We start from the raw sequence: 122,798 nt of genomic DNA, 5'->3' as shown, positions 1-122,798 counted from the left end.
TCATCGTGGTTGTTATTATTATTTGGTTACCTACGTTTCTATTGCACTAATATTGTTCTATATTTATATAATAATATATAATATTTGATGTAGTCGTGAAGCTGCGGTAATATTGCTTTTAGCTGAAAGTTCTATAAATAAAAATATACACATAGGTTACCAATATCACCCATAATTTATATTTTAATTCAAAATGTATCGTTTGGCATTTCGGCTAAAAAAAAGTTTCTACAATTTAGGGATGGATAATACTTCATTCTATGGCGGCGTATACTTACGCGTATATAATGTATAGGAGGTATACGTATCGTCCTGCAGAGTGAAAAATATAAAAACAAACAACGACGTGGACAGGTAGAGACTGACGATACCTATACAATCCATACACACACACACACACACACACACACACACACACACACAAATATATATATATATATTATAAGCCTATATTTTATAGAAGGCAACCCGCGATTTAAACTTTTCCCGCGTCCGTTCAGTGCAATCCTGTTCCCCGGGGATCATCGATACACGAATAAGGTCTACGCGGGATATTATATCACCGCATTGCGTATACCTGCACAGTTCGAAACACTATGTTAATAAGTTATATAGTTACAATGTGTGTGAGCGCGTGTTACTTTTCGTCCACCGTGTCTGTACATAATAGAACAAAATAAATACACATTTAATTCGAATTGTTAACTAAATTATAATAGATTATCTATAGGTACCTATTAAGTTCTTTCGGAAAGTGTTATTGGACTAAAACGTTAAAGACTACCTACGCGTAGTTTTTTAGCGTTCTCCGTCTTAACATGCATTTAAAAGGCCTGGTAGTATTTAAATATACCGGTGTAGCACGGTAATAATCAATCTCGAGAGGTAACTACCTAACCGAGTCGACAAGTACACTTCCGATCACAGATTAAAAGGTAAGTACCTACTTATTTGTGCTCATTATTCGATAATCGACAATAATAGTATGTTTTCAACGGAGTCCACAGATTTAAGTCATAATACGATTAAAAAGAAACCCTTATGCCTTTTTCAACAATAAAGACATCATTGAAATCAAATTGTAATGTTATAACTTATAATACCAATATAAATATGTTGTACATACGAGAGGAAAAAAATGGTTTTTTTTTTTTATTGAACAAAACATTAGTTTTTAACATATATTCTGAAATTAGGTTAGGTTATGTAAATTGATTTCCTTTAGGAAGCTTAAAATTTTGATGTTTAATTGAAGATCGGGTTGTAAGGCTTCACTTAACTGTATTGGTAAAAATTATTTTGTTATTTTAATAAACCCAAAAATGAAACGATTGTGTCCATTCTATTATATACTAAATACATATTATACAATAAGCATATTTTATAGTACACCATTTAGGTATTTCAATAAGAAACAATTTTTTTAGATATTAACTATATCTAAAAATAATCAAGTGCTAAAAAATACACAAAAATGACCTAAAAACTGTAAAAACTGAACTTAAAAAACCAAAAAATGTACTTAGATGAGCGAAAAAATGGATTTTAAAAATAAATATTATTATTAGTTGTGAACATAATAGACTCGTGAATGTAACCAGTTTCTGATAAAATTATTCTGAAAAATCAATAAAAGCATAAATTAATATAATTTAATAAAAAATATATCATATTTTTATTCACCTGTACACATATTATTACATTGCACGCAATTAGATGATTAAGATTTTCAAACAGGAAGCTGCGAAGGTGATCAGATAAAATTTTTTTATGTGAAGAAAAACTTCTTTCAACGTCCACAGAAATAACAGGGGCATATTTGAAATGAACCATATCATTTAAAGTTAGACTCCGGAATACCATCTCTACTTGTTGTATTTTCACCGTCCAGAATAGCAGATATATTTTTTAAAACTTTGAACCCATTATTTTTCATCAAAACATTTTTCAGTTTGTTTGATATTGTTTCACCGATTACATTAGGAGCAAGAGACAATTTAGTCTCAATTTGTTTTATTTTATTATTAGATTTTGATAATAAGATTCCAGAAGCCTACACATTTGTTATTAACAGATATTTTAAAGGCTTCCTACTGTTGACTTAATTGTTGGCATTTTGTACAGTTAAGATCGGTAGAACCACATAGGTGCGTGTCGAATTCACTACTAAAGCTATACTATTGTATACCTAAATAGTTATGGGTTCGTTCGATATTTAATCTTATCGGATAAATTGGCAACTAATTATATTACTTTTTCAATATCAATGGGACTGGAGTAGGTAATTGCTTATTTGGGATTACCTTTACAACACATATTAAAAAAGCTTAAAATAAACCAAAATTAGTTTAAATACACAAAATGAACGTAATATTTGTAATATTAAATATTTTAAATGATCTTTAAATGCAATAAAATGCATTTAACACAAAAAATGCAAAATAAAAAAATTACATATTTTGAATTGTTATATTACGAAACAAATTTAGTTTTTGGTTAGAATTGTATAACACTTAGAGAAAATAAATTCAAAAGTCACCAAAATCCTAGCTCTAGTTATGATATTATATAATAGTTGAATTCAATTCAATCACGTCCCAACCATACTGACAAGAATCAAAAGAAACCGAGACGGTACGTTCAAAATAGCCCGAGAGGGTGGTATATTGGAGGGATTTAGCAACCTCAATATTTTCATCGAAAATGCGCCCCCGCGGCTATGTGGCTCAAACCGTTATAATATTGAATATATAGGTGTAACCAGCTAATAATAACATGAAAACGATGTCAAACCCATTTAATACGAACAGGTATAATAATATATATATTTATAATCATATGTTATACGCCAGCAGAAATTTGTCAGCGGCAGTCGCTAAAAGAAATTTCAAAAAAATTCTTATTCCATTATAGAAAAACGAGAGAGTGTCTCATAGTATTTGACTCGTTTTACCTGGAAACCGCTAGAAATTGTTCCCGAGATAACGTCGGTCATTTGTTTTTGCTGTTTTTATATATTATGTTGAGTTTTCTTATTTAAATTAGTTTGCAATTTTGTATTTTTAAATTTAATACATGTGAAAACAAAAAAATTTGATTATGCGCTTATTAGTATACTAACCTAACATAACCATATCTAACCTGTGATTTATGTGTTGAGTTTTGAATGAAATGATTTGCAACCAATAATCCGATGACCATTTCCACATTTTCAAACTAAATTTTGATGTTTATCTTTTTTACAACAATTGTTTAGCTTCTAATCAATTTTTTTGTATGTATATGATCAACATAGGTATAAAAAAAAATTCGGAGGAATCGATTTACGCATTTCCCCATTGGTACAATTGGAGGCCTCTATGTAGATCTCAGCCCCCTATTGTGATTTTAGCCCCCCAGATTTTATAGTGACTTATAAAAAATGTTCAAGCATTATTTTGAATTTATGACAACACTGATTGTTTTACTGTTTTACACAATTTTATTTTTATTTATTTATTATTTTATAAATAACGTTGGGATTTTACTTTTTGAACACAATTTAGGAAATATATTCATAAATAGTATTTAATTCGTGCCACCTTATATTAACCTGTAATATGCTATTAGTAAATAATCGGGACATTTTACAAAACAGACTTACGAGTTGACGATTGACATCTATAACATTGCATATTGGCATTTTAATCTGTCGATAAGTCGTTCACAATAATTGTGTACGCTAAATGTAAAAGAACCAAATTCGGAAACTAATCATACTAGAGATATTGGTTTTTAAAAAAAAAATGAAGACGACGATGAAGGGTGGAAACTCGAAGTTATATAACGTCCACGCTCGAACGCGCAGGCCGAACGTTCTGCATTCACGCGAACATAATAATATAATATTATATTATACATGCACAGCCAGTAGGTGTACATAATAATATGCGCACACTACACACTCGAGTGTAATAGAAAAACTACACGTGTTTCGAGAATTTTACACTTTTATATTAAAAAATGCGTTGCGAAAATAATGCGGCAGGAGGCCTATGTGTTGCGTACGGAATTAAAATCGCGGTCGGCAGTTTTCAATAGAGTATAATTTGAATGTAAAGACTTCAGTCCAATTTATTTTATCGAAAAAATCTGATTTAAATACCGCCCGTACATGCCGACGACAAACTATTTAGTTTACAACACATGATTTATAATAATATAATATATAACATAATATACGTTTCGACCAAATGAATGGTGGTACCTTGGTGTATAGTATTTTATATTTGTACTCAAACAAATACGTGTATCGTATCGCAACACTTGACATTGTAAACTATATATTTCGCACACATTTTTTATAAATGAAAAGCAAATTATGTACAATAAAAACGTGTACATATTATTATATTAAATTATGAATGTAAACACATCGAAATACAAAATTATATCTTCAATGTATGATTTGTTTATCAGTTTTATTTTTAAATTTTCAACCAACTAGCTGGTGTAAAAATCTTCTTCGGATTCTAGAATAGGTGAAACACCTGGAAAAAATACAAAAGAAAAACTTAAATATAAAAACGACTAAACATATTATTAGTTATTAATATGTTATGCTATTTTATACAGTTATAGTTATTATAGTTTGTACAAACATATTTAATCGTGTAGTGAAAACGTACGACCTATATGCACAAATTATTATACACCTAGACTAATCGATTAGATTATTATTGTAAATGTTTTCGAACCACAATATAAAACATAATTATGTTAGTACATAATGTACTACAACGTACCTCTCGTGTTGTCTTTCTTCGATTTGGCCTGCAATTCATCCTTGACAGATGTTATATGTTGTATGACATAGTCGATTAGAGTCCTTAGGCTCATTACCACGTGGGCTGGATCATCGCTTTGAACATTTAACGTGATTTTGTTACCGACCAAATAGGTCAGCGAGTGAAAGACAATGTCTTCCCAGTTCTGTTTGCATAAAAAGTTATGAAAAATCAAGTAGTATTTAGAATTAAGTATCATTTCGTAAGATTGACGAACTTGATGGAAAACAGTTATAGACTCGTTTAACCATAAAATTCAGTTTCCAAGCAAGGCGATGAAAGTATAATAATATCATATACCTATTTATTTTGGTTACACAATAATATTATGTTTTTTAATATTCTATGTTTTTTGGGAAGAAAACCATATTCAAAATATTAAATTATCATATTATAATTGTAAATAATTTGGAAAATCAGTTAAGTCACTGTACTTTGAATACCTAGGTATTTTTTAAATAATTTTCATCCTAAAAGTAAATAAAAATGGCACGAGTAAGAGGAATTAAAAATAATATATTAAATTGAACACAGTCACAGACATTTTGCTCAAAATAGTTTTTTAGATGCATTAATTTATTCATTAAACTCTTGCAACAGCTCATTTATTGATATTATTCTAATATTTTTAATAGCCAAAAACCACTGGATATCTAAATATTATATTAGTCCACAATACTCATAATTACTAAGTTAATGAACAGTAAATAATTGAGTAGATAAAATTCAAATTTGTCATGACAACTTTAAGTATACTAACATGAAAATATGATCAAAAACCATGCAGACATTTTGATGAAAATAATTAATCAATATACATACGTATATAATAAGTATGTCATTAATTCCCGTTTCTATATCTATATGACACAATGTAATTTTTAAGCTTAAAGAAAAATTTTAAATCGACAATGTTATTAAATATTAATAAACCACATTGAAAAATATACCGTTATTGGGACTAGATGGTATTAAAAGGGTATTACACGTTAAGCATAGATTTGGCAGTTTCCTAAGAACTAACTAAAATACTTAATAATATGTTCTATACTTATATCGTAATTTTTCACTGCGTTAATTCATATAAATATTTTGACAGAATTACCTGGTTATCGGTAAAATGGACGACAGTTTCTTTGAGCTCTAGGAGAATTTTATCGTTTTTAGAACACAGACCCAACATCGTGACCAAAAGCCTCGATAAAGACATCAGCTGACAAAATTTCACTTTTAACCCCTATAAAATAATATAACTGAACCTAATGAAAATTGCATTTTATAACACAATTAATGCAACAACAATTTATCTACCCACCTGTTTGACAAGTGCAATTTCTAACATTTTCTCTGTTAATGTTTCGTGTGTGTCGTCTATCAATACGTTCAAACTGGACACAGAAAGCACAGTATTTTCTTTGAGTTTATTGAACAAACACTTTTGTATGATTCGATACTGCGAACATAATGAAGCGATTTCTTCCTAAAGAGAAAAAATACTTAAGTTTATAATCTTTAACATTGGGTTATTATTCATAATTATATATACTCGTATGTAGTGTAAACATATATATACTTTCGAGTACTTCAAACTTATACTATTCAAGAGAATAGGTATTATTCCATCATAGTTTCTTAAATTTTCATATTTTTCTAATTGTAATTATTTATTTCAGACCCCCATGGAATGGCTATGTCTATATTATTTAATATTGATAATTCTACTTTATTTGTGTTATAATTACAGAAACATTAAGAAAAACAAATGCGGAAATAAGAAATGTGCATGTTTCAATAAAATATAACCGAGTATAAATAATCCAAAAAATATTAACCAAATATCACAAAAACTGGTGGTCTGGTGTGGCTCGGTGGTTCAAGCATAGTTCGGAGTCAATAGCTCCCGAATAGGTGACCACCGCCCGAATTTTTAGGGAAAAATGTTCAGCCCATGCACATGTTCATGAACCATCATTAACTCTACCCACCACATAAAATTCTAATGGTACCTGACCAAGTTCTGATTTAAGAATATGCACAAAAAAATAAATCAACCGACAAGACTTATTAACCGAAATCCAACATCTACAAAAATATGTTGATTGTAGTGCGTAGATATACTTCTTTAATTAATATTTTCATAATATTATATGGTGTTAAAAAAAAAGCGATGAAAAATCTCTTTATGGTTTAAATTTTGTGAATATTAGATATTATAGTATTATATTTAATTTACCTGTATAATATTGAGTCTTCTTTTGAGCGCTACATACTCCTCAATCGTCCGATATAAATCCGCAACTGGGATTTCATTTTTATCACAGCGCATGACGCATTTTTTAGTTTTGTAATACTCTCTATGCCTAACCAAAATAATTTTGTTTAATGTTTTAGTGACATGTGTTCAAATTAAACCTCAATCATTAATAATGTTATTACTATGGTAAACTTTTACGTACCTGAACAAAATCTCTTCGAGAATTACATTAGTGTATTCGGGGCCAGATGATCGTATTTCGTAAGAACGATTGGCGGGTAATGAAGTAACACCGACATACTTTGAGTTACCAGTGATTGTTCGAAAACACAATTCCGCTAACGATGAATCGGCAAACTCTATGCGAGACACAATTTAACATTACAAATTATTTACAATCAATTTTCGTCGGTTTATTCTGTGTTAATGTAAATGTATAAAGGTGTAATTATTTGTTGACGTTTTTCTTAATATGACAAGAGTAGAGACTCGAATTTATTGGAACAATTAATAGTTTTAACTACCATATTTCATAAATCAATGTGTAAGTAGTAAGTACCTAATTTAATTGCACAAACAATAAAAACGAGGGTGATAATAAATGACCTGTGTTCATCATTTGTATTTATTTAAAAAAAAAAATTATTTGTTTAAAATTTAAATGAATAACTTCATGTTGTGATGTTCACAGGCTATCCATAGGTATACGAAAATGTTAACAAATTGTTAACAAAAGACGTTAATGTTATACCTAGGAAATATTAAGTAGAAAATTATTACGAACGTGTATCTTTCGAAAATTTAACGTATTGGAAATGTAATTTTATGAGCAAATTTATCATGAATCGTAAGTAGTTTACATTTTAATGATTGCTAATAAAAACACATTGTTGATTGTTGCTAATAAGTTATTACAGACATGTTTTACACAATAATTAACATTAATATTGATGAACAGTACAGTTGGAAACATTTTATATCAACCAAAATATTACTAAATTATATTGTACTGTTTGTACAAACTTAAATATGTATATAAATGTACAATACACGAGCATAAGGCAAATGTACGATCTAGCCAACTGTTTTCTTTGTAAACTGTAAACATAATTATTAATTTATAACAAAATGTACATATAATGTGAAAAATAATAAATAACATTTCTATGAAATATATCCTAAATTCTGAGCTTTTTATTTATTACTCTGATATTTTCAATTTGTAGAGTCCAATAATAAAAGAATAGCTATTGACAGATTGAGTGACTCAGCCAAGTATATCTAAGTGCAACGAAAAAATTTTAGGCTTTAACTCTGTATACTTTCTGACACCCACAGATCTTATACTACCTTAATATAAGGTCTATGCTAATACCAGATTTGGTATTTTCTAAATATCGTGTGCTCAGTATTATAGTTTCACTATGTGTATGTATAGTGTTTATATATTAGCCTCACCTATTATTATGTATTGAGAGAAAGAGCAAAATATATGGTTTGTTAGTATATAGTACTCCATTATTTCTTTCAATATTAATTTGATATTCCAAAAATTTAAAAAATGAAAATATACCAACTTTCCATTTGTGTAATTACTAATTCGTAATACTACGTTCAATAATAAATTATAATACTGAGAAATTACGACTTAATTCTGAGAGAATTTTGAACGCTATAATGATTAATAAACGCTTTCATTAAAAATAATGTGATGTAATACAAAGTTTAAAAACCTTATAATATAAAAAGGTCCTACGAACAGATTATAAATTTAAAGGAGGTATTAATCAGCTATAATGCGTCTTTAGAATATGCTTCTGTCTAGGTGAGTATATTATTATTTGACCAGTTTGCCTACAAAATAATAAATGCAGAGTGTGGTATCGCTTCAAAGCGTTTTCTTTTTTTCTAGTCGGTCTTCGGATTTCCCATATTCCATTCCCTTCCCAATAACCAACGATTTTTATCACCTTATTCATTTCAGTGAAGAAATGTGGAGATAAGCGAGCATAGAGACATCAATATATCTTAAAGTAATATGATACAGATGTCTTCACAAGTAAAGCAACGATAATGAGAACCATGAATATTATATACGTCTAATCGGTCTACTTTGTATATCTCGATAGTAGGTATATACGTCTTATATGATAACAATAATAATTATTATTATTATATTATCGTGTTATAACTACAGTTCACCTCACCTTTGAACAGTGTTTTCAGTGCTACCGGACTCTCGTCGACGGATATTTTTGCCGACCAACTAAAATCTAAGTACGGCGTCGAATGGACTTCGTAAGCCAACGTCAACGGTAAACGGACAGTCTGCTGCACTGAGCCCGGTACGTCTGATGTCCCAGAATAGTATGCGCAAATAGTGCATTCCGTCGACGACACTGCAGACTCTGTGTCATCGTTTTGTCTGTGCGCCATCACTCGGACCGTTATACTTTCGGCTAGAACACGCAAACGCACATAACTGTATAATAAACGCATAACAATCATAATATATCCTACTGTCCTATAAGTTTGAAATCATAAAAAAAAAAAAATGTTTAACATATTATACCATCGATACAGGAAGGGTTGTCCACCCTGATCGATTGCGTCGCGTATCCACCTGCGGTCCACCTTAAAAAAAAATGCATGGTTTCATCACGTCGACACTGAAATTTAAGACGACTGTTGCCCGTTACAATAGGAAAAAAAATATTCAAGTTCAAGCCGTGGCAATTAGTTCACGATACGTAGCAAATTCGCTCAACGTTAAAATGTATAATAATATGACAGTATAGAATATTATGGTTTTTTGGTTGAGATTAAGCCAATGCACTTTATATAATATATTATTCATTACATATCGAAATACCGCGATTTTATCTAGTATTCGACTTTTATTTTTTAAGGAAAGATACCTAAAGATACTCACATTTAAAACTAGGATTATTGAAATTTCCTAAAACTAAGTAAGCTCAAACCAAGTTGTACAGCATAAATAACGATAAAGAATAAAATACATAGGAATTACCTACATTGGTAGGTAGGTAAGTTTTTTTTCGCGTTTGAACATTTTACCAGTCTTTTACCATCTGTTGATACACGGCTAACCCCCCAAGAGAGTTAAATAAAGTTTTATGTGGCTTAACTTGTCGAGACTGGCCTAAAAAGGTTGACATTACGATAAAGACTTTAAAAAATATATTTGTCATTAAGTTTAACCATCTTATACCGCTTTGTGAAATAAAAAAAACATCGTATTGATTATTATCAAATACGAAATGGTTTGTTAATAATACCTAACGGTATAGTAAGTCGTTATAAATCGTGTGTTTAATCTGATGGTTATTTTGGAAGCGTTCAAATTGACAAGTCTGATAAACACAGAACAACACATTTTTGAAAATTTTTTTCAATATTAGGTTCGGTTAGATCTTAGATATAACGATGTGTACGACATACTTATTTATCATATAATATAATATTCATATTTATAGGATGAGGGCAATAATTATTGTTACTTTAAATAAACTCCATTTTTTTTAATATAAGAAATATGCTTGAATTTATCATGATGACATAGGTAATATTATATAGTATACAATATTTTGTTGTGAATGTTAAAAATGTATGTTATCGATTTTTTTTTTTTAATTTTAATTTGCATTTTATTTTAAAATAATTATAGCAAAACGATTACAAAGTTATCGATTATATCATATGACTTTTTTCGTTCTTAAAATACATACTATACATACTCAAATCTTTTAAATGTATAACTGCAGGTGAAACGACAAGTGGAGCGACCATCTGGAAAGTAATTTGCACTGATGCTGTGGCTAGAGATGGTGACACTTCTATTTCAATGTCACACTGTTTCCCCAAACCCTCTGAACGTAAGTTTAAAATACGAGTATTTAATTTCAGTAGTGGTAAAGTGTCAGTCTCTTAAAATAAAAAAAACAAAATCATCATTAAAAATAACAAATTTTAAATTTTTTTAATTTCAAAATATTTGAATGAACTACACATAATAATATAATACGAATATTTTTGATATATAACTTCAAGAAACATAATAATATGACGAAAACATTTTGACACTTCTAATATTAATGTTATATGCATATTAATTGATGCATTATTACATAGTTAAAGTAATATTTCTATTAAAAATATATATTATATGAAAAAAAAATTGTAATGTTATACATATAATATAAAGTTTATAGAATAATGTATTAATGTATTATATTTAAGAAAAAAAATTAAAATCCAATATTTAAGTTATCATACGAAGTCAAAAATAATAAAGATTCTATTAAATTTGTATCTCTAGACCGTCCAATTAACTGAAATACATGTTCTATAATCTATGGAGTTATCGTTAGTAATAGAAGAAGACTATTTATTTATAACATAATTTGTTTCACGGCGTAAAGTATATGAAATAGTGATACATTTATGCTAAAATGTATTCTAAATATATGAGTATTGCTGAAAAATAATAAATATTTTGTGCCAATTTCGTACATTAATTTTTATATTAAATAATATTTGTTACACATTTTATGAAAACTAAAAATTACATTGAATACAAAGCACAGTGTATAGCATAATCTTTTATTATTGTATTTATCATAATATATTTTATTAAAGTACTACCTATGTACAATGTACATATAATACATAATATACGTATGCATGTTTTAATTAATAATTTAATTAAAATTTCAAAATGTTTACACATATAATTGAAATGTATTTGAATAGTATACAAAGTGTACTTTGGGATCATAGTTTCATTGACTTTAATTAATAGTTTTGCTGAATTAACTTTTTAAAAATCAAAATATCTCTTAAGCTTACATAAATTTAACTATTTTTCGATTTAAAATTTAAGAAAAACTTTTTCGCTTGTTATAAACTTCGAAACCTATATAGTATATATATTTATTTATATCTGTATAATATTTTTTTATTATAGTGAGTACTAGATATTTATTCATTTGTTTAAAAAAATGAAATTAAAATATTTTATAGTTATAATTTGTAATAATAGGTTATCCCTTGTGGCATTTTAAATGAATTAGTATACGTAACAAAAATTTAAATATGTTGAAAGCCCCATAAATAATAAATGAGTCGTCCAAATATTACACAGTTAATAATGTTTATGAGCTTTATGCGATTTCGAACATTTTACTAACATGCAACATAATAATATTATTTTAATAAATTGGCACTTTATAACAAAGAAAAAAAATAATCATCAATGCAACATACTTAAAATAAAAACATACCAGCTTGCAAGGACATATTTTGAAGGTCCTTTTTCAACTGAGCTAGTTGGTTCTTGGTGTCTTTATGATCTTTGATCGGTCTTTCGGGAGTCATAAATATCATGGGTTCGGTTCCCAGGTAACAAAACCTCAAATCGCCGGTTTCCGACAACATAACCAAACATCCTTGTAACGCCTATTATAAATAATTCACATAAACTCTTAGGAAAAACAATAAATTTCTTATAAAATATCAAGTATAGGTATAACAACAAACAGTACTTTAAAAGAAGCTCTCGCAATAATACACGGATGAAAGGACAACTTGGCCGACCATCGAAGTTTTGTCTGATCATACACCAAGACACTGTCGGTATCGGATACGATCATGCACATAGTCTTATTTTCAGGGTGTTCGCCTGAAATAAAAAAATAACGAAATACCGAAATAAACAAAAGCAGAAAAAAGTTTTCACAGTAGGTTTATAGTGTTGGCGAGTGATATATTTCGTATAAAAATAGTCTGCATTCTGCGCGATAATATTATATACCTAATGAATGATTGTAGTGTGTATACAATATCGTTTATTATAATAATAATAAAGCATTATCGTACAAGTAAGTTAGCGTGGTTTAACATGGTTTAACGTTGAAGAAAACGCGTATAAAATTCATTTTAATCTTTTAAATATCAATAACCCAGTGGATGCGGACTAAAAATATGAATTGGAAATAAATTAATCTCTTGCGACGTGTAATAATAATAATAAAATGATATGTTGAGCGAGATGATTTTAATCTACGAACAGCATATTATCATATATTATACAAGTGCGAGTAATATTATTATAGTCTTGTAAAAGCTGCAGTATGCTTTTATGGTTAGGTATACCTAGAATATAAGGGTGAAAACAGCAAGGAGTATACTGAAGCCGTTTCATAAACCACAGCACGCCGTTGCCTTGAAAACAATAGTAGTTTCGTTCGCCCAGTACGTGTATTGTAGTCACAGATGGTGTTATTTCTACAGTCTGAATGTCGTATAAGGTTTCGCCCAAGGTGCACGACCAAATAGGCCACTTTTGTTTTAGACTCGGGTCCGCCAGCTCTTGGTACCTAAAGAATTTGAATCGTAGCATTACGCTTGGCCTTTTAAATATTTTACGAATTGTACACAAAGTTTTGATTATTTGCGTCGCTTGTGTTTCGTGTATATTATTATTTCCAACATATCAACACATATTAATAAAATATTATATTGGACTGGAGGCAAATCTAATAACACAATTGGTGAAGAGAACGTCCAAGAATTATATACAAAATAGTAAAATACAATAGAATATTGGAAGATTAGGAGGGAAATAATAATATATATTTTATTAAAATAAATACTATGATATAGGAATATATGAAAAGCTTCTTATAAAAATGTGTACAATTCGTGACACTAAAAATATAAATTAATAAGTGCAGATGGAATACAGAGGCTGATTGTTAACTTTAGAACACTCATCTCGTTTTGGTCATCATCGAATAATCCTCTAGAACAGTGCTTTGCAATTAGTACGAAATTGTATTAATAGTTAAATTTTGCAAAAAACTTATGATTTGATAAAATTACAACAACAAAAGACAAGTTATAATGTTTTTAGTCTATTATTTTATGATAATAAACAAACATTTTTTTAAGCTAAACAAGAGAATATACTTATATCATTTTATTTATATTTTTATTGCATATTGTTGGTATAATAAAATTCTTAAAATACCTTTTCGAAGACAAAACTTAGTTTTCTCGAACAAGAAAAACAGCATACAAATGGTAACCTCGGTGTTTTAGTGATCACCTACATTAGATCATTATAATAAATAATTAAGTAATATGATTTGCATATTTATCTGAATACATTATTAAAATCTAGTTATTTACCTGATTCTAAAATGCATATTTATTTTTACTAAAATTTACAGTAATATAGTTATGTATAATATATTTAATATTCGTGTTTAGAAATTTAACATCTTAATATTCAAAAAAATTTCATACCATCACTGCCATCACTGAATATTATATGAAGCAGCGGGGTTTGAAAATAGATATAGTATTAACTAAGCATAATATTTTCTCAGTACATTTTAAATTCTGAAATGAATTACTAGTACCTTTATTTAACCATAACATACATATTGACTATTAGACTAATAATCTCATAAATGCATAAAGTTTGGACGAGTATTTCATGAAGCAGGATCAACTTTCCTAAATAAATAGAAAAAAGACTTTTTATGAATTGAAAACAGACGTACCTATATTTAAATAAATACAGCAAATAAGCTTTAATATTTATATTAAATATTTCTCAAAAGGACCAAATGTATACGTCTACACAATTTTCAATTAAATATGTGTACATGTTTAATTAAAAAAGTTGATTCTACATCATTATTTCAACTGAACTATGAGTATATCAAAGCATTCGTTAAACCTTAAACTGTAGGTCAGATTATCCTTTTAACCAAAAATATAAGTACAGCGTAGTTTTTCAATTAACTATACTAAGAACCTACTAGATAAAAGAGATTAAAAATACATTTGTTCAAATGTGTTCCATATATCTATACAAGCATAAAATCTATATTAAATAGTTAATTATTGTTGTAGATTTTAGATACAACTAGTCCTTTCATTGATGAATTCATTTTTCAAGTACATTTCACTGTGGGGAGATAAAATTTCTTTTTTTAAGATTTTTTTTTTTTTTTTGTATTTCTTATTATCATAGCTCAAGTATCTCTATTGCTAATTTATATTTTTTTACTAATTTTTTTAGTAAATATATAAATTTTGTTTAGTGTATATTTGTATTCTCTTAATCATTTACTATACTATGTTCATGCTGTCACATTCATCAAAACATTAAATTGTATTGTTTTTTTTTTTAATGATAGGACTTATATATGTGCCCATATCAGTGAAAGGGCTAGCTATATATATATTTATTTTTAAAAAAAAACAATAGTATGTAAAATGCAAATATAGCGGAGAAAAAAGCACTTGAGAAAAAATATTTTTAAGACAATAAATTCTTGACAGTAACACTAACAGTTGCTCGCATAAATTATTTAACATTGACTTTGTTTTAAGATATACTCTTTTAAATCGGTTATATATCTACATAGAATATTAAAAAAATAATTATAATAATAATTTGAAATTTTCATAATAACTACTATAAAGTCCATTAAAATAATTGTAAATCTTAAAAAGATTTTTAAAAATGTGGAGATGCTCCCAAGAGTTTGGTGTGTGCAGAAGGGTGGTTGGAACGTGGTGGCCTTTATATTATTTGACAGCAATAAAAAAAATAAAAACATTGCATTCGAGAAACAATGTGGAGTAGAACGCAGTTTTACCCTAAACAAAAAAAATGGTTAAGATTTTTATCACTACGCAACTGGCCATGTATGCTTACACATTTCTACTCAGATTTTCGTCATCGATTCGAAAATCGTTGGAAGGAAATTCGAAAACTGATATTTTTTTACTGCTCTGTTCGAAATCTAATATCACAGCAGTCTATTCAACAGAGTAAACAACGACACAATAACAATATAAACGTGTGGCACAGCGTATGTATTATTATTATTATTATTACTTATTATTATTATGTTCACCGTTCGGCGGATATTGCCAGGTACCTGAAGCAGTCCTAGGCTACAATAAATAATGTACAATAATGTTGTAACTCAGTATTATGGGGCTGAGCCCCAACACTCCATCGACATTTTAAGAAACTAAAAATTATTTCTATGGTCTATGAAAGTTATTGCAAATACAAATTGAATAGTCGTACAGGAACTGAAACATAAATACTGATAAAACCTTGACATCTGTATGCTAAGCTTATGGGAGATACTAGTTAAATCAAATCTGTGTAAACACATCATAAGCTCCCTACCTCCCCCCCCCCAAAAAAAAATTCTGGTAACACTACTGTGTTGTGTGCTACAAAAGTTCGGCACAAAAGTCGATGCGCGGCGCTGGAGCGAATAAATGATCGACCTACTACCTAGTACATAGTTGTACATCCCACTACCGGATGTGCATTTTTCTCGTCATATTTTATACTGCAGTAAGCCGCAAAGATAAACCTTTACTCACTTGTAACAGACCAAACACAGGTCGGCGTTGAGCGTGATAAACGCGTCCACGGATCGGACGTACTTGATGGGAAACGGGTGCAGGTAATTGGGCAAAGCCGTGCGAAAACCGAACGCCTGTTGCTCGTACACCGTGACGGCGCCGTCCAGTGACATGACGCACGCAAAATCCCTGCTGCCCGATCCACCGCCGAAAGGGCCCACGACCATTTGGTATGCACTCCGGTCGAATTTGTGTTCGTACATAGTTTCCAGTACGTACTGATCGCCTGCCGATGGACGAAAATTCAAGTGTTAATATTATTATAACATCGCAATTTATTAATAGTTTATGATATTGAACTATATTTTAAGATCTTCTTCTTCATCTGGCCCTTAATACTCTTTAAGAGTTTTCAGGGCCATCACTAAATCCCTTAATTTTTCTCTATCCGAGTCTAGTTCTTTCGATTCTTGAACTCCCATTCTGTTCAGGTCCTCTTCTTCTTCTTCTTCATGGTTAATATAATGGAACACGGATAGGGACAATATTCAGCGTGACCACAATGTCGTAATGTCAATTATATTCACAGGGTAAATTAATACTAGCTGTAGGAGAGACATTATAATATGATCAATATTCTAAAAGATTATAATTTCTTTTTTTTTTTTAATATTAAGTACATCGGCTTCAATTGTATAGATACTCTAAAAGCAGAACATTAAACCAAAAACTAGGGTAGATAAGAACCATCGCACTAAAGTAAAATTACTTCTCGATTTCTCATAGGAAAATAGTTGTGTTATAATGACTGAACACAATTATAATATCCATTTCGTACATTAAACTATAAAAAGACAATACAATAAAAATCGATGTAGAAAACATTCCAGGAAACATGAATTATGTCAAAAAATAAAAATAAATTCACTTGTACCTAAAAGACAATATATGTTGGGGTATGTAATAATAAGTGCTCTTTTTCTATCGATCCGCTAAAGGAAATTTAAAAAAATATTTTTTTTAATATTTCAAAGAAAATCCTTATTTTTCTGTTCGTTAAGAGTAACAAATTAAAAACAAACGCAAGAAATATGTATTCACTAAATTAAATAAAGGCACATTTTAATGGATAACTTTTAATAAAAAAAAAACTAAATGTACCCATTTTAATTAAACAAAGTATGATTCAAAAAATATACATTTTTTTGATTTTGATACGCATAAGAAAATTACTATTTTTAAAAACAAAAATATTACGTTTTAATATCCTATATATTTATTTAAAAGAAATGATTTGCTGAGTTAACATTTTTCGAAGTAGATACACTTTTATAGTTTTTAGATTTTTACTGTATATTAAAATATATTATTATAGGTAATTATTTTTTTTTCAATTAATTATTTATATTTTAACTATATTGGTAATTATATAATTCAAAATTACAGTTTATTGGTTTTTCAATTTCATAATAATTTACGCGGAAAAAGCAATATTTATCTTCTATATGTAACATAAAATTACATAAATTATATCTCATAGAAAATGTTTAATTTCTATAAAAAAAACATCGGCTATGCAAGTTAAACTAAAATAGGTGCTTAATTTTTTTTAAATGAAATTGAAAATTAAAAAAGAAACATGACTGATCAGTGATCACACAATTTATATTTTCGCTTGATGTTCAATCCTATTTTCTGATGCAAATATACAATATGCATATTTAAGAATATATTAGTGCTTGTATTTACATTTTAAATATAATATAAATAGCAATATAGTGAAAATCTAATAAAAATGGTTATTGAAAAATTATAATAATTTATTGTTATTGATAAAAATAAACTAGTAGATATATATAAGACATAGATTTTATGGAAAATTCAATATTTAAATCTTTGAACATTAAGACTTTAAGTTTTGTGTAATTATATCATACCGGTGACAAACTACTCTTACCATGATCTGTAGAACCAGCTATGCAATTCACTCCATGTACGACTAATGAAAACGGATGAAGAACTGCAATGTTCTTGTTGGGCGAACAGCTAACAATAAAATATATCATAATTACCCATAGTCATTAATAGTTATTACTTATTATCAAGCAAATGTTTCAAAATATTTCTCTTTACAACTAAAACTGTAGTCTACGTATATCTGCATGATATTCAATACATCGATCAGGGATTACTTTTAATATTAATTCAACATAAATTCCATATTCAACTCATTAACGAGAGATAAAATATACCCGTCTCTAATTCCGAATATATCCACCACCTTTTATCATTACTACTGACCACCACATCTAAGACCGGTGCAAAAAAAGTATTTTACCTATACTCTATAGAAATATTAAAGGCCAGAGGTATTCCAATTGTCAGTATTTTAAGTTAAAAATACAATTACACAGGTAAAAAGCTACACACGAAATTAAAACATATAAGATAAAAAATACGATAGTTATAGTTTCCTTTAGGTGACTGCCATAATATTAGATCCTACTTACACTATTAATACATGTATATATACATTTTTTTTACATAATATTATTTATTTTATTTTTAATATTATATGCGAAGTAATAATTTCCGAAAAATACGATATAATATTATTGTACATGTTTTTTTTTATTATTCTATCTCACTAAACCCTGCTGGATATTACGCTTTAAACGAAATGTTCAAGCGTCAGCGATATAACAAATATTTAACTTTTGCTCCATCAGTCGTAAAGTTTTTATTTGACTCTCGCTGAGTGTTAACTAAACCCTCACCAGAGTTTCACAAATAATTTCATACAATAGGTAGTTAATATTAGTTTATTACCTACGTATATATCTCTTTATGACGGCAATAACGTGTTATTTAAAATAAAATAATACAAATATTAAAATATCGATTCTCACTCGTAGTTACCTAGTATTATATTGTATTAGTCAATGCATGTAACAAAAATCCAGATTCCTAAATAAATAACTCCTCTGTGACACAATCCAACATATTTTAATACATTATAATATTAAAAGCAGTATTTATACAACATTACTTTATTACATTTATACAACTTATTATTAATGTTGAACAAATAGAGAAAATACTATGAACAAGACCTTTAAAATCCAGTAGGTAATTGGAAATCTTGAAGCAACAACAAGAAAAGTCCATATTATTTTGAAATTGTTCAGGGCGGCCATTTTCGTAATCCTGTTTAACATCAGTACATCGCGGAAAATAATTAACCAATGTAAGATTTCTCAGAAGAAAATAATCGGATTTGTATGGTTGTTGTACCAATGTATTTCTTTCATGAAAACGATTTCATGGAAAAGTAAATTTCGGAAATCTTGAGACATGTCTTGTTGTTGCATCAAGGTCAAACATGCCTTATTAGTTATTTATAGTAATGTATTATATTTTAGCCGGTTTATGGCCGCTCATTTTCAATGTTTATATTTACCTATTTACCAATTCGGTGGTTAATTTCATCTCTAATCTTATCGCTTTCTTACCCGTTACTATTAAGTTATTAACGCTAAGAGAATAACACGTCTTGACATCTTTTCAGCACAATATTTTATAAAACTTATTGAAACATTTGAAACATTTGAAACCGGTCGGCAACAAGCGTACTTTTATAAACAATATTATGGGTACCTAGGAACTTATTGATAAATTAATGTTCGGTTCAATGGAAGTGATGATAAGTTGAATAGAAGACGTTTGGCAATGTTTCGAACATTAAAAAAATAATCGTCTGTGCTCAATATTTGTAGATATTTTTTTATAGGTATCGGCTAATACTAAGCATACGTCTCAAAAAGTGCCTTGAAAATCGAAAACGTGCTCAATGGTTTTGAGAAACCAGCTACATGATGTACGTCCAAACATGATATTATTATTGCACATGGGTACACTGGTACACACTGACCTGATTAATTTACCGGTGCACACCTGCAACACTGGACTGTCAGTCTGCGCTTCGATCAACAGGTCGGACGGCGAGTACCGCAAATCGGGCGGCGGGGCGGCGTGCACACCATACACTCTGAGGACGCCGTCCAAGCTCCCCAGGATAACGTTGTCCTCGCCGGCGCCGAACAGGTCGTCCACCGCCAGAGCGTCGCACCCGAAAGTCTCTCCCCGGCCGCATACGGTCGACCAGCAGTCTCGGACTTTGAACAACGACATCCGTCCGACGACGATTACAATAATGACAATATAATGGTATGATTGTATTCACAAGTCATAACTCGTGCGTGTTTTTTTTTTTTTGTAGTCGACCTATTGTTTCCTCTTCTTCGTCTTGACGCTCAAACGTTGTTTCAATACGATCCCTGCAGCTATAATAGTGTCGTATGATAGTAGCTACCCGTATTTGTAAGTTTGTTTACTCTCTCAGAATATGATCTACTACTGCAACTTCCGAAGCCGGTCATACTCAACTCATTATCGCTGGATAAAAATAAATAAAAAGCCGTTTCGTGAATAAACAAATAAACAAATGTTAACATTCGTATATTATTATGTAGTATAGGTACTATAGCTAATCTTGGACGGCGTTGCCTGTGACAAATCGCAAATGCAATTTACAAATGCCCGGGATTCACTCCGTCTTAAACTCTATGAAAATAAATGTAAGCCATCCCAAATTTTAACACAGTGATTTGGGTGATTTTGACCAAGTATAAAATACAGGTCTAAAATTACATCGAATCACAGCAATTCTTTTATTTTCCGTAACCAATGACGGCCATTTAAAACCAAAATAAAAAATCCCTGTGTGAGCACCTCTTTAAAGAAATCCTTTCTTATAACTCTACATGCTGGTGGGAAAGTGCTATGAAAATGTCAAGTCTCTAGTATCATAATGTTAACTGTTCGTTTACTATGAATCAGTAAGTAAGGACTTCTTAGTTCTTATTTTATATTATTTATAGAAAATGTAGGCATAAACACATAATATTTTATATTAGATCTTAAATTTCTACTTAGACATTCAATAGTTAAGGAATTACTAATTAGTTGTACATTTAGTTTTACTATATACATGTCTTCATAGTTTGTTTAAGAAATAGTTTTTAGTTATGCATTAATAATACTTATTTAAATTCGTGTAACTTAGTTGTATAACATTATGCTGTAATAGAAAATAGGTGAGCATATAATATGCTCTAACACATACCTAACGTAAATAACAATTTTTAACTTTTGAGATTTTTAAAAACATTCTTCTAGACGTACCGTATTGTACACTATTTAAATTAATTTATTATACAATACCATTGCTATGTGTCTATGCATTTCATGTAATTAATTTATAGAACTTAAAATAAACAATAATACTTTAAATTTAAATCGTTCGTTTAACGTTCACTGGTACGAATTCATCTTTAAGGGTCAATAAAGTGCGTTGAGAGGTGATGAATATTACTGTAAATCAGTGGAGTTGAAATAGTAATAGATAAACTCGTTATTTGACGTAGGACGTAGCCGGTGCTCACTCAGAGGATTAAATAACCTTCACGGACGAAAATAGAACAACTATAGTATACAGTTCACTGAAGAGTTGAACAAACACTTCTCTCTAAACCATTAAGTTTAATAGGTACCTATACGACAAAAGTGTCCCAATCTCAATGACTGCCCAGCGCCCACTTTATTCCTTATATATATAGACCTAGGTACGCATCCTCTATAGTCTGTACCGGAATGAGACAAATCAAATAATTCAGTCATACAATGCGACCAAAATAAATATAGATTATACGATTAAAACTTGAAACTTGGTTATTTAAAAAAAGACTTGATTTTTTTAAAAATAATTATAACTTAAAATATAAAACATGTATGAACTTTGGAATTTTCTCAATATTACTTGAATAATCAAGTCATTCTCTCTTAACAGCCACAGGCATAAGACATTTTTCTTTATAATTTGTATTACAATTGAAAATATCATTTTAAAAAAACAATAATAATTAGTTTGCTTTAATTAATTAATAATTTATGAGTTAGTTTTAAAAAATAATCATAACTGTCAATGAAATATACCATTAACACTTCTATTAAATACTTCTTACGACTTTCCTTGTGTTAACCATCAAGTCGTAAGATTACAAATACATGTTCTATGATTCCACTCAATAGCGATTTAAATAAAATATTGAGAAAACAAACAACAATTTTTCGTCTTAATTTTTTGACAAGTAAAATAAAAATACATTTATCACTTTAGAATGATTAGCCAATAAAATAATAATTAAAATATCCACTATTAATCCTAAATACTTGAGAGTGATGTACTTGTTGGACGTGGAATAATAATTTAAGTTGTACTTCATTAATGTATTAAAACATTATTGATACCTACCTACCTATTAAACCTATTGATCATTTCTCAAACCGGATCAGCTAGAAACAGTTACACTACTAGGGTGTAACTATTAAAAATTTATGAAATATTTGTTAACTTATTTAATAGTTTATAAGCGCAGTTCAAAAATTGGGACACCTTTATGGCTTTATAGTTTAATTATTATAATCTTATGTACAATATGATAATAATAGATCAAAACTTCTCTTGGCTTTCAGTAATAGGTAAGCTGTTTAAAATAAATCTCTGTGATTAAACTAAATAGTTCATAATAAATACTAATCAAATGATCATAAACCCTAATAATAATTAGTTCAGTTCACAATAGACTGAAATAACAATTTTCAAGATCTCATAATATGATTTGGTATGTAGGTAGGTACCTAAAAGTTATAATATTATAATTCACACGAGTATGATATAATAAGTTAATGAAGATATATGAATAGACGTGTACATAATACATCGTGTACATGTATAGACATATTATGTCTATGTATGTATACTGTGCGGTGCCATACATTAAGTCATTTAGGTGAAAATAAAAGTTGAATGTATAATGCAAGAAATTAATAATAATTATTGTCCTATTGTCATACCCTCGCGTAGTCACGTGTTATATAGCAACAGCTGTAAAAGCACTGCTGCTTAATGTCTCGTTTTTCTACGTAATGACCACCTTTTTTTTCTTCTTAAAAGAACACACATACACACTCAAGCCTAACAACTATTTAATCACACGCAAACTATATAGTAATTACCATAAAAAAATGACGTAAAAATAATATGTTTTTAATATTTGATTAAAATTAAAATATTATAATTTATGATATGTACCTACGTATATAAAACGAGTAAGACACCGAGAAAACCCCGCGAAAACGTCGTTATCACAATTATTATCAATGTATGGTCCCAGGTCACAGTGTGAACTTCACACAATATGAGTAGGTCTGAAGTGTTATAAATTTATTTTATTTTGTTCTTTCTTATACTTTTAATAAATCCAAAACATCACTTGTGCTCATTGTAAACCATATTAATTCTTTGTAGATGTTAGATTGTATTACAATAACTATTAACTAGATAAAAAAGAACAAATATAAATACAAACTGCCAACAGGTACAAATTACGGTATAATATTATAAATACTCATCGTGAATGTTCCGGCATCCGTGATATTATTATAAATTCCTCGATCACCCAATGATCATTAGAAAATAGGTATTAGGTAGGTATAAAATGTATTTATAAATAACCCCGATGAGTAAGTATGATATATTATTATGGTAATCGGTAAGGTATACTTGCACGATTGATTAGCAAAACTATTATAAATTATAATAATGTATAGACTTTATAGTCTATATGTCTGTATTCTGTAATTATAAAAGGGCACACAGTGGCAATAAACTAATAATATCATCACCGAGCGATTAAAATATCATTACGATATCATATTATTATAATTATAATCGTGCATAGTGTATGAAATAAAGTCGTTAGCTACGTTGTAATAATATCATGTATCACAATATATAGGTAGACGTTGCATGTTAAAATACAAACCCATAACCAACCACCGACTCTGACTCATTAAGATAAGTCGTATTATTCACAAATTCACAATCACCGTTCGGATGATGATCCACCGAGCTGTGAGCTATAGAATATATATATATATATATAAACGTATTACCCATATGGTATATATACCATTATAAGGTATAATGGCTATGGTACAACTATATGTACCACCGTCAGCTGTACTCTAATTTAGACTTATAATGTCTATATGTACACACAGACCTACGCCGCCACCACCACCGATCGCCACATTGTTATAATATTAATTATTACATAATAGTATATTATGACAAACAATCGCTGATGGCCCGATCGATTAATTAATACGTATTTATTGGCACATAATAATATATAGGTAGGTAGGTACTACTGCAGACGCCCACAAAATTCGAATAATAATAACTGCAACACCAAACCTATATAATATCATCATATTAATAGTATACCTATTGTATATTGGTGGAAACAAGCAGTCATTGTATTATTATGCATTGTGGCTCGTCGAGATAACAAACGTACGTAAATCAATCAAACTGAATAATAACATTATGATCCTGAGTTAGACACCGGCCAAAAATATTTGATACTTGAGAGGACGCCATGCAAGCCCATAAATATTGTTCGTGGAAAACCGTTTGGCGCGAAGAACGACCCCACTCGTCTGACGTCTGAGTGATTCTACAGTCACTGAATAGCAAAGTTGTTCACGGTCGTGAAATCAAAATATGTATACGCAATTCTTAGGACTTTCGATATTCTGAATCTTTTAGCGTTTTTATTTTATTTTGTAAGCATAATTATAAGAAAAGCAATTGAAGCTTGATAAACATCAAAATCACGGATCTTTTTTAAAAAAGATAATGGATTGTATTTCTTATTAATGATATCAAAAAAATAAATAAAAATGTTATGACAACATTACAGCAAAATATATTGTTTTCCTTAGGTACTACCTACTGATTATGAGATCGAATCCTTAATTATGATTAACTGTGGCTCAAAAGGTTCATTTTTACTTGCAACTTACGTTTTTCTATAAATCTTTAATATAATATAGTCATTACGAAACAACCAATAATAGTACTGACCACTGTGAAGATGCTTTGAATTTTTAACTTTTTTTTTAACTTTTCTGATAATTCCATTAAAATTGCCTACATCAAACGCCTTAAAAATCAATCGTGTGCTGTTGTTTCAACAGTTGATAGTATAAGTTCGCTACACACCGTATTAATCGTTTTGATTATTATTTACATCATTGTAATATTCATATTTATAATATTCAATTTTCATAATTATTTTAATTGTATTATATTGCAATTTTTTATATTTTTTTAATCCCATTTTTAGGCGTTAAAATACTGCAATATATTTATCCAGCCATAATAAACAGATATGAATATGATAATTGTTTCCTTTTCTATTTATAGTTTCTATGTCTATGCTTCAAAATTGCATATTCTTAAGATTCGCATGTAAAAAATTTTAATTTAAATGAGAAAATATTATGTAACATAAAAAAATACCGTTATCTTTTATAATATAGTCCGATGAAAAAAAATTCAAAATGTAATTCAAGTTCCTAGTCACATCTTTTTTTTTTTTTCCCCCGTTTGAACCGACAGCAGAGGAGGATCTGTGTCAACACTACTACTCCTACCTAGTCACATCTTATATCCACGACATAATTTTTATTTTTTTACTTTTCTACGCACCCTCAAAAGTCCTACTTTCAAATCATTGTGTACATGTCATGGGTCATTCACTGTGCCGGAAACCAATTTGACTTTTAAATAGGTGTTTAAATATAGGCAGGTAGGTATTTATCTATACGTTTAGCTTTCAAACTTGTTCATGGTAGTAAAATACTAACACTTCATTTGAAAAACCTACACAATAATGTTCTAACAATAATCAACACATAATCATCATAAATTCATATTATTAAACTTACATTCTTGTACTCGTATTAAAAACATAAACAATAGTAGGTAGGTACCTACACAACTATTTTATGCTTAATACTATAGATACTTACTTAATTCTACTAGCGTGTACCTATACATAAAACATTAACCTCACCATCCTTCTCTTAAAGAAATCACAATTAAAATTATCAAAATATTAGGAAAAACGTAGACATAATAATAACAGAAACACCGGCTTTTTATGTATAAAAAACTTTCAGGTTTTTAACATAATTTATTCATGTATAGCAATTAGCAGTATAGGTAATAGGTATAGGTAAGTACTAGGTATCTACATACCTATGTTTTTAACTAGAAGTTTACCTGATTATATTTTTACTGCCTGCCATAAAAATAATGTGGGTATGTAAATTCGGTATTTATTTTTTCTAAATACTTATTTAAGGCTGCAACTAATATCTGTAATTTTTCGGTGTAAAAAAAAATGTCAAGAGAATTTTCGATCTTCTTGCTTGAAAGTTAAAAATGGCTCGTTATTTGTACATGGTGTACATTTATTTAATAACGGTCTACATTACAATACGAATTATTTCGATGGATTTATAATTTGTATAGATTAATAAAGTTTATATTTTATATTTTAACTTATACTTTTAAATGTTAGTATAAATTCTAATTCGATTAATACAAAAATCATAAAGTAGGTAAATAGGTACAATAATAATTGTGGTTACTTTTCATTTACAAAACTGCATACCTTGTCAAATAAGTAAATAATTTTACACTGAGAAGAATAAGTCAATTAATTAAAAAGGCTTTTTCGGTTTTGATTACGGTTGTGGTGTACCTAACGAAATAAAAAAAATGTAGGTTTTAATGAAAATTTATAGCGTCAATTAAAACGTAAGTCAAACATTGGGTAAAATATACAATATTGTCTACCTATAGGTGGGTTAATTAAGTTTTTGTCGATTTTTTGGTTTGTTAAAGCGATTTATGTTACATTGGATCAGAAAATTAAAGTTATATCAATATACGTAGTATAATAATAGGAGTTATATTTTTAAAACTCCTAGGTAGTTACCTCCAAATTCCAATGTAAGAACACCTTACTTAGGTATACCTACCTACTCCGATAAACTAGTTTATACCTAGATCTACAGTAGCTATAAATATATATATACTTCTGTTTGTCACGCTAAAGATAAAAACATCTTCACATTTACGTGCTTGGATAAAGTTCCATCTTGTACGGTCAATACGTACTTTAGTACTTACAAATTGTAGGCCAGAATAAGCGTACCTAACTAGGTATGCCTTTAAAAATAAAGTTAGTGGTTGGAGGACTTAAATCCTGACATTTTTTTTATAGCACTATAAGTTATTGAGATAGAGTCACCCCCACGCGGTTAAATATTAATACTATTAAATATTTGTTGTACTAGTTAATAGTTTATAGAACAATAATAGGTAGCTGATGTCCCCGTTAAAAAATTCCTATGTAAAGACCACTTAACAAAACTAAAAAATCAGTCTATCAAAGTAGTGATACCTATCTATATTATGGCCTTTATCTTTCATGATCAACAGCCAATAATGCTCTTTTATTTTCATTTTATTACACTTGATCAGTTTCCTAGCAACCCAACGAGCAGGTGCTTGGTCAACACCATGCACAGAATAATAAACCAGTCACCAGTGGCAGGATTTGGGTTGAGAGAGGAAGGCATTCCACCCCCTTGTCATCAGCCGGAGGCCAGTCATCACAGATTCTTAAAATTGTATATTAAAAATAAAATGACAATATAATGTAAACAAATATACAACACCTATCACCTTATAGGGTTATAGGTAGTTATACTTCAAACAATCCCCTCCACCCCAAAAAAAGTTGTCTGGGTATTTTTGAAACATTGTAGTTTAAAATAAGCACTAGTATTAGTAGTATTGTAGGTAATAACATTGATTATAGAATAAATTCTATAATCAATGATAATAACTTATAAGGTTATAAACAAAGGTAACAAACTCCGTTTTATGTTAACTATTTCTTGTACAAATAAAATTATCATTTACACCATTACCTATCACCTAGCCCATTGGCGTATCTAGGGGGAGCGGGCTAAGCCCCTCTACATGTGTATTTAGCCTCCTATAATATATATTGTACTTACTTTATTATTTACATTTTGTTTTTAATGATGAGTTTATGCTTTCATTTTATTGTTTAATTTGAATTTTGATTTTTAGAGGACAGTTACACTTACTGTGGTCTGTGGTGGGGGTGTGGGGCCTTCAGTTATTTTGAATATTAGTTTTATAGGACTATTAAATCCTAGTTACACCTATGCCTAAGCCCAGTAGTTAAGTGAAAACTTAATAAAATATTATGCCTTACAGTTAACATATAATATACTTGAAATATTTTGAATATTGTCTGGAAGCACTATACCATACAACATTATTGGTACCTCAATGACAATGTATAACATCTCAAATACCTATAACATAAATTATTATTTGGTAACACTTACCCAAATTGAGAGATAAAATGATTTGACTGCTTACACTTGCACAGTAGCACACACTGAATAACAGACATAGTGCATATTAAACTGTGTATAAAACGTTACTAGGCAACAAATAATATCAACAAAAGAGAAAAACGTTTAGTTTTTAATATGTTCCAATAAAACATTATTTTATATTCCATCGTTTGTATTAATTTGGTATAATATAATATAACACCATAGTGTATGCATACAACCGTGTATCATGATATGGTTCTATCCATATTTTGAATGTGATATTAGGGTTTTAAATTTAAATAATATTACACTCAGAAAACTGAATAAATAAAAAAGAAAAAACATATAAATAATAAACAAACAAACAAATCCTAAGAACTAATCAATATGCTATATACAATACAATATTATAACAAGTAATGGAAACCTTAATGGTTAGTACAAATAATTTAAATATTTCATTTTATATTTTAAGCAAGTGCATCATGTTCATGAGTAAATTCAAAAAGAAAACCATGAGCCACTATAAATTTCTCTATTTCACATTAAAAAAAAAAAAAAACAATAATAATTGTACTTGTATCAATTTAACAACAAGCATACCGCGGGTGTTTTAATTAACAGTCATTGACCCACGGTATTTTATGTATTCAAAATAAGACTCTACGATTCTAATACACGCACACACAGTTAAGCTAATGGTGGAATTAGGAAATTATTAAGACGTATATAATATAATTTATAAAAAAAAAAATAATAATAATAATATATACACATAAATATATATCATATACTTATAAATAGGTATATTATAACAATTTGTCAGTTCCTAATAAAGATTAATTTTATGTGTATAAATGTTAAATATTCATACATATATTATACATTCATACACGCAAATAGTAAATTGACTTAGATTCACACCAAGGGTCTGTACTCAAGACCAAAGTCAACTACTAAAACGATTTAGGTAGCCAGCTACCAACTTTAAATTGTTTAGTTTAATCTTTAAGAGATCTTTTTTGGCACAAATGTCACATTTAAATAATTAGTTTAACCGCTACAGACTTCTGAATGATCATCCCAAGCATCAATCTGTAAACAAAATAAATATAATTTTACATTTTAGTATGTAGTTTAATTTTTATTTATTACAACTAAAAATTCAAAATACCACTAAATAATCTTTTATATATTTATTACAACTTATCAGTTTCTTAAATATAAAGATTTAATATAAAAATCATTTCATTTTATTGCGTTCATTTAGTAAATAAGAATATATATTTGTTTAATGCTTTAAAATCAGTAATATGTCAGTAATTAATATTTAAGCTATTATTATATATAATAAATATAATTATAATATAATTTATATGCATTCTACTAAAACTCAATTAGTTAACTATAATTCCGTTAATCGGATATATCTTTAACATAATGCATCAACTAACATTTATAACATTACAAATTCCAACGTAACATATAAATGTAGGTATTTAATTTACATAAACATAGCTATCACATTTTCTTTTATGGAGGGGATGTTCTATGGTATTGTAGTCATATTATTCATCGATTGTTAGGGGAACCTACAAGATATTTGGTCACCATGGTAACTAATGCAAAAATCAGTCAAAAAAAATGTTATATACAGCCATTAAATTTAGATTTCACTTGAAATGGTAGACCATAGTAGTGACACCAATGAAAGTATTTTATTAAAATTTACTAACTCTATCAAGGAAGGTAAACAAAGTCACTAAAAAACATCTTTTCCGATAAAGCTGGCACTGTGATAATAAACTGGCCTGGGGTAATCATTTGCCTGTATGTATGTTGTATGTACTCAAAGAAGGTTAAGTAACAAAAAAGTTATCTAGTTACTTTTTTAATTTGTAACTTGTAACAATACATTAAAATCAAAATAAAACAATTTAAAATTTCTGACAAACAATAGGTTATCAAAAAGGGAAATATTTTTTACTAAAAAACTATAACTAAAGTGTAATATCACATACTTGACAGTCTTTACTGCAGTACCATTGATTGCCACATCCAGCACAAACAAATTGTGCAGGTTTTTGCATACAACCTTGACACTGTGGAGCACTAGATGGAGAGTTTGCATTCATAACATCTTGTCCTTCATCAATAACTAGTCTATCAGAAGCATCTTCATCATCTACCTGAGCAGGCTAAAAAAAAAAAAATTAACAATACTTATGTAAATATTTTAGGGTAGGTTAATCATACTGGTATATTTGATGAACAACTTGGTTTTTGTTGAAAAGTTGAAGACATCGACGTACTCTGAACCGGAGTAATAGTTATTTCATTACGGGATTGCTAAAATATAAAACATTTAATTAGCATAATATTTACTATTGATAACAACATAAATGTGTACAAAAATCTTTTGTGAATGTTAAGTGATATTTGATTTTCTTAACCTCCTTTGTTTGTATCCAACACTTTTTTAATTGTTAAGGTGTGTATTGGCAGAGTACCATTTGGTTCAATAGCTTAGTTAATTTGCCCATTTGGCAGAAAATATAATTAGGCTCACACATGGTTCTGCAATATATAGTTATGAGGGGGAGAGCGGCTCCTTTTCCTAGACAGTTGCCTGCCTAGAGAAACCGTACTATAAAATAGTATAATATAATAGTTATCATGATAAACTCATTAAGTTAAATTTCCAACATAAAGGATAAATACAAGATAAAATGGTATTAGGTATAATGAAAGATTTAGCTAAGATGAAGTTATAAGAAACAAATTAACAAACATACGCACGAATACGTCACAATTTAAATGTTTTTTTTTTTTTTATTAAAATATAACTTTTTTTAAATATATCATTTAATAAGTAATTGTAGTTATGTAGTAATTATTTTTAATAAAATATTGATGTAATTGAATTGGTTCAGTGTTCTTAATTTGTTGTATTGTATTAGTACAAATATTAAAATGTAGCATATTTTGTTTTTTCTAATTATTACTCAACATCTTTAGAGTAAAATTGCTTTTGTTTCTAATTTAGGAGTGTCAAAGTTTCAAATTAGATAATAGTAATTAATTAAACAATTACTAGGTGTCATACTAAAAATTTTTTAAAAATGATTAGCAAACTAATAAGTAATTTTTTAATTTGTGAAATACCTGTAAGTTATTAAAATTAAACTTATTTGATCTATGTTATTATTATTATTTTAATATTTTTACTAACATAACCATCTTATTGTTAATACTTCCTTATTTGATTATGTGCAAAATACGGTAAGCAAGATATTGGTTGTACAATTTTCAATGTTGTACGAATATTTTATTTAACTTTTAACAGTTTTTTATTAACTTGTATGGACAGCTGAGCACCTCCGAAATGTGTATTGTAGTATCTTTGTAAATAGTTTTATCTAGGCAATAGTTAAGAGGTAATGTTTTTTATTTTCTGTTAACATTAGAAAACCCTATTCACAAAACATGGAAAAATATTGAAGAAATGTCAGCATGTTAGTTATAAGAATGTTATGAATTAATGATAAATCATTGTTTTTCAATTGAATATTACAAGAAACCACTATAATTTACCGATGTGCATCTTCTAAAATCCAATTCCTGTAACCTGTCTGACATTATAAAATTACATTATGAATTACAATTTTTATTTTCATAAAAAATACTTTTTTAATCCTATTAAATCAATATTTAATAAAGACCTCATCTAAATGTTAATGTAAGTATATAATGGAACTTATAAATAGTGATAAAAAAAAAAGGTTTATGGTATTGTAAGGTATCTGTAAGTAGCAATTTCACTTTAATAATTGAATTAGTATTTACCGCATTGGAAGACACAACAGTAGCTGCAGGTGCTTGACGTTTTCCTCTACTTTGCTTGCAACGTTCTGGTGCAGTTAACAGTCTTGCTAATGTAGGCGAATAATTGGTTGGAGGGTGTGACATACTAAGTGGTAAATGGTGTGTGCCAGCGCCTTTAGTTAGAATTCCTATAACAATAAATTTATAATTATCACCAAAAATACATCAAATTAATTAATAGGAATATAAAACATAAAACCTAAAAAAAAATGATGGATGGAGTTTTTTTCACTTTGTAAATAAGCATTTGTCTACTAATTTATAGCCTTTCAATTTTTTTAAGAAAGTCACCTTTATTGGTTTTTCAAGGTTTATATTCTTAATCCAACTATGTAGGAATTATGCATACATTAATGTTATAAAACAAAGATATTTCTAGTTTATGATTGGCAATCATTTAAATATATCGATCTTAATGTATCAATATTCATTATGAGCTATCAATATTATGATAGGCCAAAAATATCATTCATGAATACAAATTTGAAGTATTTCTTACTTAGTATTAAATCTTAATGATAAAAATTACCATGCAATAGAGATGTTGGCTGTGGTTGTTGTTGTATTTGTTGTTGCTGTAGTTGCTGCTGCTGCTGCATTGGCTGCGAAACTGGATGCAATGTAACTTCTGGAAAAGCAGGAACATCTTTAAAACGATTATGTTCAGACCCATGTTCCATAACATTATTTGGAACTCCATGGGTGTTTGTGATAGCTGAACAAAACACAATATTATTTAAAAATATTTAAATTCCAATAAAATTATTTAGTTAATAAATACATAATTACCCCTTTATTAAACTTACTAGTTTTAAAATTCCCATCACTGGCATGATGAAGTGGATTACCGAAACCCATAGGATTTGGATAACGTAATGGAGCTGAAGATGTAGGTACTGAAAAATCATTGGCAGTCACCTTCCTACGGCCTCTTTTAGTCACAGCTGTTTCAGGATTTTTTGATCGATGATCAGCAATAATTAGTTTGACATCTAATATAGGACCTTGACGGCCTTCTTTATGATTGTTGGTTGCAGAAGGCTTAGGCAGTATTGGTCTTTGAACACGGTTGGTGCGGTTTACTCTATCTGACACTATCCATTCATTGGACTGAGCATTAGATGACGAAGCAACTGGCGTGATACTAGTGTTAGATGATGAAGAGGCATAAATATTCTGATCAAAGTTATTAATTGCAGACTTTTCAAGTTGATTATCACCACGGTTCTCAATAATATCTAAAATATTCTGATAAAAAAATGAATTATAAATTAATAATTTATCAATAAAATATAAATATATTCAACTATGTTATAATACCTTTTCGCTTAGTATATGTTCGGGCTGACTTAAATTAATTTGAAACATTTCTGGTAAATTCCAGTCTTTGCTGTTGTCTGTCTTAATAGCATCAAGTTCTTTCAGTTTAATCATTAATCGTTCAATAATTTCTTCCTTAAGTTTTTGTAACCTGATCAAAGTCACTAACTCATCACGTTTTGTCTGCGCTATTTCTGTGATTACTTTTATTTCATTTTGTATTTTCTCTACATTTCTATTTAATTCGACTTCATTTTTACCACTAGACTGTACAATATTTTTGATCAATCGTTCTCGAGTATCGTCTTTCAATAAAGGTTGGTCTTCATCAGATCGTAACTTTTTAGTTTTGGGTAAATCATTATCACTGCTAGCTCCACTTACAACACTAAGTTCATCGTGACTAGCAGCAGACCTCTTGCGTGCAATTGGTTCATCTATCTGAAAATTACATAATAATGAAAAATATATAGGCACCTAATGAAATTTACATTCAATAAATACCTGCTTAGGTGAGAGTGTATCTGTACTGATTTCACTAGACATATCCTCTTCTTCGATAGCTTTACGGTTGACTTTTTCAGATTTGAAGTGTTTATCATCTTCTGTAAGTTTTACCTCCCCATTCACTGGATTTGTTTCTTCTTCACTGTTCTTTAATGCTTCATTACTAGTTGTGATAACTTCATCCTTGTGATTTGCATTACCGTTAATAAGTTTTTCAATTTCAGGAGTTTCTACATCTTCTGTGACTTCTGGTGGTTCGTCAACTTCTAAAGTTTCTTTCTTAATAACCACATCTTCATTAGTTTGATCTTCAGTTTCATCAATCTCCATAGGCTTAACTTCTTCATCTTTGTCTTCATTTACTATAGGATCATCATCATTAGTTTTAGAAGTTTCATCATTAATAGTTTCTACTGATTTTTGTTCCTCAGACACCCCATTTTTCACAATTTTATCAGTACTTTTGGATAAAGAATCAGTCTTGTTTTCTGGCTCTTTTTCAATTTTATCCTTTTCTTTTTCTGATTTTTCTTCTTCATCATCATCATCTTCATCTTCATTATCCTCTTCATCATTTTCTTCTTCTTCTTTTTTAATTACAACTCCAGGGGCTTCATCAGTTTCAATAGTATTGTCTATAGTAGTTCCATTTAACTTTTTGTGACTATCGCCATTTACTTTTGTAGTAGTTTCCAAATCATCGGTCTTTGTATTTGAGGGACTAGTGTCGACAGACATTTCGCTGTTTGCACAATCATCTGCCGGGATCGGCATGCGACTAATTTGCATCTCGTCTTCTATAGTGAAATATCTGAAAAAACAAAAGTTATTAACCATCAAACCGCTTTGGCACAACATTACATTACAAGAAAATGTTATTGGCCATCACTACAACAACCTTATCTCCAAATAACCAATTTTAAGATAAAAAGATCATTAATGACATCTATCGACTAATTCGACTATCAGACAATGACAATGAACAGTATGCAGTACATTAATCAATTATCATTTACCTACACGTTTTACTATATACGTTACGTACCTACCTATTCGTTATTAAATATTTTCTTATCTAAGAAATTATAACAAACTCACACCTCAACAATCATAGTGGTAACTAGTGAGCATACACAAATCGAACACGAGTAGTCTATTGAATTCAGAAAGTGGCAAGAGAGTATGTAAGCGGGTAGGGCAGACGATCGAGGAGTATAATACCTATAATCACCAGTACCCGCTGCAAGCCGACTGGAGCAAAACGTAGCACAGACCGACGAAAGGCCGGTGTAGACGACAGTTTGGCGTCAATCTGTGAAACCAGCTACCGACGGGTCGAAATCCTGCTGGAAATCCTTCTACAGTCGGTTTCGACGAGAGGCCCTTCCACTGAACCGGACGACAATCCGATGCACATTCGAGCAGGTCTCGACGACGGAAAATATCACAATATATATATAGGTACGTTAAATTGCAGAAGACGACGTGGGCAGGAACGGGAAATGCGACAAAGAAATTGAACCAAAAGTCCGATCGACCTGTGGTCACACTTTCGAGTAAGAGGTACCTACTCCACGCACACGGCGAGAGCGTAATGAATTCATCACTGCGGTCCAGTTTCCCATTCGACTCGCACAGTTCGTTTACCTCGGCGGCGGCGGCGGCGGCGTGCGCGCGCGGTTTGTCCTACTTAGACGCCGTCGCTGCAACGACAGCCGCGATTGCAGTCGTCACGGCCGCACGCGCGAAAATAAAAGCGACAAGCAGCGAACAGCGTACGACGACATGGGTAATAACAACAACAACAACAACAACAATAATAAAAAAAAACAATAACAATAACAACAAAATAATACCAAAAATATGGTCACATACGTACCACACGCGCACGAAACACGGTTATCAAAATTCACGACACATGGGAACGACGGGCGACGTGGATCGCGGGTGGACTGCAGCAACTGACTGGCACTAAGACGGAGATCTGAGATACGATAGATTTCCGACACAATAAACTAAGACGGCGAAAACGTCAATCGAAAAAAAAAAAAAAAAAAAAACAATCGCGTAAACAATAACGGCGACGGAAACGGCACCCTACGCGGGAGCGGACACGACGACACGAACGATCCGATTGGTCCGAAGGAATCGCGCACACAGCGAACGAAACGTAGGGACGGCGCGTAGCGGCGGCGGCGGTTCAAGGCTAACGTCGAGTGAGCGCCGAGCGGAGGTGACGGACGGCCGCGACCACCGAGAGAGAGACGAGCGCTATAGGCGGCGGCGGAGCGAGCGAGACGGCGGCCGTGCCGGTGCGACTGAGAGAGCGGAGCGATCGTCGGCACTCGGCGGACGGACGGACGGACGACCGAGCGAAACGGATACCGCGCGCGCGGCAACAGGCTTGCAAACGTCGCGGCCGCACATTACCGTGCCGGTGGAGTCACGACAGTTTTCACGGCGGACTTTGTCATTTTAATAATAATATTACACCTACCTACCTAGTACCTACCTATATGGGTCGAGGCCTTTGCCGGTTCTTATTCCGCAGCGCAAAGTCCACCACCACCGCTAGGCGATGTTCGTACTCCTTGTTATTAACTTATCATTACGACATTACGATGTGTAAATAACGGCATGCTACGACGGGAAAAAACGGTTTTTGGGAGGGGCTCGCCGGTCGAGCCCCCCTATTAGGACGGACCGACTCTGCGGTGTGCGGGCTGCGAGTTCCGCGAGGGGAACGACGGGGAAAATTCAAACGTGGAGAATACCGAGGTAGATTCGTTACAAGTCTCGAGTCGAGTTCATTTGAAGTAGAATGAAAATAATATTATACACTATGCTTTTCACCAACGCTATAAAACCCAGTGAACAGTTCTGTATATTGGGCACCCATATAGAGATTCGAGTCACCATTGCCGTGATGCATAATAGCAACAGAGCTGACTCTGATTGCACACAACGCAAACATAACAATAATCATAGTATAAGGAATAATTATTCCTTATACTATGACAATAATATATTTCTTATTATATTGTTATTATTATATTATTTTGTGCGCATCGTTCGGCTGCCACGGGCGCGATTTTCAACGAAATGCAGTTCGGTAGGACGACGCGCGGCGTGTGTGCGCGCGTGCGGTTGCGACGAAGGGCAAAGCAAGGACGTTGCCGGGACCGCCGTCGTCCGAGGCAGACGCGCAAAAACATTTTTACCCGACGATGACGACGACGACGACGACGCCGCCGCCGCAACCACCACACCGGCGGAGCGGTCCGCTTGACCTTGAGCGAGACCTGCTGCACTGCGCATATTATTAAAATATATATTGCATACGCGTAAATACCGCATAGGCACATACCACATGCCACGGATACGTAGTCGTCGGCCACGTTGGTGGTATATTATAATATTTAGCGGGTATCGGTGGACGTTGGCGGCGGTGGCGGTGGTGGTGATGGTAGGTGGAAGTCAAACCAAAAAAATTGTAGTTGGGAATATTTTTTTTAGTCGTGTATTTCAGTAAATTACATAATAATAATATGCTGATTATACTTGACGTTACTTTATTAATTTCGTTCCTTTCGGACGACACTAGACAATAATGGAACGACATCGACAACCGGCGAACGAAATCTCCCTATACAACAATGCGAACGTCTATATTATAATATAATACAGCTCGAAGTCACACCTGCAGCACACCACACTGTACCGCAGTGGCATATCCAGGGCAGGTTTTTCCGGCGATTTCACCGCCTTCCCATACCGTTTCGGAATATGCTTCTCAAAGTGCGAAGTGAAATTGATGACAATGTTTATACTTTTTTTATGAATGCACCGTAACAAACTCATTAGGTACCTATTCTACAAAAAAAAAGATATAATTGTTCCGATCAAAAAGAATCTTTGTATATGAACACAGTTATTCAATCGCTCCCTGCCGATATTCGGATAATCGGGTGCTACAATATTATTGCCACTGCTACCTTCTGAGTTTTGAATTATTGTTCGCTTTTTTTTATGTGATATTAAACCGAATGTTTAAGCCTAAATGTTGGGTTTTATATCTACGTGTTTAGGACAAAGATTAAAAATGCATCAATAATTTGGGCATGAATCATTTATTATATAGTTACAACTCTACATGACCCTGCGTTGTTGTACATATACTACATAGCCTCATAGGTATAAAGGGACCACTTTTCACTATACAATGGTTGATAATTATATTATATGTACTTATCGTTACCTATACCACACAATTTCACTTCGATAAAAATATATTGACGAGGGTCAACTTGTGCATGTGCAAACTACGAACGCGCAGTTTAAAATTGTTGACAGCGTATATTCTTGCACGTGTCGCAGTCCGTAAACTTCTATAGTGTATACTCATTCTTAGTATACCTATATTAGACCATAGGAATTTTATCTGGCCTGTAGACGAGAAATATATTTTTTAAATCATTAGGTCTTTATTTTTATAGAGAGTTAAATTAGGTTTTCGTTTTATATTTTTTTATTTTACCTATACTTTCTTTGATTAAACAAGTAGATATAAGCAGTAGGTATTAGTATTACCTACATTTTGATGGCCCCCGAAAACTTATTGAATTTATAATGTTAACTTAAAAAGTACTAATTGGTAACCCGCTCTGTCATACTATATAATATTATAAATTATAATCTAACACAGACGTTTTAAGAATATTTTATATTAATTTTATATATTTTTATCATAATTAATTAGTTATAATAAATTATTATCCTACATTATTTCTTTTACTGTACATTATATAGTCATACTCATACAGAAATAGTTGGTAGATTATAGAATAGTTGGTACATATATTTAATATTGTTATATTAAATTGAGTATGTATATCTTTTAATATACATAATAATAATATATTATATTAATTTGTTATAAATATTATAATAATTAATATATTATATTATTGTACCTACATGTCTACTTAATAGTTTTCATTGGTATAATCAGATAAGTATACTTTTTGGGTGAAGTAAATTTTTTTTATTTATAAAATAATCTATTAGACATAAAATGCATTATTATGCTTGTATAAGGACTATTCCAACTTCCACAAATATATTAAATAGTGAATACTATTTTTATTCTAAACAAGTAATGATTTGACCTTTCTTAATCATTGTATTGTGATATTTTTTTACAATGGTATTTTGAGTAAACATTGGTAAAATAACATTACATATATACCAATATATTAGATGTATAAATATCAATTTATATTTATGAACTTAAGCTACCCTAAAGGCGGTGACGGTGGCAAAACTTTTAAGCTTTCTCTCGATTGTTTGCGTGCAAAGTACCTACTTCTCCCTCTAATACCAAACTGCTACATTAAATGATTTAAATGGAATTTATTTAATAGCCAAATATAAATACAATACATTTTATTTCATTAAAGTTATATCAAGTATTACCAAATATTAAATTTAAAATGATTGTAGTAATACTAAATAATAAATTTGAAATAAGTATCACAGAATAGTTATCCAGTGTAAATATAGTATTCAGATGTTTAAAAATATACAGATCTTGTATATTTCATAAATATTATTATAACAACCAATAGCAAATTTCCCAGCAAATCCGTGATTTCTGACGGATGTTTTCCTACACAGGTACCTATAACCTAAATATTTAATTTTATGAAAACTATAGTTTGACGACTTTTAAAAATGTTTGAAATTCTGAACATTCTGCACAATTTTTTGAATGGTGTATCTAAAATTTTTTTTATATTAATTATAATATCATTATGTTGGTATAGGTGAACCTATGTACAATGTATATACCAGAGGAGTAACTGGATTTTTGAACACCGATGGGAAAGAATGTATAGGACCTTAAAATTATTACCTATCTAAGCATTATTATATTCAATAATGTATTTGTAAATAGTAACTTATTATTTTTTCATCGATTATAATTAGATATGCTAATATTTAAATATTGTAATACGTAAAGAAAAATAATTTATTAATTTATACATCCGACCTCTTAAATATACTCAAAACCAATATCAAACGTATTCTTGGAAAAATAATTTTTTGTGGTCATCAATTCCTCAGATATTTCAACTTAGTCTATAACTCCTGTAATCCCATTTCATCCACGGTTCTACAAATAACCCTTAGCTAGGTCCCATATCGTTCGTTTTTCTAAACTTAGATTAGCTAGGACACAATTTACTTCCTGCAATCCTCAAAATTCTTATACCTTTTACCTTTCTTTAAATGATTGTTTTCCTCGTTCACGTACCTATAATTTCTAAGAAGTCAACTGTGACTTTACCCACTTTACCCACTTTTTTGCTAATTCACTTTATTATCCTCATTTAAAATTATTTCAATTTTACATCATCAATATCTACTCAGCTGTGGCACAATCTATTTCGAATTCTTTTTTTAGACCCATTGTTATTAATATATATTTAACTATTTAAAAAATTCTGGATTCTTAATTTGATTTTAATGCATATTAGCGTTTTCTATTTTATTTTTTTAAAAATTATTTTCCATGTATTATATTGTTTGTAACGGCTGTTCTTTGTAATTGGTCTTTTTATTTATTTAATTTAATTATTAATTTTTGTTTTTTTGTTTAAAATGTGTTATGTCTTCTTCTTTTTTCTTCTTTTATTATTTTACTTATAAATACTTGTAATAGCTGAGTTGTAATAATTTAAATATTGGTAGCTGCAGCTATCGCTATAAAAAAAAGTCATTCACACCATAGGAATTACAAAATAAGGGATTTTTAAAATAAATACGATTTAACTTAGAATAAAATAAACTACAAAATAATATATCTACTAATTGTTGGACCACTCAGTTTAGCAACTGTCGACCGAATGATTATATTATTGTTTTTAAGCATTCGTTTATAAATATGTTTAAGACTTAGTATACGTTTTTCGCCATATACTCCGCAGCTCACCCTTGAGTTTATATTATTCTTGTAAACATAGCTAATATGTTATGTTTCTTGCCATTACATTTGATTAAACAGTTCTCTTGTTACACCAAATAGGTATAATTTAATTTAATCTGCATTTTGCAATATACAATAATAAGAAGAAAGTTGTAATTTTATTTTTAAAACAATGGTTATTCGTGTATCCGATGCAATGGTCATAGTACACGTAGATATATCAAGTAATGGATAAAACCATCATAAAGTAGGTATAGATTGGACTTTATATTATTAAGTCAGATAGTGTAAATCCAAGGCCACAAACAAATTATATTGGTTTTTAGTTTTATAATGATTTATATTAATTCATATCTATACATTTTATATTTTCAATCAGATTCCGCAGTAGGATGTAGGAAGCAAGGGACATCAGCGCTCTGGACCCTGTCTGGACCCGCTTTGAAACCTGTGGCGCCGATGTTATAATATGCCATCCGCATCAGCGGTTGATGCGCCACTGATGCATACTCTACATTCTAAAATTAGTTTAATATGTTGTACCTACCTACTGATAAATTATTTACGCATTTACTTCAGTGTCTATTTTAATTATTAGGTCCTTACACTTTGATTAAATGAAATAATATATTTCTATAATTTATACAATGATTTTATAACAAATTATACGTGAATATGGTGAATCATAATTCATAATACATAGGTAATATACAATATTATGTAGAAACTATAGGTAGGCATCATTCAGCATCCCCTACGATTGATGTATAAAATATGTTTTTAATTTTTAAGAAATTCCTCTTTATACCTAATTTAAGACGCCGTCAATCACATAGGAGTTATCTATTTGTAACAAGGGGATGATAATGTAGAATTTGAAAAGAAAAATCGAGTCTAAAGTATAATACGCATTACTATTTTTATATTATAGGTATAAAAATTAATAATTTCACTTTATAGATGTGTATTGTAAATTTTAATAAAATATATTAATATGTAGGCTCATGGAAACTCAGACTAAATAGTTTTTCAACATCTGTGTTGTGGTACATATCTTGAGCAGGTATATAATAAACGGCATATTAATTATGAACACATTTTAGAACCATATTGTTATTATTAAAAATTATCAAAATAGTCTGTGTAAATTTGGCGTTCTCAACAGTCATCATCATTAAACATGTACTCGTATATTATTTCAAAGATTTGCCCACGTTATGTTGTACACTTGTACAGCATTCAACCAGGGGACAATTTTAAAATGCAGCTACAATGTATACGGATCGCTAATAACTATAGAGTTTTGTGATTTTAACTTGATGACCTTGCGTGTTTAAATCTACAGTGCAAGACGTACACATTTGTGCCCTAGCTGTAGTCTGTGATGGTCTCACGTTTTTTTTTGTGTTTAACAAAATTGGACTTTCGTCTTAGTTTGTTCAAGGCTCTAAAGTCAAAAGGTGCCACATGGTATTTTAACACCAATATACTACTACAGAAAATTTACTAGTGCGGAAACACCGTAAGGTTGCGAAATGCCAAAAGACGGCGCTCGTCGCTCTGGGCTTGGCCTTCATTGTTTGACCTCGTAAATGATTATTTTTGCATTGCTCTTATAATGCAGCTCAGAGCTCTTTACTTGTATGATGCACTTTCAACTATCGGGTTGCGTGCATTTCATTTATTATTTATTGATTATTATTAATAGTATATTAAGATCACACCATAGATCAACTAGATGTATAAAGTAATCAAAGGTTATATTTTACAAATAGTTAAAAAATAATAACTACAATAATTTGTAAAATTTGAATAATATTTTGAGAAAAAAATTATTCCAAAGATATTCTGATGGGTGTTTTACCTTTAAAATATTATGTAAACAAATTATATCTCATTATATTTTATACAGATGATACCTATGTGAAAAGCAAAATTACACGAATTTACATAATTATTGTGCAATAAATTCATAATAAAAACATTAAAAACGAAAATTGCGCCTTGGTAAAATTAATAAATTATTGATTTTGAAGTTTGAAGAAAATGCACATTGATAATAAAAATAATAAATAGAAATCAACTGTCGCATATAATGCCTAATATATAAACACTGTAATAACTAATTGTGTACTGATTTACAGTTGAACTATATAATACCTATATATATATACTAATAAAAAATATATAATATGTATAACCTATATAGTTTATTGAATATTATCGTCTATAGAGGGTGTTTCATAATTGCATCCTATTTTAAAGTCTAAAATAAATAAGCAAACTGTAAACAACAACCCTATACCAGAGTAAAATAGTGAATTGTCATGTAATATATACAGAATATTTACTATTTAGTATTTAATATGCAAATAATAATTATAAGTTTATAGGAACACAGTTAATGATACTATAATATATGAATAGTATTGTTAAAACTATTTTATTTTAAATATTATACAGACTATCGTTCAAAGGTAACATGCAGTGCAATAAACTATATACATATACCTAGCTCAGACAGAAACACGAAAACGAAGTATAGTACCTAGGTAGGTAGGTACCTATAATATTATGTACATCTGGTAAAATATGAATTAAATATCCAATTTTTAAATAGAAATCAAAAACGAAGTAGGTAGGTACTTTTTAATACTAAAATTAAATTTTACATCGTTTATTAGTTTGAAATTATATTATAGGTACAAGATTGATACAATAACTTGATGTAGGTACCTACTTACATACATAGGTATGTTGTGAAAATAAAATTGAGAACATATTATTATATAACAAATACACGTATAACTATTTCTAACTGGATAGTAAGACAGGCCATAACTAACTTATCTGCCTTTAACACATTATGATTTATTAATGACACTTTATTGGTAAAATACTGAAACTTATAATAAATTAAAATACAAACTAAATAAAGCTTAATTACAAAAGACATGTTAGGCTACAAAAAAATAAATGGTGCTCTTAAAATTGGATATTTAAATAAGTTGGTCAAAATCTGACATCATTGTATATTTTTATAGCAAAATTAATGATTAACACAGCTATTTTCAAGGAAAAAAACATTGCACAAGGTCCTTTATTTCCCCTTCCGTAAAGTTCAGCAAATCATCGTTTAATAAAAATATTACATTTTATTTTAAAATACTTTTCTATTGTTTGGATATAATTGTATTATATAACTATAAATAATAATATTACGTATAAAATAGTTTAAGTGCTACGTTAAATAGTATAGTTTATACATTTATTATAATATTAAAATCAACTCTTTTGCAGACCTAAAGATGGATACTTTAAGATAATTTAGTTTTCCCTCAGTTGTAATCCTTTTAATTATTTTTTGTTTCTCACTTCTAAATCGTAGTGTCCTTGCTCCAATTACGAAGAAAAGTCACATTATAAATACATATTTATCATAATAAACGATTATACATGTTTAAATAATCTTATGACATTATATTGTAACACTGTCTGTACAATTATCATTATGTTACTAAATTATTATGACTGTATACTATTGTGAAGTAAATTATAAGTACCTATTTTAGATTATATAGGAACTGATTACACGGTTTGAACTCTTAATGTTATTATACTTGTTTTTAGTAATTTTTATATCACAGAAAAATATTATATTTAAAAATATCAAAAACAATTTATTTTAATAGTATATGAATAGTATAGTATATATATATATATATATATATATATATATAGTATTGGAAATTAACCAATTGAAACTTATTCATATTATAAACTGAAATTAGAATTATAAAATCGATTTGGACTAAAGTGCAACTGTCCTTTTTCATTTGTACTTACCTATAACTTATAAGTGCACATCGTTTTTTCTCGTTAAATATTTTTTCGCATGTATTATTGAAGTGTTTGATTTGTTATTACAACAAAATTATTCATTTTTTAGTACATATGATTATCACGATCCACAATTAAAGTTTGATGAATTAATTGAACCTTATATAGGTACCTAGCTCTTCATTATTAAATAATCTTTGATTAGTGTTTCGTTAAGTTCAGGGCTTAAAAATGACATTGATATATCTGAATAATCAATTTTGCTATAGTTTAATTGAAAATAATTATGTATTTAATTTTTAAGACCAAAATGAACATGTGTTCGTTTTTATCGAAAAAAATATTTATTTTAATATTCATGTACTTTAAAATGCCTTTAATGTCTTTAATGTCTTAGCTTCTACAGTTCTATGCAAGTATTTTCTTACACTTGAAACTCAATTAAATTACACAATACACATGTAGTTAGTATATCACATTCTGACATTCCTAAACTTAACATTTGCTTTCGACCAGAGTCGATATCTATTGGCTGTCGTCGACAAATGATTAGAATTCACTGTATTAGAACTTTTTATGATTTTTCCATAGGAGCAGTAGGTACCTATAAGTAAATGAGTAAATTAAATAACTTTTAAAGTATGTGCATTAAACCATAATATTATATTTGATTAAAAAAAAAAACATTTCACTCTGTACGGAGTAATAACTTATAATATATAGTTGGTATTTACGTCAACACATTTTAAATGTTTAGATATTTTTCTGGTAATAAAATTAATTTAATAATTCAAATATTTTTGCTTCACAAATCACTATTATTGTATTTTTTAACAATAAATATTTATTGTATTATTGATATTGAGGGATATAATATATTAATTTTTAATTTTTATCATTTAATATTTTAATTAATTTTAAGTTAGACGGATGTAGATATTAACGTGTAGATTATTAATGTCTACCGTTAAAATAATATTAAATTGAATGTTTTATCATAAACGATTGAATTTAGTAACCTCTTAAAATTATTTCGATATGAGTCAATTATTTTTGAAAAAGTATACTATTTAACAATGTAGTAAGGTATCTTTTTTCTGGTGTTCCTTCTACCTAATTACTCGTATTTTGATTAGACATTTTGGTTTCCAATAAAATTTTTTTATTTTATAACTTTAATTTGATATAGGTTCCTACATTAAATCTCAAAGTGTAAATGTAAAAACGTATATATTATTCTCACAAAGGTAAGCAACGAGTTGTAATTATGATACTGAGAGTCTAAATAATTGAATCATAGCCAATGAATTAGTCATAAAATTTAAATTACCCTTGACTGTATATACAAATTAAGAACATACTGTATAGAGTACAATATTCGAAAACACAAATCTATACATATAGTAACAAACCTCAAAAACAAACCTTTATATAGATTTCGTTCTGAAGGACACAAAATATTGTGTTTACATATTATTGTTGCCGTTGTTTTTCCTATTCTATGAATGTAAATGAATGTAGGTACTACAATTTACAAGTGCATAAAACACACCAATGAAAAGGCCAATAATTCAACTTGTATGAAAAAAACGCCACCAATAACACGCATATGTGGAAAATAATTTTACTGACGCTTAGTTATCTTTTTACAATTAATAATAATTTGTATTGTGTTTTTTTTTGTATAAGTCTAATTCAATTTGTTTTTCTTTTAATTTGTGATAATCATTAATGTTTATACATAACTACTAAATACTAATACTATGTTACATTGTTACCTACATATTCAAAAGTAGTAATTTTAAAATAAATAAGGCGTAAGAAAAAAACATAAAAGCGTGTTTTGCTCACATTGTTAAGTCGAACTACACAACACACAACAACTGGTATAAACAAGCAACGCATTTATTATATTGTTTAATAATTATAATAATATAGGTTCATATTATTCTAAATGTAAAATTCGTTACATCAGTATCGAGTAGTGCAAATAATATTGATATTCATATATTAAGATCATTATAATATATCAGATATTAATATTAGTATATTTGCATTACAAAAAAAAATATATACATGTTAGTAAGTGTTCGTAAGAGCTAAGAATTCTATGAATGTTCTCATTGAAAATATCGTTGAAATCAATAAAACACGCACATAATCGAAAATACCTACCTGCCTATTTGTAAGATCATTAAAATTCATCTATATTAATGAAACGCAGTTTATTCTCTAACCATCCTATTTTAAAGATTAGTCACATAAGCCTTTCCAAATCATAAACATTTATATGAGATCTAAAATTCTAACCTAACTAAATTATTAATGTAAATTATAATGCCTAATGACTGTAAGATAACTATGTTGATAATCCACATAAATAACTTTAATGTACGCCGCTCGTAGTGATTACATTACACGTGTTGTCTATAACCAACCATATTTTTAATAGATTTTCGTTTTATCAGCTTCTTCTGCGCAAAACACTCGGCATAACTCTTAGTTTATTATGCCACGATAATAATAATAAGTGTTTAGTGGAATTTATTGCACATAATATACTCTTATTATAGTAGATTTGGGTTCATGATGGTAGGTAGGTATACATAAACCTATATTATAGTAATAAGTACAGTCGATCGACTTACCGTTTGGTGAACAGTGGTGGCAGCGGTGGCAGCGGTCGATCGACAGTCGGGCGCGAGCTGTCGGCCGGCGCGGTGATTACTGCGGTGGACGCGATATGGTCGACGGGGGCGGTGATGACCGCGCAGGCGGCTGAAGCCATGTCCACGGCCGCCGTGGCGGCGGTGGCGAAAGAAGGCGGCGAAGAGGATGACTTGTTCTTGGCAGTGGCCGCGGCCACGGCGTGGCCGGCATTTCGGCTTTCGCGCAACAACAGGTCCAGAGAGTTGCCGATCCGCCGGACGCACGTGACGTCACCGCTATTGGACGCCTGCATCGTGTTGGCCACCGTGGCCACCGGCGTCGTGGTGGACGTCGCGGTCGTCTGTTGCTGTTCCTCGTTTAGCATGTACTCGCGTATCTTGTCCTTGATTAACGACGTGACGCACACGCCGCCGTCGCCGCCGATCGCCAGGTCACCGAGTCTCAGCCATCCGGCCGGTTCTGCCGATTCGGAAGAGGACATTGTCTGCAAAAACGAAAACGTCGACCCACCCGCCATTAGCATGATTATTATTTATATTAATGTATCAGTCGTATTTTATTTTACGGGTATGTACAGTGGTTTAACCAATCTGTGTGTACCTATATTATTATTTATTATAGCTACATTCCTATTATTAGCGACTTATTCTTTAGAAAGTGTATTACATAGTACAAAATAGTCGCAGTATTGAAACTATTCGGAAACATAAAAATGAAAAAGAGAATTTGATACTTTATAGAGTTGAAAAGTGTATCTTGGATAAGAGTGGACTTATAATATGTTATAATGTTATATAATATATAAGTGCTACCTATTATAACCCGATTAGGCGAGTCGTCCTGGCACGCGTAAGTAATCATTTTCACATTGGACTAATTTCATATATTTTTATAAGATTTGTACCCTGTGTACAATATACTAATTCTTAGAAAAAATTAAAAATGTATGCCCTTTTAGATATGAAAAAGAATTTTTAATTGGGATGCTGTAACGTCATCGTCCTGGAACGGACAACCTTCAAAAGTAGTGCTATATCAATATCGGACCATTTTTTTTACACACATTTTTTATTTATAATTAATGTATATGTAATATGTATACTATATTTTTTAAATAAAAAATAACAAATAAATACAAATTGGGTTCAAAAATATTAACTTGATTCGATGTGGAAAGATGATGGGTACCAAGAAGACTCATCTGATGTATTTGTATTTTGGTGGATTCCGGCAATGCCATTTTATTTAATCATAAGTTAAACAGCTGTTATAACTTATAATAATGAATATGTCGCAAACAGCAGGTTATAGCACAAATAATAAAAAAAAAATTTTCAAAATAATAAGTCACTGATTTGTGAGATGAGCTTTTATTAACTAAAATTTAGATTCGTTAAAATAGATTTAAATATCTATATGTAATCATATCTATTGAACATACATTGTATAAGAAAATACAAAAACTAAGAATTATGATTTTTACAATAATTACTATAAAAAGATGATAATTTGTTTTATGCATTGATACACAAATTGATTTCATGTAAACCAGATGATGTAATATTTGTATAGAGTCTATACTCTATACCAATAGACTATACATTATAATGTGAAGACGCCCATCACACATTATGTTTGTTAAAGTGTGTACGAAATTTGTATCATAATAAATATTAAATTATAATAAAACAATTTACTATTACGTATAAATACAACAAAAACATTTCAACATTTGCACCATAATAATGCGTTAAAATCATAATGATTAATTAAATAAGCTACTTTTGCTAACTTACTTGTAATTTATAACTTATGAAAAATATATTTTTAAATTTAAATTAACGCAAGTTATTATAAAGTCCAAATTAAACTATTTATACTGCAAATATCTATTATTATTGTTTAATATTATGGTATTGGTTTATTAGTTATAATATAATATATAAAGCTGCGGTTTCTAAGCTGACAATTGCACGCTCCCTCAATAAGTTCAAAGTTAAATTAAACTGATATTATATTGTATTGATATATTTTAATTTATAAATGGTTCTATGTATATGCAATATAAATTATAATATCGAGTTTGGAATAAGATATTTGTGTTCGTGACACGTTCATTTATAAATTGGTACCTATAAATTATACATTGAACGCCTAAATCAAATACAGGCATTCATTATTTTGTCAATAATATTGTGTTTCACATAAAGTAAAATTATGAAATAAGTAGTTTAATGAAAACCCAATTAGATCAGATTCAATCAACTTTAAACCAAAACTGTAGTTTCTGCAGTAGTAAGTTATGGTGGAAATTACAATAACTATTGTATAATAATTTTAGCTACTCAACTGTTTACTTTTTGTTATATTTGTTCTATAAAAACAAACAAATTTAAATGTTGAGGTTACAGTAATCAAATTCTTCACATTTATATGTAAATAATATTGCCTGTTATTACTTATTATTGTGAAACGATAACGATAAATTGTAGACTTATTTAAATTTGTCACAAATATACAATAAATGTATTATAAAAGTATAGTCAAATTATTATTACTTGAAATATTACCAACATAATTATTTCTATCGCAACAAATGTTAGTTAATATTAATGATAAACACGTATGTTTACTATTTGTACTTAAACAACTAAAAAAATAAATAAACATTCAATAATCTAGTGCACCTAATACTTCAAACTAAAACAATTACACACTGCAGAATTAATTTAATCATAAAGGTCAAGTGGTAAACCAGCGTTACATTGTAGTTAGGTATTACAACAAAGTCGATTATCGTAATGTTTATTTTATTATATTGGTAAATAAAAAGTATTAAGTAAAATTCGGATAAATTAATAATGATGTATGTACCAAGTATAAGAAAACTACATTTTAAAATACATATAATTATAGTATACATTGCAGTTTTCAGTTTAACTGTTTTCAAATTTCTAATATATAACCCACAATTCATAAATAACATATTAATACATCAATATCTAGTCAATTGCAAGTAGATCGAAGAATTTTAAAATGATTTGCTAAATTATTTAGCATAACTGCATAAGACAAATTTTAAATCCTGTTATTTGGACTATGGTAGTTTACTGTATTAGCAAGTATCAGCACTAAAATCCATGTAAAAAAAGAAGCATTTACATTTTACCTACGGCATGGTTATAAGATCAATATATAAGTGAATAAAAACTTAAAAATTGTATAATAAAAAAATATATATGATAAAAATAAGTCAAAGCATATATATTTAATTAACTTGAAATAATTGTAACAAGGTAAAAACAAAGTACTTATCAGAATGATGATAATAATTATATTGTTAGAAGTTTAGAACAAAGAATTATAGTAGGTATGATTGTAAATATTTAACTTGCTACGGTAGCAACAAAGTGAAAACATTTTCATACAGTAGAAAGGCTATTTAGTATACTTATAGGGTTTGGTCGTCACAATAAACTACTGTAGTAGCCAGTAGCTATTGATTATATAAATTTAAAGTTTATTTAGAAGTTTATTTAGGGACTCAATTCCATTTTTGGGTTCCAATAACATAGTCACGTGTAAAAAATAAAGTGAAAGTAATGTATTCACTGTTTGAGACATGTCTACCAATTTTAACGATGAACTAAGTCTTATTTGTTGTGGATTTCAAAAGATAGAATTTTCACGAGAGAAAATGTTTACACAATATTACCTCCATACTGCAGTTGACTTCCAACGACACGGGCGTATTCTGAGGTTGTGTAGGTCTCGTCATCGAAATTATACTCGGTCGTTTCTCCTTCTCTCGGGCCCTGTGTTCCCGAGATCGTTCTGTACTGGTTCGAGCTGGGTTTTTCTTTTGTCCACCTGCCTGAGCTTTCTCCTTTTGCCGTTTTCGAAAGTTTTTTGCCCGTTCTGCGTTAGTCAACTTTGGCATATTTTTCAATATTTTAATGAGAAATTCAGTTTGAAAATCAGATTTTTTTCTATATTGTATTTAACTTGTCATCGAGGTAACACTGCAACTGTTCCTCGAGTTCCAATGGTGGTACAGCGGAAACCCTTGGTACTCGAAGCCGGTCATTTTTGCAATTTACCTAACAATCAACGTTATAGAAAATCGTTGAAATTTTTCAAATTTATATCCATAAGACATCAAAACAAGACAAAGTGTTCGACGTCAAAATCTTAATATTAATCATCAAGTAAATTACATTTTTAACTCAAATTTAGAGTTTTTATTATGTGAAATAATTATTTTATGGAAGTAAACATATTCCTTCATTTTTTTGTGATCTAACTTTACTGGAACAGATAATAGATTTTGTACCCGAATGGAATTTAAAAAACGGTATGTTATTTTTAACAAAAAAACGCTTAGAATTTTTTCTGAGTGCAATGATTTTCAATTCGAGAATATTTAAATACACTGGAATTTAAATGGTTCAAATTTTAGCTACAGTCCAGAAATAAAAATGCATTTTTGAATCCAATCTATTGAGTCTTAAGCATTTTTGTACTCTTATACAAGGAGTCAAATGACACATGTTGTTTTCCAATAGAAAACTAAAGTTACTATAGTATATCCTTGAGACTCGAACCAATGATATCAGTGATACATGATGTTTTAATAAAGTTAAGTGCAGACAAATTACCTATTTAAAATCATTATTATACACAGATATTAATTTTTTGTCAGTACCTATACAAAATATAATATACTGTGTTAAAACGTAAAGAGGTATTTTTTCAAGGTTTAATGATAAAAGCTCATGTGAAATGTCAATATTTAAATAATTGTTTTAACCGTTGAACCATTGTTCCACCAAATATAATGTTGATCGATAGCTAAAAGACTAAATTTGCGCATCTTAGATTATTTTAAACGAATAATAGTAGAATAATCATCATTGGTCGGTGCAAATCTCAATTTAAAAAAACTGCTAATCAATCCATTATACCATTGTTACATTACCGAAAGATTCCAAAATATAAAAACATTTTTTTTATTTGTGTTTTCTGTCGAATAATACAGGATACGAGATCATCGGTATCCTAATTCCTAACAAATACATAGTTTGATTGTGAAAATAAACTGGCAGAGGTAGTTAATAACTTTTTATAGTTTATAATTGATATGTTATATAATTACGTGCGTCGCCATTTATAGTGCATCATCAACTTACACTTTGGTTATGCATACAGCATACTGATCGGCGGCCAATATCAATGGTTTTCTTTGTCTAAACCATTTCTGTCCTTGAAATTTTATGGCAATCGGATAGTCCATACCGCCATATGGAAACTGCCAAATGGGTAGAAGTGCATTTTTTTCTGTAGATTAGACCACCGAAACGATAATAACTAATATTGGCCATCACCCATTTTTATTATTATCTATACATATTACAAAGGAGCCTACTATAGTCACTAGATACCATACCTATTGCATATACACTAAAAAAGTTGTCCACAAATGTTTTTCGCAAGTTTACCAAACGATTTACTTATTTATGTTTTAAACACCCACTTGTAGGCCATTATAATATCTAAATTAAATGATTTGATTTTCGCTAAGATATTTTATTCAATAAATAATATTATTTATTACACTTATGTCATAAATAATTACATGTATGTAATATGGTCGTATTTATATTATACTAGGTAGATGAAATGTTTTCATAGAGGCCTGTTAGGTGAAGGTATACCTTACTATACCTTCTATAATTATATACTTTTAAAGGACATTTACATCTTTGAACTGTGGAATTCATCATCAAAATATTGTGTCGACTTATCACTGTTCAAAGGTTATAAACCTACATTCGGGTATACATTAATATTATTACAATATAATATTTGTAATGTAATATTTTATAAATACATAAATATTATGCAATATGCATAGGTACATATTTAATATGTATAGTTGTACTCAGGAAAATATTAGTACCTAAATATCTTTATTTAATAAAAACGGAAATATAATTAAAACTTCCGAACAATTAAAACGGTATAATAGTATACCTTATTAAAAAATAAGTAATGTTTTTGTTAGGTAGGTTAATTTTACGAGGACATTTATAGTACCTATACATATGCATATCGTGTTTGCAGGATATAATATATTATATTATATAATATTATGTACCAAAGTGCAGACCATTGTGTTGTTTAAAAAAAATATAAGTTGTTAGAAGAGATTGTCGCATGATTGTATTAAAGGGTTAATAAAAATACATTATTAAATGTCTAGTAAAAAGCTAGTTTTCTCTGTGATTGTACTAAACTGTACTTGTTTAAAATTCTAATTGTATTGGTACTATTTTACTAATTGTATTTGTATTTTTGCCCATCAAAATTATTATAAAAAGAAAACTGAGAAAGTTACTCTGTAGTATGTAGAGTAAGTGTCGAGTATACTTCGTCATTGAATGTTCACCAGGTCACATATGACATATTGTATACGAAAAACGATTTTAAGCGTAAGCTTCTATTTCTAAGTATCTATACACCTAAATTAATATTTTATTATATATTTATACTGGTATTAGTATTATTTTTTCTGTAGGTAATATGGAAGGTTTGACCATTTTTGCAAAAAACAAATCGCATATAGGTGCTATGTTATACAGTGATAATTATAATATTATTGCATATAATATGACTGTTATTAAGTAACTTATAAATCAATAATGACGAACTTATTGCAGTGTGGCGAAACGGTGTGGATAGATTTATGGTATAAATTAGAAATTAATCTAAATATTTGGAGAATTCCATTGTGTATAGTAAATCATAATATACGCATTGGTGAAAAAGTAATTCCTTTTTAATTATATGATATTCAAATTAAAAATGTGATCAATTTTAAACTATAAAAGAATTTACCTATAACTACATATTTTTGTGATTTTGTTGAATTTTATAAAAACTTGAATGTAAACACAAAACGCTTATAAAAAAAATGTGCAAATTTCACTATTCTTTTTATCTTGGTATTTAAGAAAATGTAACGAGAAACTTTGTATTACAATTTTAAACATTTTTTCTCACAAACAAAAAAATTATCATACATAAATCAAAAAATAACTAAAGAAGTCGATTAATTTTAAGGACTATAAATAAACTTAAAAATAATATATTTTTTTCGATTTTCTGAAATAAACTGAGTTTACCATCTAGTACTATATAGATCCAATGTGCTAATTAAAAACATTCTCAAAGTTGAAAATTGTAATGTTTTTACTGCATTTAAGGTGAGATGAGACAAAAAAAAAAACACCACTATCACTAACACATAAATTGCTTCGTTCAGAATTTAAAATTGTGTAGGTATTTATGGAATACTTTAATTTTAGTCTTAATCTAAACAAAATAAAATCAACAAGATAACTTTAAGAAAAAAAATGATTTTAAATGACCTTTTTTAAATGACTTTTTAACAATAAAATCGGTTTAATTGATGTTCGTACCATACGTGTAGTGTTTTTTATACATCTTTTTGTGTGAGATAAAAATAATCAATTTGTTATTTTTAAATGTCAAAGGTATATATTGTGAAGGTCAATGTTTGACAAACATAATCACTACTACAAACCAGTAAAATATAATCATAGTCATGCATAGAGATATCTGTTCATACAATTTACATTATGTAAGTACACAAATTGAATGAATAAATGTATTTTTTATTAAAATCTTGAATTTTGTTAATATTATATAATTTACTTACATTACATACTTACCTACCTGTTACAACATTTGGATATATTTACAAAACAATGGGAACTTATAACTGATTTTGTTTTTAATAGGTAAAATATTTTATTAAATTTCAAAAGTAATCTACAGTAAGTATAACAAAACTTTCATAAATTCTAAAATTGTATTACTAATTCCAAATATCCTTGATAAATATCTTGTTTCCTCAATATGCCGGAAATTCCACCCAAAACATTGGGCCCACAAATGGTGCCAAGATTTATACATGTGACAGGATCCTAATGAAAAAAATGACCGTTAAAATTCTCATGTCAGCTCTGGGCCGTGACTTCTTTTTCAACAAACCCATGCTATAATAACCTCCAATATTATATAAGTATATATTGTAATTATTATCGTATAAACTATATATTTCATATTATTATATGTAAAAATAAAAATAAAAATTCAAAATGTTAACATTAGCAAAATAACGCCATGTTAGTAAATTAGTATTTATCTATGTAAATACATTTATTTTTATCTAGTACATTTTCAAAGTAGACCAGGATAATTCAAATCTAAATAATAATAAAGATATATGTTATATTATATTCATTTTTTTAGATTAATAATACTTTAAATACATCAGATAACTTCATCAACACAATAGATAAAGTACCTAAATATTTTAATTTATTTAAAGCTACCAGTTTGAAAATTATAAGCAATTATTACACATTGTATATTTTCTTGGTTCCTAAAAATCTTCAGCATGACTTACAATGAAATATGTAGCGACAATGTTTTAAGTACGATAATGAATTGCCTCAATTTATGTAGATATACGTTTAAAGATAAAAATATAGAATTACTGGTATTCTTATGCAATAAATACGAACTATAGTGTATAATATACTACTTATAATTAATATTTATATAGATTATTGATTTACTGTAAGAATATTTTACTATTTGAGACACTTAACAATTTATTTGTCAAACATGGTAGGAGTAGATACTTAAATAATTGGGAAATTTTAACAGCTCGGCTTACACCAAGATAATATTTGTTTAACTAATTTTTTTTTTATAACTATCGACTGCAATCGACCTTCAACATAAATGGGATCTATAGCGTTTAATATAGTAAATAGGTATATTTAAAATTAATCTACTTGGTACGTCTCTCAGACGTGTGCATGTTATCAAACTATACATAAAATATTTTAAGTTACATGTGTGTATAAAAGAAAATCTGATATAGTAGAAATAAATTAGAACTAAATTTGTACCTACAAATTATTGTAGTTTTATTTGAAATTAAATTTTCTTCGTCTTACATTAATAGTTTAATTTAATTTAATTCATTCATACAGTACATTGGCTATAAAACAGTAACATTGCTCTGATAGGGTTTTCCATATTTACCTATACAGATGTATTTATCAGTAGACATAGGCTGGTTGTGCAGGGAAAAGATATTTTATAATACCTTATATACTTTTAATTAGATATTGAAATATGGCCAACATTAACATTCTTCACTCATACTAGTATCCTTAAGTATATAAATTCAGTTTCTTTTCATAATAAACCATATATTTTAGTTTCTGATCATTTTTTAATGTCATATGCATTTAAGAAGTCTTTAGGTAGTTTGAAACGAAAATATAAAATTCATAGCAATAATAGTTACAACGCTTAAAATATTACACAAAAAAAATTTGTGTAGTAAAGTACAAATAAGAAAATATTAAAATTACCTAATCTTGTAAGTTATAATTAAGTCGTGTTAAGAGTACGCAGGATTTCGGCATTGCAGAGAAGTTGTTGATGAGATGGCTGGTGAGCATGCATTGACAAAAAAGGTGTGACTTTATCAAAGGGTGAAGGTTGTGGAAGTTTTCTTCTAGAGACCTTTTTCAACCATCTCTTTTCTCTAGTGGCATAATATAAGAACGCCGCTCGTCTTCGAAAAGTAACGGATCATATCCCTTTGGACAGTGATAAATATTTATATAATTATATTACTATTAATTATAATACGATAAATGATTACAATTAATAGATTATTAAATTTATTAGTAAATTAATACAATTACTAATTATTTACAGGTATTTTAACTAAATATTTTATATTACGATCAATTAGGGAAATATATTTTTAGAACAATCTCATCGATGTAATATGCCATATCTTATGAAACGTTTAAAGTATAATGCATCGTAAGTTATTAACTAAAAATCATTCTGAATAGTTTATGGCGATAAAAAATATGTATATGTATGGTGTATCACACACTTATTCAATTATAGTTGATTTGAGTAGACCAATAATGTAAATTTGTCTAAACTCCAAACTAATAATAAGATATGAAAAATATTTGTAAGTGCCTACTTAAACCTAATTTTTTTCAGTTATAGATGTTAATTTGTTCTTCAAGAAAATACTGGACACCACTGAATAAGTTTGTAATAAATATATTTTTATAGAGTTTGAATGGAAGGTAATTGTTTTCATTCAATCACCGAAGGTAAGACATAATACAGATTATTGAATAATGTTGACTACATACATTATATTATTAATCGAGTATAAAATATATAATTCATATTTTCAATTAGAACGATACAACATAAATCATTGTAATGATGAATAAAATGCATAAAATTGTTGCTGTTAAAATGCTACATTATCTGATCTAATTACATTATATTGAAACATTTTACGATACAAATACTATTCTTCAAATGTAATGAGCAGGTAATTAGAGAATCTCTATTCTCTAATCTACTTATTGATCCTCGTACCGACCCTATTAAGATCGGAGATTTCAACGAGTCTATTACTCGAGGTCAAAAACAGTTTATTTTTTCGTGATAGGTTCGTGCGGTGATCACGCTCCTAACACACGACTTTGGACTTATTAGATATTAAACTAAAGTCACTATAATTTTATAAATAATCAATATGTGTTGTACAGCTATAATAATATGGTTCTAGTGCCGAGTATACGTGGGAAGTATTTTGGGGATAATACTATGAATTACCATGAATTATGATACCTACCATTCACCATATCAATTTATTTGTATTTATTTATTTATATTTTATCCAAAGTGTAAAATGTGAATTAAATCTATAAATGTATATTTTGTTTTATCACTCTAAAAAATACCTATTCCTAATGTATTATTAGAGTATTAAGTATAATAATATTCATAGACACATGATGGGTGGAGAGTTTTCCAGATGGTATATGTTAGCTTGAATGGAACATTTTCAGTAATATGTATTTAAATTTAAAATGTATACATTACCTCCTAGAGTCCTTCATGCACCCCCCCTCTAAAATATTATTATTAAGCATTATAATATATTTTATGGCAACTACACATAATATGTTATGAGTTGGATAGATTTTATAATATATAAAGGCATGTACGATTTACATATCATTTAAATGACATGATGCTTGAAAAATTATGAGCACGCATTGTGTAGTACACTAGTACAATATTCAAAGGTAGGCATTATCTAGTTAAAAAGTTAATTTTTTTTATAAACTTTTGAAACTAACTTGTCCGTTAAATTCCCAATTGACCAGTAAAATAATCTACTGTTTATCACTTGTTAATCTGTAGAATAATACGTTACTTTAAAATCATGTTTATACATATTATTTATAAATGTAATTTACACAAACGTGTAATTTCCTAAACTACTACGCTAAAATGTAATAGAAGGGATAAAATGGAATCCATTATTGACAAAATAATTATTTAAAATTCCAAAAAAAATTAAGTCCCACAGTCATTATAAGTATGACCCTCGTATGATAGTCAAACAAAAATAACTCAACCGAGTTAAGCTAAGGTATTACCTATACTGTACAACTATTATAACTTAAAAACTTTATAAGTTAAATATTATATTGTTTGTCAGTTATTAACTTTAATTGTAGTTTAACGTTTTTGACGTCCACTCAACTTATTAACACTAACTCAAGTAAGTTTTGTTTACGTTAACCTTGCCCACCTTTGAATATGATATTATAACACTGCGACGGACAAAGTCCATCCGTATTATATTGTGTACTGGGTGATATTAATTAAATTTTTTTTCGCAAGTTATTGCAATAATACAGGTGTATAATATTATTATTTCAGAAAACGTTTGCAGGTTGACTCGACGACGACGAGTTTAGCATCTGCAGTGATCAGTGCCGGTATAGCAATGGTATGATAATATTATTATTACAATATTTTAGTGCCAGGACGAGTGTGTAGGCGCGCACTGCAGTCGTCGAGTAGGCGTCGACGTCGACGGATTAGGAATATCGCCGGAACGCGTGGCCCGTATGCAAACACTCGGCCGGCGAAGCGAGTGAGGAAGCCGTCGCCGGTGTGACGGCCACCGCGGGATCGATCGGCCAGACGAGTAATACGAAATTTAAAATCACAATAATATTCTACAATCGGCCGCCGACGACACGGCAGACCGCCTGTGTAACGCTCGACCCGGTGTACAAGAACGATCTCGCTGGGCCCAAGCGTATATTACCTATAGCGATGCGGCTGAACGTCCGATGTACCCGAAGCCACCGACTAAACGTCATAATCTCATACCTACCTAACATTGTTGTGGACGACACTCACAAACATATTATACGTCACAACAATATTTTATTACATTATATTATTATGACGTGGCCGTCCACACATGATTATTTTAACGTGTGCTAGATAATACAGGTACAGGTACTCACCCCGTGGTCCTCGAGTGCGAGTTGCTCGGAGCTGCAGACGCGGTCGATGCGACGTCCGTGAACGACCGGTGATGACGGTGAAACGCGCGCTTCGACGGACCGGACGTCCCAGCAGGGTCACAGGGAATCAACGAACGGGCGCGTGCGGTCGCCGCGCGCCGGTGGCCGGGCGCGACCCTATAAATATATACGGGCGTACAACCACCGCCTCGGCAGCGGTGCACACTGTCAAGGACGGCCGTCGACCAATCGCGGCCCGTCCTTTGCCATACGTGCCCACCACCGCTTCGCCGCTTATAACCTTGCGCCGGCGATGGGTGGCGGTGACGGGCGGCAGTGGCGGCGGCGATCGATGCGAAGCGGACAGGCGCCGTACGGCTCGAGGACTTCGCGAACGCCGCGTCGCCGTCTGAGACCGCTTTGGTTGGCCCACAGATGTCGCCGTGAGTTGGTTTTTCGAGCCAGTACCACCTGATATGTTTACCAGCCCTTCAGACTTCTACGCCGTAATTGGAGGATCTGTTCCCGGTCGTCGGAGTCGGTGAAGATGCCGTTTTCTATGTCCTACACAACGGAAGAGACAAATTTTGGTTTATTAGTGAAAAGATTTATCTCTTAAATTTTTTTCTCCAAACTGCAATGATATATTTAAAACTGGCTAAATCCGTCCACAAACTGCAATATAATATCACACCAATATGTCATTACTCATTGTGATGCCTATATTATAGATTATTTGATTTCATAATACTATTGGGTAAAGTAGATTTGTATATATAGAATAGAAAAATAAAGTAGACAATTAAATAGAAAGATTTATTGGCCTGGTAAGCATAAATTAAAAGTCGAAATCTAAATCGTGAAAAAATTAAAAGTGTTGAAGTCTGTAATATTAAAATTACCAATAATCGATTTACTGTTATTTATCACATATATTTTATACCTTTGGTAATAATATGAAGGAATAAGGAAAAATACTATCTTGTGTGGTTGATCATATTTTACTTATAAAATACATCGACGTAATTACTAATCAGACTGAGTGAATATACATGGGCATATGACTCACCGTCTCACCCCTAATCGTTTAGTTTCATAACAAGGGATATAAATAATTAAACAACACGTGTTGTAGTCTTACAGAATCTTTCGTACTTAATGTGGTAGATATTTAAACTTATAAGAACATTGAAAACACTATTGTATATTTGTATCCATTATGTATATTTTGAACAATTTGTACAGGTACATCATAGTATAATAAAAACAAATTACACAACTTAACAAATCAATGTTTTGTTACGTACACGTACTATATAATAAAACTTATTTCCCGTTAAAATTAAAAGTAATAAATAAAGTATCTGATTCATGATATTTGTTTGAAACGTTTGATTTAATATTATATGAACATTTTAAAGTTAAATAAAAATATTAAAACTCTTGAGTGCTTGACTTCGAAGAGTAAGAGTTAAAAATTGCAAAAATGTTTTAGCAACAAAATATTAGGAACTTATTTACTAATTCGACTTTACCTACCACATTTTAAGTCGCCTGCAGTAGTTGTTGATTGATACAGATGTTAGCTAATATAATATAATATTTTATTGAAAATATTATTGAGTTACCATTTAACTTATACGAAAACTTTTATTCTTTTATTATTGCACTACATAAGTATAATAACGGTGTTATGCATTATAACAAAATCTATGTTTATAATATAACTAATATAATATAAGACTAATAACACAGTACGTTTAATGTTAAGTATATTATGTTCATTATCTAGTCAAATAATCAAAGTATAATAGGTTCGTGAAACCTAGCATGTGTAATACCTTGTATAATGTGTTTATAGAAGATATTACCTACATTATTTTGAATACATAGAAATTATATATTTTATTACATTTATGGAAGGTTTCTTTATTTCAATAAATGTATAGTTACTGTTTTTATAAGAAAATTTGTTGCGCCTATTTATACAATGATAGTAAGAATAAAATGATAAAACACAATTAAAATTTAAAAGTGTTACAATATTATTTGCTTAATGTATAGGGTATATTAAAGTGGTACCTCATTGGTTTTATTTTTGTATCATACAAGGATTCCAGTAGTTCCCTGCCATTGAAGCATGCCATGATTTTCTAATACTCTTTTATTAAACAAAATCTCTGTACAAAATATGTGGTTTTATTTGCGGTTTAGGTATTTATTGTCAAGTAAAATATGATTTAGTTTTCTTTAGTGTGATATAATCGTAGGTCTGAATAGGATAATATTGTTCATATGATTAGTAACCTTATATAATAATCAATTGTTCCTATTTGTAATAGAAAATTAGGCGTGTGTAAGATAGAGACAACACATGCGGGTGTAGCGTCCTCTTAATTCGGTAGGTTGAACTAGTTTTTGCCTGCAAAACTGCATATATAAAAGCCACCACAGAATGATGTTAACACATGAATACTAGTTTTGGTATAATAATTAATATTTTAGTAGTTAAGAAATTAATAACAATAAAAATAATTAAAAATAAGTAGGAATATTATGGAAGTTGCAAGTTCCCGTATGGGTAGTTTTCTTTTTTTACAACCAAAAACTCACAGTGGTTGTTAAAAAATATTTATTTTTTATCAATATTTGAAGTTTGAAAGCTTTTAAAAGAAACTGTGACAAACTATATTTATTTAATAGAATATTTTCAAAATACGGCAAGGACAAGTTATGAGGAACCTATTTTACATTATCCAGCATTTTCATAGAGAAACAAAAATGTTATTAACAGACATCAAAAGAAAACTAAAAAAAGAAGATAATTATAAATGCCTATGAATAAATGAGAAAGAGCAGATTTTTATAATTATTTAGAAAAGTACTTCTATTTTAAATTTCAAAGTACCAAATTAGATCAAATTTGGATTTCAAACAATATTCTCAAAGTTAATAATTGGACCAATCATATAAACTGCACAGTCTGTTTTTGTCTGCAAAATATAAAATTAACCATTATGTGAACAAATTTAATATTCATTGGATATAAAGATTCAGATAGACGGCTGATAAAAATATAAGCAGTTAAAATTAATTAGTGATATTTAAGACTAGAGATATTATTAGAGATATATTATAATTTATAAGATGAATAATTTTTTATCTAAGATTAAAAATATTTAATTACATTGGTAACAAGAAATAAAATATTATTACTTGATAATAACACAGATAAAATACACACAAACCTTTATTTTATAGGATAATTCGAACATGCTAGCTAATTATTATGTAATAACTAATAATTTATTTTATTTTTTTTATAATTTTCACATAATAACTTATACAACGGCCATGGTAAGGGCTCAACTTACTACATGTCTACATGAGTTAAAATCAATTTTAGCAATAGCATTTAAAACCAAATTATTTTAATGTCTTAGCAGTTGTTATTAGGACTTAGGAGTAAGATGATTTTTAAATTGTATTAATAATTATTATTTCTTTAAATAAATCATTTTGAAATGTTTACTTTTATTATATTAAATCATTTTAATCACTCATAAAATTCAGGTTATGTTATTTTGAACTATATACAGGAGGTTATAATTGAAATCATTATATTAATTAAGAAATGTATAGCTATTGGAGAATTTGAGTTCTTACTTTATAAAAAATAAAAAAGTGAGTACCTAAGCAAGTAACCGCGGTGCTGTACAGTAGAACGTCTGGTGTCGAGTAGCATTGAGTATTGGATTTGTTAAATTTTATTCAATGATAAATCATTGCATACTAAAAATGATTCCACCTAAATTGCTAAGCATTTATTTTATAAAATTAAATAAATATTTTACACAACAAATAACCAGAACATGAATTAGGTACCTAATATGTGAGTACCATTTTGTCAATTTTTGTAGATTATAAATTTTGCAAAAAAAGTTGAGCGTAAATCTATAAAAAATTTTTATGAGCGTTTGAATTTAAAATGTTGACAAAATTCTTTAGAACAACCAACCCATATTTTTCTTTTTATATCCAAGATTTTAAAATTTAATACGAGATACTTTATAAGTTTTTCTACCCTTATTAAAAAAAAATTTTTACCGGAAAGTCATATAAAACTTTTATGATTGTTTGAAACCAAAATTTCCAAAACATTGCAGATATTTACTCGATTTCTCATTTGGCGATTTTCTTATTTTGTTGTAATTCAAAAACGAATAACTGTAGATATTTTTATTTACACCACATGTGTATTTTAACAGTTCATATACTTGATACAATTTTCATAATACTTTGACTTGTTTTGAGCTGTTTACGGACATTTTTAACTATCAATTTTTTTAGTATTTTTTTTTTTATAAATGTCAATTAAATTGTATTTATTGAGTCAAAAAGAGTGAAATTTCAATACAAGGCTCTTGATATATTATTACAATATCAGTTGAAAAATATTAAAAATACATATATACTATTTATTTTTATTATCATTTAAAGTTCAAGTCTTACAAATAATTTTATACTTAAATATTTTTAAGACTTTCAAATTTTATAGCTAAGGGTTGAATATTTAAAACAAGGTTCCACGTAAATAGGTTATTCTGTAACCAAAAATCTAAAAATACATAAGCACAGTTTTTTTTTATGTTGTTTTATGATCAAATGTGGACGAAATTACACATTTAATAACCATGAATAATGATTTAAGTTGTTTTGTTTAATTTAAAAATATTATTCGTGGGTACTTGAAACTTGTATAGTACATTATAATATTGTATAGGTACGCACAATGACTTTTCAAAAATAATTTTTTTGGCAAAAATTAATTTTATCTACGGTAGTACTAATGCTTAATAGTAAAATAAATTACTTTAACCACAATAATATCATCAAATGAACTAAATTACTAAGTTATATTATATGCTGACCAGACTGTCTTCGCTCAGGATCGTTTTTCGTATGCGATGATTTCATAAATGAATTCAAATGTAATACCATCCATTACAGTGATCCACTTGTAACCTACTGTACAGTAGAGCGACATTCACTTACCCACTTTTTTATCTTGTATACTTAGTTAGTTAGGAACTGAATTTCAGAATTTAGATGACACTTTCGTTTCATGCACGTAAGTAGAATGCCTAACCAATATTGTTTATACAATTTCCTTGTTTGTTTTATCACTGTCAATACCGTCCAACCACACCTATCCAAATCCAATTATCATTATTGGCCCCTCTTTCTTATAAAAATATTAAACTTTAATGTAGGAGAATACACATATAGGTACTTAGGGTTCAGTCAATACTCGTTGTAACTATTATTTAAGAATTAATTATTAACCGTAGACTGGCGTAGACTATAATTGATTATATTTAAGCGGTTCTTGATTCATCTAACATTTATCGTCTACCTAGATATCAATTAATAAATTAAAATGATGTACAATAATATTAGAAGGTATTCAACATAATAATATATACAATTATACAACATTACCTACATAATAATGTATGGTATAATATAATTTATTATTTTACAACTAGGGAAATTCTCCATTTTTAAAATTTGTTTAGAAGTAAAATAGTCGTACCAATCGTTATAACAGGATAATGGATAAACCACATAATATTATACAGATTCAATATTATATTCTGTGATACAACGGCTATATTAAATATTACCTACCTACTTATCGTTATTATTAAAACAATGCTTTTCCAAACATATTATTTAGTGTGGTGTAGATAGAAATTATCTCTCTCGGCCGTATCGCCAACAAATAACAATATATTTTCATGTATAAATATTATATAACGTAAGCTAACTGTGCATTTTACCTTTACAAAGCTCTACAGGGTCACTAGAATCGAGGAAACGGTCCGCACGTTTCTACGGGCCGGAGGAGACGCTCATATTATATGCAACGAAGATCACTCGAATTTCATCACTTGTATTCAGGGCTTGTAAAGTTGTAACAAACGTTAAAGCAAACACTGGTATGGGAATAATATTTTACGACGGATGGAATTGAAATCAAGATGGAATATATCATAACATAAACGACGGTCAAAACTTTACATTCCTGGTAAATATTCATAAATAAGATACGTCATTTCAATTCTCAGGGGCTATCAAACGTATTTACACATCATTCTGCTGAGAATTGCTACAATTTAGCGTAAACACTCTCAAAGGTTGCAAGTGCCGAGACCCGGTTAATGGTCATCATGTCTCGTCACACGTCTGCCATCGACGCTATAATACATTTATTATTATAAACTGAAATGGAAAAACTTCAGAACACATTTAAGGAGCTATATATAGGCAACCTGTCGGCAACACTTTTCGTCTCGTCACGTAGCGAATACTTGAGATCAATATAATACGAAAATAACACATAGTAATAATACAATAGTTACGTTTGGTACCAGCCAATGGTATAACTATAGAAGGTGATGTGGGTGATTAATTATTAATTTTGGGTGGCATCTTTATTTCTGCTATGTTAACTTGTATTTAGTTTATAATATTTATCATTTTGGTATACAATTATACAAATGAATTGTGACGTCATGTCCTGTAAACTGTAGTTCCCGCGTTTTTTTATTATACATAGGTACCTAAACACATTATGTCTTGTGATAAAAATATTATTATCTTCATTTTACTGTTTATTTTTTTTCAGTTAACTCTGATAGTATAGTATGATAAGCATGATACTATGTAAGCTTATTATTGAAAAAATTAATTTAGATAAATATGAAAGATACAAGTCATCCCCCACAATATGGTCCTAAATTCGACACTGGCACCGGTATAATGTGCGATAAGCTACCAAAAATCTTTTTTTTACGATAAAAATATATTTATAAGCTCCCATTGAAAAATTAAAAAAAAAAATCAAAATAATGACCTACGAGCTTTCGATAATTTTATTTGAAATAAAAGGTTGGTGGCAGTGTACGAGGAACCGGTTGTGAATCTGTATAATGACACACTATACCCTCACCACCAGAATGCGCGACACGTACTGTTAATTATTGTTTGAGAGACAAACGCAGTTTTGAAGATAAATTACGTTTGATTTCGCGGCGCTGAATAAATATTATAGGTTGTATTATGCGCTACATTTTAGGTAGGTAAGTTCACTAACCAAAATGTATGTTGAGAATTTGTTTCATCCTCACTGCACAACATTATAAAACAAATACTTTGAGCAAATTTGATAATCCCTAATCTTAAAGTATGTGTGTAATGTGTTTGTACTATGTTGCATCTTAAGTATATGTATATGTGTCTTGCCGCGGTATTTGTTTTTGAACAAGCCCGTCATAGGCCACATTACTTTTAAACATTAAAACTTATGTAACTATATCATTTATTGCATATAGAAATAATGATAATTCAACTTATATGATATTTACGTAAATTATTAGCATATATTATTCAGTAGGTATATCATTCAATTATTTGCCATCTTCAAAAATATACTTAAGTGTTGTATAGTTGAAAAAAAAGTTATAAGAGAATGTGAAAAAAGTTATTGACAATGACAAATATAGAGTTAGAAGCTTTGTTATATGCGCTTAAGTATAAGTTTCATACTTCACAGTGATTTATGTTTATATAGCCATATTGTAATTTAAATGCTGCTTCTCCACTACGATAGTATGTGAAATGAAAATTAATGTTGATGGTGGGTAGGTAAGTAGTTTTTTGGTAAACTGAGGAGTAACATTTTTCTTTTTTTTTAATGACACAGCGACCGCACACTGTATATTGTAGTTACAGTACTCTTTTAGAATAATGGTATATTGTATTATAGTCGTAGGTATAGAACACAATATACATAACGTATAACATATTACGTTCAATTACATTTTATACATTATAATTCGTAGTCTGGGCGTGCAAGGAATGTTTAAAAACCCCTACAATTTATTGTAATGATTGAAATGGATTTGTACAACCGAAAACTTTTAATATACATGAACGAACACATTGTTCATGTCTACTCGGATAGACATATCGTCTATCCGAGTAGAGGTCAATGTCACGTCCAAGGTTGTATATGCTCTATTTTTAGTAGCTATTTTTAGTATTTTTGAACAAGCGTTGTCACGTTTAGTAGAAATGGCGGAATTTTGTTTACATATTTACAATCAGGTCTCATCATTTGACAATTTTTACTATGAAATATAAACTGTCAAATTGATTAAACACACGATCCTTCTGTGCCATTATATAATTTGATGTTGATTTTTCCACGAAATTATAGACCACCAGATTCTGGGTTATTAGTATATTCGATTTATGATGTTGAAATACTTATTTAAAACACGCCAGTTTTAAATCGAGTGATAAATTGTATATAATATGTTAAAGTTGATGAAAATTAATTAATCAAGAATAATTGTTATCTGTCCATTAGTACTACTCAAATCTAAAACATCAAATTGCATTTTATATTATCACTATTAATTATTGTTTAATATTATATTATAAGTATTTGTTAATTATTATGAACCATAAAATATTAAAATGTTCAAATGTTCAAATCTTAATTAAGTATTAACAGATGGATGTGTTCTGATTATATAAAATGATTATATTTTTTATTAACGCATTTAAAATAAATCTTGGTTTTTTTCCGGAAATTCAAATGTAATTATTTTTTATCTCTACTTTGTGCTAGCGTGAGTTGAAGTTACGAACAATTGTATTTACTCAGACACAACCACATAAGTGACGATTAAAATATAAGAGATATACGAGTCGTTTACTCGTTCATAGAAGTTCTGAAGTTGGAAGAAAAAGAAAGAAGTACTCACGTAGATATTTGAAAATAGCCTGCCGACATCTACCAGTATATACCAATCATCAATTATGAATAATTCTGGTAAACTAAGTAGTAATCCAGAACTTAATATTTTTTAGGTGGAAAAATTATTTTTTTAATTTTTCCACCACGAAGTCCTAAAATAAGTGTCGATATTTGTGTCAGACCCCAGTGAAACTTTTGTGATAATATAGATTAATAAACAAAAATATAAAATAAATTAATATGAATAATAAATAAAAAATAAAAGTTAAGCTAAATTTGTTTGCGTGGTATTTTTTTCGTGTCTACTTTGTTAGTACACTTGATCTGGATTGATGTAAGAGCAGCTTTTAGTAATTCTGTGAGATGGTCATCAGTCAAATTTGAACGATATTTCGACTTGATTATTTTCATTGTTGAATAAAGCGATTCATATGAATATGTGGTTCCAAAAATTGATAACAATATCACTCCACAGTTTTTAATACTTGGGTATTTTAAAATAAGAACATACTTTCAAAATATCTAATATAGAGGGACAATTTGCTTTTAAACTGTTGAAGACATCTTCTAATAACTCCAGGAGTTCTATTTCGAGATCCGCTTTATTTGTGTCAATAGGATGTGATATTGGACATCCGTTTTCAAATGGATTTTCTAAAAATTCGTTAGAAAACTCTTAGTCTAATCAAAACAAAATAATATTGAACTAATTCGTAATTTGATAATTTATCTTTATTACTTTTGTGATATAAAAGTACAGATAAGATAAAATTATAAAATGTATTTACAAATATTTTGGGTCTTGATATAATTGCATTAATTATATAGACATATTATGTCGCTCTCGAACATATTCATGTTGGTAACTCCTGATATAGATCCTTTAAATATACGTCGGAGTTCGTTTACTTTTTAGATCTGAAATTGTATTGTATTTCAGCTGAAAATGGTAATATAAGACAGGGTGCCGGATCAACAGGCTGATAAACAGTAGTAACACCATTACGAAAATTCATATATTAATATTATAATTACCAATAGGTTTAGAACCTACCATTCGATATTAATTCTAAAACAAAATTATAATATGAAGGCTAAAATTAGTTGAATAGAAGTCTATAAGAACTATACCTATAATCTATAAAGTACATATATTTAAAAAATACTATGCGCAGTAAGCAGTACGGTAATTTCATGTAAAAAAATTCGAGATTGAATTATAGTCTAGGTAGTACAAGCCACTACAACATTAAATAACTAATGGATACAAACAATATAAAATTAAAGTTAAAATTGAGTTGGAAAATAAAATATTACATTGTTTGCTTGCTATGTTTAGCGTTAGAATCAAAATGGTTTCCGGCTTTTACAAGAAGGGTGCTATCTGAACCAGGATAATAATATAGTGTATATTATATATTAATCATTGGTGAATGGAAAATACGGGTACAGCACAATGACAAACTTAAAAGTCAATTAATTCATACTAATAACAGTAAAATGTATTATGTTTAAATAAAAGAAAATGCTCATATGCAGCTCAATTGCTCAAACATACAATTTATTATGGACCCACAAAACTAGGCACTATTTAGCTATAACTTATATTATACTTACTATGAAAAATAAGATGGAAGATACAAGGTTAAGTGGGGGCGCCTGAGGGAAATATAACTGTAGAAGAGGTCCAATAATCTATAGATGTCCAATAGAGTGCCCATGTACTGGACAATTGAAGAAAAGTAGATGTAGATTAATGGGAGACATTAATAATAGAACGAAGTAGATGGAAATGTCTTGTAGTGACTATTATTACTATTATAGCTTACAAGGTTCAGAGTCAAGGAAAACAAATAAATAATAGACTAATATTTTCTGGCCCAATCTTCTCAAATTAAATTTATTATTGTAGATATATTTTCAATATAGTTTAGTTCAATGTATAAAAACTATAAATTATTAATCGTATTTAATTTTTTAGTTAAATATTGATAATCATAAGACTGAGGATTCTGAGAATTTTATTAGAATTAGAATATGTTTGTGTTGTTGTTCCGCACGTACAATACATTTATACAAAACCATAGGTATGTTATTGTTACAATCAGCCATCAGGAAGTTATATGGTTCAGAAACCAGGAAAAATTGAAACCATTTTTAAACTATAACTTGAAATCCTAACTAGATATTTCAACACGTTAAGCCTAAGATACCATACAATCAAGTACAATAAAGTACATATAAAAAATATTTTGATATTGATTTTCTAATATAAAATTATTTTACGTTAATCATTAGTCTGTATTTAGTCCCTGATAGTATTTTATAGTATTACTAATCTACAATGACATTTAGACAACATTCAATATTAATAAATATTATTATCTATAGACTCTGAATATAATATAATATAACATAATATCGATAATAATAATAATAATAGACTAGTAAAAGGAAATTTCGTATTATATGCACTGTTTATAAAAACTAAGAAGATATGTTTGTTAATAAATACAATTATACAATTATTTTTCGGCGTTCTAAAGTAATATCACTTTAATTGTATGTAGTTTTTAGTTTTGACCATATTGAACTTTTCCAATTTAATAATAAATTCATTGTTTTTTCTTAAAAAATATTAGTATAATCTACATATTACAAAGTTAACTATTAAATGCAATTGAATAAAGGTAAAAGTGGAATTTGGTGAAGAAAACAAATTTGTTTTAATGTATTTATTTTTCAACTTAGTATGCATACAATTTATTATTTAATCATCAATTTACACCATTAAAGGTAATATCGTCACGGCCACGTTTTAATAGACTTTTTAATTATTTTTTTCGATGGTCAAATTTAGAATTTTTTATTACAATGGTTTTAGTCAGCATTAATGTCAATCTTACAAATAATTAAGTCCATAAAAATAGTAAATAATTTAAGCTTAGTACACATTTTGTAATAAATACCATATTGCACCGTTATATACTATAAAAATAATGATTAGTATTCGAATAATGATTTAATATGGATATTACAACAGTATTACTAAAAGTATTGCACCATAAAATCTAATAATTATAGTCTGTAAGACTGCATAAATCTTTGCTATATAAAAGATTATCTAATACTAAAGTATTATAACTACATAAATGATCCAATGATCCCTTTACTATGTTGCTATGATATAAATATATAATGTATAGTATATAAAATAGCTATAAATTATAATAGGTAATAAAATAATTATATACAAAATAATATTAGAATATTGAATATTATGTTATATCTTATACATCGTTTACTATTACTATTATACAATAATATAGTTAACACTTTACGGTCAACACACATTATTATAATATACATCTCCTAAGTAATTTGTTAATGTATTAATAACGCTATCCAAGAAACCTAGATTAATATAAATACCAGCCCCGTAGTTCTTTAGATTTTAGAAATGATAATAATAACTATTGCTTAATTTTTTTTTTTATATTGACTTAGGTAATTTTATTGTAATTTAAAGACGCTTGCCAGGTAAGAGATCTGTATGTAAACTTTCTTGATTTTTAATTTTTAGAAATTTTTTAACTATGTGTAATATGTATGTATTTTACAACAATATTATTAAACAAAAATTGCACTTTAAGGAAATTATTAATAGCAAATTAATTTATTGAGGAGATATTAGATTACAGTAGAATATAGTATAGATTGAATAAAACTGCTTTAAAATTAAGAGGTATTAAATTCATTTTGCTTGTTTTATTTATTAAATCACCTATTTATTAAGTTTGATAACGAATATTCTATCTAATATGAATATTTTCCGATATACCTTTAATAGTTAATTCACTACTGAATTTGAAAATAAGCCAAATTAGCTATAATTTTAGATCCTAATTGAAGCGGTGAATATTTTGATTTTAAAATGATGTGTGTATTTTTATTTTTGTGTTTGGTCATCAAATTTGATGGTGGTTTCTGATACCAAATTAGATCTAGTTGGTACTTTTGAAAGTAAAAATTGAAAATTCTCCATGCTTTTTAAAATAATTTTTTTTTTGGGGGCGGGGGTGGGTGGGTAGGGGAGGGGGAATACGAACATTTGTTAAAATTTTATCCTACAAAAACCTAATCGTGAAAAAAGGACCAAGTCCTTCAAAAATAGTTTACCTACCAAAGTAGTGGTATCAGCTTGCAGCCAAGTCTAATCTTTCTTTAATCGATAATCTTAACACACAAATATTTTCATGTGCAACAATTATCTTTAATTTTACTGCTTATAAGCCTATCATTTGGCCAGTTTCGTCTTGTTTATTTAGCATTGCAAACAATTGAAAAATATTTAAATCTATCACTGTTTATTTCCTTTGAAACTGGTCAAGTGATAAGAAATAAAATTAAAAGAGATTTTCGCACATAATTGTATTTGTGTATTAAGGTTATTGATTAAATAAAGATCAGCCCTTTTTTTCTTGTCAGAATTTTCTTGGATATCATTCCTTTTTGCTGGCTTCACAAAGTGGGCGTTGGTTTTCATGAAGCACTTCAATATGCTGGTTTTGTTTATGCGCCAAGATATATAACCTAACCATAGCCTTAAAGTGCCAGTAATTTTATAAAAATTGAAATCTTTAATTTTTCCCTTTACTTACACAATTTTTATTTATTTAAATTATAAACGCCCAAAGGCATTGAGTACATAATATGTAGAATACAATAAGTGACTAAATCATAGATACAAAAATACAAATTAATATAATATAATACAAATTGTATGAGCAGTTAAAGATTATAAATATCATTTTTATTTTTAGTTATAGAGAACACAAAAATACATTCGGATAAATGACTAATTACACGGATACAAATTAATAATGTAAGAGTTAATAATAAGTATTGTAAAATTGTATTATTGATTATTAATGTTTTAGACAAGTTTTCAACCCGGGTAGTGAGTGGAAAAAAAATAAAGATTTTCTAAAAATGTTCAAATTTATTTCTCAATATTAACATCCTGTTAACCCGAACGAAAAGACAAAAGCTTTTTAATGCGTTGAAATGTAAAATACTGGTGTGGAGAGTTGTGTGATATTAGAGACATTAAAAGGGTTTGAAGACAGAATTTGAAGACAATCTATTTTTGAATTTAACAGATTATACAACCAACGAAAATCACAATATTGCGTTCTGAATTCTAGAGATTCTATATATAATTAGGTAACTATCATAACGCATAAGACGTAGCTTTGTGCTCTTTTCACGTTTCTACTTATACGGGGAGTACCTTATAATTATGATGATCAGTCAGCCAGTTAGTCAGTATCAAAAAAATATTCAAACCTTAAATTGCACTCCTTTTGAAAATGCTTAATATTAAGGTCTCAAATTTCTACAATGCCCTAAGCTCCATAAGCTTCATAAGAGGAAGCAGAGATATGAGGGTAAAAATCCGAATGAAGCCTCTCGGGGAATGATACATTGATTGTATTGCTGGAACTTGAGCGTCGCACTATCTGCGCTTAGATTTATTAATATTATTATAAAAACAATTGTTTTATAAATTTGGTTCCCAAAAAGACAAAAGTTGGATTCCATTCACTAAGAAACATTTTTCGTCGTATATAATAATTTATCATCAAATTAAAATTTAACACATCCATTACAGTGCTTACTCAATGACGAGGTACTGTTATAAGTGGCTACCTACTTTCTCCCTTTTTAAGAGATGATATTTTATTTGATGAAAACAATAAAATTATTTAGTATAGTTTTAATGAAATGTTCTTCATACTTAATTATAATCGTGTTATATTTATTTTCATCATTAATAACTTAGGGAATAAAACACAGAAAATAGTAAATACAACACTTATGAATTCTAAACTATTACCCAGTGATGCTAAATCTGTACGCATATCTATAAAAATAAAGTTAAAATTTAATATTTCTAAGATATTTGACTATTTTTTTAAAACAAATAACAGTGTACCTACTCAATAGCTAAAATATTCTTAAAATAATTTGTGTTTTCGTTAATATAATTACATGAGTATTAAATAAAATGTAAAACACGTAAAGAAGTTAAGCGTTTAATCTGATTAAATAAAATCGAGTAAAGCCTGTTTAAATAAACCTGAAAATGTAGTGGAAAAAAATTGTCATGTAACTACATACAATCCTTTAGTTGAAATTATGTGGATAGTTAACCATTTGGTTAATTTTCCTGATGAAACCTTATGATGGTCTTAAACTAAATAGGGTTTTATATTCCTAATAAGTAATAATAAATAATAAATAATAAACTTTTAAATGAAATTCCAAAATATTTAAAAATATATTAAGATTTTTTTTAGTTTCTCGGGTTATTATTTCATACAGGTACATGCGAATTGATTTTCTTTAAATTTTGATCATAGGTACATCATACTATTTTTAATTATTTGCATTTTGTAAAATCTTAAAGTTCCAAACAACCAATATAATTTCAAAACAAATAGTTCCCGCGATTTGTTTAAAGTTATAACTTATAACGCTAATGGCCAATAATAAGTCCAACGAGTATAATGCGATGACAAAATATGATAGTAGGCTGTAGCTCTCAATTATTAGATTATCCATAAATTGTTAATTTTATATAAGTAGTCTTTAATAGAATCTAGATAAATTATTATTATATATTTGTGTTCGGGTGTTCCCTAGTGCATTAGAATGATATCTCACAATTGATTTTCAATTAAAATTATAATAATTCAACAAATGGATTAGAATTGAAGGTCTTCATTGTTCTATTGTCTTGTTGGTACTAATATAAAAAAGTATTGTTCACTCATTTGGTAATTTATTGTCAGGGTCAATGAATAAAGTCCGACTTCTTAGTCGTAAATACAAAATTTAAAAAATATGTATTAATCTTTTGCGTATGGATTATTAAACAAGTGTTCATGAAAAGTTATGTAACTTTTAAAAATATTTTGGATAAAACAAGATTATCACTATTCCACAAAAACTTATTACAAACTTATTTCGAATTACATTATTATAAAGAACATAGACTTAACACAATTGTGTACTATACTTCTATAATCGTAGAGGTACGTATCCAGAATTCATATGTAATAAATTTTTTTTTTTTAAGTCCTTTTTTTAAACTTTTATTGTTAGATATTTTTTAGTTTAAACATGTAGGTATATTTTTTAAATTTGTAAATTTGTATGAATCAAAAATATTCAAAATAAGCATTGCTGATTCAACACAACCATTTTTTTTTACATACATAGTTCTAAATTTACAATAACCAGTTTTATTTTTAATATTCAGAGTGTGCGAGGTATACATTTAATTTTGTTAGTCAAATATTAAGTAATAACACTAATAACATACTATTTTAGAAATTTTACAATGCTTCTTATATGCCATAATTATTGTATCACATTTTAGAACTCATTTTGAATGATCAATGATAAAACACTCTCAAATCAAAAATGTATTATAAATTAACATTTATTTGTATGTACAAAATAATAAAATATTATGTTATTTATTGTGATGGATTTTATTATTATTATTATTATTAGTTTATTCAAATGATTACCTCGAGACATTTTGTGTGATCTTTTACAGGAAAACTGGGAGGCTGGAAATTCTTGGAAACTTCGTATACCTATACCTAAATGTATCTTAACATATTTGGTATGGAATTTATGACAGTCCTTTTAAGTTTTAAGTACCTGTTCATGTCGGAATTTAAATGCTCCCTTATTCGAACAAGGTATGAAATTTCAAAAATGTTCACATTTTGATATTTCAAATATAATATGTACCTTTAACAATTGCCTACCTCCAATCAATATTGTAATAAAGTGTAAAAAGAATAGTGTAATAGTGATGTTTTATCTATGTATATGAAAAACAAGACTACACAGAATAACCAATAAGAGCAGATAAAGAAACAAAGCATTACTAAAAAAACTACGTATTCTATCACACACGAGTGTAATACTGCTTTATAATTTTCTTACCTAAATTGATATTTTTTGAATTGTCAAGGATTTTTAGTACTTTACACTTTATTCATCGATTTTATTATTGTTACCTATATAATATTTTTAGTAAATCTTTTTATGTTTTTACCTTTTTTTTTAAAAAAATATTAATTATGTTAGGGTTCTTTAACTCTCCGACTAATGTCTACGTTGAATATTTGAGTCCCCATCTCCCTAGTGTTGTTTTATTATTTAATACCTTATGGAGTTATGCATATAGCATATTATATTAATATTAAAATATTGGTTTAATATTCTACTTGAGCATGTAGCTAAATTTAAATTATACGTTTTAAAGGGACTCCAATGACTTGTGATAATTTGTTTTGTGTTCATTCAATAATGAACTAATGGACATTGGCACTCAATTTCACCTTCAAAATAAAATCCAACAATAATATTGGTATACCTACATGTGTTTATAACATTTGAAAACTTAATACTCAAAAGCGCATTGAAGATATAAGTTGACTAATATTGTATAATTACCTAAAATTACGCTGTAACATAAATTAAATACCTTAAAGGCTTAAATGAATATAAAAACAATATTTTTATTTTAATTAATACTAAAAAATTCCATTTCGTGTTTTAATACGTATGTTGGACTTGGATAAGCTTGTTAGTATATTTTTTTTATTCGAGTACCATAATATTATATACATAATATTAGTGTATACGGTACAGACAGTAGGAAATCAATAAATGTTAAACACCTACATCGAATATCACACATATATTAGGTAAATGTAGAATATTACAGCGGGTACTAACTATAATAATGGTACCTAGTATGATTACTTAAGGAAATTCCAAAAAGGATATTTTATTTCGTTTTGGTAATTAATTTACATCTAAAAGATATATCATATACATTTTACATGAAGATATTAAATTAACTAAGTTAACTACGACACTATACCTATATTAGTTATATAAATTGTTGGTCGATATTTTGACTTTCCAATTTGGCCCCATTTATTAAACTTTTTCCAGCAATAAATAAGTATAAAAAATGAAATTTTCCCCAGCAAAAAAATAAAAATAATTTTGAACACCCGAATAGTAAATTATTAATTTAATTTAAACTGTAAAGTTTGATTAAAAATGACTCGCATAGTTAGTGTAAGCAAAACGGTTAAAATTAAAATTGTAATTTACCATACAAATACTAGGTATATGGTTTAATGTATGTAGGTATGTAGAATGGTAGACACACCAAGCGTCCAGACTTTCTAGCAATAGTTTACTGTAGACTATGCGGTTGAGTACTGCACATACAAGATATAACATTTACAGATATAGGTACATCATAACATACTATATAATATATATTATAGTAATCAAAACCATTACCTATAATTGAACCCAAACGCACCAAATAACTGTGATAAGCAAACTGGTTTTAAGTGTAGTTTTTTTATTATGTGTTATACACCATTCACATGTGACGGCTCAACAAATAATAAATATCGTTATTTAATGTTTGGATAATAATGTATAATATATAGAAAAAACCAAATTTAAAATCAAATTAATATTTGAGGGGGAACGATAATAGTTCATTACAACTGTTGAAAAACTATATTATAACCATATTATACAGGCACCTACATATATTTTGATGTGGTAAAAAATGATAGCAGTACCTGCCTACAAGTATATCGCATGTCGGAAAACGTAACATATTTGAAGTGCGTGCACGTCGTGTGCCACGGGGGAGTTAATATTATATGACATAAAACAAAAGAGAGGCGCGCGCGATTTTGTATGGCGCAACTGGTGTCTGCTGTAAACGTGTATAAGGAAAGTTGCTCGAAAAATCGTCGCGAGTAAAATGAGGAGAAAAAAATTATTAAAAAGTATATCACACGGTCGCAAGGGATTCCGGCGCAGATAAACCGAGATAGACTGGGACGAGGACGATTATAATATACTGTAGGTATTATTTATTTTAATAATTATTGACTCAGGGTTCAGGACTTAGGGCAATAATAATTTTATACTATATAATAATATTATATATTATTACAATAATGAATTGGATAATATTTTGATAGAGGGATATTATATAAATTACAAATGCATTTCAAAGCCTACAATAATTTAAATACAAAATTACGCTTTGTTCACGCATAATATATTTGAAATAACTGATAGTAATTTTCAAAAATTAAATAAATTAAATTTCATTGTCTGGTTAAGAAAGATTAACTATTCTTAGGCCTTAAAAGTTTGGTTTGACCATAACTCACTAATTTAATAATAGGTATTGGTAATATAAGATAGTACTCTTATATTATCATCAATAATAATAATATTTATACATTTTTTCATTTCCAATTGTTAAGGAATAGAGTGAATAGACATTTCTTTCTATTCCTTCATATCCGAACAAACACCTTTTTTCCTATTTTATAACATCTGGTTGTATTAAATCATGACGTCATTTATTTCATTGATTTATGTTCATGAGACATGTATAAGAACTTATTTAATCTTGTATTTGTTTCAAAAATCTTTGTAGTTATCTCGTAATTTGTCGTTCCACATTGCCAGGGGTGAGGGACACACAATTATCATATTATGATTGGACATTTAACCTTTTTTCACATAATGTAGATAGGTGTCAAACTCTGGTTTATTTAGCATTTTCCTCCAATATCTGCAGAAGACGCACCGCGCCGCCGCCGCCGCCGCCGCCGCCGCCGTCGCTTCGCATCACTCTCACTGCGTCGGCCGCGCTCGCGTAATATAATGGCAATGACACAGTGGCGGCCGTGAACCCCGTCCAGGCGGCGGCGGCGGCGGCGGCGGCGGCGTCGTTTGTATAGAGTCCCGGAGATGAAAGACCTGCGCGCCAAATCAGCGTTCGGCCCGCCCGCCCTGTCCGTGCAGGAGCATGCGGTACGCGACACACTTGGCAACGTCGCCTGGCCGCCGCCGCCCGTTGATACAAAATATATTATACTCAACAATACGGTCTCGCGCAGTATTTTTCGACAATCCCCTCCTCAACCCGCCCCACCAACGTTCGCCGACACCCCTTCGCCGCCGCAACAGTTACCTCCAGCCCGCCCGCTAGACAACTGCGTCGTCGCGTCTATCGCTCGTTTTCTCTCCCTCTCTCCAACACGCTCTCTCTCTATTCTTCTCACTCACTTCCTCACTCTTTCTCGCCCGCGTCTCTAACGCGAGCTCTATCTCCCCTACCGTCGCTCGCTCTCAATCACGCCGTCTCACTCGCCCTGTCTCACTCACCCGCCCGCCGGTTGACGTTCACTCGCTCGCTCACTTCCTCTTTCTCACTCTCTAAATCATTATAGCGCGCACGTCACGACGATCCGGACGCGTATACCTAATAGTATATATATGCTTTATATATATTATATATAATTTATAATAATATATAGTTGGCGTTGCCCACGGGTTCAAAACTTTTGACGACCGTGTACCAACAACAATATCTACTAATAACAATAATAACAATGACTAACAACAACAACAACGACGACGACGACGACGACGACGACGACAACAACAACAGTAACAATAATAATAGCAACGGCGATAAACGCAACGCACGCGGTGGACCGAGAGAGTCTCACGTGTCAGATACGACTTTTGTCGTATTTTATCTCGCACCGGAGACTTGCACGATCGGTCGGACGGGATTGTGTCCGTCCTCCGTTTGCGCAGACAACTTGCACGAATCGTAATATAACTGTCATACTGTCGTACGACGGCGTGAAGACATATTACGATAGAAATGCGTTACAGGGAATGCACTATATATATATATATATGTACAAAAATATAAGACATTTACACAATATTATTGATCGCCTCTAGATTTCTTTTTTTCGCTGTCAAATCCATATTTTCTAGTCCGGAAAAATAAAATTGCCAACACCCACCACCCGGTTCTCACCGCTCTCGTTATATACATTATTATTATAATATGCGTTGTCGAATCAGATTTCCCAGAATAGGCACTCCATCACGATGGAATGTCTTTGAACTCATCTGCAGTCATCGTATCGTCGTTGGTTCGAGGTGATTTTTTTTTTTTTGATTTATTTATCATCGTGTTCTCTAAAACGGTCAAGGTACCAGTGGTAAAAAATACTCAAGTTCAAAGCAAAGGGTACCCGTGATAGACGGTAATTGCGTTTCGATTGTATATAAAAAAAGAATTATTTAACATTTACATCAACAATTTTATAAAAAATGCTCGGCTTCAGATAAATTAAAAAATGAAATAAGCTCATAGAGATTTCATCGTTAATAACTTATTATTAAGACTGAAAAATGCAATATTAAAAAATGTTAGAATACCAAACGCCTTAAATTTCCAAAAATAATCTCTAAAAAAAGATAATTATTTTTAAGCTAATCAACTTACCTAACATGTAATGATATTAAACTATAATTAATATTTATTGATCCTAGCTCGTCTTTGATCTCAAAAATATAAAATATAAGAATGAATAAACAAATAGGTAAATATTTTATTTACTACGTATTACTTATAATTCCCCAATATATCTAATACAATATGTTAAATATCTTTATTTAGAATACTTTTCGAAAAACAATTGTTTTGAACTAATATATTTTCCATTTCTGTGACTTTTCTGAAGATACAGTTATTTTGTAAGTAAAATATTATTGGTATATCAAAAATTGAAAGCAGCCTGCAGTTTGACGTCACAGTCTATATTTTCTCCCTTTGTTTTCTCAAACATCGTTAAGTTCGTTTTAATGTTTGATCGTCAAACTGGGTAGTACAATGGTCGATTGTCCAATATCCTAGAGTTTACTCAAGCTTAGTGTTTATTCAACTAAAATCATCAACCGAGTAGATATTAAATATCCTTTTAAAATATATAAAGGCTATATTGTAATTTAAGTCGAAGTCTGTTGGTACAACAAAAACATTTGGAGCAGTGATTTTGACGTTATTGACTTGTCTCCTCTAATTCCTTGTCAAATATAATATGATGTGAAATACTGCAATAGCGATAATTTCTATAGTTGTATACAAAAGATATAGTTATGGACTATATCATCAACATTGCCAATATCAAACTATGTAACTGTAGACCAGCTTAGATAAAATGTTTAAAATATTATGTACCTAATATGTGTTAGTATATTTTTAGGCATCAACATTTCAACATAATATTTTGGTTTTGATTATAGGTATTAAAAAGTACTTACATTATTATTCTGAACTCACATTAACTATAGGTACATCATTTTTTTTTATGAAAATAAATATAAAATAATTATACAAAATATAAATGTTGAGCTTTTTAAATAGATACAAATTGTCCTGGTAAGTTATGTAAATATAACTTATAAGTAGTGATATTTAACACTTGGCTTTCATCACTTATCTAATCACGTAATACTAAAATGTGAATATAAAAACTTGAAGTGGTGATAAAACCTTGAAAAGAATTGGTGAAATAAGATTTTTAAACAGATTTTGATATTATAGTATAGTAACATAAATGTCTTTATAGTTTATTATTTAAATCGTAGTAAGTAAGCATACTTTTAGGTACTTGAGGATAAAAATTACTAAATCAATATAAATCACAGTTTGATAAATTTAATATTTATCTATCTTTTAATTGAGAGCATATTATTTCCAGGTTATTGTGATTGTGTATAATCTGTAATAGTCATTAATCATTATGTTATATAATATTGTAATCTTCCAACTACATTAACGTACTTGTATTTTTATCCGTATTCCTTGTATTAAATGTTCTGGTCAGTGATCTACAATTCTAAATTAACTTTTTAGAACTTAAAAACTCAACATATATAGATTGTCAAGTCTGTAAGTTGTCATAGATTGTAAAAACCCGTTTGAAATATATTTTAACGTCATTAAAGTATAGTAAATCACGTTTTCGATGCAAATGTCGTGGTATTTTTTAAGAATTATTTATTTTGTTATTGCGAAGAAATAACAAAAACCTAATTGGATAAAATCGTAACTTAACTTTAATTTTCGATACATTTTCATTTAATGCCTATATCGAACAACTGTCAAAGTCATAAAGTTATGTACCAAAAAGTAGCAAATATATATGAGATTTGTTGATGAAAAATGGGGGTACATATTAGCAATAATTAGATTAAGTCTTTCAATGGACAATATTTTCTACAAAATGAATTATATTATGTATTAGAAATTAATATTTTAGTGATACTACAGTAGATAACTGCCACAGTCATAAACCTATAATAATATATCTGTTATGACTCATGAATTTAATGGACGTGGGGCACAATAGTTATCAATATGTGATTATTATTATTTGATTGCATAAGTAATTTTTATTTTTTTACTGTCTCAATACCTACAATTTGATTAAATACAGAGACTGTAAATCTTATTTACTTGGTGCTGACTAAAAATTAATTATTGTGGGGATCTAAATTAAACAAAAATGATATATCTATTAGGTTCCTAACTATATACATATTTTAATGATTCTTCTCCTGGATTTTACTATGCCTAATCTATAAGAGTTCTTGCCACCAACATCATATTCCGTCACTTCTCCCGATATTTCTCCAGTTGTACCCTCCTTACATTTTCTGGCACTTCTCAAACACATCTAACCATATTTTTCTGAGACACTTTCGAGACTCTTTCCTATTGGTTTCTTTGGCATTGTTGCTTTAATTGTGTTATCGTCGTTTCTGCACATTATACGCTCGACTAACCATTGTATCCATTCAACCTTTTTTGAAGTGTTTGACTAGGTACACGGTACACCCCTATCATAGCTCCTCATTAAGCTTTCTCCATTATAGTGTTATACTTTCCAATTTTGGTCCACATATCATTTGCCAAATTGGATTTTCAAAAGTAGTTACTAATTAGTAATTAATATAATAGTCATAGTTCTGTAGTTAAATTCGTTGTCCATACTTAGCTTATCATCCGTAGATATATGGGTCTTATTATCGTTGTGTATAATTGATATACTGTGTAGCATCGGTTGTTTAATAACACATTTATATAGGGTGTTCTATGAACATGGACGGACATCATTTAGAAATAACTTGATTAAAGAATTTTTTTTACAAAATTATACATATTCATGTTTTTTATAATATATACTCCGATTTCAGTTTAAAAACAACCCAGGGTGGTTGCGGTGACAAGCGTCAAAGACAGACTAACATATTATTTTGTGTATACAGATAACTGTCGTATTTGCTTATTGTGCATTGATGCATAGATTGTATTGATGCATATAATTAATAAAAAAAAAATGTATTCTATATTTTTATGACATCGTTTAAGCTTATCATTAGAAAACCGTTTTTCAGAATTTTTATTGCTAAATACTAAATGCTCATCTCAAATATTTTTGCCCACTAAACAACGATATTAGTGTTGTGAGTTTATTTAAGTAGGTGATTTTACTTCATAATTAATGAATTATTAAAACTTTTAAAGTAATTACATATTATCTATACAATTCTACCTAAATAATATTGATAAGTAAAAGATAGATTTTATGCTTAAAACTTAATCGTCATATTTATACTTGTAAAATGGCTTTACATCAGATTAACGGAACAGTGAACACGAATGTTATTCTTATTACAATTAACATTTTTCTTATACAAATATTCGATAAGCGGTAATGAACGACAATCTAATGCTCATAATAAAACATATTCTACTTGAAATTTAAATAAAAGTTATTGAATGCACCTCTTACATAGGTATATTATTTAATTAAACTTGATTATCCGATAAATAGATGCGAAAAAATACCCCCATTTACTATAGGTAATTAATCACACATTTTTTATATAGAAAAATACATTTATAATAAAGTGTATAAACATTTAGGTAATTACACAAAAATATTGTTTTATTTTATTTTAAATTTTGTATTGATACCATTTTATTTATTTTTTACTTATAGATGAATATAATTAATAGCTAATTATTATTGTGTAGACTATAGGTGATCCATTATTTTTACATAATTTGATGTCATTGCAAAACCACATTATTTGCAATTTTTTTCTTTAAAATTTTTCTCTTTAAAATATCATTGTCAATTTTTAAGTTTATTAATTTTTGAATGACATCATAATATTATAATTATGTAACACAATATACGTTGAAATTCAATTTAAATGATAATTGTTGGGTTCTACTAAAGTAGTTTTTCAGAAAATAGTCGAAAAACGTCACTTTTACTGGTTCTCGCAGAGAACACTTGATAGCACATTAAATTCATGTTTGTGTAAATAATAAATATGTTATACCATATTTAAACCAATACGTTACTTATTTGATTGTGAATTATTGTGATATTGGCAAGTCTTATTTTTATGCAAGTACAAATATTATTAAAATAATAAACAAATACTTACCATCATGATTGAATATCTACTGAACACGGATAATAACTATTTGATTCTTTATCCGGTACCTATATCGATTTTAATATTTAAAATATGGTTTGATTATTTCATATTCTATATTATAAACATAAATACTTTCATTTGGACTATTTTCCAACTTTATAATATAGTGAGTAGTTACTGATTACGTAGGTAGTGATTAATATTATTGAAATTAATATAATCTATACTATGAGCTTAAATACAATAATAATAAACATATTTAAATATTTTATATTGTATTGGATACGAGTATGTGTATAATATGAGTGTGTATGCGTCATGCGTATGTATTAAATTATTATACTCTTATTTATGGGTTCTTTTGACAATTTGTTTATAATTATTCCAAGAATTTCTTTGTTCCATATTTCTTCCTATTTCTTTAATTTTTAATAGTGTCTTTGATACTTGTAAATAATATTTTATATAGTATTCGAAAAGTATATTGAATATTCATACTGAATGTTAACTCTCAACACTGGTTTATTCCAAGAACATTGACATAAAAAATATATTATAATAACATGCATGTTGAATTCTGGTGAATGTTATTTATTTTGGCATATTTATACTAGTTTCCAATTAAACCATTTAAGCGTATCTAAGTTATTTTAAATATACGTTTAATATAAAGCAATAATAATAATTAGGTCAAGAGTTCAGCAATATTAATTTTAAATATAAAAAAACTTTCTAGATTTTCCCAAAATTATGTAATTATATACGTCGCTCTCCATTATTACTTAAAAATGGGTAACTTTTAAAATATATTAAGATCAAGTAGAAAATATATAACGTATTTTAATGTTTTTACAAATTTTTTTATCGTGGATAGTAATAAGTCACAATGATTTTCGTCGTTCAAAATACGTTAGACAACTACGCAATTTATATTCTTAACTACGCAATTCACATTTAAACGACGCAGTACACCCTTGTGACCTTTATGGCTTTAGGTAAAACACAAACAATTCAATTGTTGTAGATAAATATTGAATAAAAAAAAAAAACGTGAATCCGAAGATTCTAAAATTGTATTTGAAGTATATGTGATTTGAAATTATTTGTTACCAAATCCTCATATACCCGTATGAATACTATACAAACCGTATTTTACCTTTAAATAAATTATTTTCCCGGGCTTCCAGCTTTACTTTTAATAAAAATAAAATAAATAGAATTAATTTAGTGCGATGTTAGGTAATGAATACCTTATAACATATTATAATCAAAAAACTATATTTTAGAACGTCTGGCTTACTTGCTTATCACTAAAAAATAAGTTTATTCAAATTTTAATAAATCACTATACCATCAATATGACAGTATCCTGTTATTATAATATTTTTATCTGTATCCAATTTTTTTAGTCACTTCCAGAAATATTCACCGACTTCCATGTAAAATATATCTTAGATCTAATTAAGTTTCTGATGAATACAAATATTTTTCTGATAAACTATCGTTTTAGCCTAAAATAGATTACAAATTTCGAAATGTTCGACTAGTTAAACAAATATTATTTATTGCCTAACAAGTTACAGTGTTGTAAGATGATTATCGGATTAGTAACATTTTGAAATGCATTTATATGTATTTTTTTTTTAACAAAAATAGTATTAAGATATCTTTGGTTCTATCTAAAGTTAGTACCTACAATATACATTATAGTATGTACCTATTATATGTGCACAAAATGTTTGGTTATTTTTATTTTATTCATCAGAAGAACATTAACAATTTATAAACAATATAGTAATATACTATAATAAGTAAATGTATTTTATATTTAAAATAAATAACAACGTTAATTTAGTGATAGCTGATAAAAACCATCCTTTCATTGGTCAAACTTGTAAAACTTTTGTTGACTCTTACTGATTTTTTTTTATTTACTTACAGAATGTCACTCTGTTCTATTTCCGTTTCTAATACTTTTTTGGAGATTGTCGGAGTTTATATGTTAAATTTATGAGATTATTTATTAAAAAAATTGGGTCCATTAGGTCAATTTATTGTACCTAATATCATTGTATTACTTCATGTACATTGGGAGAGGTACAAATATTTATGTGGCATGTAATTTAAAACTTACAGAAGGAACCATATTTATAACTCATATATATATATATATATATATATATATATATGGTCAATTGGTCAACATATATTTCAAAAACATATAAATACAATGCATAATGTAGGTGAACCTAAAATTAGGTATGAACATTGAAAAAAAATGATATTGTTACATTGAGTTTTTGATTATTATCTGATGACGAATGAAGGAAAATGTATCTAAATATATTGAGGGAGTATTTGAATAATATTGTAATCGAAACTTTAAAACATTATGGTATTATAACTTGACATTCGTATAAAAGTTTATTCTGATTGATTTCCCCAATTATTATTATTTTGTATCAAATGACCAACATTTTGATTCAAATTTAAATATAAAAACAACCCAGGAAAGTCACTCGTCTGTACAGTATAGGTGTTGACTGAAAATCGATTCCCAGCAAAGACTGCGGACCATCTCTATTCGCCATATTGTCATAAAATATATTTCATAAGAAATAAAGGATTTTTTATTTAATATAGTAAATCTACAATCTTGAATGTATATAGTTTTGTACAATGAGTAGGTTTTGATAATTGACATAAATAATAACTAACAAAAAGTCTTAAGATTAGGGAAAAGTCAATATCGTCGTATTGGTGTAAATAGGTTAACGGTATGAATTGCTTAGAATGAATCTGAATATTTTAATAGTTTCATTGTGTGTCAATTGTATACCAAATATCGATGTGCAAAAAGTTTCAAATGTATACAAATAATAGATTTGGAATTATAACCATCGTTATTTTTCGTATCCAATGTCATCAAAATTTGAACTTTTAATTCCAGCAAAAAAAATTGAATGATTAATTTTTAATTACATTTCGACGTGGCAAAATTGAAAATTTTATAAATTTTTAACGACAAAATAATTCACAAGTTTTCGTGGTTGTGAAGAATTTTGTCACATTGTTGTAAAATCAACATAATATTATCATTGATTCGTTTAGAATCAAAAAATGTTTGAATATACGATGATACTTATCGAGATGTGTAATGAGTGTTTATACCTATAATATAGAATCACCCTGTGCATTGTTATAACTTATAATATATGTATATGAACACACAAATATTATTATTCTGATTATTATATAATATACATAATATATTATATTCTATATACGCAATGTTGCAGTATAAAGGCTTAACAAAATCTTTACCATAATGACAAAATAATTTATGTATAGCTCACGTTCAAATATTCATTTTGGCGATTGATGTTTTTATCACATTATGAGTACAATTCGTAGTAAAATAGTTAAATTTACTCACAATACTCACATATTGTTATTAATTGATCTGATGGTGAGAGAATAATAAGAATTTATTATATGGTAATGATTTATTTTTATTTTTCAGCCTTCGTAGTTTAGTTTTCATTATCCGTGTATGTTGATTGCAGCTCGGTCGATTGTAAATAACATTTTAGTGGATAATAAATTAATAACAATACATGTCTAAGCCACGTCATGATGTAATCGAACAAATTTTCACGAAATGGAAATAATTATTTTTACCCTGAATGTAAATTTTTTTTTCATTCAAATTATACTAGTATATGGATCACTTTTCGTTAAGTGGTCATCAGAAAATATTATATAATATTATACATATAATTGAGTAATTACAAGAAAACATAATTCTAATATAGGTAGGTACTAATATTGAGGTATACATATTATACAGAACATATTAAATAATATTAAAATAATTTACACATAACAAATTCATAACATTAAATTGAAAATTACCTGTATTTACATGCATAAAATACACATGTTTTATGAAGGTGCCCTATTGATATCCAAATAATAAAGTTACCCATATACTACAGGTATAGTATGAGTAAAAAAAAAAATATACTAAATTTAAAATAATAGTTTTCATTTCACGAAATTGATACAGTTAGTGTCCACTGTCCATTACATAAATGTAGAAACGTCTTACACAGTTATTCGTTATGATAGAATAGTTCATCAAATTGATATCCAAATCATGAAAAGTTTTATTACACCATGTGGATGGGATAGGTATACATAATATTACATAGTATATTATGTATTTCATAAGTGGGTGGATAATTTATTACATTTTGTTGTTGTATGCCACTGCCATCCAAAACTGTATATAATTATGAGTATTTATATATTTTTTAATTCGTTCAATTTGGTTGATGAATATATTTTATTGAAAATAACTGGTAATAAAAATAGTATTTTATAAATAAATATTTTTGTAACTAAGTCGCAGTTCAAAATAAAATAAATAATAATAATACTTAATAAAATATCGATTAATTTTTTTTCAACTAAAAATAAAGTTAAATTTAAAAAAATTCAGTAACTATTTGAGAAAGTGTAATTTCCAATTTTGTTTACTGCTTTCTCGATTTTAAAGATGATATAAATAATAAATATATATATATATAAAGGTTAGGTATATATATATATATACAGGAATACATTATGTATTATACATATTTTTTTTATAATCAATTAAAATGATTATTAGTTAATTGACCTACTGAAAGAAACCGAACAGTAAAATACATTTAAAAAAAAAATAAAACAATATTTTTAGTATTTAATAAATTAGCAATATTCTACATAAAATGATTACATTTTTTTCATATAATTATAGTTTTGAATAATGTAAATTACGTGAGTTGGTAATATATTATAAACATGGTGTTTATTTGAGTTATCTAAAATATTACTGTTACTTCATATGATCTCACTTACATAACATGTTTAATGACTAAAATCTTTTCGAACTTAATAATAACATGAGTAGGCGTAGTCATTGGATACGAGTAACATGCTGTACTTACCTAATTGTATTTTATCAATACTATTGCACACTATAGCGGATTCTAATTACATATCCTAATTGAGATATGCCCATTCGGTATAAGTAGATGTTTATAGGGTATATTATACCATTACTACTGAGAAAAAATATTCTTGATTCCATAATGCATAGACAACAATAATATTACAAACAATTTGGGCATTTCTTTTTTGGTTTTTATTCACACGCAATAGTGTTCTAAGTTCTTATTACACAAACCAACTAATGTACCACCATGCCGGTTATTTCCCATGGCATTCGTATTATAACTCATGATTATATAGATATAAGATTTATTATCGCTCCGTTGGCCCATCATTCTAAACATCCTGAGTTTATGCACGACTATCTGCATGACAGTTTTCACAATAACTTCGAATGCACGTCCGTGTGTCAATTATTCAACCAGCAATCCTTCGTTAACTATATTATGTACAATAATATGTATATTGACAAATATGGTTTTCACTGTACACACGGTTTTATGAAGCATATTGTGTCGTATTTCTTTTGTCATAATATATTACAACAAGTATTGCAAAACTTGATGTTCTCATGATAATTGTTCTGAAGTTAATATTTTAATAGTGGTAAAATGTCTGAAGTGTGTAGTACATTATATACCAAATGATAAGGTAAGCAAGCGAAAAAAATACTGTGACTTTATAATTTATTTTTGATATTTTTTTTATTGGTATATGAACAACTTAGGGGGAATTTAGTATTACATTTTTTGATCGAGCTAAATATCAAATGTCTATAAATTGCTCACAAAACATCAAGGTATTTCAAAAATCGTATCTGTACAGAAAATGCTATTATCAACGTTTGATGAAAATGTCAAGTGCTTACGGTTATTTGTATTTGAGTAAAAAAAAAAACAAAATCGATTACATCAAAAGCTTTGTTCGCTTAAAAACTCGCATTTTGTCTATTTTTTTTTTGTTTTGTTTTTCTCAATTATGTTGGAAAGTACTGGGCATTTTCAAATTTTATCTCTCAAAAGTACTAACTAGATCCAATTTTTTATTAAATACCATCCCTCAAAGTTGAATATTTAAGAATTTATCTCCTACTTTTGTTGTACAAGTGTACCACAAAAAAAACTTATAATTTAACCATTGTACAGTCAATACTTATTTATATATTTATTCCACACGAAATCTTATATTAATTAAATTAACTTTATTTAATAATTAATAGTGATATTTATATTGTTTATGAAGTATTAAATCACCGTTGTAACGAGTAATGACATTACCAAAATTGTATTTATTTATTTGCACTAATTACTAAATGTATCAAAAATATACTTATCAGTTATCAGCATACATTGAAAGTTTCAATTTCTTGTGTCATGGTTACTAGTTGACAACTAATTTCATATCAGTCGATGATCGGGGTAGCGTATTGGTACTATGGATTAAAATGATTAAATTGTGCAATAATATAATCCCATTTCCAATTTTATAAGACGTATGAAATAAATAGTTTATAATATACCATAGACCTTTAGACCTTTTTATATTCATAGACCGACCATGCCAGGCCAGTGGGGTTGAGTTGTGTGGTCACGGAAAACTGCGATACTAGTGATACTTAATACAAGTTTATAAATAATTCGTTTAATTCGTTTGAAACTTGTAAGAAATATTCATGAGTCATGGTACAATACGATAATTACGTATTTGTGCTGTTTTTGTGAGCAAAGATGGACCATGCAAATTCCTGCAGTTCCTGGGTTAATGGGGGGGGGGGGACTAAGGTCAGGTTACCTCCCCCCAAGTAAAAAAATTGTTTTCCAGGAAAACCAAAACCATGAAATTTCTAAAAACTAGATAGCAATTTCGGCTATCTCCCAATATGCGTGTACTAGGTAACTATAAATATGAGTACAGTATACGGTCTATCAATGTTATGGTGTTCTACTTATATAGCTAAGAATCCATTTATATTTAATAAATTATTTATTACCTACCAATTTATGTTTTATCTTAATTGCTCATAACAATATATATTTTATCATGTAACAATTCAGTTCATTCTGATTCCTGGTTTGGATATAAAGGTTTATCTGAAAAATGCTATGTATATGAAACAGTTAATCATTCAACAAATTTTGTGGAACCTGAAACTGGTGCCAATACGCAAAGAATTGAAAGTCTTTGAAAGCCTCTTAGACTTTAAATTGTTAAGTAAATGTGTGGTACTAATGAAAGACCTCTTAGAGAGGTACTTAGCGGAGTATTAGTGGTGAGGATTAAATAAAACTGATAACATTTTTGATGCTTTCCTTAGAGATATCAAATTATGCTTTGTGGATAATTTTGTAGATCTTTAATATATCAAAACATATTTTATTTATACTTTTAATAGCTATTTAAAAACTGTGTTTTAATGTAATTTATAGTATAACAATTATAAATGAATTTCTTAATAAATTTGAATTTTTTTTTTTATACTTTTAATATTATTACGGTAGACCACGTCCATTTTGGTAGACCGCATATTGGGAGACAGCCGCAATTTCTAGCAATTTTTCTAAAGTGGTTTGAAGTTTCTGGGTTAAAGTGAGGAGGCCAACTTCACTCACGTTAATAATAATGAATTACAATAATGAACTTCAATTAAATACAATTTATTATACTATTATCAAATGTTAAGTTTTTTTTTCAATACATCTGCTAATGCCATGCAAATGAATGAACTACTTTAATATAAAAATAAAACTATTATTTATAGCTGAAATATTATTGGAGAGAGAAAGGGAAAAGAAATTAGAAGAAGAAGTAAAGAAAATGAGAGAAAAAAACTACAAAAAATAGAAAATTATGTATATTAAATCATTTATAAATAAATGAAAAAGAAAGCCATTTGTATAAAATGTTGTACTTAATTATGTCTATAATTTATACCTAAGTAATACTCGTATGTGTTTATTTATAATTATTATTTAATAACAATATTTAATTTTTTTAAAGTTATTTGTAATTTACCTGTATTGTAACATTTTTTAATTGTCGATATATTGTTTGATATTGTGATAAGTTTAAATGAATATATTTTTTGTAGACTACAATTTGCTATTTTTATTTTTCAATTACTTTTACTAAAGTATAATATTATGCGTATTGAGTTGAAATTGAAAAGTTTACTGAGCTTAATTCAAATTTCAATAATATGGTATGTAAAAATTAGCATTGGTATTTGTGGTCCCATTAATTTGGGAGCAGTACAATCAGAGCACATAATTCATTTTTTATATTGAAACATCTCTGTAGTATACACACCTTTAACCGTTGTTATATTTTAGATAATAAACATTGGCTTGTCTAAACTCGATTATAAAATTGTTATTAGGTATATGAAAAAAGGGGAATTGCCTTAACGCCGGAATGACTAAACGCGCCTATACTTTGTTCCACGAGAGAACATGCCATGAACAGACCAAAATCAGCTTTTCACTCGACACCCTGCCATAGACTATAGAGGAACCGGTTTCAATAGCAGGATGACGTGAGGGGATGCGCAGAAAAACTGATATTGGTCTGTCTGTATAATAATGAGTGTAATAGTATCCTTTAAACATTTCATGTACCCACGAATAATATTTTTAAACTACAAGAAAATGACTACTAAAATCATTGTTCTAAGATTAAATATCTGATTTCATACAATAATTTGAACTTAAAATATCTATAAAAAAACCGTGTTTATATATATTTTTAGATTTTTTTGGTATGAATTACTTATGAGAAACTTTGTTGTAAATTTGCAAACCTTAGCTATACAAATTAAACATTTTATATATATTTTACTTGAAAATAATTTGCACATTTTCGAGATTTTATGGATTTTTTAATGATGACAAAACTCTTGTGGGGAGATTAGAGGTATCGCTGGAGCTAAGTTTACTGGTTATTAAGCCATGAGCACTACTGCTTGAACCATGGGTACCGGGTGAAAGACTGGCCTTGATGGAGCTGCGGTGAATAAAGGTTGATTAAAACGCTAGTACATTGCATCTTCAGTCCTGAATATAATAAATTACTGATTATGGAAATCATTTGGTTTTCTAAGTTGCGCACATTTGTGCTCAACGCGTTTTTTGGACTATCTATTATTTCTAGTTTTAACTCAATTGTCCCAAGATCGCTGCAATTCGTTTCTATAAACAACAGTTTATCATTAATCATTTATTTTCCTTTTCTATCAATCCCTGGTTTTAATCACTCCAAGTTTGGGGTCACCGCTGGGGACACCCCTAGCGATTGCTTAAGTACAAGTTGAGATAGTTTGTTCAGAAATATTCTTCGTAGTTCATTCAAGATTTGATAAAATTCTATAAGATTTTTCCAATAGAATACTCCTGACTACAAAATATTTCCAATTAAGAACCCAATGATTAATCACATTTTCGGTGTATTAAATGTTGCTAGGCATTTCCATAAATATCGTATAAGTTTTTAAATTTTTGATGACAAAATATAATTATTTATTAACAGGTTTCGTATAGAGATTTCAACAGTGAAACATTTTTGACATATTTGTTTGGGGGTAATTGCCCCTAACTTTTTAAGGTGGGTTGATAATTTTTTTAAGGTTGAAAATATTCTTATATTTAAACTATCATTATTTAAGTATGTAAGTATTTAATTCTGAGTGATAAATTAGCATTAAACAATAGGTTTATTTTACTGATTAACTCTAGAAGACAGCACATAGCTAAAAAATGCATGCGATATTGTTGTACCTATGTAATAAGGAAACTGGGATAATAATACTACACTGTAGGGTATTTATTGTTGAAAGGTGGAACTTATAGGTTACATTAATAATTCGCAAAATAATAATAATATTTTTGTACAATAAAAAAAATTATACACTGCAAGAAAATTTTAAATGTATGTGCGGTTGGGTGGGTATATTTAATATTTGCCCTTTTGTATAAAATGTTCGTGACTCCACTTCGGATTTGTATCCATATATTAAAATTAGTCACCAATGTTATGTTTTGTATTCAAACCAGTAAACAAAACAATGCATTGTCAATGCTATCAATTTTCTTTTAAGTTACTTTATGCACAAATCACATATCATGATTCATGATACAAAAAAAAAAACAACGACGTTACATAATCCCTTTAATAGTTTTTAATTCATTTTCCAATAATTTGCGACAACATAATAATATAATATATACATATAGACTTGGTATATTAATCCTATATTTCAGTTTCATTTTAAATTCTAAGTGAAGCGTTGAATGTATTGATTTTAGAATACTGTATGTATTATTATTGTTTTTTTTTTTTGTTCGTCTTGTTCATCTTTTGTGGCAGTACAAAAATGTAGCGTTTTATCAAAAACGTCACCCATGTGAAAGGGAAACATGTACCTAAATTAAACAATTGTTCAGTACCAATAGGAAAATTAATTTAAATTTACGTGTGAAATACTGAAATTGAACATCAAGTATCAACACAATAAATGAGAACAAGTGTGCTTACTATATATTAAAGTATGGAAGACGAAGGTGAATTAGACCAACTAAAAACCTATTATGAACCATACCCAACGGCCAACATTATACCGATTATTTTAGTTTGTAATTAATATAATACATTTATATATGTAGGAATATAAGTTAAATTATTATACCACCAATATAAATAAACATCAAACAAGACTAAATATAGAAATATACTATGAACATTTATTATTTACCATAACTACGTTTTATAATTGTATTATTGTTATTTGTCGTATATGTCTACTTAAAGAGCGTATTTCAGCTTAGGTAGGTACGATATTTAACATACATACCTAAATCTTTATAAACAATAATATAATTTTTATTAAAAAGAAAAAAAAATTTAAAAAATGTCATGATTTCATTTTATATAGGGCATACTTCATAAAACTGACGGTAGGAAAAAGAGTCTCGGGATAAAAAAAGGCCAGGAAAAATAAGTAGCCGGAAAAATAGTCTTGAAGAAAAAAAGTCTCAGGGGAAAAAATGTTAGTTTTCTAAAGATAATTATAACTAATAAATATACTAAAAAAAATAGATAATAATTATATATTTAAGGAAAAAAAATGTCGTTAAATCATAGTCAATAATATTATTAAAAAATAATCAGGAAAATGTATACAGAATAGAAAAAAAAATTAAATAATTATAAAATACCTATGTATGAATGTTATAAAATTTCCATTTTTGAAAAATTAAAACTGTTTAAAACCTTTAATTATTTAAAATCACTGTATTGGCGTACGCTGTATACTATACCAGATGTCACCGTATGGCGTTATCCACAGTTTAATAAAAATAATAAGACTGTGAGGGCTGTAGGGCTGTAAGATAATATTTTATTTTATTAAATTTTTCACACAAAACTAACATATTATACAGAATGCTTACATAAGTTTTATTTTAAATGTTCTAAATTGTACCTACCTATATATTTCAACCGTCTTATACATTTTTGTTGCCCAGAGACTTTTTCCCTTGAGGCTTTTTTTCAGAGACTTTTTTTCCCGACACTTTTTTCCGTTCACCTATAACACCATGATGAAAAACCTTCGAATTTGAGATTTTTATCAACATTTAAAATATCTAGAAAAAAGAGATGAAATAATAGAAACCGCCTACCATTACCCGCCAGTTAAGATGAATCTCTTCACATTCAATTAATTTATAAATCAAAATAATTGGTATTTAGTTTGATCTTCTATTATATATGGTTGCTTCCTTCATCATAATGCAGCTGTTTGTAATTTATTCCAGGAATAGCATCTGGAACTGTTCTTCAGTTAAGTTCAAACTTTTCGATCAATTATTTATTATTATTTCTCACTCACCAATTTCTATAGTATTTCTCATCACATTGAATTTATTTTGTTAATTAATTCACTTTCATCCCCATAATATCATGACCTGCTTTCTTTCATACAATCTTATTACTCTGCAGATTTCGTAATTTAAACTCTAATTATAGAATTACACATGTATAAAATTATATCTTTTGTTTATTTAATTTATTATATTTTTCCCTATCCATTTCTCACTTTGTCGTACATTTTATTATAATGACTTGTTGTTTGGTGATATAAAAAATCGTATATTATTAACAAATACAATATAAAACCATTTAAATTCTAGATTAAGTATAATTGAACCAAAGTCGTGATTCGTGATATGTATACAATTACCTGTGAGAAGTATGCGATTGCAGGACAATCAAAAAATAAGTGACCATCATGACGGGAGCAATAAGTAGATAAGTATCTAGAACATTAACAATAAAGGTGTATAGATGAGGGAGGTGATTATGACCAAATCTAAGTCTTGACAAAAAATAACAACAAATTCTTGGAAGGTTAATGCTCAAAAACAAGGGTAGCGTGGTACTTTTACTGGACATATTTATGGTCTTTACCAAATGGCGTCTGGTAGTCGCTAAGTGGGCTACCCAATTAGATCGCCAGACCTCTCTAAACCTATTTTCTTTATCATTCCAATATTCCAGTTTGTTTGTACCTGCAAGATCACATACCAATTCAATATTTTTTATATAAAACTACATGCATATAGGCCAACTAACAATGATTATTTGAAGCTGTTAGAGATTTAAAATATACTTAACACAGTACGGACAATGGAAATGGCAACAAGTGCTCAAATATACAATAAACAATAACATATTACACTATAACCAATTGAATAATTCAAGTAGGTAACTATAATTCGAAAACAAAACGAAAATGTTTGAAGTAAACCATTTGTGAATATTTCATTTTTTATATTTCATCAATATTTAATAGTAGATTACCTATACATTATATTTATATTAATTTTAATTTTAAAATGTGTTAGTTATGAGAAGAATAAATAATAAATATTAAATTATAAATTTATTTTATTTTCTTTAAAAAGTTCAATAAATTTGAATATCAAAATAATAGGGTGTGAGGCATTATGTTTTTATTGAAAAGATATTTTATAATCGTGACTCATGAAAACATTGAAATACGCATAGTAAAACGAATTTGGACTTGCATTCTAATTACTAGACTATAAATAAATTGTAAAGGAGCGATGAATAGTGTGATTAATCTTAGACTTAAATGAATAATCTTATAATTTTTAATTGAAAGTTAATAAAATCAATATACTATTTCAATATAATTTAATACAAAATATATGTATATACATAATAAGTGTTTTTTTTATTTATTCGTTATATTTTAAAATATTTCAATGTATGTGTGTAAGTGTCGCCATCGTCGTAAGAGTTATAGATGTTTAAAAATATAAAAATAGTTTATTAAAAAACAATAAAAAAAAATGTTTTACGGTCAAAGGGTATACCTATAGTTAGTTATATAATGTTAATCACTATTATAATGTTAAGCATTATAGAAATATAAAGTAAAATTACAATTTTATAAGAACTATAATATTGATCAATATCTTAAAAAACAATAATTTTAGTCTGAGTACCGTTCAGTTATATGCCATTCTAGTTTAACAAATATTTTAGAAAATAATGACAGATTCTTGGAGTGGTTCCATAACACCCGAATGTAAAATCTCTTATTTCTTCCAGAAAATTTTTTTGTTATAAATAAAACAAAAAAGAGAACATTTAATTCAATTTCCAGGCAAATTCAGAGTAATGTTTCAATAAGGCATACTGCCATGGAAATAACTTGGGTTTTTTAAATAGCTCTATGACACACAGGGGAGTTTTTGTAAACAATATTAACATTATGAGCTAAATCAGTCAAGAATGTTGAACTATTGAGGTCATTTATATATTTTTAATGAATGTTAATTTATAAAAACATAGTAAGTTTCTTATGATAAAAAGAAAAGGTATTACAAAAATGTTTGTTACTGAGGATTGAAATATCTACTCAGCTATGTAATATTCCTTTAATCCGTCATTAAATTTCTCGAATCAACTTCCTAGCTCTGTTTTTAGTACTAAAATATGCTCTTTCTGGCCTAGTGCACCTTCTTGGAACTATATGCGCATATAGTCAGTCAGACTATGACCTCTTTTGTAAATTTTCCTATTAACATTTTATGAAATTATTATTATAACTCTTTTTATGGTATAAAATACAGTATTAATGCTACCGACTATGGAAAAATGTTATGGATATAAATAAAACTATGCATTAACATATAGGCTTCTTGAATAAAAAAATACTTTTCCCCCAAAGTCCCCTTAAGATCACACCGCATAGTTTTACTTATCTCAATGACGAACATAAAGTTCTAGGGGGTATGATAATTAATTTGCGTGATCAATTTTTCAATCTGTCAAACGACAGGTTAAATTATTAAATTATGATAGCCATGGTCACTAAACTACGATAGAAAATAGCTGTATACACAATTTTGAGTCTACTGTGAAATTCAATGCTTAAACAATGAAATGTTTACGAATAATAATGATGAATAGAAAACTATATATGATAAACAATATGATTGATAAAAAAGAAACGTACTGTATCAACGGCATTAAGTCTACCCGCTTACTCAATATTTCACAGTCACATTTTTATTTTTATTAGGATCAATACAATATTTGTATTATGAATTATGATATTTCTAATATCTTACAATTTCGTAAATATATAGGTATTAGACAATACAGCAATGGTTTTCAACATTATATAAATATTAGTTTTGGTGATATTAAGAAACTTTTATTGTTTTCAATATCATCGCAGATAAAAGATTAAAAATATCAATATAATAGTATAATCTAAGTATTTTAAAAATATTTCGTTTGTTTAGCATATTATTTACAAATATTATACATGTTATGAAACGTTTTCTACTTTAAATATTAGTAATACTTATGAATTATGATATTTTATATCTTGAGTGAAATAAAGAAGCTATTTGTCTTACAATGAAGTGCTTTTTCTTTTTTTAAAACATTAATATCACTTGAAACGTTTAATGTTCACCATAGAAAAATAACAGAAAATATTATCAAAAAAATATATGGTAATACCCCATCAATCTTATTTTACAATGTACTGCAGTTGTATTCATAAGCTATAATTTTTAATATAATGAATAAATTAACAAATATGTTTTGTGAATATATTATACTTCACTTTAAATATTAAATTGTCCACAATTAAGTAATTTTGACATACATAATACCTATAAATTAAATAATTAGAAAACTAAATAATAAGGTCTGAGTAAATTGTATTAGTTATAACACTATAATTGTCGTCTCCAGATAGAAAAAATTGAACAAAAAAAAATATTTTACATAACACATTTAACACTAAATAAATGTAATTAATTTGATGAATTAATTAAACCCACCAATATTTTAGTACCTATGTTAATACGTTTACGCCATCCTACTAGTTGAAATGTACATACATGTTTAGCGAAATGTTATTTAATTACACAATCATGACATATTTACATACTTTTATTTGCAAACTACCTCATTGTGTGTAAATTTACTATTTAGTATTTGCACAACACTAATATAATAGAAAATATTGAAATGTAGTAAGTAATAAGTGTTTAGATCTGTCATGACTCATGGAAGGTCTGAAGTTATACAACGTGATTATAAATTTAACTTGAATTTTCTTCTTTTAAAACAAAACTGATCACTAAAATAATATAGCAAAATGTTAATTTAAGAAGTACATTATTGATTGTGCTATAACTATTAAGTTCAACGCGCAGCGCGGCCATATTATGATGTAGTGAAATCTCGAAGTTTTGTAAATTAGGCCATTGCAATGGCTTGTAACATTTATTTACATTATTAGAGCTATTCGAGTATTCTAGTCAATATGCTTTTATCACAATAGGTCTTTATGCATGTAACAAACCGTAACATGTATATGGGTTCAAATTATTAACAGCAAACCAACTATCTCAACTATTTCACGGCAGATTTAACTCTGAACGCCACCATCATCATATTTTCAATTACTTCACTATCTGTACCTACTCTACTGGATAACCCTCAAAGAAGATTAGAACGAAATTGATGTAGAGAGATCTCCAGAAAATTGAGCCAAATCCTTGTTTAGTTTATAAATAAATGTTCTTGTCTAGGGTTCTACTGTCAGGATGCACCGAAAGACTGGAAATTAATTTGGGGGGGGGGGGGAGGGAGGTTGTAAGATTACACATTCAAGTGGTAATGTATTATATATATTACTTAATGTGTATTACTATAATTTATTATAGTATTATATATTTCTATGTATAATACTATATTACAATATATTATCAAGATATAGACCGGAAGAGAATTTATCAGGTATTGTTATTTATAACGTAGACTATTGCTATATTCTAGACTGGAAGAGTTATTTTACCAAGAGACAATATAACATAAACAATTCGGGAGGGGGGTGTACCCCCCCCCAAGGTACGGCCTTGATGCACCTTATTTCCTTAACCTGCATGCAGCTCATTGTTTTTTTTTTCAATTAAAATGTCAGCATATTTATTTTTGTGAAAATCGCAAACACGTACATTAATACCTATTTTGTTCAAATAAATACTCCATTGCAGCACCAATAAATCGTTTTTAGTATGTACACTAATACGGCTTGAAATGACAACACATCTAAAACAATGAACTATACTCATAGTGAAAAAATTATGACCTGAGATATTAATCTGGTTAACAAATTATTCTTGTTCATTGAATATTAAGTACATGAAATATTTTTAAAAAAGGAAGTAAATCTAATTTATTCGAAGCACTAAAAGTTCATCTTTACTGACTTGAACAAAATTAAATATGAGCAAGGTGACTTTTATTTTCAGTACATACACATACTTACGTAATATAAAGAGATATGAACTAACATTTCAAAACTTATTTAAAAATCGGACTTTGTTTTTTAAAGTTTATTATGGATAGTTAATCTATAAAATAATGACATATAAATATATAATAAGTAAATATGATGATACATTTTTATATTGGAAGAGGCTGGGGTCACGTTCATGTTAGTGGTGTGAAGAGGATAAGTTGTACTTTGGTATAGTATCTCATTTATTTTAATTATTTATTTATTAGTTAAATAAATAGTGATTCCAGTTTCATTTTAGTCGGTAAGGAAGGTGGTCAATAATTAGTGATCACTAATCCGAAATATAAAAGGCGGTTTATTTTATTAAATCATTAGTGCTGAAGAATAATTTGGAATGAAAACTTTGTGATATATACTTGGTTTTAATTTGTACTAAAATATTTATATTATTAAGTTACAAGTATTAAGTTGTTGAATATTTTCCTGGATGGAGTATAGAAATAATCTGATTTATTTTAGTTTGTATATTGAATCACGAGTTCCTAGACCAGAGAATATTGATATCAGCTGTATAAATATTATAAATATCTGATGTTAGGTCGCTACCTTAGGATACTCCTGTTTGTATAGTATGGTACATAATATAACATCCCCCCGTCTTACCACAAATCTTCTATTTTCGAGGTATGATTTGAGTTATATATATAAGAGGTAGTGGGCATTGGTTTTGACCTTTTAGATATGAATTTTGAATTATTAAATCACAACTCCTTCAATCTTAACAGTTAACTTGAATAAACATAATTTCAAAAATATTATATATTTCAGTATTTTAGCAATTTTAAGCTATTTAAAAAAGCACGGCATTTCAAACAGACATTTTAGTTTGTTTAACACAGTTATGTTCCATTGGAAAAATTACTTTATTATACGCGAGACACATTATCCCCTAGATTCTTTGGAGTGATGGTGAAGCTTCTTATATATTAAAAAGTATACTGTAATTTATCAAAATCCTAAAAAAAGATTTAAAAAATGTTCTACAATGAATAATAGTTAAGTTATAAAACCATGTTTTTTGGAGATATTGGGTGTAATATACCTATATTATCTCGAAGCGAAGTTCGGCGACATGTTATTCCAGTTAGAAGACCTTCATTAGATATATAAAAAAATTTTTTATATATTTAAAGAAGGTATGAAATCAGACTGGGGCAGATGAGTAAAACATAAATTATAAGCCTAGATCCTCAGAAGACCTATGGAAACCAAATTTGGGGCCCACAACCACAGCCCAACCATCCAATAAACTCGGAAGGCCGTAAACGAGCAGTGGCCCACAGCACAGAACAAGCATTATAATATGATATTATAACTATACATACAAGTTGTTGCACCATTTACAGAGATAAATGCTTTTCTTAATAAGGTATATACAAACTTATGTTTTGTTTCATAATGACATTTTGAAAATTAAGCGATCCAACAACTCCAAACAATACAAAATAACATGATTCAAATTGAACTTATGCATTTTAAGCGTATTATTAATACAAGGCGGGTTTACGAGACAAACAAGCTTATCCCCATTTTTTTTTTAATAAATAATTTAACGAAATTCTAATTTTTGGAATTTGTAAGATATACTTAAGAATTAAAGAAGATTTTATCGATTATTTAGATTTTTTTATTCTATGTAAGGAGTGTCTTAGGGTGATACAAACTTATTTTTTCCAAATTAGACCAATTATAAGCAAATTATATTTTTGAAAATGTTAACGTTGATATCTAAATTAAAAACCGATTTATTAGTTTTTGAGTTGTTAAAATGTATATAAATTATAAGGTATCTATTAGAAATTTCAAAAATCACAATTAAAATGAATTAATTATTAATGGAAAAATGGGGGTGAGAATGCTTGGAGAACCATCCTATAATGGAGTATAAAGAGTTTATTATTTTTAATTTACTGTTTATGAGATGACTATAATATGATCAAAATGTATTAATTAACAGCTAATTAAATTATATTATAATATTTTATACATCTTCGAAATTCTTATCAAAGTTAAATTTTTACTACGATTCTGAATAATCGTTTTTAAACGAATATCATAAATTTACATAATATTATATTGCAAATTTTTCCCAACTAGGAATTAACCACTGCGTGCTGCGCCGTTGTCATTTATATATATATAAAACATTTAATATTAGAGAGAGAGTATACCACATGATATTGTAAAGGCCAACGATGACGTCAACGACCTTGTTTGGCGTCTGACAATATTGTTCGTCGAGCAATAAAAAAATACACGACCGCCACCATTGACAAAAAGTAATCAAACCGTTCGAAGTAATGATGCAAAATATATTGTACTCATCATATGAATCCAAATTAATATTCAATAAGAAAGAAAATATTTTGAAAAAAAGTCAGGTGCTTTTAAATAACATTAAACACGTGTACTTTTTTACAAGCTTACAGACGTATTTCCTACCCCGTGAAAATTGCCATGTAAAATTATTTTTCACTCTGTCTTGATACAGAACATTACTGTACACTTCTTGTTCATCACTTAAACAATACTAGTTAATTTTAAGAAGTGTAAAACAATTACACCGAGTACTACAACTATAGTCCACGAGTACACTGTACCGCGGATACCGTTTAAGTACTACATATGTATAATAATAAATAACGGTTTTTATATGAATGACCTCAATCATAAATATTTTCGAGAAAAGAAGCAACAGCAGTAATCAACGGATTACGAATTGGAAACTGTTGCAGTAGGTATGCGCGTTGACACACATAAATACATTGGCACATTGCTCCACAACGATACCGCGGTATAAGTGCCTATACTTACGTAGTTACGTGTATACCACGGTATAGCCTTAACAACATAAGCACATAATGACAGACCTCCGAATGTACTACTATGATTGAACGAATGCGTTTCAAACGATATCATTATACCCTGATACCCAGTAGTAGGTATATAGTAACATAGTTTACAACCCAATTTATGGTACACATTTTAGGGAAAAGTAACCAGTTGATTGGTAATCATTGCCAAAACTCCGCTCTTCGCGGCCGAGGCCCGTCCATCGCCTGTTAGTATCGCTGATTTTAGACAGTATTAGTTCATATTTATTATTTGCACACATTTTTAATATTATTACGTTTATGTGATCGTTTTTAAACTGCTTCGCTATCAAGTGCTATTCGCCTACCCGTGTACTTAAATAATATAATGACTAGGCAATGTCATACATCATTATTATAATATTATGTTTTAACGTTTTAAGTTTGATAATCCGCTCCTCTGTCCTTATTGGTATCTATACTTACACGTGGGTACACGAACTGTGGTGTTGCTTTAACCGCCACAATATTTTATTAATTATTTTTGTTTTTGGTGATGGTTCAGTACAATGCGCTTTTAATACTCTGCAGTTCCGACTCTTACAAGTCCATCACAATAATTGTTGTCATGAACTCAGACATTGCGGTCAGCGGCCGTGCCATAGTGGCTGCAGAAAATGTTATAATGTATAGTTTTAATTAGAGGCAACGCATTTATACATGTTATTTTTACACATACCCGCTCACTTTATATCAGCATACCGCAATATTAACGATAACCGAGTCCCAAACCGCTTTCGTCGTGTGAAAGCTCTATAGGCATTCGTCGACGTCGTCGTCTCTCCGGAGAAGAGTTCATTGCCGTTAAACGGTCCCGTGCAGCAGCAGGAAACCGCGTATGCGGTATATATAGGTACGGTATAATATTATGGTAAGCATAACATAGCCTGCAGCACTCCGACGACATGACATTTCCCCGTCGTCGAACCCGTGTAATTTTTCGTGTGACTTATTATTTGTATTAATCGTTAATGATATACGCGTACATTATAATTGTCATGCTCTGTCACGTTATTGTAATGTGTTTGACGTGAGTGTGGTAGGTAGGTAAGTGGGTACCTACGCCGGTCTCCAATGTCGGTGTTATTAATTAGTGTTCGCTGGAACGATCGTGTCGCTGCATACGCCAGAGAAACACGATTCTGAAAATAACTTTGGAAATGTCTTTAATTTAACGCCTAGGTGTATAGCACAAAATGCATTTTTATAATTTGTTTTTATTATAGTAACGCACGAGGACTGGGTGTGCGACTACAACTGCATAGACGGAACAGCGAGTTCGTTCCCGTCTATTAGAGACTTAATAATCTATAACGGGGGTCAACGACCTGGGAGCAGATTACGTTTTTCAATCGCAAAGGAGAGAAAATATGACGTGTATTTTTAAACGTCAGTGATAGACCAAGTCACCAAGAGGTGTATAATATAATATTATGTAGACTTGATAAGAATATCGATGGGAATACGAAAAGGTCAAAAGTTATAGGTACCTAATACGTCTGTATTCATATTATACCTAAACATTTTGTTATTATTCATGTTTATTTCCTTATTATTATTATTATTATTATTACATCATAATAAATTAGTATTATCAATAATTATTAATGGAGCATTTTTTTAATTCGATCGTACGTTTTTAAAATGCAGCGAGAGATTTAATTTTAAAACAACTTATTGTTGTAAATGTCTACATTTTAGAAAATTTAAAGTACCATAATGTGATACATTATAATTTGTTGTTTCTTTATAGAGGGAATTCGTTTTTTGAATAGTTAATATACAAAACAGTCGCATGTGAAAAACTGTGGAAGGTGAAACGTTGTTAGGTATAATAATATAGTTTACTGCTGTTTTTTTCAATGACATAATATTAACCCTTCAAATAATATTAATAACTATTTCGTGTAAACCGAACGGGCACTGATCGGAATTGTTTATTTTTTATTTCTTAACTTCAACTTACACTAAAAATGTTATCTCTATAGGACAGGGTCCCACAGACCATTGCGTAGCGGCTCATATATTATGTATATTATACGGTGACACGATCGTGAATGCATAAAATCGTAATTAAAATAATCTGACCTCACCGTATTTACTGTAAGCGCTTATTATTGTAGTACCTGCCCATAATGCCTTTCCAGTGATAATAATTTATTCCGTCGGTTAGTGTCGTTACAACCTATAGCTACAATGGGGAACAAAAGAGGGATATGTCTGTTTTTAATAATGTAGACACGCGAATAAAAACACTGTTGACATAATATCATACTCATACCTACCGATAATCCAAACACAAGACGTTACGATAATGTGTGAGACTCGTATGTGTAGTGTGTACATATCAATATATCATGATATAATGATACGGCTTGCGGTATATTTTATACAAATAATTGTTTTCGAACACCTATTATTATAATGGTATTTTACATTCACGCATTTCAAAACCAACTCTTCCAGAAGTACCTATAGAACGCCGCAACTGGCGTTTTATTATTGACTTTGGGGAAATGTTATCAGTTTTTCTAAACGTTCGATGCTCAGGTACCTACATAATATTATAATAGTTTACATACTATTATTATCACTACCATACACATTACACCTACTATTATTATGTTGTAATTTTGTCGAGAGTTTCTTTTGTGAACACTAAACAGGGTAAACGTAATTTGCAATGACATTGATTGCGTGTTTCATATCATGGATTTTAATACACGTTTTGCCGTTTAGTACCTACACTTTACATCAAATAGAAAAACACATCAAGCTCAAAAGAAATAATTTCGAACATTAATCCTATAAATGTATGAATTATGAACATAACCTTTAAATACATTTTAAAATAAATATATACTATATTATATATATACCTAACACGCTTACACGTGTTTGGCCAAAGCATATATATACTATATGGTTTAAACTTCCAAGAGTAGATTCAAAAATAACCTTTTCAATAGATAATACTTGATGAGGTGATGTAATAGCATAGCTAAAGTAGACGTAAATAGTTAATAGTGTCTATTTGACTGACCGTTATGGATGTAGATGGACAATATTATGCCCACAGGTAGGTTGTTAAGTTAATAGACATTTTTAATACATCAATTAAGCTTATGTTAAATTAGGTTAAAGTACTATAAACTTAACATAACTTCAGTTAATAAGTTAAGTTAATTATAAAAAAAAATGCTTTGAAAAGATATATTTTAAATAAGTGATAATCACTATGAATATAGATACATTATATATTATTATGTGTGCAATTTAAAAACTGCAGAGTATATCGTTTTTGAACTCTATTCATATTTCACGCTTGTTTCATTTAAATTTAACATTTGAGTGTAAATGCGTTTACTGCATCGTTTAATATTTAAAAAATTATAAAAGAAAACTACTATATTTCTACTTATAAGTAGTGAATATTAGAAATATATATATTATTTTATGTACAAGATTTGTGTGTTAGAACTAGGTTATACTATATTTTACGAACATTTGACGGAAATTCCAAAATAACCTTAATTTTGAATACCCAATAAAAATAATAAAGGTTGATTTAAAGTTAGTGTAGATACAAATGAGTTTGAAAAAAAACTGTAATTAAAACATCGAACTAGCAAGTTAAGTTAATAAGTTGAAAATAAATTAACTTAACTCGTTAATGCTCAGCCTTAATATACAGTATTTATTTTTAATTTTGTTAACTTAAAATTCAAAGAGAATGAAAACAAGTATTCCTTTTATCGAGAGTTTTATATTAACGAAAAACATAAGCGTTCAGCTATGACTTAAGAGGTTATGCTTATGACAGTTTAAAGGGCATTATTTTCTCAAGATAAAGAGTATTTTAAATTAACTGCAGGATTCGGCTCACCTAATATAGTTTTATAAAATATTAAAAATACATGAACTACATATTATGTGTAAAAACTATAAATGTAAAATAGGTAATTAAAACATTTGTTTATTTTAGGCAAGTACTTACAAATAATTTTTTTTATATTGACCTATAGTGGAACGAAATATTCATAATGTTTTACGTTTTATAATTGAAACTCATTCATTTCTTGATTTAGAGCTGTTTTAATGTTATGAACATTAATTTTTTTTCTGATTATTCAGGAACGATATTTTTCTCTGAGTCTATATAATTGAATAATAATGTTGTGGTAAAACAATGTGGAGATTATGTAATGTTTCCTATAAAGCTGTTCATACAATTATTATAATTATCCTGCACTATAGTCTTTCGATTTTATTTATAAAGTTGAATAAATGTATAATATGAAAGTATTTGACTTTTATTATTCTAATCCGCCTATATAATAAAAATACAATCTTGACATTTTTTTTTTTAATAGTATTAAATTAATACCTATATATTTTCTAGCTATTATTTGTTATAAGCTTAAAATAAAATAGCAGTAAATATTTTTTTGTAAGCTCGATTATACGGTTCAACGGTTGTATAGTTAAAAGTAGCGTATTATTTTCAGTCACGAAGTAGTCTTTTAAATTACATAATTTCCTACATCACAACGTTAAGACATGTATATTATTAACCCCTGTAAAAAAAGTACCTGTATACTTATATTATATTAACAAAATATTCTGTTAAAACAGACGTGTAAATATAGTGGATTCGCTCTTTACTACGTTATTCATTGAAATGGGTGGGCGGGCAGGTATAACCTATAATGTAACGGGAAAATTATTTTTAAAAACGTTTAATATGAATATTGAATGCAATACATTTAACATGATGATATTACTATTATGGAATTGCCCCGTTCGCCCAGAAGAACAAACTAATATCGTCGCCGTCATGCAATTAGTGGTCAAGTGGACAATTTTATAATTTTATTTTCAAATTTTAAATTCCTAAGATACTGTCATTTTTGTTCCTCGGAATTGATGGCGACGGAGCGGCGTGGCGTTCACTATATTTGATGACTGGCGGCGATGGTTACGCATATTCTGATAAAATGTCGGCATATCGCAATTATAATTTATTACAATCGTAGTTCACACTGAGAAATGATATAATAATAGTTACCTGTGTATCTTTCGGAAATTCGTTGACAATGTTATCTAGATAATATTTGAACGAGACAGGAGATAACCTGCAGCAACGCGGGCTCACTACAATAATATTGTATTTGTATACTGCGTTTTTATCGTCCAAACTTTTATGGCCTAGTTAGTAGTTTCCGTCGGTTAGGCACACAGCCACACAGCCCGTATATTACGTTGAAGTGCCGAAACTTACGGGCTCATTTCAATCGGACCCGAACGCATTGTGCTCAGGCGCAGTAAATTTGTCGTCCAAGCGATATCAATGTTGGCTTAAATTTTTTTCGCTTGTTGTTTCGATATTTAATATCATAATAATGTGTTCGCCGACCGTCGACGCACTAGTTTCCGGTTGTTCCTTCGCTCCGGTTGTAATATTATTATATATAGCAGCAGACGTGGCGTCGGCTACATAATATTATACTTTCATATTTGCAACGGCATCCGCGGCGAGTGATTGTAAAAAAAAAAAAAATGTATGAAATTTAATAGGTACAATACTTAACAATATACAATATAATAACCTAGTTTTCACTGGACTTGGAAATTCCACGCACATATTACTAGATAACATTGTAAATTGCATTTAGGTACTATTTACTATACGCGTTACTCTATTAAATAATATAATGTTATACATATTTTATCAAACTGACGTTTAAGACTCAAATTGTATAAAATATTAAAATGTACCCATTTTATTCACCTGTAGGAGTAATCTAAAAACATTTGTTTAACATCTTGTATAAGCACCCATTGCAATTATTACAATAGTTATAATTCAAACTAGGTACATAGAATAATATTGGTAAATATTGCATTAGGTACTGTCTCTATCCATCATTTAAGACAGGTAGTAATAATTATAATAATAACAATAATTGTATTTCTCAATAAAAACATTCAAAATACATTAGTATTACAAGAAAAAGTGAGCATGTCATTGGCACTTCCCCAATAAAGATGATAATATAAGCATAAGATAGTTGAAGACAGTGGAATTTTATGTTGTACTATTAAAATGCTTCTCAAACACAAAATATTTTCGATTTTAGTAAATTATCATTTTTGTCATCAATATCATCATTCAGCTGACAGCTGTTTCGATTTTGGTATTTTGTAAAATTCATTATAGATATCCAAATGGGAATTGAGTTTTGATAAGTGTTTTGTATTGTTTGTTGACATACAAAAATTACCTGAATGTTAAATGTCCGAAAATTTGATAATAACGTTTTTCTTTTTCAGAACATAGATTATCACCTTGTTGGAACTTACCTAACTTGGAATTATATATTTTTACCATTTCTCTACGTTTCGATTTTTATTATTTATTATATTATAACACGCACATTTCATTTCAAGGGGACGCCACTTTGAAGTAGTCCATTGTAACTTACGCATGTACGGGAAATAAGAAAAACAAGTTCTCGAAGATTATATATATGCCATCAATTACAGAAAAATCTTTTCCCTACCAAAAACCCACTACCGAACAAATGTTCGTTTTATTTTATATTTGTTTCAGTAGTTATACATTAATTACCTGAAAACTATAGTATATGTATGATATATTTTAGTAAATTCTTTAAATGATAATAATTTTGATCTTTAGCCTCATACAGCATTCTTTTCTTTTGCTTATCTTATTACATTAACCCTTGTCATTATTTTACTCTTATAACTATTTAAGTGTTATATATTATTTCAATTGTCAATACATGTGTTAAAAGCCGTCTGGAGTAAATTTATAAAATAAAATAAAAATAATAAAATTAAGTAAAGTTGAAAATAATATAGAATGATGTTTGGAAAAAGTGGATTCATAGATTAACCTATATGATAAGAAAATGTTCTTCCCTTGATTATTTCGATTTAACAAAGTACTTCATGTGTCAGATTATATGACCATACTTTAAAATTTTTGAATTTTACGTTATTATATTATGTTAGATCATTGGATTTATAAAATTAAAATAAAAACAGAAAAGACACATATAAATAGTGAAAAATGACTGATATCTGAAATAACACCATGCCAAAATGAATTGTAACTTCCAATATTAAAATTAAAAAAATATAATTCGTGTAAGTGAAACACTCGTAGCATTCAAATATGTCTTAAGAAAAACAATAAAAGACGGAGTCAGTTACTGAAAAATCTTTGCCAAATGGATTTAGAAAATCTTTCTATTGTATTAGAAAAATAAAAATAATATTCGTTTTCCGTCGGTGGGTTGTTTTAAGTTTAAACTTACATTTTCGTTCCTTCTTAAAATTTAAATATTACGGTTTAAGATGTATACTTTGGTTTTAGTTTTAATAATTTATAGAGTGAATTATATGAAATTACTTCGCGTGTGGGATTCACAACGGTTTCCGTGAGAAATCAAATAAATTACATAATCTATAGGCATAGGCAGTCTTATTTTGGCAATATTAAATGTATTGGTTGAAATTGGAATTTTATTTTTAATGCATATTATATTATATTATAATGATTTTTTTAATATTTAATTAAAATACCATACGGCTATTTCCGTCCCCAGTAGTGGCAATAAATGTGTAAAAAACATACAGTAATATAGGAGTGGTGTTTAGACGTCAAGGGACGAGGCGTATAAATAACACAACAAGTGAAGTAGTCCACTACATATTATTATTTAGTTAAAAACGATATTTATTTTTATATTTTTATGAAATCAACAATGGGATTGTTAATTATTGCGTCAACGAAAGTCTAGGCGGACGGGCTCAACGGCACAACAGGCGAGTGATAAATGATAATATAAGGTATTCCATATTTATAGTCTGTACAATAGAAATCTAAAACATGCATTTTTTATAGTTCAACAAACTCGGCGAATGTATATATGTATATTGTATACTTGTTATTATTGTTTTAGATATTTGTATGCGTATTATATCATTCAAAACCCAATCTACCTGTTCAACGATAATATGTGTTTTTACTGCCGATTGTTTATTTGTATTTGGTGGTGATAATATTTTATTTTTATTTCAGTCATTTATGTTTTTAAAATCACGTAAATACATAATATTTTCACTTATTACCATCGGGATGAATGCAATATCGTTGACTTTACGGCATGAAGTGAAGTATTCATTGTATTATAACGTTTCTAACAGTTTTTTAATTTTTACACTATTAGATTTTAAATTAACACCTTCAATTTAAATTAAACAGCCTTTAACTTTGTCCAAAATTACCTGACTTCAGCTATTCCCAATGCTTTTCAAAATAATCACAAATACCTACTGAAAAATGAGAATATTTGCGGATTGCCAGTTTTCAACAAAACATTATGTTGTTTTATTATATTTCAAAAATGAATAAAAATAATAATAAGAAATTTTAAATGTTCATCTATATTTTTCTAAGTTTTTATACAGGTGGTATTATTTTGATTTTTATGATACAATTGTTAAAGGTAAGGCGAAAAACTCGAATACAAATTAAATAAAAGGTTCTAAAGTTCTATATTTCGATCTATATAAATTATTCATGATAAGACATCAGCTGTTCTAAGAATATAATTAAGAAATATTTGAAATACATGATTAGAATTATTTTTTGTAAACATTTAAAGATTGAATTTTTAAGGAAGGTCGACATTGACGTATGAGTCAAAAACAATTACATAATATGTTTATATTTGAATTTTACTATTTATAATTCGTTAAAACATAACACTTAACTTTTAAGAACCACAATTTATAAAATTCAACTACAGGCTAATAATAATAACCCACGATGTTGAAGCCTTTATCTTAAAATAAGAAAAAATATATATATTTGATATAATATTATGATTTTTATTATTTATTAGTTAATATACTTATGTGATGTTTGGGGCTAAAATTATTTCAATCTGCGATCTACCTTTTTACTGAAAAAAAATAAATTACTTATAGTTAGTACATAGATACATATAAACAAGCTTCAAAATATCTTCAGATATGAAGTCTGACACGCCGTTTCCGCTTAGAATCGTTTTTCTTGTGTAACGGTTTATCATCGAATTCAAATTGAACTCGTCCATTACAATGACCTACCTACTCAAGGACGAAATATACTCAAGACCTACTACATTCGTGTAGCAGAGAGACTACCCCGCTTATTTAAATTTGGTATATCATTGTTTTTATTGTTGTAAAATAATGTATTCATTTATTGTGTAGGTATTTGCATTTATATCTTATCAATAAGTTCAAATCACACTAAATATTAAACAATAAAGCTAAATCAAAAATTATTTTGAGCTGTCAAAAATGATCTTGACTTATCGCACAATCATTAAGCATAACTATTCCGATAAACAGTCAAGCTACGGAGTGCAAAGTACGCGTATTGCTGAAACATTATTTTCTAAACCTGAGTATTGCACCGCGTCTGGTGTACTACGTGGACCGCATCGAATGAGCATCGTTTAGCGGTTGGGTTAGGTCAGTGCTACTTTTAAAATTGGGGCTGCAAAAAATATTTATCAGCCTAGTTCTTACAGAAAACTAAAATGATGTCGCTGATTTAAGATATAAATTATAAAAGTAGGTACATAACCTACATTTAATAGTCTGGGCCACGGAAGATATTTTATCATTTATTGTAGGATATAAAATAAACTTATCAATATAATAAATTATAATAACTTAATATTTGTAGTTACGATTGATTGTATTTTTTATATTTTATGAAATGGCCGGTACCTACAAGGGGTTCCGGTAATCCCGGTTGTCTGAACTTTAAAAGAAAATACACATATATAATATTTTCGTATATTATGCACAATAATTATATTTAATTGCAAGAAAAAGTTTCATTGAAAAATACATTTTAAATGGGTAGGTAAACTTTTTACAATGATATTATTTTGAAATGTTATTATTTTTACTATACAATTTCGTTTTTTTAAATTATGAAATTATTGAAAAATATGCGTACTAGAAATTCAGTAAATATTTAATAAGAACTGCCTGCAGTCTATTTGTCAGGTGTCCCAAACGCTTCTACCATGAATGTTTAAGTTTATATAGAACGGAAACTATTATATTGGCTTTGAAGGCTGTTTAAACAATTGAATGTTCAAAAAAAAAAACAGCTTGCGAGTAGGGTGTACTTTTTTTTATTATTTATCAATATTATACATGAATATCATCATGATGGCTTCTGCGTTTCTGCGTTACTATTAATATAGTCGTATTCGTCGTGTTGAATGTTTTAGATATTTTGGTATACCTACGCGGTAAAAACCTATATATATTATATATATACTCGTTATCTCTGAGCTTAAATTATATTTTATAATTTCTATACACTAAATTCGTTTATGACGTAAAAGCGTATTATTAAATTATGTTATACAATTAAACTGTTGTATAGTGTACATGACGTTTAAGTTTTTATAACGCAATTAGGTTTAACCCGGGGTGGTCTGCAGGCGTCTTTGCAGCCGAATGCGAGGGCGGTCGCCCCCCCGGGCTGTTTTACATTTTACTACTACTATACAAGCTCTAATACATTTTGGTACAGGTTTTTGTGTTGTTGTTGTAAGTCCGCGTTTGAAGTTCTGGCGAATGTTTTTGATATGCATAAACGGAAAATTATCATTTAGGTGTACGTCGCAAAGTTGTTTGATCTATTTTGCGTTATTATTAATTACGACCACGTAACTATTACCGGCAGGGATAATTATTGATTATGACAATTATCGTATATATATATTATACCATAAATTCTGTCCAACGAGTGAACGCGCCGATTATGCGCATCCCCGCCCACAAGATTCCCTGTCGGCTGCCACGGATAGTGAAGCGGGTTTTGCTACTGTAATATAGTTCTATACCTGCAGTCTATACATTGTTTGATATAATACTGTTTAGATTATAAAATACAATAACGTCGTTGTCCTAGGGGAAACAGATTCCCAGAACATAGTCATATTAAAATATATTATTGACATAATAGATTGCTTGTACGCAAAATTGAATAGTTTACGTATAAGCCATACAGCGTCGTTCCCTGTTTTTCTATGTGTTAGCTCTGTATTCCCGTTTGTGAAGAAAAAGATAATTTGCGCAGTGGCGGCCCGACACCGTGTATATTGACCGAAAAACGACATAATATTATAATTTATATATTTAAGTATAATGAGTCAGAGAGCCGACCGTTGATCTTACACACTCGTTTCCGCCGAGTTTGAAGTACTGTTCGTGTACATTTTAAAGTTATGAAAATGAAGTACGTAGTTAGTGCATCTAGTACACATTATTGGCTATTGTATAATATACCTATTAAAAATCTAAAGTAGGGACAGACCGCGAAACCGGATGTGTAGTACACTCGACACTCTCATTTCCGCTCGGCATAACTATTGTGTTTGTGTAGAACGTTGTATATGCGTTTAAGTAGCCATAAGACAAACTAAAAAGTATAATGTCTGTAAAAATACGTATTTTACACTAATTCGAGGAACGGATTAAAAAGCATTTGCATATTTTTTATAAAATACCGAGAAATACTAGCTTCTCTGTCTTACAAAAATATCTTCTTATACCTCCTGTTTTAGTTTTTCGAAATAACTTCATAAGTGTGGTAATCATGGCAGTCGACAAAGTTTAACTCGACATTCATTATTTATTACTAATATCTAAGTTAGTTGATAGTAAATAGTAATACCAGTGAGTTATTAGCTATTACTACTTATAAGGTTACCCGTAGCCTGTATGGGTTGGGCATACTCGTAAGTGTTATTGGTTCATTATTTTAGGATATAACTCGGTGTCTTTTTACATTATTGTCCGGTTGGTAAATAGGTTGAAATATGATTGATGACATTTTTATTGTTACAAAAATTAAATAAGTGACAAAATAAAATCAACTATTGTGAATTGTGATCGCATTGACCTTTTAATTATTGTCGAACAAAATGGAAGCAGAGAGACCATATTAGAATCCAATAAGAAATTAAAGGCCAGTTAAATATTCTTCTTGATGCACTTATTGTTACCTTATCTGCGATCTAATCCTGCATTATAGACATGTCTTTCTGACTTAAATCACCGATGGATAAAATACACACGATGACTAATAAAAGCAAAATACAAAGAAATATAGGTTTTTCTTGACTTTTTTTTTATTAAAAAAACATTTGATATACTTACAATCTGTATTGACATGTCATGCAATAAGCGAATTTGATGAGACTTGATTGACTGGAAGGGGAAGTCACCCAATGGCGACACCCCATGTGGAGAATATATATAGTCTGCATAAACGTTTTTAATTATTTGATTATTCATTCATTCTACATATTATATATTCTACATACATATAATCTAACCAACCTTAACCTAAAAATCAATGTTGCCAAAGTTTGAATGCATAACTAATAAAAATATATTTGTATTATAAAAAGTTGCCGCAGCCAAATAGTATAACATCGTAAATAATAATGTCGAACACTGAAAATATTATTATGACTTGTAAGCTTTTATTCTAATATTACCTAAGAGTTACAGGGAATCAAATGTTAATTAAGATAATAATTAATAGGTGTAAAAATAAAATAAAATACAACTAAAAATAATACTATCAATTATGTTTGTCATTTATATTATAGTGTTTATCAATTTTGTTAAATAGTTCTCAAAGTTGTTGATAAACTATCAATACTAATCGTACTAATCACTTTTTTAACACTGGGTAACAGATGATATAAAGTCATGAATTAAATTTTTGAACTTGTTTAATTTTCTGTGCTTTGGGTCAACAGCATGTAATCTTAATAACAATTTTTCTTTTCTCGTTATTGTTTTTACATTTTTTTTTTTTTAAATTGCTTTTAAATAAATTGATTACGATTTATAAAATAAAATATATTATAACGCGCCTACGTACCTATACATTTCTGAGTAGGTAAACAATTAAAACAGCGATTTAATTTTTAAATGTGATTTAATATTAAATACTGTTATATCGTGATAATATGATACAACAACATGGGCATCAAAAGTTCACAGTTATACACATGAAGCATTTAAAATTTAAATATAAGTAAACAAGTGAATTATATAACATTTAAATTATTTAGAGAAGGGCATGCCGTGCGATCACACGTCTACACTGTAGTTAGGTTGTAACTATAGTTCAAAATAATTGAAAACGCATTATAAACATCGTCGTGCCACACGTTGGTTAGTTTATTTAGTAATATACCATGCTCGTGACCAGACCTTGCAAACGAAATATATTTACTTAATAAACAGAATGAATATTACGTGCCACGGATTTTTATTGGTAGAAAAAGCAGAATATTCTGAGGCTAATCTTAGCGACGATTTTACATTCCGACACTCGTTCGTATACTATTCCTACATAATCCACTCCGGAGGAGATTAGGTACAGTCCGAACGTAAAGCCGATGACATACAATTATAATCCGTGTTTATAATAAGTATATTATAAGTATAATGATATGTATCTGTGCACCCTTCCAAAATGTATAGGTAGGTGGCTGATGATAAAAATTGTGTTTATATAAAAATGAATAGCTTCAGAATACGCGTAGGTAATATTAATGTAAAATAGACTCTATACTTCTATAGTATATCACTACAACAATACTATCTAATAAACTATACACAAATAAAATCTGGTAATTTATTTACGTCGTTGTACCTGCTATACACTGGCTGCTGTATTAAATTATGTTTAAAGCATCATATCTACATTTTTTTTTTTAGCTTACCATATCGTTAATGATTAACCGCTTATCATTGGGTAAAACTAGCCAATGATGGGGGGGGGGGATGCTAAGCATATACCCTGGTTTAATTTTAACACATAAGACTGTCTATTTCCAAGACATCAAAAAAAAAAAAATAAACCTAATTATTAGTGCTATATATTTTAATAAAGCATATATTTTTTTATAATTTAAAAACTAATATATACCTATAAAATCTGTATAGCTACACACATCTGTTATAACAATAATAATCACTAAATGAATACAATTTTTAAATACTGCTGTGCACGTTTGCAAAATGTTCGCTACCCGCGAGAAAAACTCTTTAATAGTTGTATATAATTTTAGCACCCCCTAGATATTTTCATCTATGGTTGCGCCAATGCCGCTTACACGACAAAACTTAAAATATACCATAACATTAACGCCACACAGTATATCATTTAAAAATAGTCGGAAACTTACCAGCGCTTGCGCACTCGCTGTGCACTGTGGTAGGTATCACTTACAAGTTGCATCGCAGTATAAGTACCTGTATATGGGTACATGGCATATACGTCTTAGTGCCACCGTTGCCGTCGTACCAATCATATAATAATATACATTTGAGAATATTATTCAGCCAACTCGTCGGGTGATAATCCTCAAGAAGAACTCGTCGCTGATAAATGCAGTCATGTGTACAATCATCATACATATACGCATCGTTATTAATGCCAATCATTTGTAAAACGTCTGACCTTTCACTCAACCTGTGTATAATAGATGTTAAGCTATGATTTTATTCGGTACTCTTTTATAATATAGTTTTATGCGTTCGTCACAAAAGGTACAAATAAAGGTTTTGGTATCTGTAAAAAAACTTTTTTTTCTCCGTGAGTTGGGAAAGTCGCGAAGATAATAAATTATAATAAACACGTCACAAATGAGTTCCACTGCGTACTGATTCTAATTAAATAACTACACAAACTTAATTTTTCTGTTTTCATTCATAACTTATCAATGTAAATGTAGCAGCGAAAATTTCATTAAACAAATTAACCAACAAACATTTTTGGTCTATTTTTCTTTCAAAAATATCACGTTGCAAATATTTTATTCTTAGCAACTTTGGATACAGTTATTTTATATGAAATATATGCTCCAATATTGTGTCAGTAAATGTCAAATAAACATTTTCAATATAATTATTTCTATATTTTAGCGCAGAGTGGTTTATTTTTAACAAAATATGATTTAATGTGGTGAATTCATTTCTTGGCCTGTAAAGTTAAGTATGTAGTTTTTTTTATTTTGCAGTAATTATATCATGATGCGTTAGAAAAAGCATGTTTTCATGTATCAAAAAAAAAAAAAAAATTATAGTTGATTATTATCAGTATTCAATTATTTACTGGGAATTGATACGTCATAGTATCATACGTCGAATTATATACTTATTTTTCAATGAAAAAAACTTAAGCATACTACAAATTCTTACAAGTTTTAATGATCGAATTCTACAAAAAAGAGCTCAATAGTGAGCCACTATAATTTTTTATTTATTTATGTTTTTAAGTGAATAAAAACTTGTAAGACTTGTTGCAGTTTTTTAAGGTGTATTATTTCTCATTGTACATTATTACTGTAACGAGTTGTGCAAACTTAAAAAAAAATATTGTAGGACATAGAAGGTACGATAACAAATCTAAATTTAAATTTTTGAAAGTGGTGGTTATAACTTCTAATTATTATGCAGCACAGTGTAAACACAATATTTAATTACAAACGGACCAAAAGACTTATTTGGCTGGTTATAATAAATATATTTGTTTTAAGCTAATTCAATAGCTGGTAAGTGAAAATCATATTGTTGATACCTAATTTATCAAGTTATGCAATAAATATTTGGTATTTATGTAATACTATAATATTCAAATATACTTGAATGTTCTTATGATATAATACGGTCCATGCACAGTGTACGTTGTACCTAAATACATTTATTGTAAATGTAATAATGTTCAATGGTTATTATTAGAAGAGTTTTAGTTTTTTCAAGTTTTGAGTAGTGAAATCGATGATGATGGATAACTGGGGAATTCGGTATTCACCTAAAATTATGTTCACTACGAATTAATGTATGCAACAACAACGTAAGTCTTATTTCAACATAAGTTGTATGTATTATGTTAATCAATTCAATAAATGTCCAATATCCTGATATATCTACGTACCTACATAAATAATAAGCGCATTTGTACATTATAGTTTGCCAGTTTGATATTATAATATCAGTTTTAAAAGCTTCAAGAAAAGCGAGTATAATTTTATTTTACGTACTTATCTAAATATATTTTGAATTTCGTGTACGAAGTTCATATCATTCGTTACAATAACTAATTACTTATTACTCTAAAAGAATCTAATACATCTCCATTATTCCAATGTGTATTTTGAACATTTTAGATTCTGATCAAAGAAATGAATGTGTTGATTTTTCAAAAATGTTATTATTTTATCTTTATGTCCTTGATTACATTTTTGAGTAGTAAAAACACTTAAGTTCTCAACTTCAATAGCTTTTTTCGGCAGGAAACTGATTCCAGTAAATATTCACTGTAAATTTCTTAATAATCGGGAAAGACCCGAAATAAAGAAAAAAAGGGAACTTTTATACCAAAATGCATTCTTTCGTAATTGATTAGCATTTACTGTGCAAAGTTTAATTTTTTTATTCTTATAATATTTATACAATCTATACTTCTTAGCATAATAAGTATATAAGTGAAAAGAAACAGAAAACATGGTATGCGTGATTAAGAAGTCATCCATTAGTGACTCTTTGCGTGATGGGAGATTTGGGAAGATAAGGTAATAATATTTTTATATACATTTTTTAGTATAAATTTAAAAAATATTTTTATTCATATAGGTATAATGTGCTTATTAATAATGATACTTATTATAGACTTTTGACATTTTCAAATTTTAGATTCTGAGCAGAGCGATGAATCTATTGATTTTAGAATGATTTTAGTTTTATTTTTTGTGTCTGTGAACACGATAAGTAGTCGACATAATGCTTCGATTTTAAACTTAATGAAACTGCAGAATATCTTCTCCGGTGGAAGAGAGGAACTAGTTTGTGCATTCGTAAGGTCAAAATTTAAAATTTCTACAGTATTCAAAGGCACATGGAAAAACAAAAAAAAAAAATTAAGGAAAAATAGGAATTTTTATTCAGAATCAGTATTTTGCAAATT

General features: G+C 28.7%; 2 protein-coding genes across 4 annotated transcripts; both read right to left on the bottom strand.

Annotated features, from left to right (window-relative positions):
- Positions 1–4,305: 4,305 nt before the first annotated feature.
- Positions 4,306–29,012, bottom strand: LOC111033118 (protein PTHB1). Its single transcript, XM_022313715.1, has 15 exons — positions 28,933–29,012; positions 20,438–20,961; positions 18,464–18,552; positions 16,525–16,792; positions 13,255–13,478; positions 12,645–12,781; positions 12,384–12,558; positions 10,839–11,027; positions 9,288–9,539; positions 7,283–7,439; positions 7,060–7,186; positions 6,142–6,306; positions 5,932–6,063; positions 4,785–4,971; positions 4,306–4,529 (listed from the first exon to the last, which is right to left on the bottom strand). The coding sequence occupies exons 2-15, from the start codon at positions 20,695–20,697 to the stop codon at positions 4,483–4,485; spliced, it is 2,409 nt and encodes an 802-aa protein (XP_022169407.1). The 5' UTR covers positions 20,698–20,961; positions 28,933–29,012; the 3' UTR covers positions 4,306–4,482.
- Positions 29,013–29,254: 242 nt separating this feature from the next.
- On the bottom strand, positions 29,255–60,770 carry LOC111033117 (probable serine/threonine-protein kinase kinX). 3 transcript variants are annotated; one of them, XM_022313711.1, is made up of 11 exons: positions 60,619–60,770; positions 51,852–52,236; positions 48,115–48,620; positions 34,636–35,449; positions 34,132–34,572; positions 33,618–34,059; positions 33,341–33,526; positions 32,773–32,939; positions 31,183–31,275; positions 30,948–31,124; positions 29,255–30,021 (listed from the first exon to the last, which is right to left on the bottom strand). In XM_022313711.1, exons 2-11 carry the CDS (start codon positions 52,074–52,076, stop codon positions 29,980–29,982), a joined length of 3,093 nt encoding a protein of 1,030 aa, XP_022169403.1. In that variant the 5' UTR covers positions 52,077–52,236; positions 60,619–60,770; the 3' UTR covers positions 29,255–29,979. The 3 variants fall into 3 exon arrangements, with proteins under 3 accessions (XP_022169403.1, XP_022169405.1, XP_022169406.1); XM_022313713.1 differs by having other exon boundaries at positions 33,341–33,439; XM_022313714.1 differs by lacking the exon at positions 51,852–52,236 and having other exon boundaries at positions 60,619–60,766.
- Between the last annotated feature and the right edge of the window lie 62,028 nt (positions 60,771–122,798).

Source organism: Myzus persicae, unplaced genomic scaffold (assembly GCF_001856785.1).
Source record: "Myzus persicae strain clone G006 unplaced genomic scaffold, MPER_G0061.0, whole genome shotgun sequence".
Lineage (NCBI taxonomy): Eukaryota > Metazoa > Arthropoda > Insecta > Hemiptera > Aphididae > Myzus > Myzus persicae.
Note: the sequence above shows the minus strand (reverse complement) of the source record. Positions and strands in the feature narration are given on the sequence as shown.

Bases quoted from the DNA above. Each gene is read 5' to 3' on its own strand.
- LOC111033117 (XM_022313711.1), bottom strand. From the start codon at position 52,076: ATGCCAAAGTTGACTAACGCAGAACGGGCAAAAAACTTTCGAAAACGG. The intron at 48,621-51,851 runs GTAATATTGTGT...TCGTTTTTGCAG, and splicing joins AAGTCAACTGCAGTATGGAG to ACAATGTCCTCTTCCGAATC. The intron at 32,940-33,340 runs GTAATTTTTATC...TTATTGTTATAG, and splicing joins GCCAACATCTCTATTGCATG to GAATTCTAACTAAAGGCGCT.
- LOC111033118 (XM_022313715.1), bottom strand. From the start codon at position 20,697: ATGTCGTTGTTCAAAGTCCGAGACTGCTGGTCGACCGTATGCGGCCGG. The intron at 12,559-12,644 runs GTACTGTTTGTT...TATTTATAATAG, and splicing joins TTGCGAGAGCTTCTTTTAAA to GCGTTACAAGGATGTTTGGT. The intron at 4,972-5,931 runs GTAATTCTGTCA...TTATGCAAACAG, and splicing joins TCCATTTTACCGATAACCAG to AACTGGGAAGACATTGTCTT.